At 41.4% G+C, this 117,929-nt stretch overlaps 1 protein-coding gene and 1 long non-coding RNA gene across 2 annotated transcripts; both read right to left on the bottom strand.

Moving 5' to 3' along the window:
* Window positions 1–15,168: 15,168 nt before the first annotated feature.
* Window positions 15,169–29,836, bottom strand: gpr61 (G protein-coupled receptor 61). The gene is made up of 2 exons (XM_069941895.1): window positions 29,669–29,836; window positions 15,169–18,042 (listed from the first exon to the last, which is right to left on the bottom strand). The coding sequence occupies exon 2, from the start codon at window positions 17,697–17,699 to the stop codon at window positions 16,353–16,355; it is 1,347 nt and encodes a 448-aa protein (XP_069797996.1). The 5' UTR covers window positions 17,700–18,042; window positions 29,669–29,836; the 3' UTR covers window positions 15,169–16,352.
* Window positions 29,837–48,045: 18,209 nt separating this feature from the next.
* LOC138762965 (uncharacterized) lies at window positions 48,046–117,548 on the bottom strand. Its single transcript, XR_011357270.1, has 3 exons — window positions 117,388–117,548; window positions 110,762–110,902; window positions 48,046–48,644 (listed from the first exon to the last, which is right to left on the bottom strand). It is a non-coding gene; the product is annotated as an uncharacterized lncRNA (long non-coding RNA).
* Between the last annotated feature and the right edge of the window lie 381 nt (window positions 117,549–117,929).

Here is a 117,929-nt window from a genome sequence, read left to right as displayed (position 1 = left end):
CCAGAGGGATACAGATACTCATTGAGTATATAGAACATAGAATATTACAGAACTATTCAGTCCACGATGTGCTGATTTATGTAAGCCTACTCCACAACAATCTAATCCTTCCCTACCTGACATCCATAGCCCTCTATTTTTCCTACATCCATGTGCCTATCAAAGAGTCTTTTGAATATCCCTATTGCACCAGCCTCCACCACCACACCCAGCAATGCATTCCAGGCACCCACCAATCTTGGTGTTAAAAACTTAATTCTGACATCTTCCCCAAACTTTCTTCCACTTGCCTTAAACATATGTCCTCTGGTATTTGCTATTGTCACCCTGGGAAATAGGTATTGGCTGTGTACCCCTATCTAAGACCCTCATTTTTTTAGACCTCTATTAAGTCACCTCTCATCCTTCATCGCTCCAATGAGAAAAAAAACCCTAGATGTGTCATGTGACATGCCCTCCAATCCAGGCAACATCTGGGTAAATCTCCTCTTCACCCACTCCAAAGCATCTATATCGTTCCTGCGCTGAGGCAACCAGAACTAAGCGCAATGCTCCAAATGTGGTCTAATCAGAGTTTTACAGAGCTGCAACATTACCTCACGGGAATATAGACAGTCAGGAAATTAGCGATAAAGCATGATCATATCGAATGGCAAAGGGCCATGTGATCAACCCATGCTCTGATTTATTTTTAACTGAACCAAACTGAGTAGTTGTTTAAAGGCCGGTGGAGTTGGTTGAGATACTTCGTGTAATCAAGCAACACTCACCCTAAATCGGTTGGACAAAGTACTAAGGGACAGTTCATCCCCACTGGGACCAAAATGCTATGAAAGTTAAGGAAACGAAAGGAGTGGAATGAAATATGAGGGGGCTGAATATTTTTCAAAACCGGATGTAATTGGAATTAAGATTTGAAAAGGGGGAAATCGAAAACCGCTAAACATCTGAAAGCAAAAGCATTGAGCTGAAAGGTCAGATAGGAAGAGTTCTTAGAAGAGGTAGTGTATCTGACATTCTCTGATGTGAGATAAAAGGGGTGAGTCAGAAAGCTCATCCTTCCCTCCCTCCAGTTTCTAAGCTGCATGACCCATTGGCACTTACGATTGTTTGGTCTTCAACCAACCCGGCAAGGTGCCAGGTTTAATACTCCCTGGACTGTCCGGGAGATTTTTGTCTTTTATTTTTAACCGTCCATGCAGTACAGCTCAAAATACATTGAATTTGAATCTAGCAACAGTATGACCTGGCTGTTTCAACATTCCATGCAAGATGACGCCAATCCATTTCAATAATGTCCTTCCTGGATCTTTGCATAGTTATCCAGATATGTCCTAAATGCTCCAACTAGTGCTTGCTGTAGCAAATTCCATGTACTCAATGTTATCTGGGAAATCTTGGAATTCCGCATTGTACTGTAAAACCACCTGTATCCGGCACCTATGGGAATTGGTTGCTTGAGGTCGCATGTTGCGTGATTGGCGAACTAACCGCTAGGGGGCGCAAATTTTAAATTTAATTTTTTTAACCTATCGTTTATACCACATATGACTCGTGTATAACATAAACCTCCAAATTTCCACCTAAAATGCAGGTTTTGAGCTATACTCGATGTGTAAGACAAGCCCAAGTCTGGCACTTACCGCTGACCAGTGGGGTGTAGCTGCTAGGCACATTTAATATAGTAATTCACAATATTTTAAAAGCAAATTACCCAGTAAAGGTTTAAATTTTAACAACATATTTTAAAATAAACCACCGTCAGCTCCTTTAACATGCCTTATAAAACCTCTACAGAGTTAACAGCAATCAGACTGGGCGAATGGACCCCACAGGGGAGCACTGAGACTTCACAGCTAAGGTTCGGATTTTATACTTGACACAGGGGAGCTCTGAGACTTCACTGTTAATGTTCATATTTTATACTTGGTGTATAAAATGACGCCTGGTTTTGGGGTAACATTTTTAATGTTCAAGGACTGTCTTATATCCCGGCATATTTACTTTTCACAGTTTTTTTTGCCAGTTGCTTGAGGCTACCGATGGCTTGAATTCCAGGTAATGGGGATCTTACTGTATTATAATTAATAATCCTTTGAGCTGCAAGAATGTCAAAAGCACTGATCCTGTAGTTAGAATGGTCTTCAGTTGTCCCCATTCTTCCTCGTTGTTGCCTGACTGCTTGAATTCACATTTGTTCGGTAACAGTTTCCATTTTTAGATTAGTGTAAATCATTTCTAAAAAGTAATAGGATTGAATCCTCAAGGAACTTGCATCTATTTTGGCATGTGCCATAAGAGAAAGTCCATCACTCATTCTTTTGGTCTTGTGTATCACTTCTTTGATTCCGGCTGATTTAGAGATTATTTCCTTTGATTTTTGGCCTCACTTATTCTTGGAAGCAATTTGCTGGAAAAATCCACTCATGCTTAATTGCCCCCTTGCAGACGTGGCTGTGAGAGATGACCTTCTTGAGCCATTACTGCACTTGCTCATACTGCTCATGCCTTTCCGAGAGGTAGAGGTCACGGGTCTGCGCAAGAGGCTGCCTGAGAAATCTCGGCCAAAATGAACGTTCCTATCATCTCTCCTCACATTTGGCTCAAAGGTTGGCAGAGACTTGACAGAAGGCACAAAGATTTTGTTGACCCAACTGCTAAAATATAACATATTTATATTTTCCTCCTACACATATCCTTAGCAATCCAGGGATTATCATGTTGCACTGACAGGCGTTGCAAACTATGGTTCAGTGTCTCTATGTCCTATCAAACTGTCCAGAGTCACAACTTGGACCTTTGTTAATTCAGGCCTGCCACTTCCATGACCAACTGGATGGCAATTAGAATTGTGGTTATTTCATAGGATTAACCATGACAGACCGGGTATATAATAAATTTCAGGTCATTACTTTGAAGCAGAGCAAAGAAATTCTCCTCTAGCCTCGAAAAAAATAAACCGCTGTAATAACTCAGTGGATCAAGCAGCATCTGTCAAGACGAAGGAATGCTCAATGTTTCCGGTAGAGACGTCACACCAGGGCACATGCAGGCCTGATGCAGGATCTCGACCTGGTACATTGACCCATCACTTTGCCTCCACGGAAGTTGCTCGATCCACCGAGCGCCTCCAACAGTGTATTTTTTGCTCCATCTTCCAGTCTCTGCAGTCTCTTGAGTCTCTCTACATAGAGGTCGGCACAGTTGGCATAGCAGTTAGCGCAAAGCTTTTACAGCGCCAGCGGTCAGGACTGGACAAGACCTTGAATCCCACGCTGTCTGTAAGGAGTTTGTACATTCTCCACATGTTTGTATAGGTGTTCTCTGGGGGGAGTTCCGGTTTCCTCCCATCGTTGAAAACATACCAGGGGTGTAGGTTAATGGGGTGTAAATTGGGTGGCACGGACTCGTGGGCCAAAATGGCCTGTTACCGTGCTGTATGTCTACATTTAAAATTTAAAAAAATTAAAAATTCTCCTGATTGTCCTGGCCATCAACTAACATCACTGAAAGAAATTAGCTGATCATTATTTTATTTCTGTCTGCAAAAAGACTGCGGACATTTTTGTTAGATTACTGCAGTAAAGTATTTTATTGATTGAAGTTACATTATGACAGCCTGGGATTGTGAACTGTGTTGTATAAATGGAAGTCTTTCTTAATTATTCTTGGTTTTCATCAGTGATTGCATCATTTGGTTATTCATTCTCCACGGGAGGGAGATGACCACTCCTTGCAATACCATCATAGGTCAGAACAGGTCTCTTAATTTAATCACAATTAAGTGTGTCTCCACCATCATGCCAAGCATAGTTTTGGTATAAATAATTAGCAAACAATTTTAATAGTCAAGATTCTATCTATTAATGGGAGGTGGGGGGGGGGGGGGGGTGGTTTGCAGAGTTAGTGCACTGCTGTTACAGTGCCAGCAATCTGGGTTTGAATGTGGGACTCTCTGTAAGGAGTTTGTATGCTCTCCCCGTGTCTGCATGGGTTTTCCCCGGAGGCTCTAGCTTCCTACATACAGAGCCTGTAGGTCAATTTGGTATAATTGGGGATCACAGGTTCGTGGGACGAAAGGGCCTGTTACTGTTTAAATTTACCTTTATTTTAATAATTTAAATTTTAATGTCACAAAAAATCTTTCCTTTCTTTGCCTTGTAAAGGCATACAAAGAGCATTATTAATTAATACAACACTACTCTCAAGACAAGAAAGCGAAACAAGAGAGTATCTTCAGAGATGTCGAATGTAAGTGGATCCCGCCACCTGCTCTAATGTCGCTGCCTCCTGTGCCCCTCTAACCTCCATGATCACATGGCCTCCTGTCCTGAGCTTGAGGCAATCTCCTTGACCACTGGTTCCAAATTCCTTAAGGGTTAGGAATCCATCCTTCGGGAGCCCTGCTCACCATCGGCACCTTCACAATTCCTGAACCCAATAGCCAGTTCACAGAAATTGGTCACCAGCAGCCAACGGTCTGGTACAAGGCCTTCAGCTGCAGAACTCTGAGCTGGAACCTGCTAATTCTGGTTTCCTACTCTATATGGTCATCTCCTAAGTTCCTCCTTCTCAGTGGTGATGTGAGGGGTGTTCTTACAGAGCCCTGTGCAAAGCTTTCTCAGACTCCACAGGCCTGGAAGTATGAGCTGACTCACATTTCTTGGGCATTGTCCTCCAAGAATTTGCGTGGTAATACCTGCTATCGGCTCTGTTCTACAAACTATTTAAACTTGCCTGGAGCTGTTGGGTGAGATGTATGGGCAGTAGGATTATCCCTAAACTAATACTTTGTATTAGTGTATAGTTTTCAAGAAGATTAGATTAACATTTATGTCACATTTTCAGGATAATGAATGTGCCAAATTGCATCACAGGATTATTATCAGCTAAAAATTGATATGATCCTCATAAGGTCATTTAATGCCAAGTGTCTCTGCCATGAATGTTTGTCGACCATACACGTGAATGGAATTTCTTGAGTCCATGTACCAGACCTAGATCCTCTTTCTCAATCTATGCATATCAATCTATGCATATTCAGATGTTGTCATCGCCCTTGATGTGTATTTAGAGGCCTCCAAACTTCTGAAGTAGTATGGCACTATTCAATCTGTAGATAATTTTGTCCTTCTGGATGTGTTGAAAGCACTGGTTCTGTAGTTAGAAAGGTCTTCAGTCATCCCCATTCTTCCTCGTGGTAGTCTGTCCACTTGAAATCACATTTGTCCTATAACAATTCCCAGTACTCTCAATATTCATTTTTTTTGTCCGTGAGTCTGGGTATCTCTAAAATTGCTTTCACCTTGCTCTTGTTTGGCTCCACACCTGCCTCTGACAGCTTATCTCCCAGAAAGGTAATTTCCTTCACACCAAACTGACATTTTTCTATGTTTAACTTTAATCCATTCTTCTGGATACATTGTAGCACCTTAATGAGCCTCTCATTGTGTTGTTCTTGTTTGCAATAAATCAAAAATTAAACAAAACAATTATATATTGAAATACGAATTACTAGAAAAAATCCAATCCCTACCACTATACAAGGTTAGGGGAAAAAAAACAAACGTGGATATCAAGTGGCAACGGCCTGGAAATAGACAACACCGCATCGAAGCTTATAAACAGCCCTCAAACTTTAGATTGTGTTAATGATCCATAAAAGGAGCCCATGTCTTTAGGAAATTAGTATTTGAATATGTAATGGTATATCTAATTTTAATAAGGCATAATATTATTTAGCCATTGTGTATGGGTAGGTGAGTGTTATCTTTCCTTTTGATCAAAATTGCATGTCTGACTATCAAAGAAGAGTAAAAGATAAAATTCGGTTTTGAAATCAATAAAACATCATCATCTTGGAATGATCCAAAAAGAGCAATTAAAGGGCAAGTTTCCAATTCCACCTGAAGAATCACCGATAATGCTTGAAAAATATCTTTCCAAATTTTTTCTAAACTGGGGGAATTCCAAAACATGTGAATCAAAGAAGCCTCAGCAATTTTACATTGGTTACATACAGTATTTATATCAGAATAAAAAGTAGATAATTTAACTTGAGGCATATGTACTCTATGAACCATTTTAAATTGCAATAAACAATTTTGTGCACAAAGGGAGGTCGTATTAACCAGATTACAAATAAAGTCCCAACCTCATCAGAAAATGAAAGATTCAAATCCTGTTCCCAGTCTCTCTTGATCTTAACTAATGAGGCCATTCTTAAATCAAGCAAATTGTTATAAGTAAGAGATATTGAATCAAAATGTAAATCAAGAATATTTATCTTGGGAATTTGCAGAAAGTCAGGAATCTGAGATTGAACAAATGTAAATATCTAAAAAAATGAGAGTTTTGGTAAATTTTTACCACCAATTGTTTAAAAGAAGCAAAATTGTTTTGAATAAAAAGGTCTTTAAAACATTTAATAGCCAATCTGTACCAGTGAATAAACTAAGAAGGTTGAAAAAGATGATTAGATATAAAAGGGCTGGCAAGAGAAAAGTTCTGAAAAACAAAAAAAACCTAAATTGTGCCCATATTCTCAAACTATGTTGACATATTTAATTATCAGTAAACTTATGTAAAGAGGGGGGAAAAGGATTGCTAACAAAGAAGTATTCTTTGTAAAATTTAATTCAATTTCTACCCATGAAGGGCGGTCAATCAAATGATCAAAATGTAACAGAAGAATGAATTCACGAATAATGACTGCCCAATAATTAATCTAAAATTTGGGAATGCTAATCCGTCATTCCTTTTAGCATTTTGAAGATGAGCTTTATTTAAGCGAGGGTGTTTCCCCTGCCATATATAGGAAGGATATGGCAGTTGAATTAATCAAAAAAAGATTTAGCAATGAAAGTTGGTACAGATTGAAAGACGGAAGAAATTTAGGTAAAATGTTCATTTTAATAGAGTTAATACATTCAATTGTTGAAAGTGATACAGGCGATCATCTCGATAGTAATAATTTCACCTGATTAAACAGAGTGGAATTTTGTTTCCTTAAAAAGATGTTGTGATTGTAATGCCGAGATAAGTAAATTGATTCTGCACAATCTTAAAAGCAAATTAGAATAACTTGATATAAAACCATTTAAAGGTAAATGATCACTTTTCTTTTCTTCTTTGGCTTGGCTTCGCGGACGAAGATTTATGGAGGGGATAAAAGTCCACGTCAGCTGCAGGCTCGTTTGTGGCTGACAAGTCCGATGCGGGACAGGCAGACACGGTTGCAGCGGCTGCAGGGGAAAATTGGTGGGTTGGGGTTGGGTGTTGGGTTTTTCCTCCTTTGCCTTTTGTCAGTGAGGTGGGCTCTGCGGTCTTCTTCAAAGGAGGTTGCTGCCCGCCAAACTGTGAGGCGCCAAGATGCACGGTTTGAGGCGATATCAGCCCACCGGCGGTGGTCAATGTGGCAGGCACCAAGAGATTTCTTTAGGCAGTCCTTGTACCTTTTCTTTGGTGCACCTCTGTCACGGTGGCCAGTGGAGATCTCACCATATAACATGATCTTGGGAAGGCGATGGTCCTCCATTCTGGAGACGTGACCCACCCAGCGCAGCAGATTTAATATATACCCAGAAAACTGATTAATATGAGAAAGCAAAGCCAGTATGATTGGTAAAGAAACCTATGGATTAGAAACAAAAAGCAAAAGATCATCTGAATATAAGGAAATCTTATGTTCATTGCCGTTCATAAGAATCCCTAAAAATCTCTACTTTCATGAAAAGCAATTGCACATCCAGCGTCTGAACAACGTGGACTCTTCTGCAATGTCATTTGCATGAAAAAAATTGTCGTACCCTTTCTACACATTCAGTTTAATCTACGGTACCAACGTGAGGCCATCTTGACTCTTCAATGCCTTAATAAATTTTGGGCCTGTGCACCTCCCCCAGTCCTTCCACTTCACCATTTTATTCAGATGCCTACCTACATTTTGATGAAGGGCTCAAGCCCGAAACATTGGCTATGTATCTTTAGCTTTGCTGTATAAAGTACACGGTCTGACTTGCTGAGTTTCTCCAGCATTATGCTTTTACTTCAATAAATTCAAACTTGGTTTCATTAAGCTCTGCAGCCCCAGAGAAGAACCCCCATCTTCCTCCCATAACCACCTACACAGATGACATTATCCTTATTCCCAAATATCCTCGTAGGATCATTCAGTGCATAAAATAAACATCTCATTTACACAGTTGAATGGTTTCACTCTGTGAAACTACTTTATATTTTGTGACATCATTTGAGCATCAGAGGGAAATTAATAATAGAATTGCCACAGTGATGTCCATCTTCAGTATATTACATCAACTTTCTCTTCCAGAATTGTTCCTGCCCTTTGAAATGAATGGTGTCACTGGATCTGTGATAGGTACCGGTGTCACAGACTTGCACCCCCAGGTTCAGGAACAGCTGCTCCCCCTCCACCATCAGACTCCTCAACAACCAACTCAATCAGGGATACATTTAAGGACTCGCACTTGTGCACTTAACATTTTTTTATAGGCTCTCTGTATTGCACAGTCAGTTTGTTTACATGCACTATCTATTTACAGTTCTTTATTTGTTTACGTGCGTGATGTGCTATCAATAACTCAAAAGGCTGGAGTTACAGAATGACAGGCTTTTATTCACAATAAACTCAAAGTGTATCCCACGCTGGCTCTGTTGGCGGTGTTACGGCGCTGAAGCCTTTATACAGGGTCAAGTGGGTGGAGCCACAGGTACAGTCACAGCCAGGGACGGAGCCAGATAAATGGATAGACAACAGTTCACCACAATGTTTATGCTGTGTACAATTATTTTGCACCACCGATAAGTGGCAATTCTGCCACGCCCGCAGGGAAAAGAATCTCAGAGTTGTATGTGATGTCATGTATGTGCTCTGACAAGTAATCTAAAATCTGAGGTTTCATCTGATGAATGTTCAGTGTCCTGATTTAACAGCAAATATGGTGTGAAAAGAGTGCACAAATCGATGGGAAGCCCAGTATTAGAGCAAGGAAGACTGGAAAATGTTCAACATATATATGAACATCTGCCAGAAATGCTTCAGATTGTCAGTCTCTGCAAGTGTTGGAGTGGGAGCTAAGTACTATGTGAGACCTACACTTGTCTCTGCTCTTCAAAGCTTAATGGGGGATGGTTTATCTCACTTGTGCTGTACCTGATATGTGATGGAATTTTTTGGGACAGAAGCAATAATCCATATATCATTTGTGACCCGAGCTATGCTTGTCCTCTGAAATAACAAGTTGGCTCAGTTGACAGTAACTTCTGGAGTATTTTGAAAAGGAAAACCACAATGGTGCCTTCTCTTGGGAAAATAGAGGCAGGTAATGTCTGTCAATCTGACTCCCTCATCCAAAGAGCGATTATTTTTTCACAGAAAAATAGAGAGCAGTGGAGAAAATTGAAGGAGAAACAATAGTACTTTAATAATCACTCAGGTTGTCATGGATTCAATCAATTCACGGGTGACACAGGCTCACTCAGGTCACATAATGATTAGCAATGCTGGGACAAGCCATCTCATCAGTTAGCCAAGTTATTCTCCAGAGAGGAGAAAGGATTGAGACAGGTTGTTAATGCCATTTGGAACTGAGACTGTAACATGGGACAAAGTAAAAATTCACACATTATATGCTGAACTTTAAAAATTCCCACAGTACGTTGGTTCCACATTTTATATGAATATTACATTATGCAAAGACTTACAGTGTGCATCTTGAGGAAACTAAACACTATATCAGACTTGTACTGAATCTGCACTTGGACTGTTGAATAGAACAATGAAGGTGGGATTTTACTTTATATACAACTCGCCTTTGCCCTGGGAGTTATTGGTGGATTGTTGTAGAGGAATATTAACTCAGGTCCTAAGGCATTTTGTACCTGCAAAGGAAGTGTTTCATGCTGACATGATGTCTAAATCGAAATTATGCATCTGCAGAACAAAATCCCAAACCGAGGCCAGAGTTCAATAAAAACATTTACAGGAAAGAATGTACACCACGGCAGTTCAATGCCCATGGGATCTGTGAAAGAAGAGCATGCTCAGTGATGAATAATATGATTCAAAGTCATTCCATGTTTATTAATGCACTTTTTAATTTAAATCACAAATAATATTTTGTGGAATCTACACAGGAATGTGAAATACAAATAAATTATGAAATGTACATCCAGGTAAAATATAAAAACAAACACAAAGGGGTTCATACTTTTTGATGTCGATGTTCCTTGAGCAAGGGGTGGAATAAAGAAATAGGTCATGTGTATTGGGGTCTCAGAATGTCAGGAGGCCTTTTGGATTGGGATCAAAGGAACATAGAGGTCCTATGTTTGCAGAGATCAAAGATTGTGAAGGTCCAGTGTCAGAGGTCAAAGGTAGTCAAGGGAGATTGTAAAGGTCGAGAAGTTACTTCATGTGTCGATCACTACTTTACGTAAGATCCTACAAGAAGCCCTTCTGTACTGAATGTGGTTTTTATTTGGCCAGGATGTGTCCCAAATCTTCAATGACCACAGAGTAAGGTATTACAAGAATTTCCCTCCTGCATCCAAGCAGGATTATTTGTCGACTTTAGAAGACATAGACGAACTGTACTCACTACTTTTTTTTCCTCTGGTAAGTGTTTTTTTAAAAATTAATTCCTGGGATGTGGTCATCTCTGAAAAAAATTACTGAGCTGCCTTAGTCCATGTGGTGAAAGATTTTTTTTGGCAACGGTATGGCTTTATAATGTGTTTTGGCCCTTTCACCTTGGAATCACAAGAACAAACTTGAGTGCTTTGATCGGAAAATAAAAAGGCGCTCTCTCTCTCTATATATAGAGAGACTGGAAAAGAACCAAGTTGAGAAAGGGTAAAAAGAATATGACAATGGGCTGAGAAGGGACTAGATCCTTCACGATCATGAACAGGTCAGTTTCTGTCCTGGGAATACAATGCAACTTAATGATATTTCGTCCCATTGATCTATTGAACCATTCTATAATCCTCCACCTTCTGGACTCTGAAGGACAAAACTAAGTTACAAGTGGGGCATAAAGCCTTAATCTTGTGTGGGAAACAGCAAATGGCAGAAATAAAGAGAAGGACAGAAAAGGGAACAAGAAACTAAAGACAGGATCAACAAAGATAGTATTATCCTGGGTGAAGGCTGTTCATTATCAGGATTGATGACAAATTCAGCTCGTTGAAACTCAGAAACGCCAAAGAATAAATGGAACAAGGTGGTAAATGAATACTACCCTGTTAACCTCGTTGTTATGAAGCGACATTCCCAGAAACCAACATGTACAAATGCTGACTGCGTCTCTCCTGCCCTTTGAAATCGTCACAAAATCCTTCTCACTGAACACAAATTCACGCAGCAAGAAGTTGATTCTGAGATACATATGATAGCAAGGACAAGAAAATTAGTATAAGATTGTAGAATGTAGGTCAGCGTGGATGACTGCACAATCACCCAGATGTGACAGGCACAAGATTTAAAACCTTTATATCCTCTCTAGAATCTAGAACACAACAGCACAGTGTAGGTCCTTCGGTCCTCAATGTTGTGCCGACCCATACATTCCTATTAAAAAAAATGAAACCCTTCCTACCTCGTAACCTTCTATTTTGTTTTCATCCATATGCCTGTCTAAAAGTCTTTTAGTTGCCCCTAATGTTTCAGCCACCACCACCACCCCTGGCAAGGCATTCCAGGCAACCACAGCTCTCTGTGTAAAAAATCTTACCCCTGATGTCTCCCCTAAACTTTCCTCTCTTCTCTATTGGTAAGGGTCCATTTAATTAGTGAGGAGGAGACTGAAGGAGGTTATTGAGGCAGGTGTCTGTTTCTTCCTGCTTTTGGCTACCTTGGGTGACTGTTTCCTCTGACACCTTCATCCTCATCCATGTGGCCATCCTTCAAGTTGCCAGTCCAGACCTCAGCAGAACGAAATCTCAGGCCAGAGAAGACTTCAAAAATCATTCATGAAAAATAATAAGAAATGTTTCCAGTGGCATTAGGAAACAGAGAAGAATGATGAAAGGTGATATGTAAGACCCAGAGGTGATGTAAGAGACCTTTTCTCTTTGCTGCTATGTTCTGAAATGCAGTGCCCAGGAGTGTAGTGGAAGCAGCTTAAATCAGCTTTTCAAAAGAAAGCATGACAAATACTTGAAGGCAGAAACATTATGGAACTTTGGGGAAAAGGCAGAGTGTGAGATTATTTGGACAACTTGACTAAAATGCTAGCACAGGCATAATGTCAAGTGAACTTTTTGGAACAGTTATATTCTATGATTTTATAATTTTGGAGCTTACACCATGATTGGCTTCAAGTTGAAGTGGCTTGTGAAGAAGGTATCTTCCGCCAACTCTTCAGGACTAGTAAAGATGGGCACACTAACCAGTCTTGCTTGGTATTGACCTAGCTGGTTCAGGTCTTGTGCTCAGCCGACATTCCCTAACCAGAAAAGAAGCACAGAAACTACAGATGCTGGAATCTCGAGAAAACAACAAGAAGCGGAAGGGGCTCTGTGGGTCAGGCTTCATGGCCAGAAACGGTCAGTCAACGTTTTGGGTTGTGACTGTTTATTGAGAAAATAAATCTGATATTCACTGACCAAGAGGTTATGGACCCTTGCCTCCAAAGAAACATAAGAGGCAGGGGGCCCATTGAAAATTGCAGTCCTGAGATTGACAGCTTAGACAAAAAGCAGGAAAGAAGTTTACACGCACTCCCATTAAATATCTTTGAACCTATTTTATGGTATGTCTAAAAAAAATGCCCCTTCCTATTCTGTTCCATCAACAATTGAGGAAGTGGCTGTTGAACCTACAAATGTCTCCACCCACATTTTTTGCTTGACACTTTAATTCATGCTGTGGGGCATCTGAATGATAAAATGAAAAAAGGAGCGAGAGTATTTCACTTCATGGAATAACATTGTTGAGGTTTCCTGATGCCCTGCAGCACTGATTCTCTCCTTCTCGCTCTCAGGGCAGTTTTCCCATTTAAATGGCGAGTTCTCACAGTTCCTAACATGATGTACGCTTGGTGCAGTTTTGCAAACACTTCTTTCACAAGGCAAGGCTCACCCAGTCTTGTGGGAAGGTGATATTGAGTGAATGGACGTTGCATGGTGGAAGGAAGTGGGTGAGTGCTCCAAGGGGGTCAGTGCTACCTGGCGAGGCTGCTGAATGATCGCGCCCACGTGTCTTTTCCTGTTGCAATGGGGTAACGGAGACTCTCCACGGCCATATGCAGACCCTCAAGTCGGGCATTTACCAAGAAGTTCTCTGTAAGAACGTTTTAGGGTATCCTTGGGATTCCTGCACTCTATCTGTTCCTGTGGGCTGAAGGAAGAGTTAGATGAGGACTCCTCTTCCGGAGTATGGAGTTGAATCACTTCACCAGTGCAGCGAGAGGTGGAGAAATGAGATGGAGCAGAGATGAATAGCAGCAGCCTGGAATGATCCTGAGGCTGGGAAGCTGAGAGGGACCATGACCTTGACCTCCCTGGGCAAAGCCTGCAAAATTGTATTCGAGGCTTTGGAGAGAGACAAAGAGATGCAGTTTGTGTTTTAGTCATTTAATTAGGACTGTTTCAGAAGAAGGCATAAAAAGGGTCTTTAGTGAATTAGTATGCATTTGTTTGTCAGAATGGAAAAAAAATATCTTACCACACATAAATTTTCTGGACTACACTCCTCATGTTATCACTGGGGGAAGTTTAAATATTGGGGGGAAAAAAGAGCTAAGGAGAACAAATATCCCGCCAAGAAATGGAAGAAACAAATTTCCCAATGGCATTAAGGCACCCGGCGATATTGGTGAAGATTGAGTTCGCCCAATAGTCAACTGCAGAACACCACTATTTGGAACTACATAACATGTTATCTCTCAGTTCAATGAGCACATTGTAATTGCAGGAGGGCATCACAATGAAACCTAACCTCACACACACATACACATGAGACAGGAGGGTGGGGTGAGGCGTTTGTGAACGGTGAATGTTGTTTAGGTCTAAGAACCCTGGCGAGTTTTGCTCCTCCCTGACCCAGAGCCCTCGTAAGCTATTTTAGTGCTGCACCCCTGAGATCAGCTGATTCAGCTGGGAAAAGTTGTTTTCCACCCCTGTTGGAGAAAATGCCAATGGGGAGATGGAGTTGTTGATTTTTCTGGACCTCAGCGTGAGTATCTGTGCTAGGTGAAAATGCAGCTGACACACAAACAATGACGGGAAAGCATTGAAAGGCATTGAATTATTTTCATGAAGAAAATTCTTAATTGTTGTTTGTTGTCAGTGATATTTTAGAGAAGATTCATTTTTGTCAACAATTCCTAATAAACGTTAACTACAGTAGAGGCACCATGTCATACCCTTATATCACTGCATTGAATTATTTCAGAATAAATATCCATATTCTCTTATTCTGAACAGTAATTTAACCAATCAAGATAAAACCTTAATCATATCATATATGGCACATGATGTTGAAACAGGACATTCATGTGGCTGAAAGCCTCAGGGCAAGTAACCAGAAATTGAAGCTGATGTTTGGAGTCCAATCTTTTGAGATCCGCAACGTGGCGCAGGAGCTGCTACGCTGCTTTCATTTTCAGTCTCTGAAATCCGCAGAATCCCCCAGACAAATAGGAGACTCCAAAAAAAAGCAAATCAAAGCTTGAAATGATTTAAGCAATTGCCTTTTTGCTTTTCAAACCTTCTCACTGCATTGAATAGTGAACTTCAGTCTTTTACCCACACATTTCAATTGAAAGAGTGGGTTACAAAGAAGAGCAGAGGTGATGCAAAGTGGCATGGTTGGCGAGGCGGTTAGCGCCACGCCTTTACAGCGATCAGGATCGGGGCTCAAATCCCGTGCTGTCTGCGAGAGGTTTGCACGTTCTCCCCGTGTCTGCGTGGATTTTCCCCAGGGGTCCAGTTTCCTCCCACCCTTCGAAATGCACTGGTGTGTAGGTTGATCGGGTGTAAATTGGGCGGCGCGGACTTGTGGGCTGAAATGGCCTGCTACCATGCTGCATGTCTAAATTTTAAAAAAAGAATGGTGGAATGAGTGGAAGAAAATAAGATTACATAATTTCAAGTTTGCTGCAATTTGGAAAATATAAAGAAGTATGAATGCAAAAGAGCATTCATTATGGCATCTGATATTTCTCCCACTGCAATATGGAAAACAGACACAGCCTGTTCTGACACAGCCTTGTCATATTCGCTTACAATATTGCTGATCTGCAATGTTTCCTATTCTGGGAATATCTTATTTTGAAGTTCTCAATCCTTCAATTAATTTCCTCCATAGCCTTAACCCTCCTTCTTCCTGTCGTCCTATAGTCCTTTGCAATAGTGGCACGGTAAGCGCAACGCTGTTACATTCAAAATGCACCGGGGTTGTAGCTCAATTGGGTGTAATTAGGTGGCGTGGGCTCGTGAACTGAAAGGGCCTCTATGCTTGAATTATTTAAAAAAAATCTGTAATTCCTCAATATCAGGCTTATGTGCATTCTGGATATGAACAATGGTGATGCTATCAGCTGCTCTGAGGCTTGTAATTCCCTCCCTCAGCTTCTCTTTCTCTGCTCCTTACAACTTACCCCTTTGACTAAGCTTTTGTCACCTGCCTTCATATTTCTGTGCAGCTTGACTGTCAATTTTTGCTCGGATTACAAAGCACTTTTGACATTAAGGCCTTTATATCCATGTAGGCTGTTATAAAATGCACTAAATTGGCTCTCCAACAAGTATTTGTCCCCTCTTCTCACAAAGGAAGTAAGTACATTATCAACAAACAAGTTAAAACAGAATCAATGGCAACATCTGCAAACAATGAGAAAAGCATCTGATAACATTTCAGAATGAACTTGTGGCTTATTTTAGAAAGCACACTTTGGTGAAATGTTTCCTCCATTGTATATAATTATTGTTGGCTACGGTATATGTGGAGCTGGCCCGCCCACTGACGACTTGTACCCAGTGACTCCTCCCCCCGTGGTCTTGGGCCATAAAGGTCGAGCCACCTCACCCTTCCCTCCATTCCTATACCTGGATCCGAGCCAGCAAGGTTCTTCTGTCTATTAAAGCCTATCGTTCCCTCAGCCTAGACTTGGCGGTTAATGACAGTGCCCTACACATACTGAATGTGATTGTTTTCCCAGTTGAAATCAAAGTGAAGCTTGAAATCTGAATCAAATCATTAAAGAATCTCAAAACAAAGACAGTAAAATACATGGCATCCTATCGGTTAGGATTATTTTTGGAAACAGTCATGAGAGGTTTAACTATTTATCTTTAAATGATTTGGCTAACTTTACTCGCACATATTAAGCATCATGTTTTGGTGACCGGCTCATTCTCATACAGCTGTTGGACATCGTAAAGTCCGTTGCTCTGTGTTGTTCAAGGAATTCTGATGTTTCTTCTACAATCTGACCAGGTATTCTGAAACCTAGTACTGACTGCTCTAACTTTGGACTGGAAGCATCATAGCTAGACCGAGTTTCTGCATTGCAACCTGTCCTCTGCAAAAATTGCATGAAGTTCTCCTCGATGGATCCTTCTCGGCTGGGTAACCGGAGATCCTCTTCCAGCGTCTGTTTGAAGAGACAGGCGAGGTGTTTGCTTAGTTCCCCTCTGATCTGTCGATTGAGGCACCCATAAAAGAAGGGATTAATGCTGAAGGAGGTGTATCCAATCCAAGTAACAATTGTCTCCCAGAAGTCTGGGGGGATTAAATTTGAGGTCATTGCAGAATGCAAATGAAATGCAAAAAATGGCAGCCAGCAAAACACAAACTGGCCCCCAACTAGAATGAGGATGATAGCTGCTTTTCCCCCTCCAAATGTCCTTTGTGGGGATACTCTTGGTGCTCCAGAGCTGGTGACCATGGTGGACCTACTGCTGAGTGATTCTGACCTCTGGCGGGGTGTGTCCATCCATGTGGGTAAGGGTCCATGTTGCATTGCGGCCACCCTGGCCACCTTGAACATGTTGCAGTAAACTATCAGGATAATTAAGACAGGGAACAAAAAATAAAACAGGATAAAGAAAGTTATGAAGACCTTTCTGTATATCTCGCCGTCCCACTGCAAGGAGCATTGATTTTTCATGTGGCCTTGGGAATTCCAGCCCAAAACTGAGATTATCGACATTAAGATGGCTTTAATCCATACGCAGATGATGACAGTCATCGCCAGCTTCTGTGTCATCCTTACTTCATATCTCATCGGATGTACTATATAATAGTATCGATCAACATTAATGGCCAGGATAGATAATATAGATGCACTGATGAATAACATACTTAAGAAGAGGTATATCCGGCACAAGGTGTCACTGAACACTATGTTATCAAAAAGAGCAGAGTTGGACACCATCCCTAAAGGCATTAGGATTAAGACAGCTGTTAGGTCCACTAAACACAGATGGAAAACAAAGACAAATTTTTTGAATAATGGAGTCCTGATAATTACAAGCATCACGGCAGTGTTTCCAATGATCCCGACTATGTCAACCAACAGCATTAAGAAGAGACCAATCGACTGTGAGACAAGATCTTTGTCCGTGGATACCTGGCTTTTATTGAGGAACATGGAAGTTGGAGAAACTCTTTGTTGTCGTTCCAGAGTGGAAGAATTCCATTCCCATTCCTCAGAAACTGGAGCAGCCATGGATATGTAAAGTGATGGAAGGATGGAGATCCTAGAGCTGTTCTTCCCAGTCCATCATCCATTCTCCTTAGGGATAGTAGCTTGCTTAGTGGTTGGTTGACTCTGTTGCTCTCTAACCATTGAAACCGTGGCTAGCCAGCAGCATCAAGCAATAAGGCAGTTGGCATATTTTAGATGAAACAGTTTCTAACTGGCTTAATTACCTCCAACTTCTAATGTGAGCTAGATTTCATTATCCATTTTTCTTGACTTGAAAAGGTATGTGTTTTCCATCCATCTCTTTAATCTTCTGCTTAAATTACCATGTAGACATTGGGTTCAGATAAATTCTTTTCGAGGGAACCTGTATAGTTAAAAATAGGAAAATAATAATTGTAAGTGCTGTATCCAATTCTCATATAATTATTATAAATGTAATGGAATTTACCAGGTGAACTCGTTATGATTTTTCGTCAAAGCAGAATTGCCAACTTATGAAACTAAATTTACTTCACCTCGAGAGAGTAGTATGGAATAAGAGACTGGTGAATTCTCCAAAATCTTTCCCTAACTACAGGACATAAGTGAAGAGTGCAATCGAAAAGGTATTGAGTACATATTGAACACCTTACAAGAAAACAACAAGAACATTTCTACAGATGTGTGGTGGAAAGTGTGCTGACTGTCTGCATCACGGTCTGGTATGTGGGACACTAATAATCCTGAGTGTAAAGCACTGCAAAAGGTAGTGGACATAGCCCAGGACATCACAGGTAAAACTTTCCCCACCACTGAGGACATCTGCCGTCAGAGAGCAGCAGCAATGATCAAGGATCCACATCATCCAGCACACACTCTGTTCTCACTGCTACCATCAGGAAAGAGGTGCAGGTGCCATAAGACTTTCACCACCAACTTATGAAACTAAACATTTTTTGTCTAGAGAGAGTAGTGTAGGATTAAGAGACTTGTGAACTCTCCAAAAGAACAGCTGCTACCCCTCCATTATCAGACTCCTCAACAACAAACTCAATCAGGGACTCATTTAAGGACTCCTACCTTGGCACTTCATTGACTTTTTTATCTCTCTATTTTGCACAGTCAATTTGTTTACACTTCTTTATTTGTTTACACGTGTACATTGTGTACAGTTTTGTTTTACACTACCAATAAGTAGTAATTCTGCCTCGACAGCAGGTTGTACATGATGTCATATATGTACTCCGAAAATAAATCCGAAATCTGAAATCGGAAGCTTGTGCCATACTGAACAAATTTGGGGTAATCTTTATCTTGTCACTTCTAACACTGCTGCGGTGTACATTTTCTTCTTGCCACTGCTTCCTAGGCAGTACCATCAACAACAGAAAGCTCTTAGCAACACTACACAACTAAAATTCTGTGCTAAGTCACCCACCCTTCAAATTTAGAAATACATTTCAGATCCTTATTCATTATTGGAGCCATCACTAGCGTTCCAGGAGGATCTCCATCACAAGGATTGTGGTAATTCGTCATCATCTTCTCAAGATAAATTCAGGGTGGGCCATAATGCTGTCCTTCCTTATGATGTTCTCATCTCTTAATGAACGTATACTTTTCAAAGGGAGGAAATGGAGCTCATAAATATACTAAATATAACAAGAAAATTAAAGGGAATTGTTATCAATAATAATCTCCAAGTCTCTTCAAACTTGGTTGTCACTTTCCATTGTGGTCCATGAAGAAGCTTCACCAATTACCAAAATTCTAGAACAGTTAAAAGTCTTTCTAAAAGAATAGCAGCAGTAGCAATCTAGTTTTTTTTAGCACTGTGTCCATTTTATCCAAAGATCAAAGGAATTCACTTCTTTGACTTTTAATTAGCTTCGTTATAACTTTGATCGAAAAGAATTGGTTTGTCACTTATGTGTAGATTCATGTTGATGTAAATAGGAAAATTATCTTCAGCTCCCACCAGAAAATTTGGCTGAGAATCTTCTTATAACTGAGTTTAAAATCCCTTGATGCACAGAGTAAATTTTATCCAATTACATGAAGGAGAACATGGGAGCAGTGTTATGGCAGGTTTGTTGTCAAAATTGCCCAGGGCCTTCAAGTCTTTACCAGGTCACTATGGAGGGTGATTATGGGTCAAAATCATTGATTTCAAATGGCCAGACTTGTATCATAAATCACAATCACATCACACATTCTGGGATCCTTTTTGTCAATTAATTAGCAGGATTTTAAAACTCAAGAATCAGAGAACATTACGGCACAGAAACAGGCCGCTTTGGCCCTTCTAGTCTGTGCCAAACTATTTTTCTGCCGAGTCCCACTGACCTGCACCCAGTCCATAGCCCTCCAAAACTCTCCCATCCATGTCCCTGACCAATTTCTTCTTAAGTGTTAAAACTGAGGCTACATTCACCACTTCAGCTGGCAGCTGGTTCCACACTCCCACTGTTCTCTGTGTGAAGACGTTCCCCCTCATGTTCCCCCTAAACTTTTTCCATTTCACTCTTAACCCATGTCCTCTGGTTTGTATCTCACTTACCCTCAGTGGAAAAAGCCGACCTACATTTATTCTGTTGATCCCCTCATAATGTTAAATGCCTCTATCAAATTTCCCCTCATTCTTCTACATTCCAGGGATTAAAGTCCTAACCTGTTTAACCTTTCCCTGCAACTCAGTTCCTGAAATCCAGGCAACATCCTAGTAAATCTTCTCACTATTTCAATCTTATTGATATCTTTCCTGTAGTTAGGTGACCAAAACTGCACACAATACTCCAAATTTGGCCTCACCAATGACTTATACAACTTTGCCATAACTCCTAACTCCTATACTCAATAGTTGATTTATGAAGGCCAATGTGCCAAAAGCTCTCTTTACAACCCTATTTACTTATGACACAATGTTAAAGGAATTATGTATCTGTATTCCCAGATCACTCTGTTTTACTGCACTCTTCAGTGCCCTACCATTTACTATGTATGTCCATTCTAGGGTTGTCCTTCCAAAATGCAATGCTACACACGTTGAATCGAATTCCATTTGTCATTTTTCAGCCCATTTTTCCAGCTGTCCCAGATCACTCTGCAAGCTTTGAAAACCTTCCTTTCCATCCAAAGATGTAAAAGCAGGGGTGAGCTTTTCAGGAAGTCCCTGTTTGGTCTGAATTAGAAAGACACATTGACAGGAGTGGACATTTCTGACTTGTAAACTGATTCTCACTAAACTCAGACTTATACAATGAAAACTATTTTGGTTGACATTCAGGTGACATGCTGTTTGCCTAATTTTGGCCACTGGACATCAATGGAGCAACAGAGGGTATTTCAATGTGTACCAACAAGTTTATTTTTGGTGTATTGACAACTCCTTTAGCAGTGTAATTCTTTCAAAATTCGGCATTGGAAAGCTGATTTCTCAAGAATCGCAGTTACGGTGCATTGGTTTAATTCTGATCAAAAGTGACTATCAGCAAGTGGGCCGATCTATTGCATTTTCCTTTTCTGCTGTGCAGTTCACAGAGAAAAAGGTGACTCAAGCAAACAAAAGATCTGAAGGTACAGAAATATGCAACCAGGGGGCTTTGTCAGCAAAGTGCAAAGGCAATTATTGTGACATCCTCTGCTCAACATTCCGATTTCAGATTTCTTGTCAAACCACGTACATGAAATCACTTACAACCCTGAGATTCTTTTGCCTGTGGGAGAGGCAGAATCACCACTAATTGGTAGTTAAAAAAAAAATGTCACCATGTACACATGCAAACACATAAAGAAATGTAAAAAACTGACCGTGCAGAACAGAGAGGGGAAAAAAAAGTGCGTAAGTGAGAGTCCTTAAATGAGGCCCTGATTGAGTTTGTTGTTGAGGCATTTGATGGTGGAGGGGGAGCAGCTGTTCCTGAACTTGCTGCTGTGAATCTCGTGACACCCACACCTCTTTCCTGATGGTAGCAGTGAGAATAGAATGCGTATTGGGTCTTTGAAGATTGCTGCTGCTCTCTGATGGCAGCGTTTCCTGGTGGGGAGGGTTTTGCCTGTGATGTCCTGGACTGTGTCCACTATCTTTTGCAGGGCTTTACACTCGGGTGGGGGGGGGGGGGTATTGGTGTCCACATACCAGACTGTGATGCAGCTGGTCAGCCCACTTTCCACCACACATCTGTAGAAATTTGCCAGGGTTCCTGATGACATATGAAACCTCCACAAACTCCTGAGGAGGTAGAGGCACTGATGTGCTTTCTTCATGATGCCATTAGTGTGTTGGGTCCAGGGAAGATCCTCCAAGATAGTGACTCCCAAGAGCTTAAATTTTTTTCCCCTAATGCACATATATGCAGGAAACAACTGCATTTGGAAGTGCATGCGCACATCTCCAATTTGGCGTTAGTCATTCTCAGGGGTGCTGTTGGACTGGGGAGAGTTAAAGATGCTGGCTGATTCCTCAACAGTCCATACAACTGTGAACTGTTACTCTTGCAATGTCGTCAGTGTTGGAGAAACAAAGTCTGTGGACAATGATGAATGTGTGATTTCAGTCATTTCCAAGAGTTTGGTTAAAAATGGACCAAATCACACAACAAAACTTTCTTCACAAAGCTCTCACAAAGCCAGGTGTTCATCCAGCTTATGCTGTACCTATTCTGAGACTGCGTGATGGGAGGGCGACGATATCTCAGAAAGGAAATGCAAATACCATAAAACAATCATCTTCCAGGGATTTTGAGAAAGAATGGGCTACTATGTTCTGTGTTATGTTCTCTGCTTTCATTTCTATCTTTACTCTTCCCATTGGTTCTGCCTTGAGCCCTGTCTAGCTGCACTTTGCTATCAGACAGAACTCCTGATCACATTAGAGTGTTTGCATGATCAAGATTTAGCAGCATTGCCTCATGCAGAATCCATGCTATTCAGACATGACAGATGCACTGTTGGTGTGACTTGCAGGATGTCAGCAGTCTCCATTTACTGTCATGTGCTTGAGTTCACCCAGGACAAGCGAGTTAACCTATATCAGGTTCACTACATTGAGTTCTAAATGATCTTCACCAATATCAGAGACTGTAGAGGTTCTGCTGGTGGGTTAGTGTATCACCAACTTGCAGCAGTGTGCTGAACAACGGCTAAAAGCTTCAACATTTATCAGTGACAGTTAAAACTTGGTGGAAGTCAATTTTCTTGTATAAAATGCTTAATTTATTTTAATTTCTGTTTTATTTCCGTCAGACTTAGAGCAGCACGGTCAGCGTAGCTGATACAGCATCAGCAACCAGGACCGGGGTTTAAATCCCGGGCTCCCCATAAGGAGTTTGTGTGTTCTCCCTTTGTCTGCGTGCTCAGGTGCTCCAGTTCCTTCCCACCCTTCGAAACCTACCCGGGGGGGGGGGGGGGTAGGACAATTGGGTGTAATTGAGTGGCACGAGCTCGTAGGCTGAAAGGGCCTGTTGCCATGCTGCATGTCTAAATTTAAATTTAAGTAGTTAAGGTAAGCTCTGTAGGGCTGAGGTTTGGAGTCTGCACTAACAAAATTGTGTCTACGAATAATATCAAAAGGAGTTACAATAAACCTCACTCTGTTCGCTCTCTCCCTAGAGTCATGTAATTTTATTTTTCTTTTCAGATAATTTATCTAATTCTCCTTTGTAAGTTTTTTTTTAAATTTAATCTCTTTCTACCATACTTTTAGGCAGTACATTCCAGATCATAGCTATCACTGCAATTCAGTATAGAAATTTTTTTGCCAATTATCTTAAATTTGAGTCTTATTGAAGCCGACAGTCCTATCAGTTGAAACAACTTCTACTTCTTTGCATTATCTAAAGCCCTTATAAGTTTCCATGCCTCGGTTTAGTCTTCCGTGAAACTCCTCTGCTCTAGGAGAAATATTCCCAATTATTTGGTCCTTCTATGGGGCTAAAGTTTTCAACCTGACAATTATTCTGATAGAATCTAGCCTGCTTCTTCTTCTCGACTTTGCGATCTTCCCGAAGTCCTATTCTGTTCTGGATACATTATTCCAGGTGAGGCTGAATTAGCTAATCTTTGGCAAATTGTACACTCAAGTTTTGAAAACATCCCTCCTTCTCCATCACAGATGCTGACATCTTCGTCTAATTAATACTGCTTATGTTATATGTTCATAGAATTTATACCATGCAAGGAGTCCAATCAGGTCATCATTCATGATCCATTGCTGGATCAAAATAATGATTGTCTCCTCCCAAAAATCAGGAGACATAAATAAATAGCCCATTCAGGAGAAACTGCTTTACCCACAAAACAAATGGAAGGTTAAACTTGCAAACAACAAAAAAAGTTGAGCTAGAAGCCATGCATGATGGTAGAAAAGTGGAAGATATTCATTTGAAGAAAAGGAAGATGATCAGAGATTGGGATGAAGATGAGTCTTGGTGGAGCTGGAATAATGCAGAACAATTAACCAGAATGGTCTTTTTGTATTTTGTAAAATCCTGGAGGAACTCAGCTGGTCTTGCAACATCCATATACAGGAAATGTCAGAATAAAGACAGAAGAAAGGCAGGGGAGGAGTCCAGACCAACAAAAGGTGGTAATTGGATATAAGAGGAAAGGTGAGAATTGATTTTGGCTGTGTGAAAGGAGATGGAGGGAAAGGGAAGAGAGAGAGAGGGAGGGAGAGAGAGAGAGAGAGAGAGAGAGAGAGAGAGAGAGAGAGAGAGAGAGAGAGATAGAGAGATGGGGGAAAGGCAACAAAGGGAAGAAGAAGGGGGTGTTAAACAGAAACTGCAGAAGTCGATGTTAATGCTATCTGCCTAGATGTAAGATGAGGTGTTGTTCCTCCAATTTGCGGATAGTTTCAGTTCAGCAGGGCATGAGACTGGACTGAGATGGGATCAAGGGAACGAGACGGGGAATTGAATTGGGTGGCCACTGGGAGATCTCCACAACAAGTTGATCTCCCACTCTGAGCCTACTTCCCGATGTAGAGGAGACCACATTCTATAAACTTCTAGATATTACTCCAATTAATCATCCTCTTTACTCTTCATCTTTTCCATTGTCAAATATATGACCAGTTCCTTAGTCAGACTAATTTGGAGCCTCCACCTCTGCAAACACAGAGCTCATAATACTATTTTTTTTTGTTGTTTAACCTTCCTTTTCAATTAAAATCCTTTTCTACAAGAAAGAAAAATTGATTAATTGTCCTTCGTATAGCCTTGAAATGCTTCATAGACAAAAATATATAACTTTCGGAGTCATGCAAAAAATATGGGAACCTGCTTGCTTCAAAAGACAGCAAACTGTTAATGACTAGTTATTTTCTTTTTGTAGTGCTTTTGTTGATGGATAATTAATGCCAGATCAACTGGGATAATACCCCTGTTCTTCTCTGAAATTGTGCAATGGGATCTTATACTTTCACCTAAATGCCAACATTGCACTCTAGTCCTTGGGGATCACTCCATCCCAATAATTCATCAGACGAGTTCTTCGACAAATTCTAAAACTCATCTGGAATGAAGCACTTTCAGTGGGACATAAGTGTGGCACCCCCATCTCTATCACACTATAATAACAACTTGGCCTTTTAACACTCAAATATCTGGATTTTAATCTGAACATTGCTAAGAGGTGGGGTTGTTATCTCCTGATGGACTTTCAGATCACAATGGAAACAACCTTGTTTAGTGTGCCTTTTTGATTCTCCGAAATTCCATATTCCTCAATCTGATCGACTAAATTCAAACTGTTTTGTGTTAATGTCTACTTGAAGATATGTTGGTCTTTTAAAATCATTAACCACCCCTAGGTGATTCACAGAAAACAAAGATTATCAGAGAATTTGGATATCAATAGGTTTTAAGGAGTATTTTAAAGTAGGAGACAAAAGGATCGAAGAAGTGAATTTCAGAGCTTGAGGCCTGGATAGAATCATGATTGCCAATGGTATGGTAAAGGAAAGTGACTGAGAAGTCCACAATCAGGGCAAACTGGTAATCCTTTGATCAGGTGAGGCACAGTTGATACAAGCCTAGTTAACTTGTTACAATGACAAAGGTTTTTTCAAATTTGTAACACCTTCAAACTCATGCAATGCACCGACAGAAACCTATCTCACTCTCGTTGCTCATTCAATGATCAACTTTTAATGACCCTCAACCCAATAAAAAGTGATGCTAACACATAACACCAGCTACCAGTTCAAATATATTGACACAATTTGGTGTAAAGATGTTTGGGTGTGCTGAGGTAATGAAAGCTGTTGTAAAAAATGGAGTAACTTATTTTTAAAATTTCCATTACACTGTACTCTATAATCAAATACATGATTTTATTTCTCATTGAAGAGCTTCAACAAGCTCCAAACCCACAGACTGACAGATAATTTGTAAGTAGAAACCACCAAGAATGTGTGGACCGCCCCCAACCCCCCACCCCTCACCAACAAATTTGGTTCCATATTTCCATATCCCAACTCATCTCTCAGTGAAATAAGGGAGTTGGCATTGCGCATGGGTAAGTGAACATTGAAGAATAGAACAAAGAGAGAGTGATGTAGAAAATGGAGGTATGAGAGGTAGGGGTGTAGGACAAGCAATTGCTTGGATATTGCTGTTCAATCACAAATGACCCTCCTACCAAGGCCGAAACAGGAATTTCTTCTCTGAATGTATGTAAACTTCCAAATTTAAAACTGAATTTTTGGGGTTAAATCCATAAGATACAAGAGCAGGGGTTGGCCATTTGGCCTATCGAGGACATTCCGATAACATTTCCCATTAATTGTAATTTGACATCACATTATTTCTTGATACATTTTTGTCACTCATCAGTCAATTGCCAATTAAGTGGACTGCACAGATATGTTGAGAGTTGCTTTGGCACAATTACTGACCCCAAACTGAATGAAACACGACTCATGATTAAAACAATATTCGTTTATAAATAAAAACATATTCCTGTCACTGCTTTGCTGCACTGAAGAGAATATTTGGTTGCTGTGGTGATTTAGTTCACCCCCATCTGCTTCTTGCGAAGAAGGTTTTTTTTTCTGATTTATTCATTCTCAAGGTGTGGGCGTCACTGACAAGGCCAGCATTTATTGCCCATTCCTACCTTCCCCGTGTGAAGGGAATATTAAAGTTTAATTGTTATGTGAAAGTTATGAACTTTGTTAAAGAATCTAGTTTGCTCAACCTTCTCTAAAACCTCGCAGCCCGTCAGAATCTCCTCAAACCAAATTCTTTGGCTAAGCTTATGGTCATAGGTCCTAATACCATCTTCCATGGCTTTGTTTCAAATGTTGCCCAGTTTACACAAATGCCCAATCTTTTAGCAGATTTTATTGCACTAAGAGCAATACGAGCAAGAGATTCATTGATCCTTAAACTGACCGAAAAAAATTGTAATCACTGGCGTGCATTAATTTGACATTGAGGGATTTTTGTTCAGTAAGAATATTAAAGGTTACAAAATCAAAGAGATTGAACATAGAACATCACAGCACGTTCCAGGCTTTTCAGTCCATGATGTTGTGCCGACTTATGCCTACCAAATAAAACACGGAAACCTCCCGACCTCATAACCCTCAATATTTCTTTCCTCCATGTGCTTGTCTAAGAGTCACTTAAATGTACTGATTGTTCCATCCTCCTCCACTACCCCTGGAAATGTATTCCAGACACACACAACTCTCTGTGTGTAAAAAAAAAACCATAAACCTGACATCTCCCCTAATCTTTTCTCCCTTCATTTTGTACAGATGTTCTCTGGTGTTTGCTACTCCTGCCCTGAGGAAAAGGTACTGACTGTTCACCTTACCTATGCCTCTCATAAGTCACCTCTCATTGTTCTTCGCTCTAAAGAGAAAAGCCCTAGTTCTGTTGGATAGCGGCAAATTCAGATCAGCCACTGTCTATGGAATAGGGGAAGTTAGAAGATCTAAATGAGCTACCTCCTGCTCATAGATTCCAATATTTCAACTTGAAATCAAGGCTCAGATGAACGCTTTTCTCACTGGCACATGATGGTGTTTAGTCCTGATTGATTGACTGTCTAATTAATGCTTTCTTTTCTATCCACATATTTTTATGATTGAACCAGGATTTTCAACAATGTGATCAGAAAAGATCTTTTCGCATGCAGGCCACTGGAAGGTTGGAATTTTCTCCCCAGAAATCTAGAGGGGTCTCAGATCATTTAAAACTGTATTAAGAAATATGAAGCAAAGATAGATAACATAAGTTGAGGGACAGATAAGCCAAGAAACTGAAAGAAACTAAGGGTCTGAATGGACATTTCATTCTTTCACAGATTTAAATAAATCGTCATTAGCAATTTCCCCACTGTTGTGAGGACAAAATTTTCAGGAATCACTAAAGCCATCAAGAAAATGAGAAACATTTTCGGATACAAAATTAGGAGAAGTGAAAAGGTAGGATTCGACATATGGAATTTGTTGATTAAATCACAAAGGTTTACATATGTATCAGAAATTTATCCCATGCCTATATACTATTTAAAGGAAATACGCAATCCATGCATGTGTGAATGAGTGAGTGTATGTGTCTGAGTGTGTATGTGAGTGAATGTGTGTGTGTGTATGTGAGAGAGAGTGTGTGTGTGTGTGTGTGTGTGTGTGTGTGTGTGTGTGTGTGTGTGTGTGTGTATGTGAGTGAGTGTGTATATGTGGGGAGGGATAGGGTTGGTGTTGAAAGACCCACTGGGGCTCAGTTTCACAAGCAAAGGCAGGGAAGGAAAATCAGCTCTTTCCCTCCCCGAAGCTGGATATGAACTAAGTATGGGAGAGGATTGGACTCAAGTATAATAGCCACTATTAATTGATCTGCCTATTCTCACTCTGTGATTCACCCACGAAAGGTGGTCAAGGCACTCAGCATATATTAACTGCATGGGGTGGGATGGGGGAGAGGAGAGGTGAGATCGGGTGGGGGCAGAGAACAAAAATCAAAGATGCCTGACAAATAACAAGTGTTTGCAACTCAGATTCAGGACCAGTTCATCACCTGCCTTGGTTCTTGGATGATGGAACCGAGTTAACAAACTCCCAAGAGTAAAACTCAAAAGTCTGCAGACACTGTGATTGAAGTAAAAACACAATTGCTGGAGAAACTCAGTGGGTCAAACGGTGCACTTTATATCGCAAAGATAAACCAACATTTCAGGCTTGAGCCCTTCATCAAGGAAACAAAACTCAAGTCAGACCTTCCAATTTGAGGTGGGAGGATGGGGTGAAGGAATCATCAAACTGCCTTTGAGCCATGACTTAAAAAGCAAGTAAGGAAGGGTTCAATCATCACTGGAAATTCATCGTCCCACCCACCCCTAACATGCTCGCTCCTACTGCTATCTACATCAAGTGTCTTTACCTGCCCCCTTGGAAGACAGAAACTGAAGTCCTCATCCTGCACTCTCTCTCTCTCCCCCCCTCTCTGGCATACAAGCACAAAAATATATCTCGAACCATTATATAATATTATACTCAGAAGGCAAAAACAATTATAAACCAATGAATATTCCCCACACATACACTAAACTTCAATGCAGGATTTACTAACATGGAAACGGAGAGGGGGTGGGGGTGATGATTGAAGTTTATTTATAGTATAGGTCATTTCTTTATTTATATAATTAGCCTCCCTTCAGAGTCCACATTATTAAACTCTATCTTCGAATCCACTTACAGCGTGATCCGGGAATCTCCCGGAGATATACTTGCCTCGATTATTGTAAATAACCAACTATTTTAGCATGCAACCGGCGCTTGAACACACGGGTTTTTGCAGTCGATGGCACATTTGGATTTCACTCAGTTGAATGTAACACTGGCTGTCAAATCCTTGGAGAAAAACAATTAGCATTTTTTGTGGTTGCAATCTTTAATCTCGCTCCACCTTCCTATCCTTTGGCGTTGCAGTTACAGCAATGATCTAAGAAGAAGGTGGGAAAGGCACGGAACGAACGTGGAGGCATTGGGCTGAACCGAGTACCTGACGTTGCAAGGATGCTGGCGCTAACCGTGGTGCTGAAGCTGCTTCTCCGTCCCGGCGCTGAGTCCATGTGCAGACACTGCGCATCCGACGACAGGGTTCATCAGCCCAGTGCGGCGCCGGGTCCTAGCGCCTGCCATTCTTCTTAATTCAATCGAATCCAAATGAATTAAACTGAAGCAACAGAAAGTAACCTATTAATTCCAAGGAACATCACATCCTGTATTTAAATATTCGAAGGGCGCTGGATGTCTGCAAATATTTCTCGACAAAAGCCTAGTTATCCAAATATGATATCATTTTTCAATTATTGGTGTCATTATTTAAAGCTGCACCCTGTTCTCGAGTTCAGAAAATGTTGGCTTCTTAATCCATTGCAGAGACATAAAATGTTAAACTGAAAGCACTGCAGCCTTCTAAAAGGGGAAAACTCAAAAATGATCTCCGGATTCTTGATCTTCTTTCCACCAACCGACTATCTGCTCTAACTTAGTGGAATCTTACACCTGTGAGTGTACTTCAAGATTTATTTCACATTACCTCAGAAAGACAACACTGGACAATGAAGATCCTGCTTCCTTGACACTTTTGGATGTATTTTATGGATTTTGGGCGGCTGATCGCGAAAATCACCTTAAACAATTCCTATCTTGTACTTTTTAAAAATGATATAACCTATTTTTGTGATTTCCTGTCATGTTTTGTTTACTTCAATCATACAAAACCATGAATTGCAACATGCCATTGAAAATTCAATTTCTTCATTCGCACTTGGACGTCTTCCCTGCTGGTCTTGGTGCAGTCAGTGACGAACATGGTGAAAGGTTTCACGAGTACCATGGAAAAGGGTGTCTGGGCAGCTGGAATCCATCAATGCTGGCCAACTATTGTCGGACACTGAAGCAAGAGACATCAGACGCTGAATACAAATGAAAATCAGGGCAAAACATTTTTTGGTCTGTTGAACTAACACGATATCTCAGCATCATTATGTGATTAAACCTGCTAAATTCAATGAAAGTTAATTTAATGTTTCTCCAACCTCTTAGGTGATACAGCAAATTTTAAATTCTCCATGTGTTCAGCTTGAGTTCTCTATCAAGATCCCCAATTACTTTTCAGGAAGCAAACCTTTTGAACAAATGTATTGTCCATAGACTTCTCTGAAAAGAAATTCCAACCAAGTTAGTCCTATTTATCCGTGTTCATCTCATATGCCTTAAACCTTTCCTATCCATGTACCCTTCCACACGGGAGGCCAACCCGCTCTCCAACTGCTTGCCATCTTTCAGAGCAACTCCATCAACCCCTAGCATTTCCCTGTAATTTATCCACTCTCCTGGGCCCACCAACTCCCTCCAATTCTTCGATTCCAACGCACTGAAGCAACAATTTACAACAACCAATTAACCTATCAGTTAGCATGCCTTTGGAATGTGTGAAGATATCAGCACAGCCACTTACTGGGAGAAGATATGAAGTCTGCACCGGAGGTCAGAAATATCATTGCAGTGCAGTAGCACCATTTTTAAAGTATGGGCACATTTGCAGAGCAAATTATGGGGATTCTTTTCCATATCCAGCAACATTCCACCAATTCTGCTGCATATTATAGATATTAGGGGTATACTCTCTATCTTACCCATACTGCACCTGCACAGACAACTTTTGTAGTGTCTGTGTAATTGAAGATTTAATCTTAATTTAAACTTGGCTGTAAATTCCATTGAATTATTCTGGGCATCTTTAATACAAAGGTGTGGTGTAATCTTTAAGCTTGAAGAATGGAATGGGATAGTATGGAGCAAACTTCACTATTGGACACACAACATCTCGTCACTTTACAGGAAGGTGCAATATGTCAAACTCAATAAAAATATTTTTAAAGTAAAAAGAAAAGGTAAGTGCGACAGCGACTGCTCTTCCTGCAAAGATTGAAACGGGCAAGGCTAATGGCCAACATTATGCTGACCTTCTACAGGAGGTCTACGAGGAGCTTCCTGGTCAGCTGCATCACAGTGTGATACAGTTGCTGCAGAGAAATGGATCGGAGTCAATCCACAGGACCATAAGAGAGGCAGAGAGGATCATGGAATCTCCCTTCCCCCCCACCCCCCATCAACATGATCCACGAAGATCGTTGACTGAAGAGGATGCGCAAAATCATTGAGAACCCCCTCCACCCTGCACACAGCATCTTTCAGTTGATCTTGTCGGGCAAGAGATACAGGAGTATCAGACCCAGCACCACTAGGCTGAGGAACAGCTTCTTTCCACGGGCAGTGAGAATGCTGAACGACGAAAGGAATGGTTCACAATAATCATCTGAGACTCTCATATTCATGAGACAATTTTAAAAATTTATTTGTATCGATGAAATACTGTATCATGTCATCCAAAAAAAAAAATCAAATGGTTACAAGGACAGCAACACATTCAATGCTGCCATCACTGGAATGCGTGGTACTTAGTTCAGCCCACTGTCCATACATTCATCCCACGTTTTTCCAACCTCTTTCACATGAAAACAGAAATTGAGCAATTGACAATGAATACATCTGATGCAGAGTGCTGGATCTCAAGGTGACTAATTACACCATGGCCTTTGTGGAGAGATCTCACGTTCTCCTGGATGACATGATACAGAATCAGATTCAAGTCAACCCATTTGGGGGAGGGAAGGAACAGAGTTGTACAGGGACATCTTCAATGGCTTTCACTATTATCTGCCTGACATTTCACACATCACCTGACCTTTCCTGTGTGGTAGGTAAAATTGGGATTGGCAGTATGTTGGCAATGAATGGATTGAGATGGGTGACTGAGGGGGTTCAGCAAAGGAGTAAATGCTAGTGTGAAATTGCAGCTGGCATTTTCAATGGGGAAATTATGAGATTGGGAAGCATGGATGGACAGCTACTCCCGTCGGAAAAGAGACACCTGAGTATCAAAGCCAGCAGGCTGAGAAAGAGCTTCTGGCCGTGGGCTGAATGAATGATGAACAACGCATACAAAACCCTCTGAGACTCTGCTATTTACTAAGGATATTTATTTATTTCTGTCTATGTACTGAAAGTGTACTGTTTGCCTGGATGTGTGCGACGACTGCATGTGTGTTTGCATGGTTTTGCACTGAGGTCAGGAGAATGCTGTTTCATCGGGTTGTACAATCGGATGATAATAAACTTGAACTTCCATTGAGGGGGTCAGGAGTGGAGTTGTGAGGATGTGAGATGGTGCTGTTGCAGTGGGCCTAAACTTAACAAAAACAACTGACATAGTTGGCAGGATTCTAGACCAGTGCTGCATTTGTCAAATCATGTTGCCACAGGGAACCCTCAGGGGGACATGATAACTTCATAATGGGTGTTGGGTATGGAATAGTGTTCTCCACTTGACATGTTGTCCTTGCTGTAAAAATGCCTCGTCCAATTTCCAGCATGATGTGAAAGTGCCTCAAAGAGATCATTATCAAGTTTCACACCAGAAGCAATTAATTTTCAGTTGCATAACTCCATAACAGAACGGTGTTAGGTAATTGATTTTCTCAGCTGCTACACCTGGTGTGCGCCTGTGTGTCCCTGTTACTGATGCTGGGGTGCTCGTCATGGAAAGCATTTCCACTTGATGTGCACAAAACATGGTAGGAGGCAGAAGTAACTCAAGCGAGGAAGAGTCCAAAATCGACATCAATTTATGCATGTGCGATCTGAAATGAAACAGGATCGGAATGTTTCAGTTAAAAAAAAAAATTTTTTTGTGAATTTCATCAGATGCACTGACTTGAAGAAGTCAACCTTGAGCATTAAGTTCCAAGATGTCTTTGGTTGACTGCTGAGACCCACATCACAAACGGTGCACCTCTCTGCCAATTAATTTGCCCAATGAATCATCGAGTAATTGGCCCTACCTCCAGTAAATGAAATGACTGCGCTAGATTAGCTTTGGAAGTTCATTGCTCCTGTGCTTTGCACAGATAATCAGGCAGCAGCCATAGAAATAGAATTAACCCTGCAGGCTGAAGGTCAATGTTAGAAATCTGAGGCTTTTCAGTATTTCCTATTGTCATCTTTAATCAATTTGAAAATACAAAGTTGAGCAGAAAGGATTGGACGCTGAGAGAAACTGGAGACACCTGCAAAGTTAGTTTTTTTTCAGTAGTTACTTTCCGAGACTAGACTGTATTCAGATTATTGCGGGGATCACCGATGGTGATCAAAACCACCTATAAAGGAATGTTGATTTGATTCGGATGGAACGATTAGACAAATAGGAGCAAACTAATTTTGCCTGAAATTCCTGTCCGTAAAAATGTTTTGCTCATTCTTCTGAATCTGGGGATGATCAGAGGCAAAATGATTGGAGGTTTGGGGTGGCTTCATTGAGCTGCTGTGGATTAAGTTGAAAGGCAGAGGGAGGTAACAATTGAAAAGAGTGGATTGATATATGTTGCAACTGAACACATTGTAAAATTAACAGTGTGGCAGAAGTCTTCAACATAGGTGATTATTATTTTACACTCCTGACCTTATGTGCCCTTCAAAAGAGATCCTGTGGGCAATTGTTTCTTTGTTGTGGAGGAACTGGTGGGTTATTCACAATGCTGTTAATCAAGCTAAAACTACTCATTGAGAAATGTAATGGAGGATTTAGACCAGCTTATGCAAGAAGGGATGCAGTTGCATCAGAAAACATAACCTAAATTCCACCAAGGGGCCCAGGGATGCAGTTGAATCAGAAAGCATAATCGAATTTACACTATGAGGCCCAGGATGCATATGAATTAGTAGACACATCTAAATTCCACCATGAGGCCCAGAGATGCAGTTTTCTTTTGTTGGTCGCAGACTATCAGGAGACCTTGAAGATAATTAAATCATTTATTCAAGGAGATAAGCTATGAGCAAACAACTTTTGGATAATATAAGCCATGGTCCCACTGCTGAAGTTTGAGACTCTCCGAGAGCTGGCAACATCTTTCAGCAAGAAGAAGCAGAACTTCTAGATTCCAACCAATGTCATGGTTGGGGTAGATGGAGAAGCTGCTACCGGCGCCCAGACAAACTACTACAAATGTGCAGTCGTTGCCTCGTTTTGGCAGTTGGGACCAGTCCAGGTGTTGATAAGTAGAGTTGGGAAGGGCTTGCATATTGTAGTTTGAAATCAGCTTTTGAATTTGTAATAAACTGAACTGCTCTTGGTGTGTTTGTCTATTTTCTTTTGGTAGCTCAAACACTGTGACCAATCTAAAACGAACAAAGTGAGAGGTACAAGTTTACCCAGGACAAGAATTGGCATAATTCCTTTGCCATATAAACCTTGGATTTCAAAGTGACAATGGATTGAAATTGCCAAATGTGAGAGATGATATTTTTTAAGGGGAAACTTCAATAAATAGACAAAATTGACAGCAGAAGGAAATCAGAACCTTTGAAAAGCAGCTGCCGCTTTATTTTTCTCTCACTATTCTCGTATTTTATTATAAGAGGAAGGAAACCTCAAAAAAGGTAATGATTTTTTTAATGTCGAGATCCTATAAGGAAAGGAATTTGAATGACAGCAAAGAAGGTGAGAGGACAGGAGGAGATTTTAAAGTGACCTACCAGAAAATTGAAAGGCATTTTCTGTGCAAAATTCTTCCCTCCTTCTTTTCTATAAGTCCTTCCATCCGTTATCCTTTCTCCATTCTCCACCTTCTCTCTCTGTTGAATTCCTCTCTCTATATTTCTATATTCCACTTTGCTCTTCTTCTTCCTCTCTCATTCATCTCACTACTCCCCCGCTCCCCTTTTCTCCATTTTATCCTCCTTTCTTCCTCACCCATCTCACTAAATCATCTGCTCTCAAACTCTTCCATTGTCATTGAATTGAATTGTTCATTGTCTCACACACACTGAGAGACAGTGAAAAACTTTGCTTTGGTGTGCTATCCAGGAAAGACAGCATATCCTTCAGTATCACAGCGAGTGCAGAGTACAGTATGATGGAGAAAACCTTCATTTAGAACCGTACAAAAGCAATATCAGTGCGTAGTCAATGGTCACTGAACAGTCCGATTACAGTACGGAAGATTCTGGTAGTTTGTTTTCCAACTTAGGTATCTGTTATCCAGCTGGATTGGGAAAAGAGAATGAGATTGGGGTGGGATGGGTCCTTTGGTATGTTGGCAGCTTTCCTGAGACATCAAGAAGAGTTGATGAACTGGATCAAGGTGAGGTTGGTGTGCAACTCTGCAATTTCTTACTGTCTTTGGCCGAGCAGTTCTCGGACCAAGTTGCTTGTGCATTTTTGAGAACCGTTCCTAAATCTAATGAGGGAATTCAATTTTTAAAAAGTCTTCATTTGGAGTTTGGGGAAGATGTGGAAATCATTGCTCTATTTGAGATGAATAGCCTAGACCAGCCATTCTCCATGAATGTTTTGCTCTGGCCCCCTCAGGACTCTGCTTAAAGTTTATGGGCCCCCTTTCCCTGTGAAGCAGTTAAGTTTTGGGTTTTTTTTTGTACTTCTCTCCTATTGACTATGTAAAAATAAACATTAAAAATATTTATGTTCTGTGAGGTGAAAAGAGAGCACGGCTTTTACTTCAACGTGCTGTGGCGCCCAGATCCCCCATGGAGAATGGCTCGCCTAGACACATTTAAGGAGATGCTAGATAAGAATATAAAACAAAATGAATTTAAGAGGTTGTTTTCATCATTGTCAGTGATGGATGACGAATCGTATAAAGGGTGTAAAATATGTTAATTATGCAGATAGGGGAGATATATTTTTTTAAATTTAATTTAGAGATACAGCACAGTAACAGGCCCTTCAGCCCATGAGCCCAAATCTCCCCATATCATGCTCTGGGATTAGTAAGGGATTCCTTAAGGTGGGAGGTGAGTGGGAAGGGAAGGTTGAGAATCACTGCTCTAGACCCAATTGTGACTGAAATATTTGGCTTGAGAAAAATTGTCATTGGCCCATTTCCCTTTGGAGTGATGAAACCCTGCACATGACGAGTCAATGAGGTACAATTAAAACAGTGATTTTCAAACTTTTTCTTTCCACCCACATACCACCTTAAGCAATCCCTTACTAATCATAGAGAACCTCTGGAAGGGAATACTTAAAGTGGAATGTGAGTGGAAAGAAAACAGTTGAGAACCACTGGTGTAGCATTATTAGCTACACTGACCATGCCAGTCCAAATATAGGACACTAGAAAAAAAATCTGAAATAGATAAGCTGTCTGTGATACAAATTCCTTGTAATTAACTATTTCTAAAATACAAGTTGTTGTATACTATATCTAAATCCTAAATCGTTGCATTTTGAATAGTGTATAAGAGTAAAGAGGTGTTGATGAGGCTCTAGAGGGCACTGGTGAGATCTCATTTGGAGTACTGAGTCCAATTTTGGGCCCCTTATCTTAGAAAGGATGTAATAATGTTGGAGAGAGTATAGAGAAGATTTACCAGGATCGTTCCTGGAATACAGGGGCTAACACATGAGGAACATATAGAGGCTCTTGGACTATATTTGTTGGAATATAGAAGAATGAGAGGGGATCTCATAGAAACATATCGAATGCTGAAAGGATTGGACAGAGTAGATGTGAATAGAATGTTTCGCTTGGTGGGTGAATCCAGGACAAGAGGGCCCAGTCTTAGAATTAGAAGGTATCCATTTAAAACAGAGATGACAAGGAATTTCTTTAGCCAACGGGTCATGGATTTGTGGAATTCATTGCCACATACAGCTGTGGAGGCTCAATCATTGAGGGAGATTAAGGGGGAGCTTGACAGGTATCTAATTAGTTAAGGTATCCAGCGATATAGGAGAAGGCAGGAAAATGGAACTAGAAGTGAGAACAGTTTAGCTCAGGGTGGATTTGCGGAGCAGACTTGATGGGCCAAATGGCCTGCTTTTTTCCCTTTATCTTGTAAAATTGTGAAAAGATTTTCTACTCTCCATATATTCCTGCAACATTTCAGAGGTGGATTGGGGCATCTTCAACTTTGCCCGTTGTTTTGTCGATGTTAATCACTAGCATTTGATCTGGAGTTCATCACAACAAGGGTTTTCAAACCTTTGGGTGTCTGAAATCTTCCTCCTTGACTATATCTGCTGACGGAAATCTATCAGTTCAAGGTGGTGTCTCACCACCAGCTTCTCTAGGGTTGTTAAGGATGGACTATAATTGATAATTTGTCACCGAGAGCAGAACTGATTACAGTGGTAGTGTAGCAGAAGCTTTATTCTGTTTGTGTTCCATTTGGAGGTGTTTGATGGAACAGTATAAATGGACTTTTGGTCTGTTTCTTACATGGGGTCGACAAGCCATGGGTTCATTTGATGGACAGTGCTGGGCAAACTTAATTTTGTATCTGGTCTGCATTGTAATCAATGTTTAGAAAAGTTACAAAAGTAGGAGAATATTCCATCTCCCATCACTGACATCCTTCACTGTGAGGAGAGATAAATTGACATAAAATTATAAAATAACTCCTGCAAGATCTTTAAACTGTAATTCCTGACGTGTTGTCCAACTTGAAAGTGTCAAAATGGATTTCTGCTGAGAAAGAAGATCAAACATCACTAGAAAACTGTTCCGATATGGTCAGGTTGTGCTCCTTCCTTTTGATGTGTTTGATCTTTATTTAACTGAAAAATGCTGAGACTTTGCAACACATCATAAATGTTAAATTTTTTTAAATCAATGAAATAAAGTATCTCACTATCGAGGATGGTATTACCATGATCACCAACCTTCTTGTACTCTACAGCCATTCACTGAATTGTATCCTATGACTTAAATCTTTTTAATTCTTTCGAGTGAAAGACTGTGTTGAAGAACTAAATGTCACCATTAGGCAAATTAGACTAATTTCCTTCAGAAAAATAAAATTTCCTGTTCTAATGTCTGAGTGGCTTGCACGGTAAGTATAAACATTCTTGGAAAAAATATGGAAGGCAGCAACTGGAATGAATGAGGGCTTGGAATTTGAGGGAAATCTTTGAAAATGTCACATATTCTTCCTGCAAAGAGACACTTCTGAGAGCACGATTGAAATGTTGAAGAATCAAAGGCGATAAAGTAATGTAGATTGAAGCCAACTAGGTTGGATGTGCACATGGAGGTGAGGGGGTTGGAGGTTTATTGGCGGTGAGCAGGAGGTTTGAGCTAGTGGAGTTGTTCTAGTGAACCGGTGCGGACTTGAAAGGCCGACATGGCCTGTTTCCGCTCCGTAAATGGTTATATGGTTATCTGGTTATTTCTTCCTGTCCAGATGAGTCAAGCTAGAGGACAGTAGGATGTAGAAATTAAGAACAAGAAAAGTAATCAGTAGCTCAGGCAACATCAGTGGAGGGTCAGTTAACTTTTTTTGTGAGAAAGAAAACATGATTTTAGTTGCAGAGTAAGGAAGAAAAATAAACAGGATGGAGACAGAAGAGATTCAATGGCAAAGATGGTGGAGAAGTTGGTTGAAAGAAGGCATTGAAGGTCAGTGAATGTGTGTCCAGGCTAGTTACAAATAGGAGACAAATAAGATATGAAAATGCCAAAAGGAGGTGAGAATTCAGGAATCAGCACATGAAATTGGATTTAACTTTTTTTACATGTGACTTCAACCAATGAATTCCTTACTTTTGCCTTTCTCCTCTAATCTTCATTCATTTAAATCCAAGCTAGTGTCATCTAACAACATATTCTCCTGATTGAATACCAATCATTAGGGATACCTGTGATCAGTTAACAACTCTTTTACAATATGTGACTATAAGGTAAAAGACGAAGCAGCTGGAAGCAAAACCCTTTAATTCCCACATTGCCAATAAAAAGCCTTCTGTCTTTTAATTAATCAGTTCATTTGCTAGTGAGTGGATTATCCAATTAGACACATTCTTTTCCAACAGGCTTGCACACTTCTTGCTTTGTAAGAATTTTGTTTATTTTTTGGCCTGTGAAGAACACCGTGATTCATTGTCTATCCCCAATTGTCCTTGAAAAGGTTGTGTCGAACTACTGCAACCCCTTCATGTTTAAGTATACTCATGTGGGGAGGTGGGATGGGTGGGATGCTTGGCCATGTGAAGGACTTAGATGGATAGAAACATAGAAACATAGAAGATAGGAGCAGAAGTAGGTCATTCGACCCTTCGAGCCTGCTCCGCCATTCAACGAGATCATGGCTGATCTTAAAGTTCAGTACTCCGTCCTCGCCTTCTCTCCGTAACCTTTAATACCCTTATACTGAAGAAATATATCTAATTCCCTCTTAAGTATATTTAATGAACCTGTTTGGGTTGAGCTCTCTGTGAAGAGTACTAAATAGATGGTTAAAACTTGAACGTCACGATTTTCTTCATCAAAAATGGATAAAACTAACACAAAGAAGACAAGGCAACCGAGATCAAAGATTGAAGAAGCTCCTGTTCAACCAGGAACATCAGATGAAAGCACAAAAGGGAGCAGTGCAAAAAATGGCGACGGGACCAGCAGAACCAGGTAAAACTGAGTAGTCGGGTGCATCATCCTGGAAAAAAAATGGATAATTTGGGTGACCAATTCGTAAGTGTTGAAACGGTGATGAGAGATATGATGGAGAAAATGACCGAAATAAAAGAGATCGTTGAAGACCTGATGGAGAGAATGGGTCGAACAGAGAGTGAATTGATGAAAATGCATGAAAAACTTGAGGCTTTGGGGGATAAAAAAAAGGCCAAAGAATGGGAGTCAGATAAATAAGGACCGCTTGACAAAATTGACCATATGGAGAACTTTAGTTGATGGAACAATGTCCAAATTAATTGACTAAAGCAATGATTCTCAACCTTTTTCTTTCCATTCACATGCCGCTTTAAGTAATCCCTAAGCCATTGGTGCTCTGCGATTAGTAAGGGATTACTTAAGGTGGTCTGTGAGTGGGAAGGGAAGGTTGAGAATCTCTGCTCTAGACCCAATTGTTACTGAAATATTTTGCTGGAGGAAAATTGTCATTGGCCATTTCCTTTGGAGTTATGAAACCGTGCACATCACGAGTCAATGAGGTACGACTAAAACAGTGGTTTTCACACTTTTTCTTTTCACCCACATTCCACTTTAGGCCATCCCTTGCTAATCACAGAGCACCGATGGCATAAGGAATACTTATGTGAGTGGAAAGAAAAAGGTTGAGAACATTGGACTAAAGGAAGGAATTGAGGGAAGAGACCTGGTAAATGTTTTTCAAAAATGGATCCCACAAGTGTTGGAAGAAGACAAATTTGGAGAAAAACTGCATATTGAGAGAGCTCACTGAACACTTGGACCCAAAAGAGGACCAAGGCCAGTTCTGGTGAAACTTCTAAGCTACCGTGAACAGGAGATAATTCTGGGAGCAGCATATTATTACTTTAAGCAGAATCATGATCCACCTCAGGTGGATCATGAAAAAAGTACTATTTTTTCAAGACTTTAGCCCAACCTTAATTAAACAAAGGAAAGAATTTGAAGATGTGAAAAGACAACTATGTGCTAAAAATTTGAAATACTCAATGATATATCCGGTGACTTTGAGGGCCGAAGTAGTGGAAGGGAACCAGTGATTTTTCAAGACCAAGAATGAGGCGGAAGATTTTCTGCAAAGTTTGTAAAAAAAAAAATTAAGAGATTAAAATTGCTGAAGGAGAAGATTGTGAAAATATTTGTAATGGAACTAAATAAAAGTTGTGTTTTTTAATGTAAAAAATTTTTGTTGATCCGTCTCGATTTATTGTTCAGAAGTAAAATGTATCGAAATGTTCAGAAAAAGGGGAAAAAAATCTGTAAAAAGTAGTAGCAGGGTGGAGACCCCGCTCTAAGGGGGAGAATGGTGCCTGGAAAGGAGTAAAAAAAAAGCCCCCTCCATGGGCTTTCTTCAAAGACTCTCCAAAATAAAAGTGCAAAACCAGGTTTACAGAGGTCAAGAGAGAGATGAGAGTCGGATTTAGGAGTTGCAATGATGGAAAGATGCTGGTCTGATTGGTGTTTGGAGAGTATGTCATCAATTATAAATTCAAGATACGGTTTATACAATATAATTTTCTATCACCAATTATACCTCACACCACAGAAATCACACAAAACGAAATAGGAAATAATGGAGATGTGGGCGGCTTCGGTACACGACATGTTAAGTTTGGCTCAGGTCCTACCTGCTCTTGTGCGGGGTACTCCCCCTCACTGCCACTTGATGTACTGAGGTCCAATTGTCTCATGCAGCTCACCTCTTACAGCAGCATAACTGTATCATTGCTTGCTTTTGGAGGCTGCAGCTTCTACAAAGCCAGATGGGTGCAGCCAGACTTGGACCCCACCTTTAGCGAAGGTAGAGCCCTGTCACATGAACTCAACCCCAGCAGAGGTCGATCGGCGTCGTTGCTAACTTTTGCAAACCCTAACTTCAACGAAGCTAGGTCAGTGAAGCCAGCCTCGCGTCCCACCTTCAACGAAGGGAGGACACTGCTGCCTGAACCCCCCCCAACGGAGGTAGATTGGCCTTGCTGCTCCTCAGCTGGGACTTGCACCCCGGCAGGCCCGCTGGATTTTTGGCACTAACGAAGAGCTACGGGGGTTCTTCTTTGAGGCCTTCCTCCTTGGGCTCTTGCCGCCCTGCTACTACCCCAGCCCCTCATCGGAACCTGGGAACCTCCCGCAGGTTGTCCCGGACCTTTTTCAGTACACCTCCGGAGGGCTACATCGGGCCCCCCCCCCCCTCATCGGGACCCGGGAACCTCCCACCGGCAGTCCTGGAATTATTATTGCTCCCCTCCTTCTCCGAAGGGCTCGAACGGGAGTGTGATTCCATTTTTGTGGATCGCACTCCTGCGATCTCCCTCAGGGCTCTGCTCCTGCAGGCCCACTAATTTAATGCTTTTTTGGGATCGCTCTACTGCGATTCCCCACTGATTCCGCGCTTTTGCTCCCGCGCCAAAAACGTGTGCAGCTCCTCGCAAGTCAGACGGATGTAATGGTTGCGCATGCGCGGATGGGATCTCCCGTTAGCGAACCAATGTACATTGCTAAGGTTAATTTCACACAGTCCATGGTTCTTAATTAATCTCCTGATAATCTGACAGCTTGACCAGTGACCAGCAGGTGGCATGATCAGCATTCACAAACCCTTCCTTCAGTTTTGTTCCCAGGGCTGAAGAGCAAATGTATTTACTGCAATTTCCTAAAAATCAGCTGGATTCTTAAAAGTACTGGATTCTTGGATGGCTACAGTGTTAACTTAAGCCACAGATATTGGAAATGCTGAGGTCTCCAGAATCAAATTTAGAACTTCAGGAAGCTTCTGTGGGGAATAAAAGCTGCAACTTGCAATGATCAGAATCAAACTCAGGATCAGAATTTATTGTTATGAACATGTCACAAATTTGATGTTTTCTGACAGTGTCACAGTGCAAACATTTATGTAATCACCTCACAAAATAAATAAAAATAGCGCAAGAGAAAGAAAAAGACTAAGTAAGGCAGAGTCGATGGTTCATTATTCATTTAGGAATCTGATGGCAGCAGGGAAGAAGTTGACCTTGTCTTTAGGTTCCTATACCTTTTTTCCCCCGATGGTAGCAGAGTGAAGAAGGCATGGCCTGGGTGGTGGGGGCCCTTGAGGATACAGGCTGCTTGGTTAAGACACTTGTAGACATCCTTGATGGAGTGAAGACTGATGCCCGTGATGTCGCAGGCTGAGTTAACAACTCTCTGGAGTTTTTTTATTGTCCTGAGCTTTGGCACCTCTGTGATGCAACCACCCAGAATGCTCTCCACGGTACATCTGTAGACTTCGAGAGTCTTCGGTGGCATACTGAATCTCCTCAAACTCCTCATGATTGCCTTCTTCATGATTGCGTTGACATGGAGGCCCCAGGACTGACCCTCGGAGATGTTGACACCCATAAATTTGAAGTTCTTGACTCTTGATGCAGTGCTTTCAACATAACTCTTCAAAGGAGCAAATATGAAATAAAATTTGACTTGTCCATGTTGGTAAGACGGCCATGGCTGAGTTAAAGATGCAGGATTTAGGGGGAGTCACATAGAAAGACGAAAAGTATTGGGGAGGTAATCCCAGAGTTTAGGAAAGTTTGTCAGTCGTGGAACAATTAATCACACCTTGAAATCAGAAATGGAGTGAAACCATTCAACTCCGAGGAAACACTCAGGTAAAATAATTAGAGGTAGGATTGGAAGTGCAGTAGAGGCCAGAGTTGGAGGGGTGCACAGATCTCAGTGCTTTCAGATTGGAGGATGATAGAGAAATAAGGAATGACAAGAGGTCAATGTTAAACCAGACATTGGAAAATCAGAAGGCAAAATTGGGTATTAATGAGCAAAACATTCCAAAGGGCCACAGAGTTAGCGTAGTGGTTAGTGCAACGCTGTTGCAGTGCCAGTGACCAAGGTTCGAATCCGGCGCAGTCTGCAAAGAGTATGTACGTTCTCCCCATGTCTGTGTGCATTTCGCTCCAGTTTCCTCCCACTTTTCAAAACGTACCACAGATGTAAGTCAATTGGGTGTAATTGGGCAACATGGGCTCGTGGGCCAAATGGGTCTGTTACCGTTGTGTATATCCTAAATTTAAAGGAACTAGAGGTGCAAAATAAGAGTTAAACATGAAAGTCTGCAGATACTTTCTCTAAGAAAAATGAGTTACCATGGGTACCAGCTATGCCTGCCTTTTTGTTGGCTTTTGTGGAGCAATCCTTGCACAAGCCCACACAAGCAAGCCCCCTCAACTCTTCCTCCTCTTCATTGACGACTACATTGGCGCTACCTCATGCACTCACAATGTGCTCGTCAACTTTATCCACTTTGCTGCTAATTTCCACCCCGACCTCAAATTCACTTGGTTCATCTCCAGCCTCACTTTTCCCTTTCTCAATTTCTTTGATTCCATCTTGGGAAGCAAACTCTCAACAGGTTCCACACCTTTCTCGCAATTCCTCCATCCACGTTGCATCTGCTCTCATTACGAAGTCTTGCATGCAAGATCAGCTGGGGAGGGGCTTCTTGGCAAATTAATACTCACAGCATTCATTCTTGAAACCTGAGTGTGCCTTAATTTGCTTAATGTACTGTGACAGAATATAGATATGTTTTTGGGAGATAAATTGGGGCAGGGTTTGTTAGTGTAGGTCACATAAAAACACTTTAAAACAGATCTTATTTAAAATACTGGAGCTCTGCTAATGCTAGACATGTCGGGGCCCCAGAGCCTTTGCAAAAGCTTTGGAGAGTGCCCAAGAGACTTCACTAATGGATTGTTGTTTACAAAAAAAAGTATGAAAGAGCTTGTTGGAGCCGCAGACAGCCTGGAGGAGAACTTTCAGTTCTAAGAGGGTCATGTGGTTTTGCAAGCAGGGAGAGGCAAACAGGCTTTTACTCTGTGTGTGTGTTTGTGTGTGTGTGTGTGTGTGTGTGTGTGTGTGTGTGTGTGTGTGTGTGTGTGTGTGTGTGTGTGTGTGTGTGTGTGTGTGTATGTGTGTGTGTGTGAGAGAGAGAGAGAGAGAGAGAGACACACACACACACAGAGATCAGTTATACAGTTTTACAGTCAGCAGCAGCAACTGGAACTGGAACAGGACAAGCTGGCAAGCTTGTGGAAAACCCCATTTGGAAGACGGGTTGTGAGTGCTTAGTTCAGCCTGGTCAAAGCCATTGTGGTTCATGCAAGAGGAGAGGACTGGCTGTCTAATGTTTCACTTGAAATAGGAGAAACAAAAAGGAACTCTGTGGTGACCTGAAAGAAAGAGGTTATCATCTGGAGAACCCTGAGAGGGAAATTTCATCAGCAAGAAACTGAAGTGGCTGATGGAAGTAAATCAGTTGTGGGTGTCCTGGAACAACAAATCTCTCTCTGAAAACTGACAAGAACCTTCCTGAGTGGTAACCATTTACCTTTTAAGCACCAAAGCCCGGTGAACATTATAAATGTTAAATTCTGTGCATAGTATAAGAATTGCTTGCAACCAGTGAACTTGGAGGAATAAGTGAGATTGGACTGTGAACCAAAGAACTTTTCTGAACTTACATACACATTACATACACGTGTGCCTAGAATTAGAAGAGGGTTAAGTTAGGTTAGTTAAGTCAACAGTGATAAGTTAAAGTGTGATTCTGTTTTCATGTTTAAAGATAATTAAAAGCAACTTCTGTTTAAGTAACCATTTTTTTTGGTGAATACCTATTGCTGCTGGGTTTTGGGGTCTTCTGGGCTCGTAACATAATGAGAGTATAGAACAAGAAGTAAAACATAGAAGTCTGCAGACACCATGGTTGAAATATAAAAATGCTAGAGAAACTCAGCAGGTCAAACAGTGGACTCTATGTAGCAAAGATAAAGATACAGAACCAACATTTCAGGCTTGAGCCCTTTATCAAGATATGACAAAACGTAGGTAGGCTCTCGAGCAAAATGATGGGGGGAGGGGAAGGGAGAGGAGCACAGTCCCAAAGGCAGGAGGTAATAGGTGTATAAGGGAGGGAGGGCACAGTAGCAAATGGGGGGGGGGGGGGTGATATCTCTGTGAATGGAGAGACTAGGGGGTGAAGAGATGGAGGAAAGAAGGGATGGAGAATGGAGAGTAGGCCAGCAGAAACCAGAGAAGTCGATGTTAACGCCATCCAGTTGGAGAGTTGTTCCTCCAATTTACAGATGGTCTTGGTTGGACTGTACATGAGATGTGGACACTCATGTCAGTGTGGGAGTGAGACGGAGAATTGAAATAGTTGGCCACTGGGAGATCCCTGTCAACTGATGCGGGCAGAGTGAAGCTATTCAGCAAAGGGATCTCCCAGTCCATTACAGAGAAGGCCACAATGGGAGCACCAGATGCCATAGATAATTCCCATTGCTTAGCTTGAAAGGACAGTTTGGGGCCCTGAATGATGGGGTGGAAGAGATGTGGCACTTCCTGTGACCCAGGGGGAGGTGCCCAGTGGCAATTATTGGGAAAGGCAGACAAAGGAGTTACAGAGGGAGTAGACCCTATGGAAGGTGAAGAGGAGTGGAGAGGGCAAAGTTGTGTCATTTTGTAAGTGGTGGAAAGTAAGGAGGTAATGTGTTGGATGTGGAAGCTATTAGGGTAGTGGAAGGTGAGAACAAGATTTATCCTGTGTTTTTTATATTTGGGGCAGAGGGGGACCAGGGCAGATAAATGGGAAATAGAAGAGATGAGGGTAAGAGCTGAGTTGATGGTGGTGGGGGGTCCGGAGGGGAATCCACATTTTTTGAGGAATGATCTTCGAATAATCTGGACTGGAAGACCTCGTCTTGGGAATAAATCCAATGGAGATAGAGAAATTGGGGAAAAATGAATAGAATCCTTGCAGTGGGCTGGGTGTGAAGAAATGTTGTCGAGGTGGTTGTGGGAGCTAGTGGGTTTGTAAAATATGTCAGTGAAAAGCTTTATCTCCCAAGATGGAGACAAAGAGATCAAGAGCATGGAAAGTGTAGCTAGAAATGGACCAAGTGAATTTGAGGTCAGGGTGAAAGTTAGCAGCAAATTGAGTGAATTTGATGACTTCACAATGGTCGTACGAGGCCTATGTAGTCATCAATGAGGCAGAGGAAGAGTTGAGGAGTCTTGCATGTGTGCAGGATCATCTAGGCTCTGTGAATGACTGCAACACTCTTTAATCAATAAGATTCAAACATTCTGAAATAAATATAGCAGAGATGGGATTAAGTAAAAAGGAATCAAATCAGTGACATAAGAAAGACAAGGAAAGAAAAATCGGATTGAGAGAGATAAAAGGAAGGAGAAAAGTTAGCATTTAAAAGATTATCTCTTAAGAAATGTACCAATTTATTGCAGGCAGGAATTTAAATATTTCTCTTCTGTGCCCAAAGCTATGTACATATAATTATCACATCATTAATATGTCCTTAATTACAGACTTCAATTTCTACTATTAGCCTACAAATCCTCATAGTTCTTGAAAGTACTGGAATAATTAATGGTTTGGAGCATGAGGTAAAAAGTTCTGGAGATTCACAACTTGAACATATCCATTTGTTAGCTAAGTTTATCAGAATTTACCAAGTAGAGTAAAACCCCAGTTATCTGGATTTCAAACAACTAGCAGCCTCAAGAAACTGGCAAAAAAATTGCAGAAAATAAATAGGCATAAATATTGAAATTTAAAATTGGCGCACCTCAATGTTAGATCATGCAACCATAAGCAACCGGAAAACTCGCTTAACCAGCATCTACCAATCCCCATCGGTTCTAGATACTTGGGGTTTTACTGTACAATGAAAGTATTTGTTTTGCATGCCATCTAATTGACAGGAAAACCATATGGTAAATGCCAAGTAACACGATTGATCAAGATAATGGTCACACTAAGTTTCCTGCACTTGATTAATTCATGGCAGCTTTCTGTCACATCAGGAGGTTATGGGAATCTGGCATTCATGCTCCCTCCATGCCATCAGTCAGAGACCCAGTAAGAGTGGCTCACTGGCCACAGTCACTGTCCTGGATCCGTTACGCAGCCCAGTAGCCATCACTCTCAAAGTTCAAGTTCAAATTTATTGTCAGAGTACATACAGGACATTACATACAACCCTGAGATTCTCTTTCCTGCGGCCTGGCAGAATTTCTACTTATCGGTAATGCAAAAAAAACTACACAAGTAAAAATACATAGAGCCTCTTCCCAACTTATGACCTATGCAACTTACGACCATCCCTACATACAACCAAAACAAATACTGCATAAATTTTTTAAAAATAAAGAAAAATATAAAAATTATGCTTTTGGGGTGAAAGTAAGGGCCTATCTATGGAAAATAGTGTCTACATCAAGGATGGCCAACCTCTCATGAGAGCTGGCCTTGGTGGCCATCATGTTGTTTTTGATGAACAATAAAAAGGATACAGTGAATTTTGACTTGACGTCCATTTCAAGATATGACCGGTTGGTCAGAACAGAACTCGGTCATAAGTCGAGGACTGCCTATATACAAAAGAAAGAAATGTAAACAAGAAGACAGTGCCAACAAACTAAATACAGGAAGTAAATAGTCAATACATGCCAACTAAGAGTCTTTAAATGAATCTGATTGAGTTTGTTGTTGAGGAGTCTGATGGAGGAGGGGTAGAAGCTGTTCTTGAACCTGGTGGCAGCAGCAAGAGCATGTCTTGGGTAGTGTGGATCCTTGATGATTGCTGCTCTCCGACAGCAGCATTCCCTGTAGATAATCTCGATGGTGGGGTGAATTTTGCCTGTAATGAACTGGGCTGAGTCCATCATCTTTTGCAAGGTTTTCCACTCAGAGATATTGCTTCCCCAAACCAGGCCATGATGTAGCTGGTCAGCACACTTGCTCTACACATCTGCAGAAGTCTGTCAACGTTTCCAATGACTTACCTAACCTTCACAAACTCCTGAGAAAGTGGAAGCACTGACGTGCTTTCTTCATGATGACTTTTGTGTGTTGTGCCTAGGAAAGGTCCAATGACAGAGTGACTCCCAGGAATTTAAATTGCTCACTCTCTCCACCTCGATATTCCAATAATCACTGAATTGTAAACTCTGGCTTTCGCCTGCTGAAGTCAAAAATCAGCACCTTGGTTTTGGTGACATTAAGGACAAGGTTGTTTCAGCCAAGTTTTCAATCTTCCTCCTGTAAGCTGACCCTTTCACACAACTCTCCTCGGTTGCATCGGCCTCTGCTGCCACGGCTGCTTCTCTTGTTCTCCCAATAACCATCGTCTCTTCCTGTCGTTGCCGTCACCACAGCTGTCTCAGCCTTTGAGGGGCTGAGATGGGAGGGAAGCCCCTTAAACAAAGGAAGATTGGACCACCCTATGGGACCACGCGGTGTTTTGTGCTAAAAGAAAGGCTATGCCAGCAATATTCTGCACAGAACCAGTAACACTGAATATATAGAGAGAATAACATTTAGAATGTAAAGAGTTTTGCACTGTTCTTTTGTAATGCATTTACATAATGAATGAAGTTCATTTTTGAAATGTAAAAAGATTGCACATCAATAATTTTTTTACACAAAAGTTGCAGTTAAGAAATCTGCATTTGGGGACATTGCAGCCACAGTGGAATGGGATAGCCTCGACCTGGGAGATCGGCCATCCTGACCACCTGACTAAGACAAAAGACAATAGAGAATAGACAATAGGAACTGGAGTAGGCCCTTCGGCCTGTCGAGCCAGCACCACCAAATTACAGATCATGGCTGATCACTACCATCAGTACCCCTTTTTTAGTATCCATAAGGAAGGGCCTAACATCGTTCTGCAGCTCTGTTCTCTGTTGAAAAATGGAAATCATCAAACTAAAAAAATTAATTTTGACTCTTGGAATAAGTTTACAGCACATCAGCAGAAGGGGTGGAGGGAACAATCTTTTCCATGTATAATGAGGAAAATTGCTGTAGCAAGAAAGAATCAGCGAATTAGATTTATCAGAGCCAAGTTAAATGGGTCAGGAAAACCTCCGGAGACACATACAAACTGTCAGATTGCAACACAAACTGTCAGATCACAACACTGACAGCCTGCCTTGTCTTTTAAAAACTTTGTTCAAATGTTGTACTGAACAAGATAATAATGTCAATATCAGGAGATCATGAATATTTCCATTTTAGGCACTCAACATCAGGATCCAGAGGGCAAGAAGTTTCTTCCTGTACAGCAGAAAGCTGAACCTAGATGCCTTTGAAGCAATTGGTACACATACACAGAAGCTCAAGGGTTACAAGACGAACCCAACTTTCTCATATTTAAAACAATACAACTCTCTACCTAAAGCTTTACAGAAAAACCTTAAAATAAAACAAAATGGATTAAAACCCAAAAGTCTGCAGGCACCGTAATTGAAGTAATTTGGAAGTAATTGAGAGATGAAAGGCATGTGAGGTAATGTGGATGTAGGTGGGGAGGAATTGGACCAGGGGAGAAAAGATGGAGTCAAGATAAGATGGTACTAGTTCTGTAGGGCAAGAGCAAGTGGAAAAAGTGGGTCTTCCTGGATCAGTGGGTTTATATATATATTTGGTAAGAGGTAGTGCGAGGTGGGGAAACAATGAGAATGAAGGCCCTTTTTTTTGGAAGTCATTGAATATGTATGTAATACCTCTATCATTGCTGGATGACCTGCTGAGTTTCTCCAGCATTTTGTTTTTCTTTAATCTGACCCGTACCTTGAGGACAGCTTCCCCAAATGATTTCCATGGTTGTATTTATGCTTTGCAGGTAAGAGATTCCCAGTAACCTTGAGGCTTAGCTACTATGCAAAGTAGAAGGAAGTGAACAAATGTAGGCCTCAGAAAACAGATTTTGACATTTTGCTCTGAGACCACACTGATGGTTTTTGACAGTGATGTAAAAGGTCTTTATGATTGATTCCAAATCTCACTGACAATAAAAGATATTTAAAACCTATTGAAATATATCCAGATAATTAAAAAATATTATAATATTATCTGCATGACATTGATTAAAACATTAATGTTAATCAAGTAAAGGAAAAAAGTGCCTACCTTGACTGAAGTTGACGATTATGGGCACACGATATTTGATGGTGTAAAGCCAAGTGACCTGATCTGAAGGGCATCCAGCACCTCATTTAGCAAGCACAAAAGGTTGGGTTGCAGGTGCAGCAGGTGATCAAGAAGGCAAATGGAATGTTGCCCTTCATCGCTGGAGGGATTAAGGAGCAGGGAGCTTATACTGCCACTGTACAAGATACTAGTCAGGCTGCATTTGGAATAGTGTGTACAGTTCTGGTCTCCTTACTTGAGGAAGAATGTACTGGCTTTGGAAGTGGTGCAGAGATGAGGGGTTAACATATGAGTAGAAATTGAGCCATCTGAGGCTGTCCTCGCTAGAATTTAGAAGTATGAGAGGGGATCTTTAGAAATGTATAAAATTATGAAAGGCATAAATAAGATAGAGGTGGGTAAGTTGTTTCCATTGGTGAGGAGATGAGAACTAGGGGACAAGGCCGCAGGCTTCAGGATTGTAGATTTAGGATGGAGATGAGGAGGAACTGCTTTTCCCAGAAGGTGGCGAAACTATGGAATTTGCTGCCATTTGAAGAAATGGCGGCCACCTCAGTGATTATACTTGAGACAAGGTTGGATAGATTTTTACAGTTGGGGAATGAAGGAATATGGGGAAAAGGCAGGTAGGTGGAGATGAGCCTATCATCAGATCAGCCATGATCTCATTGAATGGCAGGTTAGGCTCGACGGGACGCATGGCCGACTCCTGTCCCTATTTTTTAAGTTCTTATGAACCACTGCTGGATATGGGAGAATTGGCATCTGACCTCCAGCACATCTGACCAGCATTGCACTGACTATAGGCCTGGAGCTACAGAACATGCTGACTGTGAGCATGGTTAGCTCTCAAGTTCCTGGCAAAGACAAGAATGTTTTGCAACATATTTGGTACAGCGTGACTGTCACAACCAAATCCACAAATTTTGTAAGTTTATCAGTGAGTGGAATTTGCTTTATGAATCCTTGTAATTTTGTGGCATCTGGATTGAAAATTGAACCCACTACTGCAACACTGTTCTTTCCACTGGTTTATGATGATTTAGCATAAATGGTTCGAGATTCTTTTATTGTCATGTAATAAAACAGATGTAATATTGCACTAAATTTCATTTAGTCTGCTGTCAGGCAAAGATTCACCATCAGTAGAAAATGCCTGGTGCCCCTTACAGTATGAGAAAGAAAAGCAAAAGAGAGTTCCCTCAGAATCACCAATTGTCCATGGATTCAGCTCTAGTGCTTCCACAGCCCCTACAGCCACATAAAACTATAAACTATAGGCAACTGGAGCTCCACATCTAAACCCCCAACACGACCAGGAAGCCTTCAGTGCCCAAGGCCCCATTGGGAGCCCCTCCTACCCTTGGCACCCTCTCGCATCCCGGTTCCGATACATGGTGCCCCCTTCAGCAAGTGTGGGTATCATCTGGAGTGGCTAACAGCCCACCGTCTGTGTGTTCTTCTGCCGCAGAGTCCCTCAGTGTCCCACCGCCATAGTCACCACCCCATTCATCATCTCCTCTGCTTCTCCTTCTCAAATGAGGGGGTGTTCTCCACATTTTCTAGAGCCCTGCACCAATGCTCTGCTTCCCTGGAGTATGCAACACCATGAGGCTGCTGCCAGCACAGGCGCCACAATCCTGGGCCCAGACCCTGCGGATGCAGGATTTTAATTGGAATGATATTCCATCCAATAACAAAACCAATTATAGTTGGCCCATAACTTTCCTCATTCTATGCAGAATTTTGTCATTCCATTATTATGATCCAGGAGAATGTTGTTATAAAATGTTGTGGCTTTCAAATTTCTCACTTTGAGATACTTCATAGTTAAGGCCAAGTGGTGTACCATCTTTCACACCAAATGCAAAATCTTCTCCCACAACATTTATTTTTTAATTTGAAACATACCAGACAGCAGCAATAGAAATTAGCCTAGATAGTGTTATATTTAAAATAATATTTTTCATTATTAATAAACAATAATATTACACTTTATCTAATTTAACAAACTTATCTACAACATAACCCCCAATTATACACAGATATATTGGTGTGTATGTGGAGTACCCCAAACCTCTACAGCTCAAGGCACAATTCTTGGAAGGCAGATCAAAATTCAGTTTCTGAAATTCAGTGTTGACATGTAGGCTTGAAATTGATGGGACATGCAGGCCTTAGATGAAATTAGCAGTTCATGAAGTGGGTGAAAGAGACTGGGGTGACAGATTGTTTATAGCTCATGAAACCCTTGTTGAGGTGCTCCCAGCGAAATGTCCTTTTTGGATGAGTGCCAACCAAAACTCCCCTCTGCTTTGGCGTAGGGGACACGAAGCAAATGATGACCGCAAAGCTTCCAGAACCTTTTCCATGGGTCAGCTGAACTCAAGTGACTCTCACTCTGGTCACTATCCAAGCGCCGTATTTCTTCTGCCTTCAGAATCCTTTTTGTGATTCAGTCAAACAAAAGTGACCTTCACTCTTTTGGTCACAGAGTGGTATCCTCATTCCTCTAGCACAGACAGGAGGAAATCAGACAGATTGCCTATAACCACACATGAGGCCAAACCAGCACTGTATTTCTTCCAAGAGCTGTTTGATCCTGTGCTGTCTCCTTAAAATGGCCTTCTGAGCAAAACTGTGTACTCAGTCTTAATCTGTTGGTCACACGGTCTCTGCGCCTGTTTTAGGGACACTACCTTGCTTCTCTTCAAATGTATTCAATTTAGGAACATGGTGTCTTCAGCCTGGAGTCAGTTTCACAGACACTCCAAAGCCTGCAGTGTTTGTTAAATCTGTTCTCTTAAAGTGACAGTTCCATACAAATGAAAATGGACTGAAAAATGGGAGCATGTAATACTTCTTACAATCTGATGACATTATGGTGACCTACAAGATAAAGATTTGGGGTGGCATGGTTGGCTTAGTGTTAGCACAATGCTGTTACAGTGCCAGTGATCGGGACTGGGATTCGAATCCCGTGCTGTTTGTAAGGAGTTTGTACTTTCTCCCCATGTCCACATGGGTTTTCCCCATGGGATCTGGGAGTTGTAGGCTATTTTGACCTAATTTGGTGGAATGGGCTCATGGACCGAAAGGGCCCGTAACACAGAATTCATAGAAATACTTGACAGGAAAATTACAGGCATATCTCATGTAGTCTCCACCAATTCTGAGTGGAGATTGATTGAAGGCTCTAATTTTTCTACGGCCCTAGGATGCTGCATAGAGTTCTAGGACCAATCCAGCAAGAACCAGTGAATGAAATAAAACTATATGCTCAGTTTATGCTAAATTTATGAAATATAAGCGTATTTGTCATGGATCACTGATAGTTTCACCTGAATTGTAAGTTCCATGTGGCTCACAAGCTATGCATTTTCAATTGTACCATCTTACACTATAGGTTGGATACAAAGTAAAAGTCTCTGATGTCTCTAGGTAGGGTTACTTCTAGCTAGATACAAGTTAAAGTTCCCTCTAAACTATTTTCAAACAATCTACAAGCAAAGCAACTTGAATTGGAGATAGTTTAAGGTTTCCTTTGCTCTTTCCCATAAAATACACCCAAGACAGAATAGCATGAGCTAAACACTAATTGAAACTCACTCTCCACTCACCTTTCAAATGCTTCTAAGGAAGGGGAAAACTCAGGTTGGGCTCGAGTGACAAATCCCTCGCTCTCATCACTGGAAACATTTGATGGGCAATTAAAGCACAATCCAACTTTTATCATTTAGAATGGATTCCACCAATTTATGAGATCGTAAAGAGAAGTTCAAGTTTATTATCAAACAATTATACAAGTACAACCTGTTGAAACAGCGTTCTCCAGTCCTCAGTGCAAAACATGCAGGCACACAACCAGACAGAACACATATACAGACAAACAATACATATGCAGGACAAATATTCATACATAAAACTGAATTAAAAAAATATTGTTTAGTAAATATGAGATACTCGGATGGTTAGTGTGAGCAGTTCCTTTGGTTGTTCAGCATTCGCACTGCCCGCGAGAAGAAGCTGTTCCTCAGCCTGGTGGTGCTGGCTCTGATCCTCCTGTATCTCTTCCCTGAAGGGAGGAGCTGAAAAATGCTGTGTGCAGACATCTTGGTCCATGTGACAATAAGCATGAACGAACTGATGATGTGTAGATGGTGTTTGAGCTTGATTATATCTCCATTCATACAGTCTTATCCTCTCTCCCTTGAAGAAGAGCTCAGGCCCGAAGCATTAGTTAGATATGCCTTTATCTCCAATGGACCCTGTGAGACCTGCTGGTTTCCTCTGTGTTTTACTCTCCCTTCTCACCAATTAGTAAGTGGAAACTGGCCCTGAACACTTCGGAGAATGAAATGAATTGCAGTTCTATGAGTTGTTATAAACTCAGCAGAGAGAGGGTATGTGGGAGGAGGAAGACAGGACTGTTGAAGCCACAGTCATCATTACATTCTGAGTCTGCCTTGAGCACAGCCAATCTTTAAGCTGTATCGGTTATTGAATTCAACATTGATTTCATATTCCAAAAGCAAAGTGTAGAGCCTGAAAGGTTGCAATATCCCTCATCAAAAGCTCAAACTTATGCCAAGCTTTACTGGGAAGTATCAGAGGGCAAGAGCAGCAAGATTATTTGGTCTGCCCAGGACAGAAAAGACCATAAAAAGAGTAAATACATTAAAAGAAGTTCAGATAAATTGATGTTTCACTTGAGAAGAATGAGTGGGAAGCTAGAATTTGGAAGGGGGAAGGTAACATAGTGTCTTACATTATTGATGTTGTACTCCTGATGCCTTTCACAGAAAAGAGAGCACATATAGCTCTAGTCCTACTGCGTGTTGACTAATACAGAGGAATCTCATGGTTCAATCTCCATGGAAACGTGATTAGTCTTCATTCTTTAACGCGAGTCTGAGCTCCCTACGGGACAGTTAAATGGATGTAAAAATTCTCAGGAAGAGCAGGGAAATGGTCTCCTGTGTCCTGGCTGATACTTACAGTTTAATTAAATACAACAAATTATTTGGTCATAGTTACATCGCTCTTGCTGGACTCCTGCTGTGGACTCTTTCGTTGTCTGATTTCTCATAATATCAGATGGTTATACAACACCATGCAAAGAATGAGAGGGACTCAGTTAAAATTTCATCCCTTCATCAAAATCAAAAATGTGTCTCTCTCTTATCCCCACTGGTCACTATCTCGTAGGATCTTTCCTGGACCCAACACACTAATGGCATCGTGAAGAAAGCATCTCAGCGCCTCTACTTTGCTCAGAAGTTTGCAGAGATTTTGTAAGATTCCTGGCAAGTTTCTACAGAGGTGTCATGGAAAGAGTGCTGACCAGCTGCATCACGGTCTGGTATGAGCACACCAATACTCCTCTGAGTGTAAAGCCCTGCAGAAGGTAATAGACACAGCCTAGGACTCCCCACCATTGAGAACACCTACAGGGAACGCTGCACTTGGGAGAACGGCAGCAATCACCAAGGATCCACATCACCCAGCACATGCTCTGTCCTCACTGCTGCCATCAGGAAAGAGGTGCAGATGCCCCATGACTCACATCACCAGGTTCAGGAACAACTGTTACCCCTTCACCATCAGACGCCTCGACAACAAACTCAAGGAGCATCAGAGCCAGCACCACCAGGCTGAGGAACGGCTTCTTCCCACAGGCAGTGAGAAGGCTGAACGACCAAAGAAGTTGCTGACACCAACCATCCGAGCCTCTCATATTCATGAAACAATATTTATTTATTTGTATAGATGAAATACTTGATTCTGATGTTTAGCTGATTCCTGATGTTCAACTTTCATCTCTGGGCCATCCCGTCAGCAGTGAGTCCAATCTTCCAAGTTATTTCCTAAGACTAACCTGAACCTTCTACCACCAAAAAGGACTAGGGCAGTGGGAAAATAGAACGTAGGGGTACCATGACATGCAAATTTGTCACCACTGACTCTAAACTGACTTTCAACCGCACTGTGCAGGCTCCTTCACCAGAAACATCGCAGCTGCTCAAGGATGTATGCTCTGCCACAATCTCAAAGGTAATAAGTCCTGTTAAACATCTGTCTGCAGTATAATAGGCAGCAGGATTTGAACTGGCAAAAGGATCTGGCCCAACTGGGAAAAAAATGGGCCAAAAAATGGCAGAAGGAAATTAATGCAGACAAGTGTGAGGTGTTGCATTTTGGAAGGACAAACCAAGGTAGGCCATAGACAGTAAATGCTAGGGCATGGAGGAGTGTGGAGGAAGAAAGGGATCTGGGAACTCAGATACACAATTCCCTGAAGGTGGCGTCACATGTAGACAAGGCTGTAAAGAAAGATTTTGGCATCTTGGCCTTCATAAATCAAAGTATTGAGTACAGGAGTTGGGATGTTATAGTGAGATTGTATAAGACATTGGTGAGGCCAAATCTGGAGGATTGTGTGCAGTTCTAGTCGCTTAACTACAGGATCAATAAGATCGAAATGATGTTGCTGGGTCTTCAGGAGTTGAGTTACAGGGAAAGATTAAACAGATTAAGACTTTATTTGTTAGAGTGTAGAAGAATGAGGTTTACAAAATTATGATGGGAATAAACAGAGTAAATGTGAGTAGGCGCTTTCCACTTAGATTAAGAGAGATAAATATGAGAGGACATGGGCTTTAGGGTGAAAGGGAAAAGGTTTAGGGGGAACATTATGGGGAACATCATCACTTATAGAGTGGCGTGAGTTTGGACATGCTGCCATCTGACGTGGTAAATGTGGGCTCACTCTTAAATTTTAAGAATAAATTGGATAGATACATGGATGGAAGTGGTCTGCAGGGTGAAGGAATGGGTGCAGGTCAGTAGGACTAGCGGAATGATGTTGCGCCACAGACTAGAAGGGCCAAAAGGCCTGTTTTCTGTGCTGTGGTTTACTATGGTTCTATCTTCAACTCATGTTCAGACATATAGCTCAGAAACAGGCACTTTCTATTAATCCCATATCATAGTCCCCACATTTTCTATTACAGTAAAACGCATGGCATCCGACACCTATGGGGATTGGCAGAAGCAGGATTAATGAATTTCCCGGTTGCTTGAGATTGCACGGATTGGCAAACTAACTGTTAGGGGTCCCAATTTTAAACTTACAAATTTTTACCTATCTTCTACTTTTCGTATTTATCTTTCGTGATTTATTTTGGGGGTTGCTTGAGGCTGTCGGTTGCTTGTATTCCGGATAATGCAGATTTTTCTGCACTTCCACCAAATTCTACCTCTTACCTTCACCAGGGATAATGTAACAATGATTAATTCACCTAAACAACCCACATATCTTTCAAAATTAGCTGAAACCAGAGCATCCAGCAGATATTAATGTGGTCCCATGGAAAATATAGAAACTCTTCACTGAGAGGAGTGGAGATCCGGATGAAACCCAGGTCACTGGGATTGTAAGGTAGCCACACTGCCAGCTGCTCTTCCAACTGTCCCTGTTTTATTACCTAGCTATATGGCTTGCTATCAAATGTTACAATTTTATAAAATGCCTTGGGGTGTTGATGCTACGTTAACGATGCTGTATAAATGCAAGTCGTAGAACTGAACAGATGTAAATTTTTCATTGTCACTGAGGATATTAAATGCACATTCCCCACAGATGTGGAATAAAATAAAGTGCTCTGTTATTTTTTTTCTCTGGGGCTAAAGAGCCCTTTTTTTCTTCTTCTGCGTGTCCCATATGGGTGGCATGATTAGTTTAATGGTTACCTCAATGCCGTTGCAGCACCAGCGACTGGGTCCAGGGTTCGAATCCCGCACTGTCTGTAAGGAGTTTGTACGTTCTCCCCGAGTCGGCGTGGGTTTCCTCCGGGTGCTCCAGTTTCCTCCCACTATTCAAGATGTACCGGGATGTAGGTCAACTGGATGCAATTGGGCTCATGGGCCAAAATGGCCTGTTACCATGCCGTATTTCTAAATTTAATATAAACCGTTAGTGAATTGAACGTTTGCAGATGAAGTAAAGGGCTTAATTTGAAAAGAGCTGATCAGACAGGCTGTTAATTGAGGTACCAAAAGGACAACAATCACTTCAGCATTCCCGGGCTGAGGATGTAAACACTCTTGGCCTAGTCTTTCCTCCATGGCTCTCTCTTATCAAGCAAGTTTCATGGGTTCTGCCTGAAGTTAGGATCTTGTTCCACTTTGCTGCCATGGTTGAATTGGCTATAATTTATGTGCAGTTTCCTCGCACACTCCAACAGTGCGATGGTTCATTGATTAGGTTGTCCCAAGTGGAGGTGAGTGGTGGGAGGATTGGGTGGAGTTGCTTGATCAGCTCTACATCCATTGACAAGGGCCAAGGAAAATCCTAAATACTTAATCTCAAAAGTATTTTGGGGAAATAAGAACTGCCTTCTGCTGATCGTTTTTGCAAGGAAACACTCAGAGGTTGTATGATAAGTGAGATCTCCATGAATTGAAAGAAAGTGATTGAAATGTGTGAAAATGCTGTTCCATGCCTTTGATAATGAAAATCCTTGACCTATCAGACATTACCATTCTATCAGTGCAAACTCCAGCAAGCAGTCATGTACCAGACTAGGTATTTTGCATCATTTTGCCTTTAAAAATACTTCAGTAGATTGGATATAATTTCATCGCTTCCTTCCACACCTATTTCCTAATGTGATGTGTTAAATCTTTCATTTCCAAAACAGTTCCATTTACCTTTTATTGTCTTACATTAATATTCAGAATGCCTCATAGCTACACTTGAGCAGGAATGTCCTTATTTCATTTCATTTCTAATTTTCTGTCTCATTAGAGGATTTCACTGGGAGATTTTTCATAAACCTCAGTGTCAAAAACTGCAGGGGTGCAGAGGCAGGAAATGAATAAACTCTGATTGCTTCAACTCTTTCTCAAGGAGCGCAGAAGATTGGAACTTTGGATTTCATAGCTTCTCCTGCTGTGTGGGATCAGTCTGAGTGTACCAACAGAACAGTTGTATCACTAAAATTAATACCCATGTTGCAGGCAAGACTGAAATTCACTGCCCACCCACAGTTGCCTTGAGAGACGGCAGTGGGCATTCTGCTTCAACTGATAATTCTTTATTCTTTCAAGAGCTTGTGATGCCATATTGAGGCTTTCTTGGAGAGCAGTTGAAAATCAGGTTCGTTGCTATGAAATAGAAGTTGTGTGCAGACCAGGCAAGGCCATAGATTTTCATTTCTGAAGGCCATTGAAAAACTAGTAAAGATTCCTTTACCTACGATGTCTGATGTAGCAAAAGAGACAGGATGAATCACAAGAATGTTGGAAAGGAAGATTTGACAATGAATCACCTGACGGGACCATTGATCAATTGCACATTCGCTTCAGGAATATCATTAATTTGATGAGTAATCCCATCAATCCAATCCTCTCTCCCTCTTATTACCCTAAAATGAATTATCTCTCACAATTTCTCTTTCAATAGCACCCACATGTCCAACTTCACCACCATTCAGAGCCCCAAATAGTCCTTCCAAGTAAAGCAACATTTCACTCGTGAATCTCCAGGGGTCATCTACTGCATTCAGTGCTCCTGATGTGCTCTTCTCTACATCAGAGAGACTGAGTGCAGAGAGAAGTCTCTTTGCTGAGCACCTCTGCTCAGTCTGCCACAATAGTGGAGTGGCCGGCCATTTCAATCACCCATTTTATTCCTTTGCTAACATGACTGTTCATGGTCAAATGTGCTGCCAGACTGAGACTACTGCAAACTGGAGGAACAACACCATATCTTCTGTCTGGGCACCCTCCAACCAGATGGCATTAACATTGACTTCTCCAGTTTCCGTTAAACCCCCTCCCCATCTTCTTTTCCCCCATCACTCTCTTCCTTTTCCCTCTGTCTTCTTTCATGGACCCAAAATCAATTCTCACCTTCCTCTTATCATGTTCAATTAACACCTTTTGTTGGTCTGGACTCCTCCCCTTTCCAGTCTTTACTTATACCTTGTTCTTTGCTTATACCTTGCGGAAGGGCTGATGGCCCGAAATATCGGTAATACAGTATATCTTTACCTCCGATGAATGCTGCAAGACAGGCTAAGTTCCTCCAATATTTCTGTGAGTTTTTACATTTATTCTATCACAGTACTGACTTGAGACCTGTAGCTGGTGGATTGAGAGTTAGGAGATGGGTTACTGATGGGGGGAACTTCAAACAAACCAAGGTGTGTGCAGTAAGATTTTGATGTTGTGCTAAATGAAGGATACGTGGCCAGCACAGAGGCTGGACAGGACCAAATACGGCGGCCCCTGCCCTAACGGCTGTCACTTCCTGTGCCCGGAAGTGTTTCTTTCGTGGAAAGGGACAGCACACCTGTGCCCGCTGCCCTGCTAAACAATTCATGTGCTCCATCTGCGGGAAGAAGGGACATTGTGCGAGGGTCTGCCACACTAAGGGAAGTCCAGGGAAGTCCACAGCCTGCACTGCACCAGGATCCAACTTCAGCCCTAAGCTGACTGCCCTGAACACGCCTGTTATGTGACCTGCCGCCTCCGAAAACGGCCCAGAAAGACTCAGTGGCCACCTTGCAGCACCCTGAATTTAAACAGTGCCATTGACATCAGAGGAGGAGGGAGGGTGGCCATATTGTCGCGCCACGAGGTCGGCGCCATCTTACCTGCCCAGGTTGGCTCAGGATGGAGGGGGCCACTTGAGGGAGGACGGAGCATCTCTGGTGACCAGGCATCGCTGGTCCTTGACCAGAACAGACCTCACCAGCTCAGTGAAGGTAAACGGACACTCGACCAAATGCTTAATTGACATGAGCTCCACTGAGAGCTTTAAAGACTTATAACCATATAAAAATTACAGTACGGAAACAGGCCATATTGGCCCTTCTAGTCCGCACCGATTTATGTGAATGAACTGCACAAAAGTATAACTTGAAAATGTATCCGTCCAATTACCCCATATTCCTAGCATCCCAGTCTCACTTGGTGTGGATACAGAAACATTGTATAGTTCACTCGTCATTTGGAGGGGGGGGGGCGGGAAATTTTGTAAATTTCTTATGTACATTTTAGATGAATTGTGTGCTCCAGTATTATTGGGTCTGGACTTCCTGTGTCACCTTAAAAGCGTGACCGTGGAGTTTTCTGGTCCTCTTCCCCTGGTAATAGTTTGAAACAGAGGGCCCTCAAAACCAGGACCCATTTGCAGCCTCTCCACCCTGAACATCAACCCTCCCCCTCTATTCCCAAACCTGTCTGCCAATTGTAAGCCCATTGCCACGAAGAGCAGGAGTTACAGCGCAGCAGACAGGGAGTTTATAAAGACAGAGTCCTAGCATCTGCTGGATGAGGGGGATCATTGAACCCAGTACCAGCCTGTGGAGAGTGCAAGTGGTGGTAGTAAAAGGGGAAAATAAGTCCAGGTTAATTATTGAATATAGCCAAACAATTAACCACTACAAACTCCTAGACGCATACCCCCATCCTCACATTTCAGATATGGTGAATGATATCGCACAGTATCCGGTCTATTTGACCATCGATCTGAAAGCTACCTATCACCAGCTGCCAATCCATTCCGAGGACCGCTTATACACTGCGTTCAAGGCTGACAGTCAACTCTACCAGTTCTGGAGGGTTCCTTTCGGTATTACCAATGGGGTGCCTATCTTCCAGTGGCAGATGGACAGAATGGTGGATGAGTATGCATTGAAGGCCACCTTCCCTTACCTCGATAATGTTACCATCTGTGACCACACCGTGGAAGACCATGTCGCTAATCTCTGGAGATTTCTCCATGCGACAAGGGTCCTGAATCCTGTATTCAGGACTACACGACTGGCTATCCTTGGCTATGTGGTGGAGAATGGCTTCATTGGCCCTGACCCCAATAGGATGCGACCCCTGATAGAGCTTCCACTCCCCAGGACCACAAAGGCTTTGAGATGCATGGGGTTTTTCTCATATTACCCCCAGTGGGTCCCTCAAATATGCTGACAAGCTTCGATCCCTCCTAAAGGCCATTACCTTCCCCCTTTTGGCCGAAGCCCTGGCTGCTTTTAATTACCTCTGAAGCAACATCGCGAAAGCCGCCATGCATGCGGTGGACGAGAATGTACCTTTCCAAGTGGAAAGTGATGCTTCGGACGTAGCCCTGGCCGCTACCCTCAATCAGGTGGGCAGGCCAGTTGCCTTTTTCTCAAGGACACAAGCTCCGGAACCCATCTATGGAAAAGGAGGCTCAGGCCATTATAGAAGCCATAAGGCACTGGAGGGACTACCTGGCTGGTAGAAGATTTACACTCCTCATGGACCAGCGCTCTGTTGCATTCATGTTCAGCAATGCCAAGAGGGGAAAAATCAAGAATGACAAAATTGCTAGGTAGAGGATCGAACTCTCCACCTAAAAGTTTGATATCACCTCCTGGCCAGGAGCCCGTAACCACCCTCCAGATGCCTTGTCCAGGGGATACTGTGCCTCTGCGTACACTGGCCAACTGCAGACCATACATAATGAGCTCTGCCATCCAGGGGTCACCCGCATGGCTCATTTCGTCATCCCGCAACTTGCCCTACTCTATAGAAGACGTCAGGGAAATGATCAGGTCATGCCAAGTCTGTCCTGAGTGCAAGCTGCACTTCATTCGCCATGCAAAAGTGCACCTAATTAAGTCATCCAGGCCCTTCGAATGGCTCAGTGTTGATTTTAAGGGACCTCTCCACTCCATGAATGGGAACACTTATTTTCTCTTGGTCATCAATGAGTACTCCTGCTTCCCGTTCACCATGAGGGCCATAGAATCCATTTCCACCCTGTTCGGGTATCATGGCTATATCCACAGCAACTGGGGCTCAGCCTTCATGAGTGATGAGCTGCGCCAGTACCTGCTGGTGAGGGACATCATGTTTAGCAGGACAACCAGCTACTACCCCTGGGGGAACGGGCAGGTTGAAAAGGAGAATGCCACAATCTGGAAGGTTGTAAAACTTGCCCTGAAGCAGAAAGGCCTTCCAGACTTGCACTGGCAGAATGTCCTCCCCATTGTGCTCCATTCAATTTGATCGCTACTCTGTCTGTTACCAATGCTACTCCTCATGAGCTCAAGTTTGCTTTTGACAGAAGGTCGGCATCAGGGACTATACTCTCGGCCTGGTTAACCAGTTCTGGTCCAGAAGCAAGACCGACCCCCGGTTGGAGAGGGTGAAACTGCTTCATGCCAACCTCACGTACGCCTATGTGGAATACCAGGATGGCAGGGAGGAAACCGTCTCAATCAGGGACCTGGCACCCTCCGGAACAGAGGTGCCCCATGAACTACGAGCTCTTTTTCCCCACCCCCACCCAGGGCCTCAGGGGACTTGGTTCAGGAGGAGTACGTACCCCCCTCCATCATCGAGCCGGAGCCCCAGCCCACTACCCTTCCATCTCAGGTGGACCAGGAGACTCAAGGAGCTCAATGCCCCCCAGTGCTAAGGCGCTCCACCAGGATTTCCAGACCCCCGGTCCACTTGGATCTGTAAATAGTATTTTAAATATTTCTCGTCGGTGTCTATTACCGGCTTCTGATCCACAGACCCTTAATTCTGAAGGAAGGGGTGAATGTAGTGAACTGGGATGCACTAGGAGGGTGCTGTACTCTCGACTGGTCCCACCTCCAAGCTCCACTTCCTCTGACCCGTATATAACCTTGATTTTCCTCCTGAACCCCTGAACCACTCTGAAGCCAATTCGTAAACCCTACCTGTGTTAACCTAATAAAAGTGTATGTTCTCCCTCCAGGCGAGTGTGAGCTTTTATCTCCACCACAAGGCGTAAAAGTTTCCACAATGGGTAAATATTTGAAGAACAAAAACTTTCATGAAATGGGAAGAATGGAGAAAGGACAGGAAAGATATCACCATGCAAGTACTTTCACCTCAAAACTAAAGGTGATTCATGAAGGTTACTGACCCATTTCTTATCCAGAGAAAATTCAGAGCAATTAATCTTGGCCTTGCTGGTGACTACTTTCTCAGACTGAATACATCTCTCCTTGATCTTTAACAATATCACCAAAAGTTTCAAAACATTCACCAGAAGGCAGCTAATTTTATTACAGAGCAGGGTTTAATTAATCGAGACATTTTTTTGGCTGCCTGAAACAGTTATAGCCTTGAAACTAGCAGTTAAAATAAAGCAGAGAGCTTCAGAATTAATTGATGTTTAATTATTGTAGAAGCCAAATATTGCTCTTTCCCCTCAGGGTTTGAGATATTCAGCTTCGTTAATTTCTTGGTGACTCTGATTGCATGGATTTCTACCCGAGTCAGCATAGCTCATCAAGATCTGGACTGCACTGTCTAAAAGAACGATGGATGCAGGGGAAAAAAAATGGGAAAAGACCTTGGGAGAAAGAGAAATGGGACAAGGTCGTCTTAGGGAACCTTTATCAGAGATTTCAGATTTATTGTCAGAGTACATACATGACATCACATACAACTCTGAGATTACTTTGTCCTGCTGGCGCGGCAGAATTACCACTTAATTGTAGTTGCAAAAAAAATAAACTGTACACAGCCTAAAACATGTAAACAAACTGTGCAATTCAGAGACAACAAAAAGAAAATCAATAAAGTGCATAAATAAGAATCCTTAAATGAGTCCCTGATTGTGTTTGTTGTTGAGGCGTCTGATGGTTTAAGGGTAGCAGCTGTTCCTGAGCCTGGTGGTACGAGTCTTGTGGCATCTACACCTCTTTCCTGATGGCAGCAGCAAGAACAGAGCATGTGCTGGGCGGTGTGGGTCTTTGATGATTACTGCTGTTCTCTGATGACAGCGCTCCTAGTAGATGTGCTCAGTAGCGGGGAGAGTTTTGCCTGCGATGTCCTGGGCTGTGTCCACTACAACCCCTGGTATGTTTTGAACAGTGGGAGGAAACTGGAGCACCCGGAAGAAATAGGGAGAATGTACAAACTCCTTAAAGACAGCGTGGAATTCAAACCACAGTCCCAGTTGCGGGCGCTGTTACGGTGTTGTACTAACTGCTATGCTAACTGTGGTGCCCCAAAACTACAGGTTCTTTTGAAAGTGAAGCATTTGAAAGATTTTGGCAGAATTGCTTCTTTATAAAGAGGTGAGTTATGCTGTCATAAATTTGGCATCAAATGACTTGCAAGAGCAATAAAATGCGAGAATGTTGTCGGCTGCCTCGGACAAGATTATGTTTAAACCTGTGTGGCAGGATATGATTAGAGAGGAATATTTTTTTTCCGTATATGGATATGGATACTGCAGTCTCTCTCTAAACACTACCAGTTGTGGTTTCTCTTCACCAAAGCAATGTACAATATTTTGAGAAACACACAGCTGATTCCCCCATAAGGCACTGATGAGCAGTTAAAATGGTTATGGCTTCAAGAGGGTTCAGGCAGCTGTGTAGCCTTGAAAAGACATTTAGTAAATTGTGTCTTGGTATCGGAATGTACTAAATCTATTGCTAGACTGATATCTATTTATTATTTGTTTCTGCCGATGCTCCAGCGAGAGACAGCAACCAGCAAGCACACAAGAGTTCAGTATAACTGCCTTGTACATTGTTACTTTGAGTAAAATAAATCAGAGCTTTACAGATTGTATCGCTGTGTCAACTTGTGCGTGATGCTAAGGTTGGCAGCAGAACAACCCCACTGGCCTCAGTTCCCCTTGAACCATAGCAGATAGAAGTCACACAGCCATCCTACACCTCTTATGTATAGTTGTATATGTTGTGTAAGGACAGGTTCAGGACCAAAACGTGCAATGGAATTGAAGATGGATGCTTGGCTATTGCTAATGGAAATGTGAGGAATCGACTCTCCCTTCAGAAGAGAAAAAGGGATAAAGGGGAATTCCAGAAGGACAAAATACAAAACAGAAACCATAACTCAGGCAGTTCACGAGCTATGGATTACTTAAATCTTCCCATTCATATTACATTAAAAAAACTGACATAAGAACAGTTTTATTGCTTGGAAATTAGACTGCAGCTGCTAAACCGTGTGGGGAAGGGGAAGCACCTGAAAGAGGGTCAGGTTGGCATCTATCTGCATTGGGCCCCCAGCAGCAAAACAAGGTCCATTTAGATAAAGTGAAACAAGCTTCACAAACATCATGACAACGTTGGGTAGCCAATGCCATCACAGTCAAGAATTGTTATTCTGCAAGTGAATACCAGACATGTCTTGGCCACAGTTGGACACCATTGTGCTTACCTGGGCACTTCCACACATACATAGCAATGTTTCTCAACATTTTTCTTTCCACTCACATACCACCTTAAGTAATCCCTATGTGCCATAGGTGCTTTGTGATTAGTAAGGTGGTATATCGGTCGAAAGAAAAAAATTGAAAACCACTGTTTTAATCGTACCTCATTGACTCATTATGTGCACGGTTTCATAACTCCAAAGGAAATGGGCCAATGACAATTTTTCTCAAGCAAAATATTTCAGTCCAATTGGATCTAGAGTAGAGATTCTCAACCTTCCCTTCCCACTCAAATACCACCTTAAGCAATCCCTTACTAATCACAGAGCAGAGATAGCATAGGGATTGCTTAAAGTGGGATGTGAATGGGTTGAAAAAGGTCGAGAAAGGTTAGAGCCATAAAGGATCTAAAATGAAAATTGTGGGCTTTGTGCAACTTACGTAATATAACTGAATTTCACTTACATTTTTATTTTTCATGCAGACTCTGCTGTGCAGCCCATAATTTCTCGACAAATAACTTTAATAGAGTTTTGTTCACTCCAACAAGCAGTTCTCCAGTTTGGTTAATAGTCGGACTGGACAGTGAAGATTTTGCTTCTTGAGCACTTTTGGGAACATTTTAAGGATTTTGGGCCCCTGATCATGAAAATCACCTTAAAATTTTCCTATCAAGGACACCCTGACCCATGATTGCATCCCCAGATCCAGCTCCAACAGTGCCATCAAGTTTGTAGATGACACAACAGTCGTCAGCCTCATCAGCAACAATGATGAGTCGTACTACAGAGAAGAGGTGGAAAATCTCATGAAATGGTGTGATAATAACAACCTGGGTCTCAGTGTGGACAAGACAAATGAGATGATCATTCAGGAGGATGAGAATGACCACCCTCCAGTGCACATCAAAAACTCTCTAGTAAAGAGAGGGGGGAGAGTACCAAGTTCCTTGGAATTCACTTAACTAGAGATCTATTGTGGACACTCATTTGACAGGAAGGCACAACGGCGACTGTACTTCCTGAGAAGACTGAAGTGGGCAAGGCTACCGGCCACCATTATGTCAACCTTCTATAGGAGCTCTATGGGGAGCATCCTGGCTGGCTGTATCACAGTGTCATACAGTTTCTGCAGAGAAATTGAGCGGAGGTCAATCCACAGGACCATAAGAGTGGCAGAGAGGATCACTGGAGTCTCCTTCCCCCTCTATCGACGTGATCTACCGGGATGAAGAGGATGCGCAAAATTATTGAGGACCCCTTTCGCCCTGCACACTTTCAGCTGCTCCCAGCAGGGAAGAGATACAGGAGGATCAGAGCCAGCGCCACCAGGCTGAGAATTAGCTTCTTCCCACAGGCAGTGAGAATGTTCACACTGACCATCCAAGACTCTCATTTGCACAAAGCAATGCTTATTTATTTATTTTTATGGATAAACTACTTGCCCTACATATATATTGTTTGTCTGTATGTGTGTTATATTGGATTGTGTGTCTGCATGTTTTGAACTGGAGAAAAGGTTGTACTTGAACAATCAGGTGACAATGAACTTGAAGTGACTTGACTTGACACATACCATTTTTTAGATATAACCTATTTTTGTGATCCCCTGTCATATTTTAAGTCTACTTCAAGCATACAAAACCATCAAGTGCAACATGCCATTGAAAATTTATTTTCTGCATTGACACTTGGACGTCTTCCCTGCTGATCTTGGTGCAGTCAGTAATGAACATGGTGAAAGGTTTCACCAGGACGTTGCGACGATGGAAAAGGGGTATCAGGGAACTGGAATCCATGACCACAGACGGGCACTGACGAGGCATTGGATGCTGACGACAAACATAAATCAGTGGCAAAACAGTTTTAGATCAGTTGAACTAATGCAATGTGAGAGCATCAATATGTGATTAAACTTGCTAAATTCAATAAAAGTTAATGTTCTCCATCTTCCTATATGATACAGCAAATCCGATATGATCTTTGAGTTCAGCTTGAAGTTGTCTATCGTAATCCCCAATTTTTTTTTCAGGAAGCTGTGGCGGCACGCCACTTGGCAGGCGAACCAGCCCCGCTTGTAATCCAAGTGGCGGGGCAGCCGGCCAAAATGGCGCCGTCAGGGGTTTCCCCTTCTTCTCAGCACCGGGCTCAGAAGCCCGCGCTGTGGGACCATGTGATGCTCGAGTGACGTCGGTGCCCCCCAGAGCGGTTCTCAGCCAGGTCCAGACTGGGAGTATAAGTTCAGCCCGGCAGCCATGAATTAAACCAGTTTTCTGCTTACTGAGGTCAACCCGCCTGGTTGTGTGTTCTTTCAGTAGCAGTGTAGCTGCCGCTACAAAGCAAACCTTTTGAAAAAAAAGTGTTGTCCAGTGATATTAACATAACTAATAGAAAGTTATTTGCCCTTATCCACGCCCACTAAATAAATTATTTGCTGAGTCAGTTCCAATAAAAATCAAGAAAGCAGAGAGTTTGCAAAAGAGTAATTACAATCCAAACCTCTTGGCGTTCTTTAGCATGCATATGGAAAGAAACTGCTGTGAGTTAGAATGCAATTTTAGAATTTTTTTCATTTGACATTCAGGTTGCTATATTTTGAAAGAATGAACTTGCATTTATTTAGCACCTATACATCCTCAGAGTGCAAAGCAATTCACAGTCAATCAAATTCAGTCACTGTTGCAAGAAGAACACCAACCAATTAGCATAGAGATAGAGCAAGGTCCCAAACACCAATGTTCGAACGAAAAGACCCAAGACCTGTTTGTTTTTAGTGCATGTTGGATGGTTAGTTATAGGAAGAACCCCCCCCCCCCCACCACTTCTGGAGAATTGTCCCTTGAGAGCTTTTACCTCTACCTGAAAGGTCATTCAAAGATGCAGATATGTCTCATTCAAATGATGGAACCTTGGGCATTTTTGCAGCCCTTGCGGTCAGCACTGGGGCTTTGAATGAGACTTTTTATGTCAAGCCATAGAGTAAGAGCCCACAGCTTTCTGACTCAGAATTTAATGGTATACTACAAAGCTGACAGCCAAAAAAGTTTTCCATTTATAAGCAGAACTAATTTGCACATTGGCGTCATTAGATATTTGCATAACTGAGAGGTGGTCACAGATAAAGCCAACAATGAACAAAGTTGAAAGAGCTGAGATGCACAATTATTTTTTGTGTGGGACACAATTGGAGTGAAAATGTAGGTGACTTGATACAGATAATTGGCAAAGGGTTTTGATTCCCTGAAATGAAACCAGTTAGTCTTAACTTGAAGTTGAACATGCTGGTGGGTGGGAGTAGAAAAGTCTTAGAATGCTAGTTAGACACTGATTTTAAGACCTCACCCTCCATTTCAACCAAATCTTCCAGAGCACCAAGTGAGAATTTAAAAAATTGACAAAGTAACTTAACTAATCCAATCTGCAATCCCAATATTTTAATATATTAACCAAGATTAATGCTCTTAAGAACATCACAAGAATAAAGGAAGGGGATGTTAGGAATAGACAGATCAATGACGATATCCAGTTATAATACATGCAAACCTAGACTAGCATTGGCACATATGAGCCATGTGTAAAGTGTAAAAGAGGATCAAGAATTCCTGTTTTGGCCACCTCTGATGTATATGAAGGTTGTTGATGCTTTAGACAACTGGGATGTGTGAAGATTTTATTTTGTTATTTCACTTTTATAGTTCCTACAATGTAGTGACATTAACGAATCATGGAATCTAGCTGCAGGGGTCGGCCATTCAGCATGCACCACCATTTCACATGATCGTGGCTGCTCATGTGATCTCAGTACCCTACTCTTGTTTTCTCTCCATACCTTTCAATCTCTTCAGTGATAAGGGCCAGACCCAACTCCCTTTTGAATGTATCTAACAACCTGACCTCAGCAACATTCCATGGTAGGAAGTTCTTCTCTAAGTGACGATGTTTCTCCTCATCTCAGTCCTAAGTGGCTTGCTTGCCTCTTATCCTTAGACTGTAACCACTTGGTATGAAGATGTATCAAAGACAGATGCCTCAAAGTTTGATCAAAAAGTTATGTTTTAAGGTGTAACTTGGAGGAGGACATTGTGGTTGAGAAGTTTAAAGATAGAATTCACTGTTATGAACTTTAATTACTAATTATTTTTTTCCCTCACCCCTAGAATTTTGGGTGTTTGATGGTCCCAAGTTTGGGTTTTTACTTTGTTTCTGAAGACCAGCTATCATCAGCCAAATATTCAAACTCCAATCATCTGAAACCTCACTAATATGCCTAATTCGTGACTACATTTGAAATCCACTCTTTAAATATCATTTGATATTTTCATAATTCACTGCACCTGAATTAATTTTGCAATTAACCCACTGCCAATTAATGTAGAATATTCAGAAATAAATAACATTTGGGGAGAAAGAAAAAATGTTGATGCTTCTAGTTTAATGTTTTCATCAGAACTGGGTGCTCACTTAATCTGCTTCATATTTTATCAAACTCTTGTACTGAATTTGTGTTTCAATCTTCGATATTCCATGTAACACATGGACTTGTAATACACACTTTAATTTATATCATTAACTTTAATTTATATCACTAACTTTATTTTAAAAGACTAACTTTATTTTGTAACACAAACTTTATTTTGAAACTAATTTTATTTTGTAAAACAAACTTTATTTTAAAACACTAACTTTATTTTGTAACACAAACTTTATTTTGTACCACAAACTTTAATTTGTAACACTAACTAAATTTTCTAACACTTACTTTATTTTAGTTCGGAAGCAATTCATAATAGAAAATCAAATTAAGTAATTTTTTTTCACCGTTATATGAAGAAACTTCTTAGTCAATTTGGAGCATATTTGCAACCATAAAAAAGGAAATGCAGCCCCGATATCCATACAGCAGGAGTCCAGAACAGCAATACGGTAAGATTAGATCAATTGACTGAAGGATAACTATTGGCTGAAACATCAGCAATAATTCTTTGAGGAATGAAAGAGTGAGAGAAAGTTTGATTGAAGCATATATAATCCTGGAGGGTATTAACAGGATGGATGGAGAGCAATGTTTCCTCTTGAGGCAGAATCTAGAAGTAGAGGTGGCTGTTTAAAAACAAAGGTCACTCATTTAGGCCAGAAATGAAGTAATGTAGCGCGTTGAGAGAGCGGTGGTACAGACTGGAGGCGCAGGCTGCTGGCTTGAGTATCACAACGGAATGTTTATTTAAACTTCCCGCACTCACTTATTAGGCCAGCTGGACCGCATGTATGTCCCGAGGCTTGAGCAACATTGATGCAAACGCACATGCCAAGTTCCATTCTGGACCAGAGGAGATGGATGTGCACCATCATCTTTGCCGCGCTAACCGCGCATAACAAGCGGGTCCAGTTTGTCACAGCATAGTTGTGCGTCATTACAGTAAGAACACTTTCATTCAGAGGGTTATGAATTGTCTGAACTCTCTTCCTCAAAGGGTAGTAAAAGCAGAGAATATGGATAATTTTAAGGCTGAAGTAGATTCTTGAGAAGCATGGCCTTGACAGGTTACCACAGGTAGGGAAGAATATGGAGATGAGATTATAATCAGATTAGCCATGATTTTCTACAGTGAAAGAATAGCACAAAGGGCTGAGTGACCTTAAGCTGCCATTAGTTTATATGTTCTTATTTATCCATGCGGCTTGATTCCTGGCATTAACCACGTTGGCTATGTCATCCAGTGTTTCTGGAGGACTTTCTCTTCCCTAGAAATACAGCATACCCCTAACTCTATCACTTGCTTCCCCCAATATCTCCAATGCAAATTATAAAATCCTCGGAGTTTGCACCGCCCCATGTTGTATCAACTTTAGGGCCACGTGGTTAGCGTGGCAGTTAGCGCAACGCTGTTACCTTGCCAGCGATTGGGACCGGGGTTTGAATCTGGTGCTGTCTGTATGGAGTTTGCATGTTCTGCCCATGTCTCCGTGGGTTTCCTCCAGGGGCTCTGGTTTCCGCCCTACATTCAAAGTGTACCGGGGGTTTGTAGATCAATTGGGTGTAATTGGGTGGTACGGGTGCTATATGTATAATTTTTTTTAAATTAAAATTGAATTTAAAAAAAATTTTCATTGTTTAATAGGTCACTTTCCCTTCATAAAGCGAGGCTAGCTTTAAGTAGAGGCCAGCTATTAGGCTCTTAATACTGGGCCTGTGTTGATGACTCCAGTCACCAAGCAATGCAGTTTGCTCTGCCTTTTGAAGCCATTACAACATGCAGGGTGCATGAAGTTGCTGTTCTTCCTGCACTGCAAGCAGGTAATCCCATATTACAATCTCGTAACATTGTTAAAGTAGACCAGCAAAAAAACTTGTCAAATAAACAGAAACCAAGTGCTTTATTTTTGCTTTGTAAAGTGTATGAACTCCATTACAGCAAGAGGTACTGCCAACTACAGCTAATCCCACCACGAGGGAGTCTGCCTTGTGCTTTACGTTACATATTTATATTGATAGAACTTCCAGTTTTCTAGAACATTTATACAGATTTCTTAATACAAGAAGATCTTTTTTAGAATTCTCTTGGGACTCATTTAATCAGGGTTGTGTCTCTTACCCGATGATTATTAGGTTTTTTTTTTACTGTCTTATCCAAATATGGACTTCTTGTTCTTCAACCTTGCTGAATTATCATTAACTTCAGGAAGGGAAAATAAGAGGTGTACGATTCAGGGATCATTCGGGAATCAGAGGTGGTAAGGGTGAGCAATTAAGTTCTTAGAAGTCACTATCTCGGAGGATCTTCCTTGGAGCCACACACTAATGGCATCATGAAGGAAGCACGTCAGTGTCTCGACGTCATCAGGAATTTGCGGAGGTTTAGCATGACATCAGAAACCCTGGCAAATTTCTACAAATGTGTGGTGGAAAGAGTGCTGACTGCCTGCAACACCCCTGAACATAAAGCCCTGAAAAAGGTAGTGGATACAGCCAAGGACGTCACAGGCAAAACCCTCCCCACCACCGAGAACATCTGCAGGGAATGCTGTCATCGGAGAGCAGCAGCAATCATCAAGGATCCACAACACCCGGCACACGCTCTGTTCTCGCTGTTGCCATCAGGAAGGAGGTATAGGCGCTATAAAACTCACATCACCAGGTTCAAGAACAGCTGCTAGTCCTCCACCATCAGACTCCTCAACAATAAACTCAATCAAGGACTCGTTCAAGGATTCTTACTTTTGCACTTCATTGTTTCTTTTTATTCTCTCTGTAGGGCATTCAATTTTTTTTTAACATTTATCGGTTTACATTTCTTTATTTATTTACATATATGTGCTGTGTACAGTTTTTTTTGCATTACCAATTAGTAGTCATTCAGCCTCTCCCTCAGGAAAAAGAATCTCAGGGTTGCATGTGATGTCATGTATGTACTCTGGCAATAAATCTGAAATCTTGTTTGTTCTCAGCTGTATTATTTTGGTTACTACTTTGAAACTTACATTTTCAACATGTTTCCAGGGGTTCCTGAATTTAGCCCTCATCCTCATGTTAAGTTGGGCTGTCCAAACTTCCTTAATAATAGCGTTTCCATCATGTTCTGCCAATTACTGTGACTTTTGTATGTACGCCCCCACCTGTCTGTGTTCCTGAAGGTCTGCTGATTAAACCTGACATTTTCCAATGAGGAAGATGTCTGACTCATCTTTAACCCTAAACGGTTTGAAGCTTTCTCATGAATTCAAGAGTACAATAAACCCTCATTATAAGAAAGTGCGTGTGGAAATTCAGTGGGAGTAGGAAAGCTGCGAGCAATTGAAATCGTGCCTTTGCACAGATGAAAAATGCTGCTCTCGGGGAGAAGTAAATTCACCAGTAAATCTGTTCAATATTCCAGCAGACACAGAGAGGAAGGCAGAATCCCAGGGCATTTCTTCATTAACTTGACAATCTGGGAACAAATTAACATTCCTGTTTTACGTATGATGCTCCGGCTTAGTGGGACACATTAGGAATTGTGAACCCTTGATTTAAAGGTCAGTGTCCAATGGTGCTTCGGATGAAGCTGGACTGCGGAAAATAATTCTCATCCTTTGACTTGCTTTCTTGCCATTGATCACCAGTTCACAGCTGACCTTCGACACTGTAAAAACACGACGGTTTAAGCCTAAACCAGACATGCATTACATAGAGTTACATTGAATTTCTAACACAGAATCAAGCCATTCAGTACTACTTCATGTGGAATACATGACTCTACTCATTATATTAGCATTAATCACTTCAATATTTTTATCTAGCTTTGGTTTACAAGTAATGTGCTCTCCTGCAGTTTTTCTTTGCATCCCTTGATCAAACCATAACTGCAAAGATCTCTATCAGGTCAACCTTTCATCAAGAAAATATTCCATGACGGCCAACCTTTCCTGTGTGCTCATGGACCCCGTGGTGCCCTGTGCAATGGCTGCAGCAGTGAGGCCAGTGAAAAGTTAAGGTGTCCTCAGCCATCCTGCGGGAGGTGACAGGCAACTGCTGGAAAAAAATACCTAGTCAGCCTTCAGAAGATTTTAAAGTTCTTTGCAGAACTGCATAGGGCTTTAGTAATTCATTTAAAGCAACCTCGTTGGTTCACTTCACACGTTTCAGTTGCAGAGAATGCTCGTTCATATTGAATTGACATCAGTGTAACATAATATAATCAAAAGATGTCACTCTTGCCTTAACGGCTTTAATTCAGTGCTATGGTCTCCCAAAGGAGCTTCAAACATCCCAAGAAAGAGCCATGCTGACCTCTCAGATGGAGAGCAGTCAGTTTCTCCCACTTCAATGGTAGTGGTAGGAGACTCACTGAGCAAGATGGAGAAGGCAGGAACCATTGTTCGGAGTTTATGCTGAAAGATATGTAACTGTTTGAGTTCTGCTCAGCTGGACAGGCATGCTATACTTCAAGAGCTGGGGACAGATTAGATGGGGGCAAAGGGCTTAGTTCTGTGCTGTAGTCTTCTACGGTTCTAAACAAGATGTCAGCTCTGCCAGAGTCCGCAAGCATCGAATCCATGCTGCTGAAGACCCAACTGCGCTGGGTGGGTCACGTCTCCAGAATGGAGGACCATCGCCTTCCCAAGATCGTGTTCTATGGCGAGCTCTCCACTGGCCACCGAGACAGAGGTGCACCAAAGAAGAGGTACAAGGACTGCTTAAAGAAATCTCTTGGTGCCTACCACATTGACCACCGCCAGTGGGCTGATCTCGCCTCCAACTGTGCATCTTGGTGCCTCACAGTTCGGCGGGCAGCAACCTCCTTTGAAGAAGACCGCAGAGCCCACCTCACTGACAAAAGACAAAGGAGGAAAAACCCAACACCCAGCCCCAACCAACCAATTTTCCCTTGCAACCGCTGCATCCGTGCCTGCCTGTCCCGCAACAGACTTGTCAGCCACCAACGAGCCTGCAGCAGACACAGACGTGGACATACCCCTCCATAAATCTTCATCCGCGAAGCCAAGCCAAAGAAAGAAACAAGATGTTTCAGGAGTCGCATCAAAGAATACATGATGTACAAGTGGATGCAGCTTGATTTTAATAGAGTGGAACTCCATGAAGCACTGAGTGATCCTGATGCAGTTTATAGCCTCTGAAGAAAACCAGCCAGAGGTACAATTCTCAATGCCCCTTATTCTGAATGTTTTGATCATTGGAGAAAACACACTTGATAGATCAATTTGACAAACAGGCCACTAACTGAGTAAATGCACAAGGGAGCTGCTCATTGCAATTCTCCAGCAGAGTTTTGAAAGAATCCAATCATAAATAAGATAATGGGTGTTTTCTCCCACTCTCCAAGTATGTCCATCTGCTCCACCTGGTGGCAGGTCTTGTTCCAGTGAGGTACAAATGTTTCCTTCAGACTGAGCATCCTGTGGTTGAGGCTGTGATATGAGAAACGCTGTTTGACCTGCTGAATTTCTCCAGCATCATGTGTTTTTACTTCAATCATGGTGTCTGCAGGCTTTCATTTTCTGCCTCTATCAAATGTCAATCTCTGCAAAATCTCTTCAAGGGAGGCCTATCATGAAGACATTCTCCTTCACCGTCCTTAATTCTGTGGGATTGCCTCTCGTGTGCTCCCCATTTGTAATCCCTGCTGCTCTCAAGCTCAATGACTATCCACTCACCCAGACTCGCTCCTGCTGGTGGGACAGTGCTCTTCCCCTTACCCCTCTATCATTTTGTTCAGGCGACGGTCTACATTTTGCTCATACCTTGATGAAGAGGTCAATGTTGGTTATATGTCTTTATCTTTGCTATATAATGTACACTATTTTAACTGCTGAGTTTTGTGTCTGCAGACATTTGTATTTTAATCCTAATACTGAAACCCAATCTTCTGTCTGTTCAAGTTAAGTCAAGTTTAATGTCATTTGATTGTACAAGTGCAACCCGACGAAACAGCTTTCTTCTATCCTTGGTGCAGGTACACAAACAGACATAACACTCATACAGATGAATAATACATATGCAGGACAAGTATTCATATAAATAAATAAAGAAATATTGTTTCATGAATATGAGAGTCTCAGATGGTCAGTGCGAGCCGTTCCTTTGGGTCGTTCAGCATTCTCACTGCCCGTGGGAAGAAGCTGATCCTCAGCCTGGTGGTGCTGGTTCTGATCCTCCTGGATCTCTTCCCCGATGACAGCTGCTGAAAGATGCTACGATCAGGGTGGAAGGGGTCCTCAAGGATTTTGCGTGTGCTCTTCAGACAACGATCCCGGAATATCACGATGAAACCATACCACACTGTGATGCAGCCAGCCAGGAGGCTTCAGTGTTCTCAGGAAGTCCATCACTGTTTCACTTTCCTGACAAGTGAGGAGATGTTTGGGTGGTTTATATAAGCGACTCTGAAGTGAGCCTCCATGCAGATCCCTTTACCATACTCCTGCAGAGCTACAGGTTAGTGAGAAGTGAGCCTTTGCCGCTGTTGCTCCTGCAGTTCTTATCTGAGATCTTAAACCTAATTTGTCAGGGATGATTGGAGGTGGGATTGGTAGAATGACGACAAGATCGGAGCTGTGGTTGGGGTTTGCAGTGGGTGGGGGTGAACAAATTTTATCAGTCTTATGGCAGTCATGAGGGGTCATCAACCTCAATTTTGGGGTGCATGGCTCTGTTTGGGATCACAGCAAAAGATAACATGATAGATTCAAAGTGATCAGATGTACAGTCCCTCAAAGCTGTCAAATTCACCTTCAAATATTAGAATCACCCAGACTAAAAGGCAGCTAGGAGGTTTCATCGTTTTCTGTCGAGCTTCTATTCCCTTCAATTGCTTCAAAGTTGTAATCTTGTGTTCACTGAAGTCCAGAGAACTTGTGGGCCGACAGTGACATTAGAATCGTCATTTAATGTAGCACAATTCAGCCTAATACACTGGAGTTAATTGCAAGTTGATGAGTTCAAGGCGAAGATATGAGAGCAGGAGTAGGCCACTTCATCCTCCAATTCGATAGAGGCCTCTGCATACCTGTATACCTCTGACAATCTTTAACCTTTTGCTTATGGAGAATCAATGTACTTCTTTTTTAAAATCATTCATCCACCATGCTTTCAGGAAGAGAGTACTGGAGAATCATGAACCTTAACACAGTACTTCACTTTTACTCTTCTCATGCCAAATTGTTTCCCTTAATAATTACCAGAAATACGTATTAATATCATTTCTCAAATATTCAACAAATTAATTTAATGTATTTGTAATAACATAGAACATTGCAGCTTAGTGCAGGCCCTTCAGCCCTCGATGTTGTGCTGACCTATATATTCTTAACAAAATGAAAACAAAATCCTTCCTTCATCATAACCCCCTATTTTTCTTTCATCCATCTGAATGTCTAAAACAGTGGTTCTCAACATTTTTATTTCCATTCACACACTACTTTAAGTATTCCCTATGCCATAGGTGCTCTGTGATTAGTAAGAGATTACTTAAGGTGGTATGCGGGTGGAAAGAAATTATTTGGAAACCACTCTTTTAATCGTACCTAATTGACTCGTTCTGTGCATGGTTTCAGAACTCCAAAGGAAATGAGCCAATACAATTTTTCTCAAGCAAAATATTTCAGTAGCAATTGGGTCTAGAGCAGTGGTTCTCAACCTTCCCTTCCCACTCACATACCACCTTAAGCAATCCCTTACTAATCACAGAGCACCGATGGCATAGGGATTACATAAAGTGATACATAAGTGGGAAGAAAAAGGTTGAGGACCTCTGGCACATCTATCATGCTTTGCAGCTTCTTCCTAAATGTGCTGATTACTGTTATCTGCTCATTGTTTGCTTTATAATCAATCATTCAGCAAGGTTTATTTAGCCTTGGTTGAAGTGTTAATGAAATTGTGAAGCTAGGTGAGAATACTGAGTGATCAGTCACTCCCACAATCCCAAAGCAAGGTCATGGAATAACTAATCATAATCACAAATGGAAGACAAAATTTAATTTTCAAAACGTAAAGGGATGAAAGATTAATACATGACATTTCAGAGTTTCGACAAGATGACATTCAGGAAAACATGACAGCAATATTTTTGCCAATTTTGATTAAAATTGCAGCTGTTGGAAACTAATCCCTCACTGAATTGACCGATTAATGGTTGAAAGAAGCCTCATTTCCTTCAGTTAATAGAGAGATGTTTTTCCTTTTATAAGCTACAGTAAAACTTCTGTAGTAAAACACAAACACCGAAATTGAAGTTCAAAAAAACTAGAGAAACTAAGCAGGTCAAACAGTGTTCTTTATGTAGCAAAGATAAAGATACATAACCACCATTCTACATCAAGGTATGTAGAATGATTGCCCTGCATCAAGGTATGAGCCAATTGAAGGCAGGCACCCGAACAAAATGGTGGGGAAGGAGCACAGTCCCACAGGCAGGAGGTAATAGGTGGATAAGGGAGGGAGGGCCCACCAGCAAACAAGGAGAGGAGTGATGGCTGCGTGAATGGAGAGGGAAGGGGAAGGAGAGCTGGAGGAAAGAAGACAAAGGGATTGGGAAGAGAGGGAGAACTCCTGAAATCTGGCGCCCAATTGTTCAGAAAGCATGGTGGTTCTGGCTCACTCATTAGGTCTGGAATATGTGCCAAGAGTCCAGAGTGAAAGGGAGTCTGGGCTGTCAGCTGTGTGCATGACCAGGGTTGGGTTCTGGAACATCAAGGTTCAGGGCACGGATCAGTTTGTCTTTGGAATTGGGACTCTTGCATATTTCCCACTCTCAGCTCAGAGGAATAACTAGAAAATCGACTTAACAACTGATAATAACAAAAGACAAAATAAAATGGTATTGCATATTAATATCAAGAGCATCCAATGGTCTGGAATATCTATTAGTCCCAAAAACACTGTATTATCAAAGCATGACCATATTAGTGTGTGTGGATTTGCTTTCTGACAACATATTATCTCCGAACCTGCATATCCAGACTCCTGAAGATATGGCCTTCAGACTTTACCCCTTGCCTAAGAGATCTGTTGTCTTCCCTCTTTGAGAATATCCGTTGAAGTGATGATCATCCATTCACGCTCCACTGGGGGTAGGTGGTCATAGATGGTAGGTGGTCACACTCTACTGGGGGTAGGTGGTCATAGATGGTAGGTGGTCACACTCTACTGGGGGTAGGTGGTCATAGAGGGTTAGGGTGCTGGAAATTACAAATCTGTCCCATTCACTTTTCCAAACCCCCTAGATATTCAGTTGTCCATATCTCTAGCTCTGGAATTCTAAAACTAAAATGCTACTTTTCCTCTTCAACTACTTGAATTGATTCAGCATCTTGAACATAGTACAGGATTCACAGAAATGGTATCAATAAAATTTAAACCAAGTCATCATATGATCAATAGCTTTACCAAGGAGTGATGTTTCCAAGGACCAATTTGCAGAAGGAAAGAGAGAGGGTGAAAGGATTTAAGGAGCTAAGGGTGTTGCCCTCAGGAGACTGGGTTATGGATGGATGTAGAATGTATGTTCTATTACAGATAGGAGCTGAATTAGGCTATTTGGCTGATTGAGTTGGCCATTCAAATCATGGCTGGTATATTCTTCCTTTCAACCCCCTTTCCTACCTGTCCCCCCATAATCTTTGAGATCGTTACTAATCAAGAATCTACCAACCTCTACTTTAAATTTCCCTAATGACTTGGCCTTTATGGCCATCTGTAGCAACTAATTCTATAGATTCATACTCCTCTGGCTAAAGAAATTTCTCCCTATCTCAGCACTTGTATCTGCTTGAGTGGAAGTTACTTTTCCAATGGATCCATAACTTGTTGGTCATTTTACTCATCGCACTGAGTTGTCTTGATGCATGTCAGAATCCTGGCCTTTTCAAATTGAATCACAGTGTATGTTGTGCTAAAACTTTAAAAATCGTTATTTAGACATACAGCACGGTAACAGGCCATTTTGGCCCTAGAGCCTGTGTCACCCAATTACATGGTGGGGGAAAACCAGAGCCCCGGGGAAAACCCACGCAGACACATGGAGAACATACCAACTCCTTACAGACTGCGTGGGATTTGAATCCCAGTCTCGATCGCTGGCGCTGTAACAGCATTGTGCTAACCACTATGGTCACCTTTCCACTCATTTATGAAACAGTTCAAGGTGGAGAAATGTACTCATCTCCGGACAACATCCTTTAAGAAGGATGTGAAAGCCTTTGCAATTTACAGAATATATTTGATGGTTGGAATTAAAATCAGCTGGAAAGCCATGTGTTTTTCTCACAGCATGCAGATTTTTTATAGAGCAGTTTAAATCTTGAAGGCCAGACCACATAAATAATAAAAAATTGTTTCCATTAGCTGAAAAGTTGATGACTTGAGATTTAGGACTTAAAGTGAATAGTGAATGAAGCACAGGCGATGTAAAGTTAAGGATGTTTATACAGCTTGTGATTCATACTTGGAACAGTCTGCATGACATGGTCATGAAAACATATTCAATAGTAACAGAATTACTACGTGGTGAATATGAAAACTATTGCTGGGAGTTGGGGGAAAATGCACTAATTGAACGAAAAACTCTGGAGTGAATTTGAGAGGTGCAATAGCCTTGTCTTTTGTTGAACCTCATGACTAATGCAGGTTTTGGATCATGTGGGACAACTCTTGGTTCAAAGAAGTCCACAGCTCATGGGGGACAACTTTGGGTTCAGTGAAGACTACAATAAAGTTACTCAGAATACTTGTCCTAGCAGCTCCCCAGATTTGAGAGCAAGTGAACTTTCAGCCAAGTCAACTGATAACTCAGAATGTAAGTGAGATGGAAGAATTGTTGTTTATTTTACTGTACAATATTAGATGTCAGAACACATCAAATCTTTATAATCAATGAAATATTTTTGAAGGTAGTAAATGAGGATCTGTCCTGAGGAGTTTGAAGAGATTTGGTACATCACAGAAGGCTCCCTAAAACTTCTACAGGTTAACCGTGGAGAGCATAATGTCTGGTTGTATCACTGTCCAGTACGGAGGTGCCAACACTCAGGACAAAAACAAAACTTGAGAGGGTTGTTAACTCGGCCTGCAACATCATGGACACCAGATATGATAAGAGGACAGGAGAAGAGAAAGGTGAGGATTGATTGGAGAGGGCTTTTGTTTCTGGCTCGGTGAAAGGAGACGGAGGAAAAAGGGAAGAGAGAGAGAGACACAGAGCTAGTGGAAAGGAGGTAAAGCGAAAGACAGGGGGAGGGAGGGATCTGGGTGTTTAACAGAAACAGGAGAAGGCCACCCAGTTGGATGGTGCCTAGACGAAATATTTAGTGGAGCAATTACTGGTGAACAGAGAGAGTTTGCACCTGATTTTCTTTGAAATAATTCTGTTCAGTATTTTACCTCTTCTTGAGAGGGCGCTCAGGGTCTCTGCCTATTTGTGTCATCTAAAAAATGGCACCAATAACACCTATAGCTTTTGCAATACGAGTGGCAATGAAGATTGACTCCTCACATCTCTAATCCGTGAATTGAATTCGCAACCTGCAAATATCTAATCCAATTCATCCACATTGATGAATGTATCCATTCTGATAATATTTTTCACGTTCAGATTTCAGATTTATTGTCAGAGTACACACATTACATCATTTACAATCTGAGATTCTTTTTTTGCTTTGGGCAAGACTGAATTACCACTTATTGGTTGTGTAAAAAAAAAGTACTCAACGTACACATATAAACAAATAAAGAAATGTAAACCAACTGACTGTACACCTTATCTAGGTGTCGTTGTTCATCACTCACTGGAAGTAAGCATGCAGGTACAGCAGGCAGTGAAGAGAGCTAATAGGAGGTCTATGACCCCGAGGAATTTGTATCTGTACAATTTCATTGATTGTTTTTTTTCATGGAGGAGGGTAAACACTGACTCTGTATATTGTATGAATGTTGAAAGATTATACTGTTTGTTTGAATTTTGCAAGTCTATGAAAATATTTTTTTTTAAAAAGAAAGCTAATGCCTTCATAACAAGGGGAGTTGAATAGAGGAGAAAAGAGGTCCTTCTGCAGTTGTACAGGGCCCTGGTGAGACCACACCTGGAGTGTTATGTGCAGTTTTGATCTCCAAGTTTAAGGAAGGAAGAGCATTCTTGCTACTGAGGGAGTGCAGTGTAGGTTCACAAGGTTAATTCCTGGGATGATGGCGACTGCGGCTGTATACACTGGAATTTAGAAGGATGAGAGGGGATCTGATTGAAACAGAAGATTATTAAGGACTGGACATGCTAGAGGTAGGAAACATGTTCCTGATGCTGGGGGAGTCCAGAACCATATGCCACCATTTAAGAATAAGGGATAGCCATTTACAACAGTGTTGAGGAAAAACTTTTTCACCCAGAGAGTTGTGGATCAGAGCTCTTAAAGATAGTGGAATTGAGGGGTATGGGGTGAAGGCAGAAGCGGAGTACTGATTTTGGATGATCACCCATGATCACAGTGAATGGCGGTGCTGGCCGAATGACCTACTCCTGCATTAATTATCAAAGTTAGATCTTTCAGTTCAGGTTTATTGTCACATGTACCAAGGTGCAATGAAAGGGTTCCATCAAGTACAGCAAATAAAACTTGGTACAGAGTGTTTTGTGTAGAGAGATCAGTTAGAATAGAGTCAGAGCATTATTTTATTAATAGTGATTTTCATTCTGGAGACTGAGCGAGTGAACTTCTCTGTGACATTCAGTGGGAGAAAGGATTTATTAAATTAAAATAAATTGATCAATTAAAAGCCGGGTCGGTTGACACCTTTTGATCTTTAGATGATGAGGATTCCCTTTTTAAGTCTGCCGATATTTATAAATTCAAAAGGGAAATTAAGTGACTGATGTTGTGCTGGCAGTCATCCACAATAGAAAGCTCCAGCTGCAATGTGCTGCCCGGTCTTTATCTTAATAATACCCTTATTTGTTTGTTCAGATGAATGTGCACCAGCCCTGTCGCACATCATCACAAATGATCAGTGATGTCTACAGATGCACCATGCCCTGCAGCATCTTGGTGCCCTGATGGCCAGATGGTTTTCTCCTTTTGTGCATGGGAAATGGCAGTGATGACTCAGAGGCCCTATGTGCAGATTCTGTGAAGGCTGCTGAGACTGGAGAAGCTATGACCTTCACCACGTGGAAGGAAAGAGGTCTCTCTTTATGATCGATAAGTCAGTTTAGCCGGACAGGAAGATGAATTGTTTAAATGAGCCACTGAGCTTTTACAGTGGGGTGGGGGGGGGGGTACACATACATCACCATAGAGCAGCCAATCTATTTATAAATCAGTTAAAGGTTAGGACACATTCATGTAGAATAAATGCAGTTGTCAAAGACTTTTGAAGAGACATTCTATTCAATTAGATGATCACAATTCAACAAAAAAACCAGTTAATCTTTCAAAGCTTCTTTAACTTGAACAGCGATTGATAAAATAATTCAGCTTGACCACACAAGAGGACGTTGACAACCTATGCTCTGTGTGCTACCTATGCAGAGGTAGAGAAAGTATGAAAAGATACAGATTTAAAACAAAAATTAAATTGATGTGAGCTTATGGAGAACGTGAGTACAATGTGGTTATGGGTATCTGAGAAGAGACCGCACTGAGATCTTTGAAATAACGAACGTGTAAGGTAACGTGGATGTGAAAGAAATGTGGATGTGGAGGCTAAGTCTTTGGGAAGTTTCCCTGGGAGCAACTGCATCCACAAAATTACCGAAAATAAGAGCTAAATCAAAATGCTTAGCATTCAGGGAAGTTTAAAAAAAATGACATTTATTCACCATTTTTAATGTTGCACAGGTGTGTGACAGGTGTAAAAGGAGAGAAGCATCATTAAATCATATGTTCTGGACTTGTCTAGTCTAGAAAAATACTGGAGAGAGGTTTTCTATACTTTATCAAAAATTGTCAATATAGATTTAACACCGAACCCTTTGGTGGCCCTCTTTGGCACAACAGGAGGGAATGGTTCTTCTTTATCCCTGGTTCAGTCGTGCTATCTCTTCTGTCTCTTTTGGTGAGGTATGCGATTTTACTTTAGTGGACGGATGCTGCCCCACCTACTCATGATCGGTGATTGCGAGACATCATGTCTTGTTTGAACGTGGAAAAGATTTGTTCTTCAATTAATAATTCAGATACAATATTCCAGAAGTTATGGGGGTCATTTATGACTCACTATCTCACTTTATAATTCTACTCCAATGTAATTAAATGGTCTGACTTGTATTTTTTTTCCACATTCCTTGTATTTTATTTACCTTCGTTTTTCTTTTAATACCAGTCTTAAATAGCATCTGGCAACGCGCTTATGTAAGAGGTTTGAGTTTTTCTCCTCTACTATTTTCTTCTTTCCTCTTTTTTTTTGTGTTTTTTTTCTAAAAAAAGTATATATTGTTTAGAATATGTATTATGGACATGATTTACAATTTGTGTATGTTAGTGATATAGGGATTGTCTTATTTAATTTATGTAACTGTCCATCTATCTTATTGAATTGTACCCTTTTTGTTTGTATAAAGTCCTTTATTAAAATCAATAAAAAATATTTTTAAAAGAAAGAAAACTGCAGCTGTATACACTGGAATTTAGAAGGATGAGAGAGGATCTGATTGAAACGTAGAAGATTATTAAGGATTGGACATGCTAGAGGCAGGAAACATGTTCCTGATGTTGGGGGAGTCCAGAACCAGATGCCACCATTTAAGAATAAGGGATAGCCATTTACAACAGAGTTGAGGAAAACCTTTTTCACCCAGAGAGTTGTGGATCAGAGCTCTTAAAGATAGTGGAATTGAGGGGTATGGGGTGAAGGCAGAAGCAGAGTACTGATTTTTGATGATCACCCATGATCCTGGGAGCCAGGAAGAAATAAGAAAGAAAACCAATCATTATCAGTTTATCGCAAATGGATGTATTAACAATTAAAGAGTTATACAACTGGAAAACAGGCCCTTTGGCCAATCATCAATCACCCATTTACACTAATACAATTTTATTCTTCCCTATATTCCCAATAATCTTCCCCCAGATTCGACCACTCACCTATACTAATTAGGGCCAATCTAAAGTAGTCAATTAAGTTGCTAACCCACAGGTGGAAACTAGAGCACCCAGGGAAACCCTTGTGATATTAGGGGGACATGCACACTCCTCACAGGCAGGATCAAAGGTCAGAATTACACGAGTGCTGAGAGGGAGTATTTCTACCAGCCACACCACTCTGTCACCTGAAATATCCAGAAATGTATTCAGAATAACTTTGATGGACATGAGGGGGATAGATCTGTAAGAGAAGGATAATGAGCAGAAGTAGTTGTCCATATTACCCTTCTCATCAATACATGTGTCAGATTTTAACTTGAATCAAGTTAATTGCATCCTCTTACAGATATCTTGGGTAGTTATAAGGAAAACAGTTCACTGTCTCCACCAGATTCATATTCTTTTCTCACTGGGTTGCACTGATTGAAATATCCCCGTGCATGCAGCTTATCACTTGGAAAGGTGTGTTTCCTCTACAGTATTTCTGTCCTGCACCATCTAGACCCTGATGAGGAGGATACGGAAAGTCGGGAAGGCCCAAATGGAAGTATTTGATAGGTCATGCTCCACTATGTAATTCACCTTTTGCTGTGCCTCACCTGATGCCAATATATTTATAGGCAGTATACAACCCTTTCATATTCTTCAAAGAGAAAGGCAAAGTCCAACAGCAGCCAAAGGATCTCCTCTGCAATTGAAGTGAGGGTCACTTTCTTTCTTATTGCAAGCATATCTAACTATCATTAAAGATATAATTCCATTGGATTCCATTTACTAGGAATGTGCAAGATTCTAATAAAATCTGCATCTTCCCAATGTTTGCCACAGTGCGGAATATTGAAGTTCCCAGATTCTTCACTTTGGGTTTTTACTATATATTTCGGAAAATAAGACGACACTTGAAGCATGACAGCAACGATAAAGATTTGCCCTGACAGTGTTATAGTTAAAATAATAAAAGTTCAGTTTCTGAAGTTCAGTGACAGCACATGGTTTGAAATTGATGCATCACACAGGCTTTAGGATGGTTGAGACACACAGGCCTTGTAACAGGAAGGCACGCAGACTTTAATATGGTGGAGATACATGGGCCTTAAAATGGAGAGACACACAGGCTTTAGGATGGTTGAAGCACGCACAGGACTTAAATGGTGAGACACGCACTTGGAAGGAGCAGTTCATGAAGTGGGTGAAAGAGACCAGTGGTGATAGAAGGTTGATTAACTCACGAAAACCCTTGCTCTCGTACTTCAGAGAAATATCCTTTTCAGCAAAGACCTTCTTCAGCCAACAGAGAACCCTTTTCATGGGTCAGTTGAGTACAGCGCAGTACTTCTTCTGCCAACAGAGAACCCTTTTCGTGGGTCAGTCGAGAAGAGTGCAGTATTTCTTTTGCAACTTTAAAACCCTTTTGGGGGGTGGGGGGTCAGTCAAAGTGATTTCTCATCCCTCGGTAAGCAGAAGAAGGAAATCTGACAATTCTATCTATAACCACGCAATAAGGCCAAGTAGGTTTCTCAATCCCATAAAGGAGGTCAAAGAGATGTTTCTTTTTGTGCTGCCTTCTTAAAATGGCCTCTTGAACAAAATGTGTACTGTCTTTTTAAGAAGCTGGTCACATGGTCTCTAGTTCAGGCTTCTCCCCTTCACTGTGCAAAATGTTTCAAGTAAAGAACATACTGTCTCCAAAGCCTGCTGCTTGTTTACAGCCACTTTCCAAAACCTGCAGGCTTTTACTAAATCTGGTCTCTTAAAGGAACAGTCCTACACAAATAAAATGAACTGGAAAATGGGGGAACGTCACACACCCAAAAAACACCCCAAAAAAGGGGTCATCCTATAGGCCAGATACAAAAACAGTGACCTTAAAATTCTACTCAAAATACCACTTGATTGGCTCCATAACCCAATAAAAGAACTGTAAAAAAATTTTTTTAAATACCCATCACAAACATTTTAAATCCTTGAAAATCACTAGCTTCATCGTCTGAGGCAAAGAACTCGGCAAGCACACCTGGAGTCATACTGTTTACACGTCATCATATGGGTCCCTGTCGGAACATGGTGATTCAGCTTCGGCTTCGTCGTCAGTGTCCCACAATAAATAATCCTCCGTACCATCCATTGTACTAGAGACTTTTAACTTAACATTTGCTTCATATTTTCTTCATTTTGCTAGTGTCTCCATGATAACAATTTGATTAAAAAAATGTTGGGGTCATCTTATACCACTGATAAGAGCTAAAACCAGGAAATTGGGGTCTTGTCTTATCTGAAGTTCACCTTATCCACCAAAAAATACAGTAAATACATTCCATTATATGCATGTGCTCTCCATTGTATGTAATTCCATTTGACATATCCATTACCTACTCATTGTTATGGTTTACAATTTCAATGGTTTATCTTTAACTCCTGTTTCCAACATGTAAACTTTCCAATTTAGAGGCATATCATAATTTTCTTTCGTCTGTGCCTTCAAAACCAGCTGGTAGATCATATCTTAAGAGATGAACAGACTTTAAATTATTTATGGGTAATTTTGCCTTCATATTTTTAGACTGAGTCACTGATCGACAGTGCTGAATGACTGATTCATAAACGGCTATTTTTATCTCCAATATGTGAACCTCAATTCAGATACACAGCTTCTAAGAAAATAAATACATACTTTACAATGACCCAAATGACATGATCAAATTTTACCCACGAAGGTCAAAGATATTGATGGATATAATTAAAACCGTGTCATCAGTCCTATTTAGTTCTGAAATTCTTACAGTTGCATGATTTGATTCCGCTGCAAAGAAGAAAGCAGATTTAATAAATGGAAAATCTGAGAAGATCTAAACAAAAAGGAATATCAGTCAGTGTTTGAAATCTTCTTGGTGGAGCCAGCAGTCCTGAAAGATTTTAGCAGCCCCACCTAAGCACCTTTCTGGACATTAAGAGCATAAAACTGAAAGGGTCAGAAATTCCTTGCAGATGTCTGATTGCCCATGAATTGGGCATGTTCCCCTGAAGAGAGAATTCAAGGATGGTCTGAAAGATCACCTCATGCCCTTGATTACGAGATATATATTAAGTTGAATGTCCAGCTGGGAAGTTAGGTAAACACCTGAAGGATAAGGGAGAAGAGGAAAATTAAATCTTCCAGGTAGGATTTGACAAAGAGCGATGTGAGAGAACTCTGTGAAGATTAAATGTGGGTGGACCAATTAGGATGAATTACCTATTACTACATTGTCCATTCTCTGCTAACTCATTGAAAAATAATCAATACTAATTTTATCTATAATGTTACTAGGAAGGGTTAATTGCATTAAGATGAACATATTCCTAAGAATTCAGTATCTCTTTCAAATCTTACCTATATTATTGCCACAGAAGTATTTTTTCAAGAATTAAATCAACACGTAAGGAAATTTCTTTGGAAAGGTAAAATGTCAAGAGTTTCTATGAAAAGATTAACATGAAAATATGAATTGGGTGGCCATCAGCTTCCTAACTTCAACAATTATTACCAAGCGGCTCAAATGAGATTCCTTACTTCTCTTTTTGAAGGAGTAGAAAAACCAGCATGGGCTATAATAGAATTGGATAAAAATGGAGAGAGATTAGCAGAGGAATTTACGTATAAATGGGATTCAAATTTAATAATTGGTGTTAACGAGACACCATTGTTGAAACACATGATTATTATTTGGAATAAGATAAATGACAAAATCGGATTTATGGAACTTTTTAGAACAGGTTACAGGTTTGGTATTTCCACTAAACCCAGATTTATTCTGATTGGGGAATATAGAAGGAACAAGACCTAAGTTGGCATTATCAATATATCAAACAAAACTTGTTAAAATAGCATTAGCAGTAGCATGGAAATATATTGCAATGACTTGGAAATTGGATTCACATTTAGGTATGGAAAGATGGAATGCAGAAATTCAAAGCTGTATCCCTTTAGAGAAAATTATGTACAATTTGAGAAATAAATATGCTATATTTTTGTGAATATGGAGCCCGTATATGCAAATTTTAGGTATAAATATGTAGAAATGTTCTTCCAGCCTCTGAAGACCTGTGCCAAACTTCTTCCTTAAATTGATCATATAAACTTTGTTGGAGTCCAGTGTGTTGGAAAGTGATACTCCGAGCAATCCATCATGCTATCCTTTTTCTTTCCTATTTTATATTACTCTATATATATGGAGAGAGAGAGAGAGAGAGCAATATAATATATGCGTGCGATATACATATATATTTTTTGGTAGTCAGGCTTTATTAATTACATGTATGAAAAATTTTAAAATAAAAGATTGAAAAAAAAAGAAAAACAATCAGTACTTGAGAAGCTGACAGAGGGTTTATAAAGAATTTAGAGAACTCTGCCAACAGCTATATAAACCCAGTGAACAACTGCACATAAAGGTTAAATAATCACCTCCTTTCATCTTATGTACTCTGACCATATTTGTTCAAATGACATACGTAAAAGTCCTGGTATCTGGTACCTATGGTAGATACCAGATAAGTGAATTTTGCTTGAGATTGTGTGTTGTGTGATTGGTGAACTAATGGCGAAGCGCACCAATTTTAAACATCCATATTTATTTTCTGCGATTTTATTTTGCCAGTTCCGTGAGGCTACTGGTTGCTTGAATTCTGGATAACAGGGATTTTACTGTATTATAAGATTTTTGACATAAAACCCCTGTTAACATTCACAATATTCCTGGTTCTGGCTGCATACATTCAAAATTATCAATGGTGCAAGCAGTTGCTGATAACTTAACAGAATATTTTTACTGCAAAAGCACTTTAACTTAATTGAATATTAAATGTATGCAGAATGCAGAAACCTAATGGCCTGTATAGCTGATAAATGGGTTGCCTGATCCTGGCTGCACTGCTGAGTGCAGTTTTGTTGGTAAATTGCAGACTTGAGAGAAGAAACAAGATGAAGTTTTCCATATTATTTCCCTAGAGTAATCAAGATTATTTTTTAAAAAAATGAATGTCTGAGACTCTGGTAAAATCAGATCCAGAAAATAATTCTCTGGATATTGTAAAAAAAATTATGTGTTTCTTTCCACATTTGTGTGGGTGATTAAAAACAGAGTTAAGAATATATATCTTATATATCAAGGAGTCTGGCGTTTTTTCTAATAGGCTGTTTGTCGGTGGGGCAACCCAAGGATGGAAGAGGCAGGAATGTGGAGATGGGATGGAATTGTTGGGAGGGGGTTGGTGGGGTGAGGGAAAGTGGATGAGCGGGAAAGGTTTCATGCATGGAACCTTCTGTAACTGTTCAGCTAGAGCTCAACTTCAAATAGAAGTGCATTTTCCCCCTCCTGATTTGCCAAATACCTAGAATGTGATGGACTACTCTCCCCTTGCGTGGACAAGTACCAGCCCAAGAACACATGATGATCTTATCATGATCCAGGCAAAGCTGTCTGCATGAATAGCACTGCAGTTACTACCTTAAGTATTTACTTTTCCACCATTGGCATAATGCCCTTGAAAGGTACATTGCCACATCTTCCTCAAGATCACTCCTATTCTCTGTCCCTTACCATCTAAAAGGAGAAGGTAAAGCTAAAAAGGTTCCATTATTGTCACATAATACTACATTTAGAATGTAACATACATGAAATACTTCAACTTTTGTCTACCGTAAAGCAGAGAGAGAGAGAGTCACCACTTTGTCCAGCGCCTCTTGCAGAAACCTACAGCACTTTGTGTTCCTGGGCAGTCTCCCCCTCCAAGTACTGACCTGGCCTGAGCCTGCTTAGTTTCTGAGATCAGACAATTTGTCCTATTCAGGCTATCAGGGTTCTAAACACAAAGGACATCACTGGAATATCCAACAAAATCCTTTGAATGTTTTATCTGTGAACAGTTCAGGCCAGCAGCGCACAGAGGAGGTTCATGGTAGGCAGGTAGGCAAACCCCCCCACGCCACTGAGTGAGTTTTCAAACATCAGATTGTGCCCCTTCCCCTGTGGTTACCCTAATGCCCCCCTGCTAAGACTTGTTCTGACTCCGATCCTGAGTTGTAGAATTGTAATAAAAAGGCAAGGCCAAGTAAGTTAATATTTAAAGAAATATGTATTTAATATGTAAGCCATTCATGTGCTAGTGCGCCTGTTAACTGTGATAAGGATATTTGGTTTTGGTTTTCCTGAGATATACTGCTGAATTGAGACAATGTATAAATAATTCTTGATTGAAGTGGCCATTGATCCAATCCGTTGCTAGTTTGCTGTGCAGAATGACTGTGAGCAAAGATGAAACAAGCCAAAACTGGATGGTCATTAAATTGGCAGAAACAAGTGGGTATGAGCAATTGTTCACAAGGCCGGAGGTCTGCGGGAATAGAGGAGAACAAAACAAAGGACTCTACATCACCTTTGTTGATCTCACCAAAGTCTTCGACACCGTGAGCAGGAAAGGGCTTTGGCAAATACTAGAGCGCATCGGATGCCCCCCAAAGTTTCTCAACATGGTTATCCAACTGCACGAAAACCAACAAGGTCGGGTCAGATACAGCAATGAGCTCTCTGAACCCTTCTCCATTAACAATGGCGTGAAGCAAGGCTGCGTTCTCGCACCAACCCTCTTTTCAATCTTCTTCAGCATGATGCTGAACCAAGCCATGAAAGACCTCAACAATGAAGACGCTGTTTACATTCGGTACCGCACGGATGGCAGTCTCTTCAATCTGAGGCACCTGCAAGCTCACACCAAGACACAAGAGCAACTTGTCCGTGAACTACTCTTTGCAGACAATGCCGCTTTAGTTGCCCATTCAGAGCCAGCTCTTCAGCGCTTGATGTCCTGTTTTGCGGAAACTGCCAAAATGTTTGGCCTGGAAGTCAGCCTGAAGAAAACTGAGGTCCTCCATCAGTCAGCTCCCCACCATGACTACCAGCCCCCCCACATCTCCATCGGGCACACAAAACTCAAAACGGTCAACCAGTTTACCTATCTCGGCTGCACCATTTCATCAGATGCAAGGATCGACAACGAGATAGACAACAGACTCGCCAAGGCAAATAGCGCCTTTGGAAGACTACACAAAAGAGTCTGGAAAAACAACCAACTGAAAAACCTCACAAAGATAAGCGTATACAGAGCTGTTGTCATACCCACACTCCTGTTCGGCTCCGAATCATGGGTCCTCTACCGGCATCACCTACGGCTCCTAGAACGCTTCCACCAGCGTTGTCTCCACTCCATCCTCAACATTCATTGGAGCGACTTCATCCCTAACATCGAAGTACTCGAGATGGTAGAGGCCGTCAGCATCGAATCCATGCTACTGAAGATCCAACTGCGCTGGGTAGGTCACGTCTCCAGAATGGAGGACCATCGCCTTCCCAAGATCGTGTTATATGGCGAGCTCTCCACTGGCCACCGTGACAGAGGTGCACCAAAGAAGAGGTACAAGGACTGCCTAAAGAAATCTCTTGGTGCCTGCCACATTGACCACCGCCAGTGGGCTGATATCACCTCAAAACAGTTCAGCGGGCAGCAACCTCCTTTGAAGAAGACCGCAGAGCCCACCTCACTGACAAAAGACAAAGGAGGAAAAACCCAACACCCAACCCCAACCCATCAATTTTCCCCTGCAACCGCTGCAACCGTGTCTGCCTGTCCCGCATCGGACTTGTCAGCCACAAACGAGCCTGCAGCTGACGTGGACATTTACCCCCTCCATAAATCTTCGTCTGCGAAGCCAAGCCAAAGAAGAGGATGAGAATGTAGCTTTGGAAAAGCAGAGCCACATTAAATAGAGCAAAGTATGATAGCTCATTGAATGAGAGTTATACAACATGGAAATTGGTATTTTGGCCCAACTTGACCACACTGACCAAGTTCTCAACCCAAGTGAGTACCATTTGCCTGCATTTGGCCCATATAGTTCATTCAGCTGCCTTGCTGCTTGGCATGGGCGAACATATCTCTCCATCCATCATGGTCTCTGATCCTCCAAATTGTAGTTGTTGCCTCTCCTGTTTCTAACCATGATGTTAATCCATCGTTCATTTTCATTCTCTGTCTGTCTCCTGCTTATTTTTACTTCAAGCTTTCCAAATGTAACTAAATGTTCTAATGTGGTGTGTCCAAAGAATTTTGATTGCTGTTTTCTCATTCTTTTAAGTAATGTACGTTTTGTTTTCGTTCTTTGTAGAACTTCTTTGTTTGTTATCCTGTCCGTTTATCCATTATGGCCCATATACCCCTATCTTTCCTGACCATGTGCTTTTAAACATTACACTTTCTCTAACAATTCATTTCATCAATCTACTATGCTCTGTGTGAATATGGTGACTTCTGGTCTCTTTTAAATAATTCCCTTTCATCCTTTAGTTTTGGATTCTCTACTCTAGGGGAAAAAAACCCACGATTATTTACCTTATCTATACCCCTCATGATTTCATATAACTTGATAAAGTTCCCCCTCAGCCTCCTACATTCCAGGAAGAAATGTTCCAGCCTATCCAGCCTCTCATAATTCAAGCTCACCAGTTTTCAGAACTTACTTGTGAATCTTTTATGTATCCTTTCCAGTTTAATGGCTGGTGATCAGAACCTTGTGCAATAAGATAATGTCCTTTCTCCTGCTGTCAATGCCCTGATCGATGAAGGCAAGTATGTTAAACACCTTCTTCACCACCCTGTCTACTTGAGTCACAACGTTCATGGAACTATGTACCTGTAACCCTCAGTCTCTCTGTTTTACAACACTCTCCAAGGCCCCACCATTCACTATGTAAGCCCATGTGGCGCTATCGATCAACCAGATTGGACAGAGAGTTGTGATTAACAGGCTTTAATCACCTTAAGACATCACAGATCTCACATATTGCAAGGCAGGTACCGAGGGAGGAGTTTGATTGTAACAGCCTTTATAGGGATTTCAGGGAGGGAGGAGTCACAGGTTCAGGGGTGGGCCAGCTCATACAAACAGATAGAGGTTGCACCACATTCTTATCTTGGTTTAACCTCCCACAGGGCAACATCTCACTGTGGTAAACCACTGTTGTGTATAATTGTCTGTCAGTCATCCCTATTGGCCAATTGTACCTGTGGCCCCTCTCCACAGGCTCCTGTATAAAGGTGTTCCACAGCCCCCTCTTCAGTGCAGGACAGTCAAACAGTATGGACGTGCCATTGTTCTTAAGTGAATAAAAGCCTATTGGTTTCTCAACAACAGTCTTTTGAGTAATTCATGGTGCCTCACAAAACGGATAGGTAGATATTAAATCAATGAAAAAGGATGGAACGTTCTCCAAGTTTTTTACTGCGTAATTTAAAAAATATAACTATTTTTCCCTAAGATTGACAGGTGTATTGTCATGGGAATAATTCACCTTTGCCGCTCCACATTAAAGCAACTTCTGCACTTTTTGTAAGGCCACTTGGGGGCAAACAATGAAAAGTGGTTTGCGAAGGAGATTAAGATGTTGCCTTGTTCCAATGTATACATTTCAGTGAACACATTTCAGAATCAAATGATCTTAAAACTACCCCTCAGTCTTTGAAAATTAAACATTTGTTACAAGAACAAGATCTAAACCTCTTAAGCCCTGTAATGAAGTGCTTTCCTCATTGATTACAGTGGCAGACATTCCTATTTCTGCAGTAGTTTCTCTGAAGGAGAAATTAGTCTGAACTGGTTGATCAATATATTGAAACTATCCCAAATATATTATAGAAGTGATGGATTTTTTACATGCCACATGGTTGTGTGTGAAAATGAGACAATTTTGGCAAGAAATCGCAGAAAAATTAACCAGGATAAGAGGAGTGGCCTTCGCAGGGGACCTGGAGCTATATCTATTAGATAATTTAATGGAAATAAATGACAAATGGACCAAATATCAAATCTCATTTATCAAAATAGCACTGGTGGTAGCAAAAAAAAAAATTATGATCATTTGGGCCAGAAAACATTTTGCAAACGAGACTCTTGGAGTTTGCCAAGGTGGAATAACAGAAGAATTCAGCCACTGAGGTTGGAATTCGAGGGCCATACCCATCGGGACCATTGCCTGAAGAGGGCGCACAAAATCAGTGACCCGGTGCAGACTCGAAAGGCCAACATGGCCTGTTTCCGCTCCGTAAATGGTGATATGGTTATATCTAGTGCACTACAGGCAGTAATTTAATAGAAGAGTTTAGATCATTAAAAAACCAAATGACAGTTGAAAGTTGAGAGGCTAATGTAGCTCATATGCAAAATTAGACATACAGTAAAACCCCCGGTATTCGGCACCCATAGGGATTGGTAGTTGCCAGATAAGTAAATTTGCTGGTTGCTTGAGATTATGTGTTACGTGATTAACAAACTGATCGTTAAGGGGGGGCCAATTTTAAACTTTTATATTTTTTTAAACTATTTATTTTCAGCAAATTTTTTTTGTTGCCGGTTGCTTGAATTCAGGATAATGGGGATTTTAATGTATCTATGAGTAACTTTCCAGCTGGATTCTCTTCAAGAGGTACAGGTGGGTTATCCAAGAAACTGCACAAAACTTGGAGGGAGTTTCAGGCTGGAATGTAGTAGAGGGGTTCTACAAGATTCCAGCCTGAAACTTCCTCCAAGGTTTCTTGGATAACCAAGATTGAGTTTTTGAAGAGGTGACCAAGAAGATTGATATGGGCAGGGCAGTAGATATTGTCTACATTGAGTTTAGAAAGGTTTTTGACAAGGGAGGCTGGTTCAGATCAGATCACACGGGATCCAGTGTGAACTTCCCAGATGGATACAGAAGGAGACAGAGAGTAGTATGGAGGGTGGTTACTCAGATTGGAGGCCTGTGACCAATGGTGCACCACAGCAAATTAGTGTTCAGTCCACTGTTGTTTGGTCATCTATATTAATAATTTGGATGTTAATGTAGTCAGCATGGCCAGTTAATTCATGAATGATAGCAAAATTGGTGGTATGGTGGAGAGTGAAGAAGTTTGTCTAAGATTACAAGAGAATCTGGATGAACTGGGGAAGTGGTCAAGGAATGGCAGATAGAATTTAAATCGGACACGTGCAAGGCATTGCATTTTGGTAGGTTGAACCAGTTTCTAGTGATTGGACCTGATTAATTTCTTAATGGACACTATATCAGCTTATACTTCATCTCTTGATGTAACCCAGCATGCAATGTGAAAATTAGCTTTTGAATAAGTAGTAAAATAACCTTCAAAACTCTAAGATGGTAGCAATTTTTGTAGTTATAGAATTAGTATTGCAGTTGAGAAAAGTTATTGAATAAGAACATCCCTCACACAAGTTGTGATCCAATTGACAAGTGGGACCAATTTACTACATCTGACAGTGAGAGAGGAAATATGCAATGATGCACTGTAAACTCGAGAGCCTGAGACTCAGTCACTAATCTACAGGCTTTGACTCACAATGGACAAGTATCTCATCCTGTGTCATGACCCAGGCTTTCTGGGGAAGGGTCAGGGTGATGAAGGCTTTATACAAGGTCAAAAGAGGGAGTGGCCGCAGGTACAGTCACAGGACAGGCTGGAACCAGTTATTCAGGAAATTAGAAATACAATAAATTCGGCAGTTCACCACATGCACGCATGCACAGGTCTTGGTTCAGAAAGAACTGGAGTTAATTCAAAACTGAAGAATCTGAAGGACAGTCAACTTCTCTCCAGATCTCCAAACAGAATCCATTTAACTCAAAGAAATTGGACATTAAAAAGATCCAAGTGTGAATGTAATCATGTGAAGTGTCAATGAGATTTTTAAATGAGCTTTTGAAGTTAGGGACACAGCTGTAATTATTCATAGCAAGATAAAAACATAAAGGACTTTACACTGTTGATGGAGTAAAAGGATCACATATCTTCACTCATAACCATCTATCTTTCCTGAGCCCCTCCAAAATACTTCCAACTCCACAGAGGAACGACAACTATAGCCTCCCCAAACCAGGATTCATTCCCAAAAACTCTTGAAAATGTTAATTCCCAAATTATTGATGTAGCAGAATCTGATCATCAGACTTTCAAATGCTGATAGACCCAGAATACTTCTTGTAGACCTCCTGCATGTGGTTATGAATGAACATTGAAACAGGGTGACACTGGGCCTGAAGTAATCATTTCACAAACTTACAGCAGGAGGACAACAATGAATCAACATAATATCACCAAGGTAGTGGCATCAATCAATTAGATGTGAAATTTTGGAATCATAAAGCAGATATGTTTAGCAACTTCCAAGGAAACTGAGGACAAAATTGGTTTTCTCTGCACAAGGAAACAAATCCTTCAAGTGATTGCTGGGGTGCTTGGTGGTCAAAATCAGATACTTAAAGTTGTATGTTAGTATTATTTAAAACCATGTATTAAAGGCAATAGCAAATTAGTATTTCTATGTACAACACACTGCTATAGCAATACAGGTATACAATCCTTTATCCAGAACCCTTGGGGTTCTGAATTTCGGATTTTTCCAGATTTAAGAACAAACGTCAGCTGCCCCTGTTTAAGTCCACCCGAATTGTGCTGCCGTATCCATCCCCCTCCAGTTGCGTTGCCGTCTCTCCACCCCCCCCCCACCCGCCCAAGTCACGCTGCTGTCTCTCTCCTCCCTTACCCACCCGAGTTGCACTGCTGTCTCTCTCCTCACCAACCCCCCCACCCTGGCCCTCCCAAGTTGCGCTGCCATTTCCCCTGCCCACCCGAGACGCGCTGCTGTCTCTTTCTCTCCTTCCCCCACACATCCAAGTCGCGCTGCCGTCTCTCTCCCCCCCGTCCGCCGAGTCGCGCTGCCGTCTCTCCACCCCACCCCCCTGCCACCCAACCTAGTCACACTGCTGTCTTCTCTCTCTCTCTCCCTCCGCTGTACCAGCACCAGGAAAAAAATGCCAGTTTTTGGAGCTTTCCGGATTTTAGAGGTCCGGATAAAGGATTGTATACCTGTATTAAGTTACACTGCTTTGTGAGCCTTGGACAGCTTTTCCCACTGAGACAGAATCAAGTTGAATTCAATTATGGCTTTGGAAGGGAAGTAAGGGATGCTGACTGACCACAGCATCAACTTTAATTCACCCGATACAGCCAATTTCACAAAGTGCAGGTGACTGCTGTGTCAGCACAATGGAGTTGAATCCAAATGGTATCTTCAGAATCAGTATCAGCTAATGGAACCTTTTGGGATATATGATGGTTGGAATAACTGACAGACCATTAGGCATTGATAATGCCTCCAGGCGCTGGCATCAATCCCACAGCTTTATTTAAGAGGATTCTTTATTTCTCTGCAAGATGCAGGGTAGAGCGAGCCAGTCAGCAGACTCCCACTTCCACTCTCAATGATCCATAACAGCTGGGGGCAGGCCATGAATGCATTTATTTTTTCTGTGTCTCAGTCGCTGATACATCATTATCTTTTATTACCCAAAGACTTCCTCTACCATTTTTTGCTCGCCCCAGGAGATGGTCAACATCTCAAGTTCTTTCAAATGGGGATACCAGCTTAAAGAAGAATGTAGACATAGTCTGATCAGTTCACAGTTTTTGAGGACTCACAGTAGGGTTGCGTAATGCCTTGCCAGGAAAAGCTCCATTTGCCTCAGAATGTGGCAGATTCCATGCTAAGATAGCCAATTTGTAAATCTTTATATTGCAGTGTTATTCATTCATTGAGTGATTCATTCTAACAGTAAACAACAGAAAATCTTAAAGAAAAGAGTAATCTTTGCACGTGAACCAATTAATTTCCAAACATAAGACAGTAAAACCCCGGTTATCCGGAATTCAAGCAACTTGCAGTCTCAAACAACTGGCAAAAAAAAAATAGCAGAATCTATATAGGTAAAAAAACAGCATCCCCTAGCAGTTAGTTTGACAATCATGCAATGCGTAATCTCAAGCAACCAGAAAATTCACTTATCCAGTATCTACCAATTCCCCCATAGGTGTCAGATGCCATGGGTTTTACTGTCATTGAAAATGAAACAACATTGAATTAATTGTATTGTGTGCAGTTAAGGTCATGCAAAAGTTGACTTCCTTTATACGGTTCTCTGGATTTGGGAACTGGTTAAAATTAACAATACCAGGTCATAATTGGCAATGTCTTATTTTAGGATTATTTCTAGCACCTTTGGATCACAAGCTGGGATTGTTTTGCACAATCTTTATGGATTCAAAGGTGCATGCATTTCCCTTTGAAGAAGTTCATATCTGAAGGAGCTCTCTGCACTGGACACATAGTACAGGGGCCATCTTTTCCCACCTTGGCGAGGACATTGATGCCTTTGCAGGTGATCTTTTTTGCTTAATGTGGAAGATTTTCCAGAGACATAGCTGGTGGTACATGATTTTCAATGATTGTCAGTAAATCAACAAAGATTCGTGTCCTGAAGATAAGATAATCGAGTCACATGGATGGAATCAGGTGTCAATCTCTGGACTAAGGCTGGTGAGAAGTTTCTGAAATGTGCTGACAAAATGAATCTTATCATCGATGCTTACTTTAGGGGAAAAGCAGCTGCCAAGAAATAGGATGTGCTCTCACTGTCAACTTTTCAAAAGTGAATGGGAAAAAAAATTTACTGGGAGTTAATGAAAAGAGAGTTGTCTCATAAGGATTCTGCAAAATGGGAATAAGTGAGGAAGGAATTCAGTCATTTGAAATGTTATAGAAGAGGAATAAATGGGAAATGTTTTGGTCTCTTTGGGATTGTAGACAATGGAATAAATGAAAAAGGAATTTGGTTCATTGGAATTCTGTAAAGTGAACAGGGTCACAGATATCCTCGGCACAGCAGCTTTTATTTATGTTGATTTACCTGTCATTAGTTCACCATAAACATTTTTAAAAATTTAGACGTTCAGCGTTGTAACAGGCCAAATACAGCCCTATGAGTCCGTGCCACCCACTTTATGCTCCATTAACCTACAACCCGATATGTTTTTGAAGGTGGGAGGAAACCGGAGCCCCCTGGAGAACACCCACACAGACATGGGGAGAGCGTACAAACTCTCACAGAGAGCGCTGGATTCTGATCCACATCCCATCCCCGACTGCTGGCTTTGTAAAAGCCTTGTGCTAACCGCTATGGTAACCGTGCTGCCCTTAAGCTTTGTGTGTTCATTTGATTCTTTATGCAATAAGGATGCTATTTTTTGGGTCGATCCAAATAGAAAATGGTTAAACATGGAGCAAAGGTAAAGGCAGCAAGAAACTGGAAAGGAATCACCAATGACCAACATCCTGTTGCCCTCAATTTTCGCAGCAGAGCACCTGAAGGCAACAAATGCAGTCACAGGGAGAAAGTGCAAACTCCACACAGACAGCATCTAAAGTCAGGAGTGAACAGAGCATAAATAGACAACTGTCCACCCAATTAAAACATGTAACTACATACAACATGAAGAGAATTTCAGGAGGGTGAAGTGTTCTTTGGACAGGGCAATAATTTGATCTTGAATCCCAGATAATAATCCTTTGATATGAAGTTTTATACAGGCCCTAATCTAAACAGCAATGCTTCAGCTATACACTGTTAGGATTCAGTTAAAATTGGATTTTACTCAATCCTAAAATAGATCATAAAAACAAATTTGTCATCTCCGATTAACTTTTGTGCAACAAAGTCCATTAGTCAGTCCACTCAAGGAATAAATACCCACAGAGTTAACAGCCTTTAATTCTTAAGTGCTACATAATCAGATTTGACTTATTTTATGGAGAGAATTTATCACTGTAGGAAGTACACAACCTGGTTGTGAATTTTTGTTCTGTTCTCGTTCCTAAACAACATTGCGTCAAACATTGGTACATGCTCTCATGCCTCCCGGCACCCAATCACAAATAGACAAAAGTAGGACCATTTTGACCGCTTATCACTGAATAAAATTAACCAGTTGGAGTTGAAGAGAACAGTACATAATTTGCACAACATTAATTCACATAAGAATACATGTATTAGAGTGCTAAGGGAGAAAGTTGTTCATAATTATTTTTATCTGTGTCCCTCATAATTTGGTCAATCACAGTCAAGTTCATTCTCAGCCTTTTCTACTGCAATGTCCCATCCCAGGCAACAAAGTAGTCAATTTTCCCTGCACCCTAACTAGTCCAATTGCATCTTTCCTTTATTGTGGTGATCAGACCTGCACACAGTACTCCAGCAAGAGCCTAGTTATAACCAGCTCTTGTATTCCATGCACTTATATTAGTCATAGGGTCATAGAAAGTCCCAGTAGAGAAACGATCCCTTTAGCCCACTGGTTCTACACTGACCAGCCTACGTTAATCCAATTTTAAAAAATTCTTCAACATTCTCATCGACTGTCCCTAGATGACATCGTTCATCTACGCACACCCGCCAATTTACCTACCAACCCGCACGCCTCTGGAATGTGGGAGGAACCCAGAGCACCTGAAGGCAACAAATGCAGTCACAGGGAGAATGTGCAAACTCCACACAGACAGCACTTAAAGTCAGGAGTGAACATGGACCTCTGGAATTGTGAGCCAGCGACTCTATTAACTGCAGTATATGCTATTGAAGAAGACGTGGAACAGTGTTTGTAAAGGAAAATGAGTTGGTTTAGTCACCACCCATCCACCTCCCCCCCCCCCCCCCCTTCTCTGTCCCACATGGCCTGGCTAGACCTATATATGAGCTATTGACCAAAATCCAGGCGGGGGCTGGAAGTTAAAATAGAGTCAGAGACCTACCCATAGAACCTGTCACTTTTGTTTGTTACAGCATGAGGAGATGGTACAGAGAAAGATTCGGTGATATACATTTAACCAGAGCTCTGAGCAGTAGAGCATTTCCTTTGACCGCACAACCTCAATGTTATTGTCAGGGGACATTCTCAGTAGAGTCTCCAGGGAGCCCTTTGAATGTCCCAGCCCTGCTCTCTCCTGCCTTCTCACCAGGGGCTTGGCAGAATTAAGAAGAAAGCAAACAGAGATTATAGTTGTCAGATAATTGGCAATAGAATCATATAAATAATTCGGGGAAATAGATGGTAAAATCGGTGATATACTGCTTGAGAAGGGACTAGGAATCGAGGTAGTATAGTGGCCTTAAAGCCAAGCAGGGTGGGATGAGCATATTGCTGGTTATGCAATGAGGTGGGGTTGGGAGTCTGAGCAAGTTCACACAAATAGGATCGAGATAAATGAGCAGCTGATTTGTTGGACAAGTACTTTTTATTTCAAAATAAAATGTGCTTTGTTGAAATGCAATTGAAACTAAGGTCAGAGTCAGAGCATAATCCCTTTAGATTTTAATGTGATGCTTCCTAAAAAATTACTTTCCCTTTGTCAGGCTCTCAGGGCGCATTGTTAAACAGAACTACGTTAAATTAACCTTACCATATTTTTTAAAGTATTACCAATCAATCAATGCAATAAGGAGACTTTCTGATTGTTCTAGTCAATAAAAATATCCCAACACTATGCAGCAAGTAAACATTGAGTGACATTCAATGCCATATCGAATATTTCTAATCATTAGTTCAGTTTTAATTCATTAGAAGCCATCATGATGGTGACGTTCATTGCGATTTATTGAAGGAAAATTACTGTTCTGTAAATGCTTTTTCCAATCACAAGGCATTCAGTTAATCCATCTTGCAAATCCCCTCCTGCAACATAACAGATGCTAGGCTCGCTGCAGCTCCTCAAAAGGAATGAAGATCTAATCAGATGCTGTTGGATGACAGATTTTGGTGTTGAGACACACATTATAATTAAAATTCAAAGAAATAATTATAATGCTTTTTAAATCTGTTCAGACTTATTGTCAGTAGAGGACAACATCTTCACTGGCACAAGTTCACCAGGACTTGATAAATTGGTCTCCTTTTGTTTTGGTGAAAGCAAATATCTCTCCAAGGGTAGAAGATAAATTTTAATGACATTTTATAGTCTGCCTCAATGCCCTGTGGATAAATTCTGAAGGCTGGGCAGCGCCTGTCACTTCCAGGGTAAGCTATGCTTAGTCAAGTTTGATTTTGTCAGGTTCTGCACAGCCCTGGGGCTTAAGACTAAGAGGTAACTGATGCAGCTCTGAAATTATAGCATCTGATCTAGAGATGCAAGTTTTTGATAATAGCTGGCCTGTTAATACAGAAGATCCAGGGTTTAAAGTGCTATTGATGCCAGTGATGTAGGCCATCAGATCTGGTTCAATGGTAATAGAGTGTCATGCTGTTGGAGATCTTGTAGATGAAGCACCTCACCCTGCCTACCAGCATCTGCATTTAAATCCAATAATTCCATGGATTTTTTTGTGGATGAGCTGGGGAGTTCCCTTTGTGGCCCAATCTGAGAAGAAAGCACCAATATTTAGCTCCCTTTGGGAGTTTTTTTGGTCATTCAAGTTTTATTTCTGGGTCTATTTCTTCCTTTGGCTTGGCTTCGCGGACGGAGATTTATGGAGGGGTAAATGTCCACGTCAGCTGCAGGCTCGTTGGTGGCCGACAAGTCCGATGTGGGACAGGCAGACACGGTTGCAGCGGTTGCAAGGGAAAATTGGTGGGTCGGGGTTGGGTGTTGGGTTTTTCCTCCTTTGTCTTTTGACAGTGAGGTGGGCTCTGCAGTCTTCTTCAAAGGAGGTTGCTGCCCACCGAACTGTGAGGCGCCAAGATGGGTCTATACTGGAAAGTTTTAACCACTGGTTGTATAATCAAATAATTTAAGTAATCATTGATGTACACATAATAAGACTTAAAGACATAGGAGCAAAAATAGGCTATTCAGCCAATTGAGTCTGTCCTGCCAGTCAATCATTTCCTATTTTCCCACTCAGCCCCACTGCCCAGCCATCTCCCCATTACTGTTGATGCCTTGGCTAAACAAGAATCCATCAATCTCTGTCTTAAATACACCCAACGACATGGCCTCCAAAACTGCCTGTGGCAACAAATTCTACAGACGTACCACTCTCTGGATGAAGACATTCCTTGGCATCTCTGTTCTAAGCAGACACCCTTCAATCCTGAAGTTGTGCCCTCATGTTCTCGACTCGCCCAGCATGGGAAACAGCCTTTCTACATCTACTCTGTCCATTGAGAGCGTCACGGTTAGTGTAGCGGTTAGCACAGCACCTTTGCAGCACCAGCGATCAGGATGTTAGTACAAACTCCTTACAGACAGATGGGACTCGAACCCCGGTCCGTTTCGCTGCAGATTCAACTTTTACAGTGCCAGCGAGCCGGACCAGGGTTCAAGTCCCACACTGTCTGCAAGAAGTTTGTACTAACAGTGACAGATTCAAAACGTGTCAGACCACAGGAATTGCCCGACCACAGAGCACCAGATGAGAGAGGTACAACCTGTACTTATTTGCCATTCTTGCAAAATTGGCTTTTTTTACAGACATGATAAACCCATTTCCTGTCACATGACTAATTGTTCCCATCACATGGCAAGCCACGAGTTCAAATCAGCTTTTAACAAAGCTGTTTAACATTTAAAGCGCACTATAAACTTAGCTTCAGCTTTGTTTGTGCTGCACTAACTTGCAATAATCAGGTCGAAGCATTATATTAACACAGCTCGTTTTGGTGGCATTAAGTGTCAATATATGGCATTCTAAACATAGCATAGGGAAGTCCAGATTCTCTTTCTTCCATATCTTTTACAGGTCTCCTAGCAACAAGGACTGTTCCGTGCAAAATCTAAGAGCAGAGGTCAACATCTTGTATCTGTGTAAACAATGCAGCCAGACAGAAACTCTCAGTGATTTCCACCATCAAAGTAAATGTGACTGCACATTGTCCAATAATAGCAGGGCAAGCATTCTAGGGATCTGAACTATGATTGAAATGCATTAGTTTGAATCACGTCGTGACTTCTAGGGAACTTAAATTCAATTAATCAACTAAAACCCAGAATAAAGTAAAATCTGGAATCTGGCCAGACTGTTGATTATTCCAAAAACCCATTTGGTCAATAATATCCTAAAGAAAGGAGCCTACCTGATCTGGCTTACATGAGAACCCAGACTCAGCAAAATGGGTGACTAAATTTTTTTTTCTCACATTGTTAACAGCCACTTCAAGAGGTTAGGAAAGCTTACACTATATTGTTGTTCATTGGTAAGACTCCATACTCCATAAATTGGAAAGTTGTGCTTCAGTTGTATAGAACATTTATGAGGATATATCTCAAGTCAGCAAATAGCATTGAACTCCTTATTTAATGAAAGTCTTTGTGCATTATGATCTAAGGTCTGGGTTTGTATCTGCTAGAGTTTAAGTAGATGAAAGCAGGCTTGACTGAAACATCTAGGAGCATGATAGATATTGGCAGGATGGATATGGAGAGGAGGACAAATCAAGAAAGGACATACACTGTGAATCGTAGGGCTCTGAGGAGTGTAGTTGAACAGAGGGACCCGGGAATACAGATACCTAATTCCCTGAAAGTGGTGTTACAAGTGGATAAGGTGGTAAAGAGAGCTTTTGGCATATTGGCCTTCATAAATCAAAGCATTGGGTATAGGAGCTGGGATGTCATAGTAAAGTTGTATAAGACTTTGGTGAGGCCAAATTTGGAGTATTGTGTGCAGTTTTGGTCACCTAACTACAGGAAAGATATCAATAAGATAGAAAGAGCGCAGAGAAGATTTACTAGAAGGCTGTCCAGACTTCAGGAACTGAGTTACAGGGAAAGGTTAAACAGGTTAGGACTTTATTCCCTAGAACACAGAAGAAAGAGGGAAAATTTGATAGAGGTATTTAAAAATGATAAGGGGGATAGACAGGGTAAATGTAGATAGGCTTTTTCCACTGGAGGAAGATGAGATACAAACCAGAGGACATGAGTTAAGAATGAAAGGGGAAAATTTTAGGGGAACATGAGGGGGATCTTCTTCACACAGAGACTGGTGGGAGTGTGGTATGAGCTGCCAGCTGAGGTGGTGAATGCAGGCTCAATTCTAACACTTAAGAAGAATTTAGCAGGTGCATGAATGGGAGGGGTTTGGAGGCCTATGGATTGGGTGCAGTTCAGTGGGACTAGGCAAAAAAGCAGTTCAGCACAGACTAGAAGGGTTGAATGGGCCTGTTTCTGTGCTTTAGTGTATGGTTCTAAACTGCCCTGAACTGGCTCAGATTGACAGACAGGTAAAATACAGAAATAGGCCCTTCAATCCATCTCGTCAGCACTGACCATCATGCAACCATTTTATACACTAATCCTAGCGTAACCCATTTTATTCTCCCTACATTGCCTTGTTATCTGAAGAGGGTGTGCAAAATTATTGAGGACTCCTTCCACTCTGCACTACAGCATTTTTCAGCTGCTCCCATCAGGAAAGAGATAGGGAGTATCGGAGCCAGCACCACCAGGCTGAGGAACAGCTTCTTCCCATGGGCAGTGAGAATGCTGAACGACCAAATGAACTGCTCACATTATCTATTCATGAAACCATATTTATTTATTTATTTGTACAGGTGAATACTTATCCTGCAGATGTTTGTGCCCTTTCTGTATTGGCTTTCCCAACAATGACCTCACCACACAGATAAATGTTTAAAAATCCAGCAAAAAGGTAGGCGCAAAGTATAAAATCTGCTAAGGGTCAGCTGGAGCAGTGAGGCAGGACTCCAGAGAACGTTTTAGTAATTGTCTGCACCCAACAGCTCACTAAATCACAGAAATAAATAGTATGGTCCATTGTGTACATGTGTAATGGAAGATTCTAACCTGTTTTTTTAAACTTGCAGCTCTGGGTTCTGCAAGGCTGAGAACCTGCTTGTGTTTTAGAATCGGCAGACTTAAGCTGAATTCCACCGAGGGGCCAGAGATGCTGTTATCTAAAGAAAGACATCTGTGTACCGAGAACATTTAATCTTCCTGCTTGTTTTGGTCACAGACTGTCAGAGGCCTAGCCTTGATGCAAAATAAACCATTGTATTCAAAGTGATAAGCTGAAAATTATGTTATTCGTTAGAAGCCTAGCATGCTAGCTTGCTTGCTTATCTTTCTTGCTGCGCTGGGAATAGGGGCTTGGGTAAGCAGTTTGGGTAATATAAGCCATGGTTCCGCTGCTGAAGTTTGAGACTCTCCGAAAGGTGGCAACATCTCTCAGCAAGAAGAATAACTTCTGGAGTCCAGCCAACGTCTCGGTCAGGGGAGGTGGAGAAGCTGCTACCGGCGCCCTGACAACCTACTACAAGTGTGCAGTCGTTGCCTCACTTCGGCAGTTGGGACCAGTCCAAGCGTTGATAAGTATAGTTGGGAAGGGCTTGCATATTGTAGTGTGAAATCAGCTTTTGAATTTGTAATAAACATTTGTATAAACTGAACTGCTCTCGGTGTGTGTGTCTATTTTCTTTTGGTAGCTCAAACACTGTGACCAATCTAAAACGAACAAAATGAGAGGTATAAGTTTACCCAAGACAACATCTCAACTCTTGAGAGATCTATCCAAGTGGTCATTCCACAAATTCCAGAGATTACTCCTAGATATACGGGAATTTATATTATTTGGCTTTGCAACTAAGTGTCAGTCATTTAATACTAGTGGAGAAATTTGCAGGTTGACAGAGAAAGAGCAGGAGAAGTTGGACCAACTGGATGGGTTTGGACAAGCAGGCTGAACCACACACCCTACCTCTTTGTCGTACAGCTGTTCGAATCTGTGATTAGTTGATGTACATCAAGGGTATCTTAATGCAGGATATTCTTTAAAGTGTGCTGTCACAAGAATCATGTGATTTCTACAGTTTGCTGCCTCGCACCTTTTCTTTGACAATGTTAAGCATTATACCAAGGTAGAGGGTGAACAATGTAAAAATATGCATATCTCTGCTTGTTAATTTGTACAACACTGGCCCAGCCCATATATAAATATTAGATTGGATTTCAACAGTTAACTTCAAGATTAATGAGATCTTCAAAGGGATTTTTACTCTGTAGAACATGTCCAGAATTGGAGAGAGATATTTTTATCTTTTCCCAAATCTGTTGAGTTGATTTGTAAAACTTGTGGATGGCAGCCAATGAATTGGAACAACATCAAATCAGTATGTTCTGACAGGCTGGGTGAGAAAACATTGTAGCCTTTAAAAGCTAACATTTGGTCTTTTACGGTAATATTCGTGCATGAACAAAAGGGAAGCACAGTAACAGAAATGAGAACATTCTGTTCGGGGAATTGTGTTGATCAACAGAAAGATCATAGATTCAGGGAATGGTGCTGCACAAAAGGCCATTCATCCCACCCTGCCCATGCTGGCAAGCTGTAAAGTGACAATTAAAAGATTGCAAATTATCTAATTGATTGGCAGCAGGCTCGAGTGATTACGTTCTGAATGTTTCACCTCCTTGGAACTTCCCACTGCATATAAATGGCACCGTCGTAGAGAGAGTTGGGAGTATTAAGTTCCTGTGCATACATTTAAAGGACGACCTATCCTGGACCCACAACAGCTGCTCATTAGTCAGTAACGGGCAGCAGTGGTGACAATTCCTAAGGAGGTTGAGGTAGGCAAGGCTACCAGCCATTATCCTAACAAGGTTACAGAGGAGCACAATAGAGTGTCCAGGCTGACTGCATCATCATGTGGTATGAAAGCCGCAAAGCATTAGATCGGAGGTCAGTATGGAGGATGATTAAAACTGATGAGAAGATCACTGGGGTCTCCCTTCCCTTTATCGACAATATCTACAGGGAGTGGTGCTTAAAGATGACTCAGAGAATCACTGAGGACCCTTAACATTCAGCCCATAGTATCAAAGAAACAATACCTGGATTTAGTTCAACCTGGTCAAAGCCCTTGTGGTCCATACAAGAGGATATGGCTGACTTGTATAATGTTTTGCTTGAAAAAAGGGCATTATGCAGCCTTCCAGGCTGGGCATCTGCTTCATCTGCAGGTGGTGAGACTGCTGAATAACATTAGACACAAAAAATTATTTTTATATCTATTTATTTTGGATCGCTATGTAGATACAGCTCCACTCGACTTACAACTGTAATATGGACCAAAGGATCGGTCATATCTCAGAATGAACATATTTTGGTATTGCATACTTACCTTGTTAGTCGGCGTCCCGGGGTCCTTGAGTTGGGAGCGGCTCTTGATTCCTGTGCAGATGCACGAGTCTTCGGTTGGCGCATGCGCAAGAGTTAAGCACCCTAACAATATTGAATTTGCATCCTGAACTCTCGAGCAGGCGCCAAGCAAACCCACTGCACATGCGCCAACCGAAGACTTGCACAAGCGCACAGAAATCCAGATGGCCACACGCAGCTTACGGACCCGGGATGCTGACGAATAAGGTAAGTATGCACATTTTATCTCTTACATGCCCTGTATCCCTGTTATAGTTTGTCAAATACAGCATACACTGCATAAATGTTAAATTTTTTTTTTTTTAATGCATTTTCGGTCATATGTGCGGATGGATGTAAGTTGCATAGGTCACAAATCGGGGAGTATCTGCATATGGTGTGTGTGTGTGTGTGTGTGTGTGTGTGTGTGTGTGTGTGTGTGTGTGTGTGTGTGTGTGTGTGTGTGTGTGTGTGTGTGTGTGTGTGTGTGTGTGTGTGTGTGTGTGCATGTATGTGTGTGTGTGTGTGTGTGCGTGTGTGTGTACGTGTGTGTACGTGTGTGTGTGTGTGTGCGTGCGTGCGTGCGTGCGTGCGTGCGTGTGTGTGTAAAGTTAAACCCACTCTACTGTCCTTTCACCATGGACCTTCACACCATTTCCTCTGAAAATATTTATCCCCTTTCTTATTATTGGATCTGCTGACGTTGTCTGTCAGGCAGTGTATTCTAAATCATAACAACTCATTCTATTAAATAAAGAACCTTATTTCCTCGTTAGCCCCAATCCCTTTACCACTTTTTCCTGTCCCCTCACAACCTTAGTTTTTCTTGCCCATTATTTTATGCTTCTATCCTTGGTTACTGAGCATTTCAGTGGGACAGGACAGATTAATTTCGAGGATTCATGTGTGGGATAAGGGAAAGAAGCTGGAATGAAAATGACTCCAGGAGGAAGCAGCAGAATTGAAACTAGCTGCATATTAGGGAAGAACTGGAAAATGCCCTTATTAGGGAATTAAGCTAAAGTCGGTTCAGGTCACACAGAGCTCTGCCCATGTTCTCAGTTGCTTTCTAAGAGCTTCACACTGGTAAGTCAACCATCATTATGTTTAGTAAGTCGCCTGTCAGTTCAGTACTCATCAGATCAATGATACCAGCTCATTGCTTGCAAGGGAGGTTTAGCTGTCAATTTCCTCTTCACTGTCCCACAAAACACAATGACTGGGTTCAATAGGATAACTATAGAGATGATCCACTTGTGGGAGATGTCAAAATTAACAGTGATAAATAAATCCAGTGAAGAATTCATAAGAAGAAGCCTCCTTATCCAAAGTAAAATTACAATGTGAAATGTCATAATAAAAAAAAGACTGCTTTGAGTAGCATAGGTGATTTCGAAGATTCAGACATTTGGAGGAGAAAGAAGGATTAGATAAATAAGGTGAGATAAATAAGAGTAGAAGAAAGTTTATCAGGAACGTTTGACAGCTCTTGGCCTGCATTCATTGAAACATTTTGAATGTTGAAAGGCATGGACAGAATGCATGTAGTAAGGTGAGAGAGTCTAGGACAAGAGGGCACAACTTCAGGGTGGAAGGGTGTCCACTTAGAACAGAGATGTGGAGAAATTGTTTTTAGCCAGTGGATGGTATATTGGTGGAATTTGTTGCGAGGCAGTTGTGGAGGCCATGTCATTGGATGTATTCAAGACAGAGATTGAGGGGCACTTGATTGGCCAGGGCATCAAAGCTTATGGGGAGAAGGCCGGGCAGTGGTACTGCGCTGTCAGGGGTGTTGCAACTGTTAAGCGAGATATTACATTAAGGTTGCCTCTCTCCTCCCAAGTGCATTTAGAGGATCATGAGCCGATATTTTGAAAAACAGCTGAGAAGTTCCCTCAAGACTTGGTCTTCTGCAATGTCAAGTGCAGCCTCACGTGTGCCTGAAGTGCTTTGCTTATGGATGACAAGGTCACAGTGATCCCCAGCTTCTCAGCTGCAAGGTTATTCCAGGTTGCTGCTACTAATCTCCGCCACATCTCAATGACACGAGGGAAATCACATAAACACCATATTTTCCCTTCGACACACAAAGGCAGGAAGAGTAACTACTACAGGGATTTGACTGTAATGCAGCCTTTCCAAAAATGCAAGTATTCATTACTCCATTAATGAACATTATGGCATTGCTCGCATCATCCTGTCCAGAGTGTCAGGCTTTATGGTCCTAGACACATCTTCTCTGGGCACTATCCAATCTGCACCCCCCACCCCTTACCCCAGGGAGCATCCTTCCAACCTCCTCACATAATTTCAGTATCTGATATGTAGCAACTTTCTCACAGCTGGAAGAATAAATACAGTAAAACCTCTGGTTGATGCCGCTTGCCGTTAGGGTGACTCTCTTCAAGTGCCTCCTTATCCCTGCTTAGTAAGACTCTTTATCTTTATTTGTATATTATTAAGTACATTAGTAAACTTGGGGGAAATGGGGTTAGCCTAGTGGTTAGTGCCAGTGACCTGGGTTTGAATTTAATTTGAAATTTTGTAAGTTAAGGGAATTACTTGATTAAAGTGAACTTTACATAATTAAGAACTACAATATTGATTTTTTTTTCAAATTACTTTACAGTTTGAACTGTATTTTGTCTCTTAAACTGTTTATTTTTAATGCTGGTCCATTAATTAGGTATTGTAAGAGTGAGTCTCAAGCAACCACAAATTCACTTATCCGGGCAATCCAGATATCTACCAATCCAGATACCAGGGGTTTTACTTTATATTGCCGTCTGTTCATTTCGTAGGTGAACTCAGAGATATTATATGTGAGGCTAAAAGCGAACATGCGTGGTCATTTATTTATTTAATAATAGATATATATTCTATAGAAAATTTCACAGCATAATATTACAAGAAAATCCAGACAACACTCTTCTGTGTACTTTATAATTGAACATCTCAATTCTTCTGAGATTTTGCAGTTGGGAATCACCCACAACACTGTTTTAACATGATTAAAATGGTGTAAAGGAATAAACAAAGTTTGTTATATGTATTGTTATTAGCCCAGAGGACCCCAAAACCCTGCAGCAATAGAAATTCACCAAGACAAATGGTTACTTAAACAAAAGTTGCTTTTAATTATCTTTAAACATGAAAACAAGATCAAACTTTAATTTACCTCTATTGAATTACTTAACCTAACTTAACTCCCTTCTAATTCTAAGCACACGTGTATGTAATGTGTGTGTAAGTTCAGAAAAGTTATTTGGTTCACAGTCCAATCTCACTTCTCATTCCTCCAAGTTCACTGGTTGCAGGCAATTTTTATACTGTGCACAGAATTTAACATTTATAAAGTTCACTAGGCTTTGGTGCTTGAAAGGAAAATGGTTACTGCTCAGGAAGGTTCTTGTCGGTTTTCAGAGAGAGATTTGTTGCTCGTTGGACACCCACAACTGATCCCTTTCGATCAGCCACGTCAATGTCTTGCCAAAGAAACTTGCCCCATCGGGGTTTTCCAGATGATAACATCTTTCTTTCAGGTCACCACAGAATTCCTTTGTTGTTTCCCTTTTTTCAAGTGAAACATTATACAAGCCAGCCATATCCTCATATGGACCACAAGGGCTTTGACCAGGCTGAACTAAGAACTTACAACCCCTATTCAAAATGAGGTTTTTCCACAAGCTTGCCAGCTTGTCCTGTTCCAGTCCCAGCTGCTGCTGAACTGTAGAATTGAATTTTCTCTCTCTCTCTCTCTCTTTCTCTATCTCTCTGAGAAAACCCACATGACCCTCTTAAAACAGCAAACTGCACTCAGACTGCAGCTCCAGACCTAATCTTCCAAGTTCGTTCATCTGCTGCTTAATAATCCATTACTCAACAGCATGTCCAATTAACAACTACTTGTGAAGTCCTTATAGGTATACTTCAAAGTTTTTGCAAAGGCACCCGAAGCCTGGGTTATCTGGCTTGTGCAGAGCTTTGGCATTTTAAATGAGATCTGTTTTGAAGTGTTTGTATGTGACCTACACTAAAAAAAACACGCCGCAATTTATCTCCTTTCAAACTTATCTATATACAACATTAAATATAACATAATCTGTCACAGTATCAATTATTGACCGCAGGTTGGGTACACTGGAATTCTTCAACAAAGTCCATTAAAAAAGTGGATACAATGTGAGGTGTTGTACTTTGGGTGAGTCAAATGTAAATGCAGTACTCTTAGCACCATTGATGCTCATGAGAATTGAGGGTTCAAGTCTCTGGCTCCTCAATGTAGTAAAAAAGAATATGGTATGCTTGTCTTCATTGGTAGGGGGATTAAATATGGGTCAGGATGTTGCACGTTACAGCGATATAAAACTTTGTTCAGCCCACACTTGGAATATTGCGAGTAATTCTGGTCACCAAATTACAGAAAGGAGGTGGAGGATATGGAAATGAAAGAGAAGAGATCACCAGGATGTTAAACTAGAGGGTATGACCTAAAAGGAGAGGTTGGACAAACTTTTCTCTGGATAGTCAGAGGCTACAGGGAGGCATAGATAAGGTAGATAGGGTGGGGTGGAGACTGTTGCCCACCTCTTTGCTGATTGCAGATTCACAAAGAGTGTGTGGTGAAGGATGCAAGGGTCCTTGTCACGGTTCATCCTCACCAAACACCGTGATCTACAGGCTGTTCCCCAGGACACATTCAGATATCCAGAACTGCTGAAAGATCATCAACTCAGTGAAAGATGCACTCTGGCCTGCCTGAAGCTGTTGGACTTTCAGCAAACGGAGATGTCAGTGAGGGAATGCTGCCGACTGGCACATTCCAACCTGCAGGAGTAGATGCTGAAGGACACACTGAGGTTTGGTTCAGCCAATGTGAGGACACCGTGGGGAAGGACCACAGTCTAGAGTCCTCCCATTACTGGGCATTGAGGGGTTGAGACCAAGGATAATTCCCTCAAACAAGAGAGGGGGGAAGAAGTAATAAGGTACCATAGGGGAGGTGATGGTGTATTTAGAGAACAAATGTAACTATGTACATTGATGGGAATGTGATTTACACAAAGGGTGTGAAAAGTTTTGAACAGTTTTCTCTTTTGTAAATAATTTATAGTGATAAATTCTTTTCTGGAGAAAAAAATCGATAGGGTAGGCATTCAGAATCTTTTTCCCAGGACAAAAATATTAAATATGTCATGACGTGCATTTAAGTTGAAGTGGGTGGGGATGGGGTTGGGGTTAGGGGAAATAAATGGGACATGTTTCTTTCACACAGAGAATGATGGGTGCCTGGAACAGGCTGCTGGGAGCAGTGGCGGCAGCAGATACAATAGAAGTATTTAAGAGCCTTCAAAATAGGCACATGAATTTGCAGGGGGTAGAGGCATATGTATCAGGAGTAAGCCACAAAGATCAAGTTCAATTTGGTGCAGATATCATGGGCTAAAGGCCTGTTCCTGTGCAGTACTGTTTTATGTTTCACATTCTATAATATTGTGTATAAATGTACATAATATTTCATATTAAATTAAAAATATGAGATTATTTGACAGCAGTGGAGCAAGGAAAATCATTTCAAGGGGAAAAAAGATAAAATTTTGACCAATCATAGTTCATCCTATTTGAAGGAACTTCTCAGATGCCACAACTCATCCCAATAATTAGAGTCTGAAAACAGGCTCGGGATTAGTTTTACCTGTGTTTAACGCAGTTATCCTATGATTAAGTAATGTATTTGCTATTATCAAGGAAAGTAAATGGTTCAGTGACTTCAGTGCAGCTATGGCCATTTTTACTTTGGATATGTTGCCTTTGAGGATGGCTTGCAATGCCACCAGTCTCAGCCATCAGAACACGTCCTGCAGGGAAATCCCTACTTTATTTTTAGACCTGCGATCCATGCAGCCATGTTTTCTGGAGCATTGCTGGACACTGAATTATTGATGAATACCTAAAATTGCAGTTCATGACAGTCAGGAGTTCAGCTGCTAAAGCCAATTCCATATTTCAAAACAAGTCACTTGAGAAGATATTTGGCAAGGTTTTTATAGTGATTGGCTAATAAGACAGCAATAAGTAAATAGTGCACTATTGGATATGTAGGATGAGAATTAGAACATGTCCTCAGCTGTCCTATGAACTGGCACAAAAAAGATCCCATTCTATTGGTTAGAACAGGAGGGGAGTTCCGTTCATCATCCTAAGGAATATTCATTCATCCTCCAATGCAACTGTAAAGTCTTCTGAATGTATTGAGGTACAGCAAACATGCATCCAAAGTGCTAAAGATCTATTTGCATGGTAATGGACTTGTACTTACAGTTGGGTCTCAGTACTGTCGCTGCAGATTGAATATTTGTAATACTGGTGCAATGTTGATTGATTGCGGAAGGCAGCATACTTTCAGCTTGTTCTAATATTATCCAACTGTCCATTTCCAATGTCTACAGAATTCGAGTACTCCAATGGGAGTTATTGAGGGATTCCTGAAATAAAGACAGCACCTGTCATGGATGAAGGGCAGCAGTTCTTCATACTAAACCCACTAATCCCTTCTTTATCTCAACCCAAATACAGACATATTTTTATTCTCGGAATCTTAAATGATTGAAATGCCAATCATGACATAGAGCCAACCTTTCTTTTACTAATCATTTTCAGTTCCACGGCCATGTTCGCTAGATTACTCCCTAAAGGAGCTAGTGGGAACTTCACACAAGGTGAGCACCAGTACCATAAATTGCTCACAATAATAATTATATTCTTGGCATTGAGAGACATGATTGCAACAATATCAGGGTAATGGAGGTGGATAAATAAATGCAAATCTACCCTTTCTCAATGCAATGAAGGAGATCATTT

The sequence above is a fragment of the Narcine bancroftii genome, chromosome 5, assembly GCF_036971445.1.
Source record: "Narcine bancroftii isolate sNarBan1 chromosome 5, sNarBan1.hap1, whole genome shotgun sequence".
NCBI classification, from domain to species: Eukaryota; Metazoa; Chordata; class Chondrichthyes; order Torpediniformes; family Narcinidae; genus Narcine; species Narcine bancroftii.
Note: the sequence above shows the minus strand (reverse complement) of the source record. Positions and strands in the feature narration are given on the sequence as shown.

What these genes read in the sequence shown, in the direction of transcription:
- gpr61 (XM_069941895.1), bottom strand. Translation starts at nt 17,699, where the DNA reads ATGGCTGCTCCAGTTTCTGAGGAATGGGAATGGAATTCTTCCACTCTG.